This window comes from Lycium barbarum, chromosome 6 (genome assembly GCF_019175385.1).
Source record: "Lycium barbarum isolate Lr01 chromosome 6, ASM1917538v2, whole genome shotgun sequence".
Classification (NCBI taxonomy): domain Eukaryota; kingdom Viridiplantae; phylum Streptophyta; class Magnoliopsida; order Solanales; family Solanaceae; genus Lycium; species Lycium barbarum.
Window position 1 is genome coordinate 64,692,794 of NC_083342.1, and position 144,179 is coordinate 64,836,972.

Genomic DNA, 144,179 nt, shown 5'->3' on the forward strand with positions numbered 1-144,179 from the left:
TTTAAATTGGTTATGACTTGAAATACATCTATTGTGAGAAGATGTCTTGAGAACTGAGTTCGGCTATAAGCCATGATTGATGATTCAGTTAATATGACATGACTTTTATAAACGTGTTTGGGCCTGTATGGGCAAGTTATGCTAGTCCAGTGGACGATTAGCCGTTATGGATCCTAACGTATCGCTTTTGAGCATTGTTGTGTCAATCCAGAGGACGACTGGCCTCCGTGGCACACTGTAGCCCCGTGTATCTATTGCTGTCATGCTCCATACTCAAATGGGACAGACTATGATCTATATGAAACTACTATGAACTTGTACAAATGGTATGACAAAGCTTACAAGACAATTGAGCAGTATAAATGATTTTTGTATGTAGATGTGGCCAATGGCCCCTGACATGCAACTGAGTACAATTGAGTCCACGCGTACCATCTATGAAGCCTCTACGAATACTTATTACTAAATAACTGAATCAAATGCTGGGGCAGGGCCCTGAGCTACCCAAAGCCTCTAATATGATTAAAATCACTATACCTGACTCAACACCAGATGGAAATGGAGCCTACAATACCTTCGCTGAATATTTACAATGTCTAGAGAGGATGCCAGCCATCCCATATATATGAACCTGCAATGTGAAACATAACAAATGCAGTGTCCCCGGTCAAGGGACATTCATACAGAAAGATTGTACCGAGTACATAAGGCAAAGATGAAACATAAATAATAAACTGAAGCTCATAAAGGAGACAACAGAAATATAATCAAGTAGATATAACTGAAAGCTCTGGAACATCTACAGGAACACTTACTGACATAGGCAGACTTATAACATCATAAACACATAGCCAAACAAATACTTTAGTTCAAATTAAGCCTATATTAATCCATAACCCCATTAGTGGACACATGTTATTTATAAAATAAGTTAAACGGACTCATTTCCATTTGAATACATATATAAACATAACCAAATATGGCAGCCCCCTAATCTTATCAATGAATCAATAGGTGCACAACAAATAAAGTTTTCGACCATATTCAGACGAGTCAAGACTTATAGGCATGGATAAATCTTACTCAACACATATTTGACAATATCTAACTAACTTAAGGCTATACAAATACATATAACAGGTTAATGATCATGATATAACTCTTAAGTTAAACTACACGATTACATGGCTTATTGTGTAACGACCCAATTGGTCGTTATAGTACTATTGACCCTTTTACCCCTGTTGACCCTTTCCCGAGGTCATCGGGCAAGTTTTAGTGCGACGTTTGGAAGTTTGAGCCTTAAAGTGAGTTATGTTTGACTCAAAGTTGACTTTTGAGTAAACAAACCTTTTACGAAATTTCATCGATTCCGAGAGGTCTGAATGACTTTTTATGATTTGGTGGGATGTTCGGTTCGGTTCCCAAAGCACTTGGCAGCATTTTGGAACATGGGTTGGAAACTTGGCTTTAGGCCATTGGGGGTTGACTTAGTCAAATAGACCTCCGTTGGATATTCTTAGGCCACGGATGAGTTCGTAACACATTTTTATGTGTGATTGCATGTTTATTTTTTATCTGTGGGGCCTCGGGTGATAGTCAAATTTCGGTTGGAAACTTTTCAAAAACTAGGATTTTCTGGTGTCTGGTGTCCGCTGCAGTGGTACCAGGTTGCCGATAGTAGTCCCGTGTAGCGAGGGATCGACCGCTGTAGCGGGTGAGAATGATTGAAGGTGAGTCGCCCCAGTGAACAAGATATAGCGTTATAAGAGCTGCCGTAGTGGCTGGTCGAGATTTTGGTGCTGGTCGCCACAGCGAGCCAAGACGTGCTGTAGTGTGACCGCTGCAGCAGGTATTCCAACCACTGCAGCGGATGACGAGCAGATTTTCTATTTCTTTCTTAAGTTAAAAACCTTAAACTCTATCATTTCTCTTCATCACTCTCTAAGCACACTTTGGGCGAATTGAATTGCTTTTGGACGAAATCTTCTTTGGGGTAAGATCCTGGACCTTAGACTTCATCATTTACCTTCCTAAACCCTTGATCCATGCTTAGAATCACTAGAATCAAAGTGGAGAAGATGAGCCTTATGATAAATTATTTAAATGGGGTTTAGACTTCCTAAATGGAAATTGTAAATGAAATTGACAAGTATAACCATAGAATTTGATGAATTCATTGTTGTGAAGCTTATTTCTTCCATTATTGGTGACTAATTTGAGGATTGAAGAGTTAGGGTTCTTACCAAAAATTGGGGGTTTCACTTTAAATCCGAATTAGGCTAATCTTGAGTTGTTTTAGAAATTGATTAATGGGCTTGATCATCTAGAGCATGAATTGCATATTCCACCTTCCAATTGTCCATTTTATCTGTTACACCCCGTATCTTCGAAGAGCACTTATCAAATTTGAAACAAAAGCACGTTGAGTTAGGTTAAGTAAAACCACTTTGGAATATAAGGAGCAAGCATTATTAAGTATATTTAATGAGTTAAGGATGTATATAAGGTATACCGGAAGGTTTTATAAGGAAATGAGTGGAAGAAATGCAGTAGTACGACCTTGGAGAAAGGATGGGTAATGTTTTGTGTGAAAATTTCGGTCCAACTTGGGGGATGAATATCTCTTAGCATATGAAGTGTTTTAAGGTGAAACAAAAGCCTAAAATTAATTTCGTTGAGTCTAGTTTCCAACGCAATAAACCGCTCGTCGATAGGACATTGGAGTAGAGAATTATGGACGTTACAAGTTCAGCTGACAGAGCAGAAACGCGTGCTACAATACTGCTACAGTGAACCCGACCCGAATTTGACCCCTATATAAAGAGTAATAACCCCCTTTTTCCATCAGATTTTGCTAGAAAATTCCAGAAATTGAAGAGAGAGAGTGAGGGAAACAAAAAGTGAGAAATTTTCATGTAGCGGAGTAGTAGTTTAGGTCCAAGTGACGCATGGTTGTGATTCTAGTATTGTTTTGCGGTTGATTTTAGCGTGGGTATTGAGGATATCGCTGTCTTAACAAGAAAAAAGGCATGAATCTTTCTCTTTTCGTATTATTTAAGGCTTATTTACGGAGATAAAGTCGTTAAATAATTGTGTAGTAAGTTGGTTAGTTATGGAAGTTGGAAAACAGCGTGTGGACTGTTTTATGGTACATATTGGTGTTGGAAATGATGTTATTGATGTTGGTATTTTGTTATTGTTGTTGGCTGTTGGATTGTGATTTCGGGCTAGGCATATAAACAGGGGAGGTGCTGCTCGAATTTCGGTAGATTCTAAACAAAATTAAATTGAAGGCTTAAGATAAGCGTATGACATTGAGCCTAATAATAGTATGAATGGTTTATATGTAGATTTACGAGCTTGGAAGGATAAACGTTGAACGACTAAGGCGACCGAAAGGTACGTTAAGGCTTGTCCCTTTCATTCAAAGGCATGATTCCTATGGTACGATTTCATAAATGCTCTCATACTTCTTTGTTTCCAAAAGCTAGATGTTTATGACTCCAAAGCATGATTCCTTTCCCGATAACCTGTAAATGTCTTTCCAAAATGCTCGTATTTTCCAAACCAAAGGTTATGATTATGTGAGCTCTTGTGATAACAGCGACGAACATGTTTATACCATGATAATGATGACGATAAGAGTGAGAATATTTTCTACAATGAGTATGATGATGATGGTTTTATAGATAAATGTCTCAAGTTATTAGATCGATATTTTTATGAGAATATTGAGCTATTTTCCTAACTTTCTTAATTTTATTCATTGTTGTTGGCCTCACCTTAAAATAATTTTTCCTTCAAGGTGAGATAGAGCGATGATTATTCCATAATATAATCAGAGGTTACCGACCTTACGTCACTCCGATAGAGTTATAGCTTTTCTTGGGCTCTCATGCATGCTGCTTATATGATATATGTATATGTATATGGGGAATATGGGAAAAAGGGCGAGGCGCTATAGACGCATGGCCACCTGATCAGTTGGTATAATATGATATCATCCCGGACGCGGGATATATGGTTAAATGGATCGGGCCGTTCGTTCCTCGACACTATTATATACTTATGGATCGGGTTGCACGTTCCGCAGCAACATTATATATATATATATATATATATATGGATCGGGCTGCACGTTTCGCAGCACTATTATGATATATATGTATGAGAAAGATTTTATGAAAAGCTAAGCATGCATGGTATCCGCCTTAAGAGGCAATCAGATGTACAGGTTATTCCCTTATCTCATGTTATGCTCTATATTTTTCATTATGTTATTTTCCATGTTCGGTATCTCTTACTATGCTACTATTCATGTCTTACATACTCAGTACATTACTCGTACTGACGTCCTTTCTTTTATGGACGATGCGTTCATGCCCGCAGGATCAGGTAGCCAGCAGAGCGAGCCAGACCAGTAAGATCTCTCTTCCGTCTCAGCCAGTAAGCTCCATTGATCTGGAGCAACAACCCTTTTGGTATGCTATTCTGTTATGTGCGTATATGGGTACGGCAAGGCCTTGTCCTATCCTTTCTACAGTTTGTACTCCATAGAGGTCTGTAGACAGTGATATGTAGTCGTGATGTTATGCAGCCTCGTCGGCGTTTATTTTGTTGTACAGTATATATGTGGCGGCCAAATCGGCTCGCGCTGTTACTCTCAGTGTTTACATTTATATGTATGTGTTGACTGTGATTTCCCGGTGCAGTGTCTCATATGTTGATTGTTCGGGAGACAGTATAGCTCAGTTACAGATTGTGTATGGGCCCAGGATAGTCAGTGAGCAGTAAATGCAAGCATAGGAGTGCTTGGCCAGTAGTGGTCGGGCACTTGTTACGGCCCATCAATTTGGGTCGTGACATTATCCTTGTGGGTCCGTTTCCCCAATTCCATGAGTTAGAATTTGACCTAGACTAGAAGTATAGCAATATAGGTATTGTTTTTCTTAATTTCTAATGTAGAACTTGAATATGATTAGACGTTGAGTATTTGGAGGCGCAAAGAAAGGCAAGGCTAAGGTTTGATGGTTCGTGGCTCCTGTTCGGCTTTCCAGGTAGGTTACGACTTACCTTTTGGTTAGACTTCGGTTAGCAAATCATATGTAGAGTTAGTGATTGCTAGAGAAAGCATGTAAACCTTAGGGTATGGAGTTTGGTAAGGAATACTTAAGTTGGTATTGTTGTTAACTATGGCTTGTCGCCTTATAGTGTTCTATTGAGTTATTTCCTTATTGTGATTTGTTGGCCTGTTGCCACGTGATTTATTCTAGATTTGATGCCTAGTGATTGCCTTATGAATCGGAGAACATATTTATCATTGTTGAGGTTGTTGGAAAGGAAAGTAAAGTTTTGATATTGATATTGTGATTGAGATATGTGTCCATGTGTGGCACGATTGATTTTTATATTCTTTTTTGGCATTGTTATTATACATACACTTATTTATACATATATTAGGATCGGGTTGAGCTCCGCAACACTTACTTGGACTGGGTTACACGTACCGTAACACTGATTGGGATTGGGTTGCACATTCTGCAACATTGACTATTGGATCGAGTTCTGCACCACAATAGGTACATTGACTTAGCGGTCCCCCATGGTTCATGACTATCGAGGCGACGAGATATTCCGCCAGAAGCATGTGTGTATCATTGGATTTGCATTGCATTCATCTCATATTTACATATGGCATTGTATTTGGACTTGACAGTTGATCTTAGATGATACGTGGACTTGCTAGTGGTTCTTGAGATTGTACTTCAGGAAAGCTTTTATGGTCAGTAAAAGCATCGCAATGCTTACCATACAAATAATGACGCCAAATTTTCAAGGTAAATACCACGGCAGCCAATTCTAAGTCATGAGTCGGATAATTCTTCTCATGCTTCTTCAACTGTCGCCAAGCATAAGAAATCACCTTACCGTTCTGCATCAGTACACAACCCAAACCAATTCTGGAAGCATCACAATACACCACATATCCACCAGACCCAAAAGGTAAAGTCAAAATAGGAGCCGAAGTCAACCTTGTCTTAAGCTCTTGGAAACTCTTTTCACAATCTTCGGACCACTGAAACTTAGCAGTCTTCTGTGTTAATTTAGTCAATGGAGAGGGTATAGACGAGCAAACTTCCACAAACTTCCTATAATAATTTTCCAAACCCAAGAAGCTATGAATTTCCATCGCACTAGTTGGTGTTGGTCTAGGCCAATCCTTAACCGCTGAAATTTTTTGAGGATCTACTTTAATGCCATCACCAGTCACCACATGACCCAAGAAAGCCACAGACTCAAGCCAGAATTCACACTTTGAGAATTTTGCATAAAGCTCGTTCTCCTCAAGTGTTGTCAAAGTTATTCTCAAACGATTAGTATGATCCTCACGACTTTTAGAGTACACAAAAATATCATCAATAAAGATAATAATGAAGCGGTCTAGATATGGCTTAAGCACACGATTCATTAAATCCATGAATGCAGCAGGCACATTAGTCAACCCAAAGGACATGACTAGAAACTCAAAGTGCCCATAACGAGTACGGAAAGAAGTTTTCAGGATATCCTTCTCCTTTATCTTCAATTGGTGATACCCAGACCTCAGGTCAATCTTTGAAAAGAACTTAGCACCCTCAAGTTGGTCAAATAGATCATCTATCCTAGGCAAGGGATACTTATTCTTAATGGTCACCTTTTTAAGCTGACGGTAATCCACACACATCGTAAGGGAACTGTCTTTCTTTCTAACAAACAAGACTGGAGCACCCCAAGGTGAGGAACTTGGTCAGATGAAACATTTATCCAAAAAGTCCTTTAACTGATCATTTAATTCCCTTAGCTCCGCTGGAGCCATACAGTAAGGTGGAATAGAAATAGGTTGGGTGTCGGGAATTACATCAATCCCAAAATTAATAACTCTATCAGGAGGAATACTAGGAAGATCTTCGGGAAACACTTTGGGATAATCATTAACTATGGGAACAGATGCAAATTCGGGTACTACGGCTTTTGTATCATTAACAACAACCAAATGGTAAATGCACCCCTTAGTAATCATCTTATGAGCCTTAAGATAGTAAATAAATCTACCCCTTGGCTTAGCAATTTCACCCTCCTACACAATAACAGGCTTATCGAGATAGGCGAAACGAACTTACTTATGGCGACAATCCACATTAGCATAACATGCGGACAACCGGTCCATCCCCATAATTACATCAAATTCCACCATTTCAAGTTCATACAATTCAGCCACGGTCTCACAACCTTTAATTACAATAACACAATTTCTATACACTCTAGAAGCAATAACAGGAACACCAGATGACGTATCAACAGCAAAAAGTTCCAACAAAGGTTTGGGTTTAATTCCCATATCAAGAGCAAAATAAGGAGTAACATAGGACAAATTTGAACACGAATTAATCAATGAGTAAGCATCATGAGAACAGATAGTAAGGATACCTGTAACCACAGCGTCAGAAGCCTCCCTACGATTCAGCCCATAAAGTCGAGCTATCCCTCCACCAGAAGGGTTAGCAACTTCCTTTCCTTTGCCATTATTATGAGCATTCTGATTATTATTGTTAGCATTGCCAGCAGGCGAATTTTTAGCAGATGCAGGAACAGGCGAATCATTCCTTTAGTCAGACATAACAGCCATCTCGCGTAGCCACTTTTTGTACTTCCGCTTAAGGTGGCCCCTAATACCAAAATGATGACAGATACGATATTCCCATATAGCAGACTGACTACTACCTTGGGAGAACCTGCTTGCGTTATTATTCTTTTGACCTTTCCTACCAGAAGGCATGCTGGCGTTCGAATATGCGCCATGTCAGGTGTAGAATACCCTTTACTTTGCCTTCCCTTATAATTATTACCACTGAAACCACTTGCCGATCAGGCCTCCTGGAAAGATGGAGTTTTAGGAAGAGCGTTCAGGCACGAATTATGAGACGAGCTTTATTATATTACATTCTTTTGTAGTAACCAGCCCTGTGTGGTTGAGTTATATATCATATGTATTTCTATATATGGCCTTGTAAGACATGAAATGTATTTTCTGGGTTGTGTACAGGTTTGGGATTGTTACAATTATAGAGGAAACTCTGTCAAAATTTCTCGAGAACTTAAGGGAAATTGTGGAAACTTTTAAGGTGAAATAATTAAAGGTGAAATTGGCAGTCAGTTATGGGACAGGTTTAATAGATAAACATTAGATCAGAAATGTGAATAATGAGATATTATGACAGATGAGAGAGGATAGGATATAAGAATATGAAGGAAAAATGTGTACTTGGGGTAGAAAGAAGTTTTATTTACCAAAAGAGAATTGCACCCCAAAAGAAGTTCACAAATCGAAAAAGGTTAACCAACCCTTATATGTCTTCGAAAGATTGAGCTATGGGATGAGCTTGATGTGTACACGTATATGTATACGCATGTAATACCATTATAGATTGGCAAGTTAGACCTCACTCGATGATTAAAGTGGGAAAACATTTAAGTCAATATGGGCTATTGACCTTAAAAAATTCCTCGAGATAATAGATATAAAGGAATATGTTTACTACAGCTCTTCGCTTGGTAGTTTGTTGAATTTATGACTACATCTATGTTCTGTGTTATAGCCTAGGTTATTCACCAGGATGGTTATACGATAGGAGTTTGTTATTATTGACACGAAGGAAAGTGAGAGGTGTAGAAAGGAAGAGATCCAGACTATGATAATGGAAAATAAGATAAGATTAATCAACGAAACAAAGGAACGACAAGTGATGAATGTCCAATATGTGTGATATGTATGATCAAAAAAAGAAGAACATGTTAAAGATAGAGAAGGAAAGGTAGAAGTAAGGCGAATAAAAAGAACGTCCACTAGTAATAGTAACCTGATGAGCAGAGTATGAGAAAGCATCACACCTTGTGGATATTCCAGTACTATGCGAGAATGTTAATGGATATTATTATGAGATTTTGAATTGTATTATAAGTAATATGTGATCATAAGTAATGTGTGATCATAAGTAATGTGTGACTAATTAGATTATGACGAGAGGTACGGGGTTATTTGATGAGTAAAGCACCTTATGCACAAAGAGAAAAGTGATTCTACGTCCATATTATATAACATCTGCCCAAGGGATTCCAAAAGGACCACATATTCCCCGATACTAACACATTGGGATAGCAGATAAGAATGTGCCCATAATAGTGTGAGCTGATTGGAGAAAATTATGGAAGGATTAATGTTGAGTTGTAGGTCACAGTTTTATCAACGAATAGCTGAAAGCATTGTGATTGCACTACCAACGGAATTACTTGAGCAAAAAAAATAAGACAAGGAAAATGATAAGGTATAATCTTGAATGATCAATGGACCAATATTATATACATATAAAGACGGTAACAAATGAAGTCACAACCCGGGTAAGTTATGCAACAAGGAGAAGAGATTATTAAGAAAAAGCACATCCAAAGATGGCGAGTTTGAGAATGGTACAGTGAAGGAAATATAGATTAGTTACGAGCTATATTAATGAAAATAACTAATGCGTAAGATGACCTATGGGTCTCAATGAATTTATGGCAAAGAACATTATGACAAAGGCATCTATCTTATGGAGAGATGGTTATAGACATTAGACAACAAACAAAAATTGACCTTCGGCATTATGAGGTGGTATGACAAGCAGAGATGTAAGGATGAAATGGTAAAAGGTATGGACTGAAAGACGAAAGAGGGACGGAAAGTTCAAGATAGTACTTTGTAAAGTAATGCAAACTTTGAAAAATGGGAATATGATAGAAGAGAGGTATTCACCTCAATGTGATGATAGGGGTGCTATAGGGAAAACTACCTATATAAGTGTTCACTCGAGACGTGATACGAGTATTTACCTCAAAGGAATGCTCTCGGGAGATTCATTACGAAACATTATTAACATGGGATTTAAAACCCCTTAAGATGATACATCATGTACTGTAACCTTTGTTTAGATATAAGTTAAGCGAAAAGAGACACCTGAAGAGAATCCTAAAGATGCGAGAGGTTAAGATATGACATGGTATTAATATGTAACAAAGGATTCACATGGTTGATTAAGTAATGTGGGTATGGAGGTAACGACTATACGATTAAGATTATAGGAAGAAGTAACGATAAGGATGAAAGGTATCTAGACTAATTGAGCAAGAAAAAGGATCGACGAGTTCAAGTATCAAGGAAGATCATATCAGAGTGACTTACTTATATCTCTTGAAAGGATATTCCTGAGGTGTCAAGGGAGTATTGCAACCGAGAGTCATTACTAAGAAGGAAACCCATTTTCAACTATTCAAAGGGAATGCTATAGATAGTGCATCTTAGAGGATTAAAATGATGACTCCAAGAAGGATGTACGCTATGGACTATGCAATCTAAATAAAGAGTGGGAGTAGACCTATAAGAATTAGAAGAGAGAACAAGAGGAACCAATATGCGATAGTAAACCTACCCAAGGGAAAGACAACTCTTATTTTACAGTGTTACTGGAAGAATAACTCCAAAACCAGAAAAAGTCGACTTAAGCTTCAAGTGTAGATGAATATAAGTTGCAGTCAATTATGGAAGTAGCTAAATTATGACCACTTTCTTTGGAAAGTCAATATTAACTATTGTCAATTGGAGAATGGCATTAAGTTAAGCAAAGAGAGCCACAGCATGATAGATGAGTTCTAGTTAGAATTGATTCGTTATAAGATCACTATAACCAGTATACTTATACAGGACTAGTTTAACATTCGAGGACGAATGTTCTAAAGGGGGAAGGATTTTACATCCCGTGTTTTCATGCATTGGAAAGCGTGTAAGTTAAATGACATTAGTAATGGAAACGAGGTTATCCCCCAAGCTTATAGGTGGTTAGAGTGAGGTACAGATGTATCGTAAGGATTAGAAGTTAAACAAATCAAAGACAATAAGTTTCGTCGAGGTTCGAAAATTATTTGAATGAAATACAGTCCAAGCTATAATATCCTGTATTTTTGGACTAGGAAATTGAACCATCTAGCATGAGCAAATTTACTCGAACTTGGAAGATTTGGTCACATTCAAGCATGGAAATCAAGAGCTCGGTGTATAAAAAGGATGAGGTCCCAAAATAATTTAGGCCTTAACAAGTGTAACAACGGTGATTGGAAATAATATTTATGTATGTATAAAGAGGCTATGGACTAGAGGTCTACCACTTGATTATGATAATGAGTAAATGAAGTGTGTTAAAAGTGGTCCATGTTTAAGTGAATTGAGATCAAAGAATTAATTATGTGGGTAATTGATTAAATGTTGGAATACAGTGGGAGAGTAAGGAATTAATTATGGTATTATTAGATTTACATGGATAAATTTATATGGATGACTAATCCCAATGTGAAACGTTGCAACTAAATAGAAGTATGACTAATGTTATACACAGCAGGGGGTTGACACGTCTTTGGATAGGAAATTAAAGCAAGCACTAAAGTGGACATATGAGGTAAGGTTATTCTTAGTAGATTCTAAAAGAAAAGGAAAAGGAAAGAGTAATATAGATACAAGGGGCTGCTACGTGCTACTTTAGGAAGAAAACTATTGATTCCTTTTCATATTTTTTCTTTAGATGAAATATACATGTTGATTCCATTTCATTTCCATTTTTAGTAGTTATATTCTTATGGAAGGTGTTGTAGTATCCAAAAATGTATTGGAGAAAATATATTTCTTCCCAAAAATAAGATACCAAGTTCAACAATTGAGGAAAACGCGAATAACAACATAGAGGTCATGCCCACGTCGGTTTCCTCCGGGTAATAGCAAATCGGAGATTTCTTCGAAGTGAAGTAAGGTGGCAGAAGAGTAATTCTTGGCATTTAAGGTACCAATTCCCCTATCCTAGATATATTTAAAGTTCATCCAAGTCATAACTAAATTGTGAGATGAGAACTGCGAAATTAATTGTTGGAAATCGGCTAAGTTATTGTTGTTGTTGTGTGGGCTGATTTGAGGTATATTTTGGGTTGTGTTGTGGCTGGAAATTGTTGGAGTAACTTAAGTATATTGTTTTTGTTGTCATTGATATGTATTTTAAAGGAAAGAAAAATTGGAGAAGTGTGTTTGATAATCGTATCCGGGCTTGTCGCTCGTCGTGAAATGTTTATGATTTGTTGTTGCTATAGGGTATCTTGTTATTGATGTATATACTTGCTGGATTGTTTTGGTTGTTGTTGTTGATATATGGAATTTGGGAAACTGAGAAGAACGGGGGAGATGCTGCCCGTTTTGTTTTAGGATAAGTTAAATTTTTGTTATATGATTAAGAGAATCATTTGTATAATTAACGATAGCATCATTGTTGTTAGATATAGATCGTGGAGCAGATACGAGTCGAGTTCTTGGGCCGTTGAGCTAAGAACAGGTATGTTAAGACTATCCCTTTTATTCATTTTGGCATGATCCTTATGATACGAATGAAAGAAGTGAACAAGCGAGTTCCAAAGACTCTATTCTTAGATAGTATAGAATTCACGGTATCTTTAATTTCATGTGTTCCATATCTATAGCTTCCAGAGATTTATTATATTGATATACTAGCTTGTTATGTTACCCAGAGGAGTTCATAGTATCCTTTTACGAGTCTTTCATGCATTATAAATATGTATAGCTATTTTCTTACACCGCGCTGCGCTATAGTCGGCCAGGCAGGCACGTAGATGTGTACACCACTGCAGTGGGCAGATTATGAGATTACCCCGGACGCGGGATGACATGATATATGGATCGGGTTGTACGTTCCACAGCACTAGCAAATATACTATGATATATTTATATAGTTTTGAAAGAAAGCATGCATATCATACGCCCACAGAGGCACTTTCAGTTATACAGAGTTATACATACACTTTCAAGTATACAGTCATACATATACATTCAGATTTATAGATTGACTCTCATGTCATAGATTACTTTATTGATTCTTGTGTATATGCTATTTTCTTACCTTACATACTCGGTACATTATTCGTACTGACTCCCCTATTGCTTGGGGGGCTGCGTTTCATGCCCACAGGTCCCGAGATGGAGGTTGTTGATCCATCTATTAGAATGTCATCTCATCAAATGAGGTTGGTGCACTCCATTTGTTCCGGAGATGCCAGGAGTCAGCATGGTCTTATGTATATTTATGTATGCACATATGTATGGGTATGGCGGGGCCCTGTCCCGGTCATATTACGTTATGTTTTCTAGTAGATGCTTGTAGAGAGTTATGTACAACAAGATGATGTCCAAACTTGAGAGTTCATATGTTGTCACAAGTGGTTATGATAGCCTTATTGGCTCATACAGTATGTCTAGTGTTACACCCCGTATCTTCGAAGAAGCACTTATCAAATTTGAAACATAAGTACGTTGAGTTATGGTTAAGTAAAACCACTTTGGAATATAAGGAGCAAGCATTATTAAGTATATTTAAGGAGTAAAGGATGTATATAAGGTATACCAGAAGTTTTTATAAGAAAATGACCGGAATAAATGGAGTAGTACAACTTTGGAGAAAGGATGGTTAAAGTTTCGTGTGAAAAATTTGGTCCAACTTGAGGGTAGAATATCTCTTAGCATATGAAGTGTTTTTCAAAAGCCTAAAATGAAGTTCGTTGAGTCTAGTTTCCAACACAACAAACCGCTCATCGATAGGACATCAGAGTAGAGAATTATGGACGTTACAAGTTTGGCTGATAGAACAGAAACGCGTGCTACAGTAACTGCTAAAGTAACCGGCCTGCTACAGTGACCCAAACAGAATTTGAACCAATATAAAAGGGGCTTGCCCCCGCTTTTTTCAGCCAAACTACTCCAAAATCCTCTAGAAAGTTCCCCAACTCCCAAACCCAAATTTCAAGCCCAAATTACTATAATTCCCGAATTTCGATCCAGGCAACGTATAGTTGCGAGTATAGAATCGTATAGCGACACATGTGGTTCAAGTTTAAGGTGAAAAAAGTGAAGATATAGAGATATTGTAAGGAGTAAGGTATGAATCTCCTATTATTAATGTTAATTTTGGTTTATTTACGGAGATAGAACTGTTAAATAGCTGTATAATAATTCTATTGGTGGAGATTTAGATAAATATTATATAGGAGGTTTTTTGGAGTATTTGATATTGAGAATAACATGGTTGATGTTGGTCTTGTTGTTGTTGTTGTTGGTTACTGAATTGTAATTTTGGGCTAGGCATATAAATAGGGGAGATGCTGCCCGAATTTTGACAGAATTTAAAAGGGATTAATTTAAGGGCTTAAGGTAAGCGTATGATAACGGTCCTAACAGTAGTATTAATTTTCTTAAATATAGATTGACGAGCTTGGAAAGACAAGTGTGCAGTAGTTAGAGTTAACGCGACCGCAAAAGGTATGTTAAGACTTTCCCTTTCTTTCTTTCTTTCTTTCTTTTTGGCATGATCCCATGATATCAGCAGACGAGGAATACTCGAGTCTCCATATTACTCTACTCTTAGAAGTATTAGGAGTATCTCAATTCGTGATGATCCTGTACCCCTCTATTATGATTATTCCTTTTGTTCATGGGTCCTAAACTTTGTATCATGATAATGTTAGTGTATGTTTATGCATTGCATTCATTTACATATATGCATATTGACCCGTGACCAGAAGGCGTTATATATGCGTATATTATATGTATGTGGGGTATGGGGAAAGGGCGAGGCGTTATATACGCATTACCACCTGATCAGTTGGTGCACAGTGATGATGATTATGATGTCCGAAGGAGCTGCCTGAAGAGGCCTATATGATGATTATGATGCCCGAAAGGGCCTATATAGGATTGGGATCGAGCCGAACGTCCTCGGCACTATGACCTATGCATATCATACCCCCTCAGAGGCATTTTCAGTAATCAGAGATATACAGACATGTTCAGGTAGCCATATATATATATATATATATATATATATATATATACACATGCATTCATACGGATATGTTCAGATAGTCAGACATAGAGACGCACTCAGTCAGTCAGTATAGCTTATGATTTCTAGATTTTATTTATGACTCCTTTGTATATGTCACGACCCAACCCCATGGGCCATGACTAGTGCCTGAACTGGACACTCGTATACGAACCTGCTAGATATAGTCAGACTGAAACTAAGGACAGTATGGAAACTTGTAAAAACAAATGAAAGACTCATAACGCCACATATCATAAACATGTCTCCTGAGGAGTCACGACTAACCATAGCATAACACAATACGCAAGACGACAAGGCTGCCACTATATACGGGAATATCCAAAACAAACCATATCGACACAGTCAGATACAACCCACATATGTCTACAGACCTCTAAGAGTGTACAAGTGAAGTATGACGGGACAGGGCCCCGCCGTACCCCCGGATATGCATAAGTTTACATCAAAAGATCTGTACCAAAATAATCTAGGCTGCGGAACAATGGAGCTCTCCAAAACAACTGAGCAGAAGTCCTAAGCTGGTAGATCACCAAACCGGGTGTCTGTACCTGCGGGTATGAAAAGCCCCCCGAAGAAAGGGGGTCAGTACGAGCTATGTACTGAGTATATAAAGCATGAAATACAATAAAGAAAATCATAACTGAATAAAAGATTACAAGAGGCAAGTATGATAATCAAAGATACCAATGCACCTGTGCCTTACGAGATGAGAATCATGCATGTCTATATCATATACCATACCCGGCCCATTATGGACTCGGTGAATAAAGTCATCATATACCATACCCGGCCCACCATGGGACTCGGTGCCATAATCATATCATCATATATACACATATGTACCCATCCCTCTAGTGAGGGACTCGGTGAACAATGCAGTGAAACTGTGCACGAAAACATACCCGGCCCGGGACTCGGTGAAAGATATATTAACGGCATGCACGAGCAGAATAATAAGCAACCATATGCAAACTAAATCATCATCTGAGACTCAATAGAATAATTAGAATGAACTAACACTTGAGAATCAAAGACAACAATCATGTCAAGTACCCCTCGAATATCACTATGGATTATATCAAATAGAACATCAGGAATCATAGACACGTATCAGGACATAATGAAATAGCTTCTGGAAATGAAGAACATTAGCCATCCTAGTGTCTCTAAGAATAGGAGCTTCTTTGGAGTTTATACATTCGTCGTCTGTTTGTCTCACACGGATCGTCCCAAAAAGAAAGAAGGGTTAGCTTTACATACCTTACGTCGTCCTAGGAACTCAACTTAATCGCGAACTTTCCACAAACAGTATGCCAAACCTATAACCATAGGAATACGTACACAACTTTAGAGGGCTTTCGTATATTGTGTACATCAATGATGATTCGGTTCGAAAATGAAACGGACAGCATTTCCCCTAATATTTAATAACCACCCCTCAATCAACAAAACCACCACCAACAACAACAACAACAACCCAATAACCTCTCTTAATCCTTTTTCAACACAAATCATTAACATTTAAGATTATACACCAAACAGACCAACATACACTTCATATACGATACCATATACACTTCTTTCTTCATAATTTATGAGCCATATCAACAACAACATGAAAAAAACATCAACTACCATCCATATACAAGAAAACTACTTCAATATCATTTTAATAACAAGCTCAAAACAGTCCACCGAACTACAACATCAAAAATACAATTTTCGACCTTTACTTCGCAAGATCACAAATACATGGAAAAGAGTAAAATACCACCATGAACAACAAGAACAATGACACATACACATACTTATAACTATATTTCCATCCCTTCAACACAACCAGATCATCCTCAAATACACTACATGAACCTTTATTTCTACACTAAGAAGAACTTAAGGTGAAATCTCCCCCAAGTTGAAGATAAACTGATTTAAAAAGATTGTTGAATTCTTACCTTAGTTCTTTGAAGAAGGAGAATAGGATGAACTATAGAGAAGCCTTCCAGAAACTCTAATAAATAAAACCTCCAAACCAAGATGAAAATTAGTAATTTAATTATCATGAAGAGGGCTGGTCGTGAGCTTCAAGAGCAGCCATGGCTGTGTGAAATTCTTGCTTCAAATGACTTTGTGAAGATGAAGTTGATTAAATGAGTCATCACCAAGAATATATATGCCACCATCCACAATGACATGTGTCCCACTATGGCATGGACCAATCAGATTCGGCCATGTTGTAGTAGGGTCCATTTAGTACACTAATTAACTTAATTAATCATTAATCCCCACTTAATAATCTAATCATGGTTAATTAATCCCTAATCTCCACTAATATTTCTCCACTAATTGTAATTTACAAGCAAATCGTGCACTTATTAAAATTGGGGATTAAAAGTCCTTGTCTCAAAATAATCTTGTCCTTGAACTTATGTCGATTAGCTTACGAATAATCCAACGTGCAAAAATATGGGATATAACAGTATATGTTATTATTATTCCATACATACTCGATACATTATCCGTACTGACTCCCCTATTGTTCAGGGGGCTGCGTTCATGCCCGCAGGTACAGATAGTGTTATATCCTGCATTTTCGCATATTCGGAAAATTTGAGATAACTTTGACTTGTAATGAATAAGGCCATATTTGGACGTTACTTAGTATGAATGTGTCGGCTATGAAAACATTGGTGCGGAAATATGGAGGAAGGCTAGGGACAAAATTGGAATTACGGAAATTGGTTTCATGAATTACTCAATATGATCCTTAATCAATTGGGCCAAAAACAAAATAAGAGAAGTGAGGCCCAAAGCAAAGGGGTGGCCGGCCACATGGCCAAGGCCCAACCCATGGGATTTAGTCCATGTGATTAATAATAAAAGGAGGCTTAAGTCTTCATTTTGGTACAAGAAGTTTCAAGAAAAATAAAAGAGAGTTGAGAGCAAGAAAAGGCCAAGGGTTTCGGCCAAAAAAAAAAAAAATTAGTTCATCAATCTTTGGTCCAAAAATCCAAATCTTCTTGTATCTCTACTAATCTCAAGGTGCTCTTCAAGATGATATAATTATTTTGGCAAGAAACTACCTTTTGCGGCAAGTGGAAGAATTGAGAAAAGGTAAGAGTTTTATCATTTTTATACTATGGAAGACATATATATATATGTTGTAGTATGTGTAAAGTGTATGAAAGTCATGAAATTTTGTGTGTTGTGGATGTATGTGTGTGGCCGTGTAGTGTAGGGAGAAGGGAAGATGAACAAATATTATTTAGTATGTTAATTGTGTTGTTGTAGTCTTGTGATGAAAAGGGGAGGTTAATGGTTCTAGTTGGCATGAGAAAATTGTTGTTAAGTGGTGGTCGGAAAGTATGTGATTTTATTATAGTTTATGTAATTATGAGAATGAAGTTGTAAGACGCAAATTGTTGTGGTTGTAAATGAAATTGGAAGATAAGAATATGTTGTGGATGTTTATGTTGAAGATTGGAAGTTTAGGTGGATTATGGTTTTGGTGGAAAGTTTGTATATTTTGTGAATAGTTGTAGGAATGATATGAAATGCTTCCAAAGCGTATTGTAATGATCTTGATTAGAAATGAATGTGAAAACAGTGAGATTGGTTTGGAAATGTGAAGTTGGAAATAAGAGTTATTGCACTATGTTGGAAAGAGGACTAGCTAGTCTATGTTGTGTTTTGTGGTGATTGTTGTTATTGTTGGTATTGTTGTTGGTTTGGTTGTTGATGTTTGGAGCCGAGTTAAATCTCGGGGATGCTGTATGTATAGGGGAGATGCTGCCCAAATTTTTGTAGAAAAGTATAAGTTAAGATTCGAGTTTTAAAGGCCTGAAATTTCTAATTGGTAAACATGACCATTTGTAGATTTTGGGCGAAACAAGAATTGAACTTGGACGAGCGTAAGGCGCAACTAAGGTATGTAAAGCTACCCCTTTTCTTCTCTTGGCATGTCCTAGGTGTACTAGATTTGGATTTGAGCCTCGTAGGTTATTCTGCTCATAGAAAAGCGAGTCTGAATTTTGGTACTATTCATTCAGCACAATTGAATTATAGTCCTTAAGTTTTGTTGGAAAACTGTTCAAACATCCATAACCCGTACAGACGTGATCGGCTCGCTTTGAAACCTTCATGGATGACTCCATAGAGTCCAATGTTTGTAATTTATATCCGCCACCCCGATTTGACCCGAGGTGGGCCCACAAGTTTCGAAACTTCCTTCGTTTGTCTCACTTGAGCTATTCTTGTATGATATAAAAGTAAGTATTCTGATATTCTGGATAAGCTACTTACCTTCTGTATTTGTTTCCGGATATACGATTCTTGTGTGATGCATGATTCTGGCATGTGTGATTTATGTTTGGAAAGTAATAAAGTTGGCATTTATATTATTGTGTGCACTATGTGATATTGACCGCTGGATTCTTGACCGCGGTGTGTGCGACATTGACCGCTGGATTCTTGACCGCGGTATGCCGCATTTGTGATATTGACCGCTGGACTCCTGACCGCGGTATCTGCGACATTGACCCCTGGACCCCTGACCGCGGTATGTCGGGTTTGGGATGCTAACCGCTGGACACTTGGTCGCGGTATGTGTGATAGTGACCGCTGGACTTTTGGCCGCGGTAATTGTGTGTTTGATTTTCTGTGTGTATGAGACGGAAATGTTTTTCAAAGGAAAGCAAAGTATTTTGGCATTTTGATTGCCGTATTTGTCTTCCAGAACCTTTTATGTATGATTTGTACGTCAGATGCAACACCTTGGTATTTTGGCTATTGTGCTCACCTTCTGTACATTTTACTTCGGTTATGTCTTCGTTTTCTGTACTTCGTGCTTTGCATACTCAGTACATCCTTCGTACTGACCCCCTTTCTTCGGGGGTTGCGTTTCATACCCGCAGGTACAGATTCTCGTTTTGGTGACCCACCGGCGTAGGATTTCCCTTTTGCGGTTCGGAGTGCTCCCTTTGTTCCGGAGCCGATGTTTTGGGTACATACTCTCCCGATGTATATGTTTATGTTTATTCAGGGTACGGCGGGGCCCTATCCCGCCATCTGATTCTGTTGTTCCGTGTTAGAGGTCTGTAGACATAGACGTGGGTAATGTACAGTTTTGTTTGGGCGCGTTGTGTGAATTGTGTTTGGGCGGCCCATCCGCCGTGGCAGCCCTATCGGCCGCGTGTATGTATACTTTGGTAAGTTATGTATAGTATGATAGCCTTGCCGGCTTCTGTGCAGTATATATGATTGTAGGCACCAGTGTGGAGCCACGTCTGATATTTATTTGTGTACGAGTCGTCTGTATGCTGAATCTGGTAAATGAGCGCGTAGGGGTGCCCAGTTCAGGCTCTAGTCATGACTTACGGGGATGGGTCGTGACAGATAGATAGAGGGGCGATCCAACCCAGTAGAGCCTCTTCTCAGCTGTTGTTGGTACGCTCCACTCAATCGGGAGCTGCTGTCTGTTTTTGGTACGTTATGTTTAGATGTATCTGAATACGGGTACGGCAAGGCCTAGTCCCGCCATTTTTACAGTTTGGTACTCCAGTAGAGGTCTGTAGACAGATGTGTGCAGTAGACGAGATATAACCATGTCGGCTCTCATCCTTTTGTGGTACAGCATATGTAATGCCTTGTAGGCTTGCACTGTTATTTCCAATATATATATATATATATATATATATATATATATATATATATATATATATATATATATATATATATATATATATATATATGTATGTATGTATGTATGTATGTATGTATGTATGTATGTATGTATGCTCAGGCGAATGATAATTCTTGATTTCATTATTGTATAAGTCAGCATAGCTCAACCATAAGTCTTATGGGCCACCCACTTAGCTAGGAATGTACAGGCAGGTACAGGGGTGCTTGGTCAATAGTGGTCAGGAACTCATCACGACTCAGCGGTTGGGTCGTGACAGATGTTTAAGGAGGGAGGAATCCTTCCAAAAACCTCCTATAATATCCTGCCAAACTCAAGAAACTACGTCTCTCCGTCGGTGTTGTGGGCCTTGGCCAATTCTTGACAGCTTCAATCTTTTGAGTATCTACCCTAATGCCTTCATCAGAAATAATGTGACCAAGAAAAGCCACAGAGTTTAACCAAAACTCACATTTGGAAAATTTCGCATAGAGCTATATGTCTCGAACAACTGTGAGCACTGCGCGTAGCTGATCAGCATGCTCAGCCTCTGACGGAGAGTAAACCAAGATATCATCTATAAATACAATCACGAACAGGTCTAAAAAGGGTCTGAATACACGGTTCATCAGATCCATAAATACAGCTAGAGCATTAGTTAATTCGAATGACATAACACGAAACTCACAATGCCCATATCTGATCCTGAAAGCTGTTTTCTGAATGTCTTGCTCTTTTACCCTAATTTGATGATACCCCGATCTCAAGTCTATTTTTGAGAAACATTTGGCACCCTGCAGCTGGTCAAATAAGTCATCAATCCTGAAGAGTGGGTACTTGTTCTTTATCGTCACTTTATTCAATTGCTTGTAGTCAATGGACATTCGCAAGGAGCCATCCTTCTTCCTCACGAATAGGGAACACTAAAAGTATTCAGTTAGGATGGTTGGCTATCAGCTGGGATTGGCAAACTCCATTTTCTTCCGGGAGCAGTGCCGAGGCATTATGGTTATCATATGTGTGTATGGGTACGTCGGGGCCCTGTCCCGACTTATATGATTCAGGTGTTTACTCTTAGAGACTTTGCAGACAGTGTCCTGTGGTTAGTATGTTGAGATGTCATGTGTTGAGAAAAGCGACCATGTAGGCCGATATGTCAGTTGGACTTACTCGGTTTTTGATTAATTGAGTATAGTTCGCAAATTTCTATGGTTTGACGAAAAGTAGTTTATTATATTTCCGATTTTTTTTATGTCCAGTTTCATTATGTGAATGCCAGAGGGTTCGCTCAGCTCTAAGTAAGAGTTGCGTGCCCATCATGCCCTATCGGAATTGGGGTGTGACACTTTTAGTGTTCCCTATACGCCTTATGTGTATTTCCTTTTTTTATATGCGAAATGATGCTTAGAATTTCTTAGATGGATTATTAAGTGAGTAGATTAAAATAGATGACGAGTATAGATTCTTTCTGACCTCCATCTTCTTTTTCCCCTCTTTCTTTGGTTGCATGTATCCATGCGTGAGACCAATTGGGCCTAAACCTCCACTGTCCACAGCTTCTATTGGGCCAGAGCACTTCCTTTTATTGAGTCCAGACCGCAGATTTGAAGGCCCAATCATGGGTGAAAATGATGAATGATAGTTGGTGGGCTTAGTAAACCCACGAGCCAACTTTTGTTCCTTTTCTCGTATATATATGTTGTATATGTGTAAATATACTTGTATATTATTGAAACCCAGTGGAACATAAATGAAATAGGGCTAGGCAAATGATGCTGATATCGTTAGAATGAATAGGAAACCCATATTTATAGACTTTGACCCAACTTAAAAAGATGAATGAACTACCATTTCACAAAAATGAAAACACGAGAAAAAAGTTTTTTTCTTCAAAAACTGCTTTCTTATTGAATAATTACAAGACTTTGAACTTGTAAATTTTGGGAATAAAACATTTTCTAAAGGATTCAAAGGGTTTATGAGAAGAAAAAATGTGAAAATGATTTGAAGTAATATTTTCATCACTTAAAATCATTTGGGCTTTAGCCCACCCGTAAGATAACAAATAAGAAGGAACTTTGTCTTAACTTGGCTTTCTTGGGAAAAGTATTTGGACCAAAATGAGGTTGACCTACACTTTCAAACGAGAAATTTACATGACTTTACTTTTAAGAGTTTTCCATAAATAGGTATAAGCCTTGTCTCAAATTTTGTGAAATCATGGCTAATCAAACAAACAAAATACACTTAAACATTTTCTCAAAACTAACCCGGATGAATAATATTGTATCACCTTTGACCAAATTAAGTGAAACTTTACTAAGGGGAACCTTGAGTATGCTTTGGTCTAGAAAAGTGAGAATGAGATTATTCTAACCCTTTTTTGACCCAAAGTCAATTTTGATGGACTAAAAGGATTTTACTTACATAAACTCATTTCATTGATATGCCAAGAACAAACAAAAGCAAGACTTTATACATACATTTTCTAAACCGATTTTAAGTAAATTTATACTTTGAGTCATTTTTAAAACCCTTAGGACAACCGTATTTTGTGGAAACCTTCCTCGGGCAATCACCTGAACCCTTATCCGAACTCTGGTACTAAAAACGTTTTTTTTAAATCCTTGAAATCGATTTCCTAATTCCTGTAAATTAATTAGGTGGTGACTCTAAAAATCTAACCTAGAGGCCAAATTATGAAGTTTCTTTTATGCACCCCGTAGAACTGAACCATAACAGCCAAAAGTCAGGATTGTCGTAAACTTAATTGATTTTATCGAATCCTCTTCACCTCACTTTTCATCATGATCTTAAAACACCTATTTCCTCCCAAACTCACCCTGATAGGACTCTCTATGGCTGAAATGTCACATTATACTCATTTGACATATTCATACCCAACCCGGATTTACGGAGTGTTACACTTAGCCATAGTCTTCTTTCATAGTAGTGCAAAAGATATCCAAAGGATCTTGGTAGACTAGCTTTGGCGGGACGACATTTGAACTCCTTGCAGGTAAGAGAAACATCTATATCAATAAACTTAAGGGTAAAGGAGTTGTTTGATACACTTCTCCATCTTATTTATCATTTACATGTAGTCTCATAATAAAGATACTTGGTTGGAAAATTTGTTCGTTATAAAAAAAAAATTAAATTACATGTTTTTGTTGCTTTGTCCGATCCGACATTTTTTTCACTAGTGATCCAGCTAAACTAATGTTCTGCTTATTGCAGAGGAGTTGAAACTCTTTTTGCTTATTGGGGCCATTCAGGCCCTTATGCTCCAACTTAAAATGTTAACCATTCCCATAGGAAAGAATCTCGTTTCCTAATCCTTTCCAAACACTTTCCATCGTTTGTGCTACATTTTCAATTCTTCCCTCCTTCCCTAACTCTTTAAAAGTATTAGAAATTGGAACTCCCACCTTCATCACACCAAGTGATTTCCTTATTTTTGAAGGTTGGGTCACCCCTTATTGTCTCCTGCAGTATTGCTAGTAGAGTGCCCAATGGCATTTGACAATAACAGCCCCATTACTAGTTCCCTTGTCCTGCACAAACTTAGGTATAGGAACCAGACTCCGCCCAATTTATCCTCCTGCCTTATTAGTCATCACCTCAGCATTCTCACCTGATTCAGCTCCTTCACCCATCTTTGGATCAGACTTCCCATTTTGATGTACCTTAATCTTCCTACATATATCCTCTGTATGCCCATACTACTTACAAGCGTTACATAGTGATGGCTTCAAATCATATTTCACCCTTTGGTAAATGATGTTATCCTTATCATTCGAAAGAATATCAAGTCTGGTAATAGAGCACCAACCTTGAACTTTTCGCGCCCAAAATCCACCTTGGGCGCAACAAGCATCCGATGCTCGGGAGCCACATCGGAAGCACCTTATAAAGTCAATAAACATCAATATTTTCATTATTAGATCATTTAACATTAATTGAATACAATATTGAGAAACAGTTCAAAGCAAATGATAACATCTCCTGAATATCCAGTATAAGTCAATGTTGAAGAAATGATCACTTTAAATCCTTAAGTTGTTCTTGTTACCTTAAGTTGTCTAAAAAATAGTTCGAAATCCAAAGACAGAGTAAGCCAGAACCTTAGTAAAATCAGCAGTAAAAGCCAATAACATAGGAATATATCAATTTCAACTTATTATACAGTTTATCCATTAAGTCTTCTCACTCATGAACTCAAGATCATCAACAAGCCACTCACAGGAAACCAAAGTATAACACATGCTAATACAAGCCCAAATCAATATAACGAAGGGATGACCACTTAAGGCTCCCTAAACTACATAGAAGGACCACCTCGGGGCTATCAACCCCCAATGACTATCCTTCCTCACGAATAGCTAGAAAAATACCACACCAAGGCTATCGACCCTCAATGGCCACTCTTCTTCCCAAATGGCTAGGTAAGGACCACACCGAGGCTATCAACCCTCGATGGCCGCTCTTCCTCCCTAATGTCTAGGCAAAGACCACACCGGGGCTATCGACCCTCTATGGCCACTCTTCCTCCTGAATATCCAGAAAAACCCCACTAGTATCCATAGTGACTACTAGACTCTTCCTCCCGAGTAGCTAGGCCACACACAATAAAATCATGGCATATTAGCCGGATCACAAGTCATGGCTTGAAAGCCAAATCACAAATCATGGCATGGACGCCGAATCATAAGTCATAGCATGATAGCCAAGTTTTTCATTATGAATTATATTCATCATCCCATTAATAAGGTAGATCAAGTCATTAATCGGCAATTTTCCACTCACCAAAGCCCGTTCATAGGGCAAAACACATTAAAGACCCATGCTTTAGAAACTAAGTTCAATCACCCAATAATAGGGGGAAAATCATGTTTAAATATTATCACTTTACAAATCAATTCGATCATCCCATAGTAGGGGAAAAAAAGTTCGAAGATCATCTCTTTCAAAATCAAGCTAAGTCATCCCTTATAAGGGGTAAAGCATGTTCAAAGTTTGAGGCTTTATAATTCAGTTTCAGTAATCCCTTGATAGGAAAAATCATGAATACATATAGATAATATAATACACATAAGGCTCAATTCGGGCTTGTCCCTCACACACACGAACCCTTGCCAAAGAAACCATTTTCAAGGTTGAAAAGTATGTTCGAAAAGAGACATACTTCAAAAGAAGGTTTTCAAAAGTAGACATACCTTAAATCCCGTTAATATATTCCAAACATAAGCTCTGCACTTCAAAGAGTCACTCCACATCCAATTTGAAGATTGCACAACTAAGATTTAAATTTTTTTTTACCAATTTTCGTAGCTACTGTTAGTAGCTCTAAAGGCACTTCTCTGAACCTCCAAATCAAATCACTACTATTCATATTTAAGACTTATATGTTATGAATACTCAGTTAAAATTTGGGCTCAATCCAACAGTTAGATTACCAGGAAATACCAATTGAATGTGGCTAGTCAGAGTGAAAGTCTACAGAAAATACCAGGGTTTTCTCTAACTCTTCACCGCTCTTGATTTTATAGGGTTCTAGGGTGGATGAATTTATTCTAGTGTTTAGAAACGATATGATCTTGTAGAATTCAAAGGTTCTTGATTAAAAGACTTACCTTAGAGGAAACCTCAGGAAAGTAGATCTCCCAACTAAACTCGTGAAAATTTCTTAATTTTTCTTGATTGCAAGACTGATGTTCTTGCGGTTCTTGAAGGATTGCAGTGCCTAGGTTCTTTAGGGATGGAGATAGAGAGAGTATAAATAGTTTCTTAGGTTTGATAATAGTGTTAGGGACGTTTTTACTTGAGATTATAATAAAATAAGGAGCCACAATTTGGGTAGGAAAAGGCTAAAAAACACAGCCCAAAATCTAAAAATTCTGCTCTGACAAGAGTTAGTAAAATAGGCATAACTCTTAGCACAGATATGGTCCATAAATGTTTGGGAAGGGATACAACTTTCTTGTTTTAAGTTTTCTCAAATTCCCAATAGATGTTCATGTAAACAGGATGGAAGTTAGACCTATCGTAAACTTAGTTGATTCTATCGAATCTCATGCACCTCACTATTCATCTTAATTTAAAAAAAAAAACTATTTCCACCCAAACTAATTCCGATAGTACTTCATATCGATAAAATGTCTTAATACTCATTTATCATATTCACACCTAACCCGGATTTACGGAGTGTTACGTTATCCTCCAATCAGTAATCGAGCAACATTCATCCCAGCCTTGTTTTTTGTATTTCTATCCACCATCAATGGCTAGCCCACCAAATTCCCTATCTTGCTAAGACCTCGAGCACTCCAATACTGGAAATCCAAGCAAGGAAGCTCGACCTAAATCAGAACTGAGTCAAGTTCCTCCCTCTGATACTCCATGTCCAAAGACCAAGCTTTGAAAATAAATGGCTTATTGTCAAAGTTGTATATTCCCCCTCGTAGAACACTATCCAAGTTCTCTTTTGAATTGATTCGCTCTAGAGTTAGTCATTCTTCATCATTTATATCTTGTTAATTCTAATTTCCCCCTAAGTCCACTGGATGAAGCCATTCAAAATTAAGAAGGGAGAATGAGCTCCCAATTAAGGGTGTGCAAAAACCGATTTAACCGATAAAATTAAACCAATAAAAATGCTATTAGTTTATTTGGTATCGGGTTATTGGGTTAACATTTAGTAAATGGTTTTGTATAATTTTTTATTAAGTTATCGGTTCGGTTTCCGATTTTAAGGATTTAGTTAATGGTTAAATGATAACCCAATAAGATTATATTAAATAACCGTTTTATTCCTAACTATATAACAGTGCCTTTAAATTTTAATTTTTTTTAAATACAACCTTTATTTCCTAGATTCTTACCACGTGCGACATTTATTTTCTCAAACGAAACTAGGACTTGCGAGTCTCGCCTCTCTCCCTCACTTATCAAATGAAACTAGGGCTTGCGAGTTCTCTGTTATCTCTTTGAAGTTCCTAGCTTTGTGCTTTGTATCGTCTATCTTACTAGCAGGCTTTCTCATGAGAGTGTTTTTCACGGAGAAACTAACAGAACAAGCTAGAACTCATGTTTTCTAGGATATCTATATACCACAGGTATAGTTTGGCAGCCTTCCCTTTAATTTCTTGGTTGGTAAAGTAATAACTGACACATTCAATAAAATTAACTTTTACTCAGCCACATATTTTAATTTGCTTCTGCTTGTAATTTGTATAAACTTTTATGTATGAAGGCAGTGTATATATGAACAAATGAAAGTAAGAGAAAGCAAAAATAAAATTAGCGGACCATTGTTTTACTGGTTAAATCAAAAAATGAAATGTTGAGGACCAAAAACTGATAAATCGAAATGATAACGAATATATTATTGATTTGGTTATCGATTTTACGTATTTACAAACTGAAAACCGATAAACCAAACTGGACCGAACGACCGATAAGCACCCCCATAGTAAACAACAACCGTACTCCAGTATTCAATCTCCGAACTAATGTCCTTAATCTCAATTTCCCCAGTTTGTTGTTCTCCACTAGTTTTAGGGATAACGTATTCCAATTTAAACCTCGCATTTGAAATTTTGGAAATATCAAAGTTATCCCATATGGAAGGTTTGGATCTAGCTGACTTACCCGCAATGTTTTCCTATTATTCCATCTCATCTGTCCATGATTGACGCTTATCACGAGCTGCTGAGCACACTATGCCAAGCCATTCCCCTAATTTCTCCATCGCCAATATCATAGTCTGATTTAGATCCACTGGAGTTGCTATCCCACTTTCAATTTTTGCTTCACTGAGTTTATCAATCGCCCTACTTGTAGACATTTCCTGAATCGTCCTCTTCGTAGTTGCTTTTTGCGTCTTCGTGTTTGTCGAAGCTACAAGTTTTAATCGCCCTCCTTCGAAATAATTCTACAGGCAAAATACAAAAAATACATCCCAGATCTGAAAAAAGTTCCTGATGTTGGAAAATTGCTCATTCATGCGAATACAAAAATACATGCGAAAATATAAAAATACATCCCATAGCTGAAAAAGATTTTCGATGCCTTTCTTTTTCCTCAAAATATAGAAATACATATGAAAATATAAAAATATATCCCAAATCTGAAAAAAGTTTCCGATGCCGGCATAACTGTAATGACCCATTTGGTCGTTATTGCATTTTTGACACTTTTACCCCTGTTGACTTTTCCCCTATCCTAGTTAGAGCGTGTTTAACTTATGGGGATGGGTAGCACGGTTCCCGGAGAGAACGGGCGAGCCTTGTTTGATTTCAAGGAAGTTAGAAGTTCTAATTTTAACATGTGAAAAACCTTTGACCAACAGTTGACTTCTGAGTAAATGGACCTTTTCTGGAATTTCACTAATTCCATGAGGTTCGTAGGGAGATTATGACTTGGTGGGATGTGCGGTTTGGTTCTTGAGGCTTTTGAGAGCATTTTGTACCATTGGTTGGAAGCTTGAGTTTGGCCGTTTAGGGGTTGACCCGGTCAAGCAGACATCCGTTAGAAATTTCGAGGGCACAGATGAGTTCGTAGCGCATTTTTTCATATGTCTGCATGTTCAGTTTGTATTCGAGAGGTCTCGGATAGATGTCAGGATTTCGGGGGAAACTTAGTGAAAACCAGATTTTTTCTGGTTCCCAGGTGTCCCACTTCAGCGAGCATTATTGCGCTTCTGCGGGTCTACCTATGCAGGACTTGGCCCCCAGACGTGAAAGTTGACGTGGCAAGTGAATCTGCTGGGGCGACCACTCTTTCGCGGAGGTGAGTTTGCTTCTGCGGACAAGGTATTCGCAGAGGCACAGATTGCTGATCAGAAAACCCTTTTTATTCCAACTTCAAAACCATTATTCGCATTTACTAAACTCTTGACCTAAAGAATTCTCAGGGTGATTTGAGGAGCATTTGGGGTTGAATCTTCATTTGGGTAAGTCTTTCTACTCCATTTATGTTTATTTATGTCCTAAGTATGGATTCTAAGGTAGAACTAAGAGAATAGTTAGGGAAGATTGGTTTGCAAATGCTATTATTGATATATGAGTCTCAAGCTATGAAAATGGGCTTTATTGGTGAATCTTGCTAAATCTAATCATGGAACCTTGTGAATGACTAGACGCTAAGCTTGAATATTTTGATTAAAAAATAGATTATGGAAAGTTAGGGTTTCATCCCAAATAGAGGGTTTTTGATCTAATGGGGAAATAGATGATTTCTTGAGTCTATTAGTAATTGGGGAATAATTTTTAACTTCAAAAACGTTGGGTTACTGATTTTAATTTCAAAATTTCTATATTGTCCTTGTAGGCCAAATTTTCCTCTTTTAAAAGGTTGTTTTCGATTCGATTAGTACTATAGCTTTATGTTATCAGTAGTCTTTATTTCTTACATAGAGTGCATTGTTGAATAGACTTCGACCGTTCGGAAACACTTCGGAAGGGTAAAGCTTTAGCGTGAGGGTTCGTGGCACCCGCTCGGCATTGAGGTAGGTTATACGACTTAATTTAGTTAGACTTTGATGAGTGAAATGTGTATATGCATAAAATTGATGGGAGAAATAATGATTAGGTCTTCGGAAATGACGTTGGTTGGATATACTCTTAAGTTAGTATGACTTCTGATTATGTGGGCTTGTCACCATTATTTTAGGCATTGTGACATATGGTGTAGTTGTTGATGTGATTGGACTGATGTGGGGTGATAGATTTACTATGATTATTGGAACTCTATGTTGATTCCATTTCCATGGTTGTTGTGATTTATGCAAGTGTTGATATGGCTTTTGGTGCTTGGGGATCTCTATAGCATATTCATTGGCTTTGATTGCATTGGTTTCTTATTCTTGCATTCATACATTCATGCATGATGGAAATGTTGTGGAAAACAGCGTGATGAAAGGATTGTGGAATAATTGATGGAAAAAGACTTTGGAAACGTATGATAGAAAGTGAAAGATGAAAGTCACCTCTGGGCTTTGTACGGAGCGGCTAGTTTTATGAGAGTCAACTTTGGGCTTTCTGCGGAGTGACTGGTACATGGACTTTGCAAGTCTCCCATGGGTCATGACTGTCGAGACGTAGATATCCCGTCCGAAGCATATGTGTACAAGTTGAGATACTGGCCATGGCATTGCATGACGTCCATTTCATTGCATTGCATATATCATCATCACATTTTACATCGATTGACTGGATTTGTTAGTTTTATTCTAGATTGTGGTAACTTTCAGGCAATATTGGAAACTTGGCAAACTTGTGTTTAGGTGTTTCACCTTGGGCGATGATTCAATATGTGATATTATGTGACTTGAGTGGTTATTATGTGCCTATCTATCTATCTTGTAGATTATGTGCCTTATATGTGCAAACTAATCTTAGTCGGCCTATGATGCTTACAAGTACATAGGGTTTATATTGATACTACCTTGTTGTACTATTTTCTTAGTGCAGAGTTCACTACAGGATTCACGTCAGCACCTCGTGGGCAATTCCCGAGGCTTCTAATTTGAGTTTCCAAGGTGAACCATGTTTTAAATCCTCAGCTTAGAAACCTCTTCTCTTATTATATCTGCCTTTCTGTTTCGAGACAGTATTTTAGACACTTATGTATTTCTAGATTCAGACTTACGCAGATTTGTAGTGGGTCTTGTAACTTGACCAGATTCTTGGGGTTGCATTTGTACTTTCGTCATTTGGGTATTTATGATATGAATTGAGACTGGTTGTATTATTTAATCTTTCGCATGTTAATTCTAAAAATAGTAAAGTAAGGGAAGGGTTCGCCCACCAGGGGGGTTAGTGTGGGTGCCCGCTCGACCCACGAGTTGGGCAGTGACAAGTTTGTATCAAAGCCCAAGGTTACTAGGGTTACAAGTACAATATCATGTCTAGTAGAGTCTTGCGGATCGGTACGATGAGCTCCGTACTTATTTATGAGAGGCTATAGGACATTTAGGAAAATTCCAATTCTTTCATTCCTTTCGTGCTACTTCATTCATATTGGTATCTAGTCGATTCAAATTGGTATCTGAATTTCCTTATCTTATCCTCTCACGGATGGTGGAAAATCATCCTTAATTTCTTATGCAAGCGGATAGATATGACGTGGCGCGGTAAGGTACGATATGTATTATTCTAATACGGATGTGTGACCCAAGCTCAGTTTCCCATTATGACTTGAAGTTTCCGTTGTATGTGGTGGTGATTGAGACTCTCTTATTTTTTGATATTCTTGGAAGGATGGAAGTGATAATACAGAGGACCCCTGATCTCCATATTATCAGCGATTGGTTGCTCGGAAGTCACAGAAGTGCATTTATGGCTTAACAAGAATGATTTGCTCGAGGTATGATTAGTTTGGGAAAAGTCTCAACATCGTCAAAGATGATTAGTTTGGGAAAAGTCTCAACATCGTCAAAGTATTATGATAGTTTGCATGGCACGAGTGTACCAATGGAAGATCAACGATTCAATAGTGGTAGAGTAGAGATATCGATTATTGAAAATGAGTGTAAGTTTGGTAAGGATCATCGGATTTGGCAAAAGGATAGTGACCGTGTGTAATGAAGAAGAGAAGTTGAGACTAAGGAAGTGAGGGCCGACTTGTGTGTTAAGGCTTAGCAGAGTAAGATTTCTTAAGGTATTACGGTAAGAGTACTTCATTGTCCTATAGGACGGAGGCGTAAGGAAGATAAAACTGGAATGGATCAATCTCCGCTATATGAAGGGAACGATTGGTATCTGACGTGCTCGTCAGGATAAGGTAGCCAGATGTGCAAGGGTGGATGTCGTATAAGGTTGTGAAAAGTTAACTTGGGCTTCGCTATGATAAAATTGCAGTGTTGGAGTAAAAGCTAGTGGTTTGAGGTTCCTTCAAGAAATGACTATCTATTCTAAGTCGGGTGGAAAGGTTATGTGTGACGAGTGGAACTTATGGGAATAGACAGATATGATTCTCCAATAAAGGGTGTGTTCGTATGGTCATGTTGTTTTGAGGTTAGTGATAAAAGCGAGGTCGTTTGAACCAAGAGCTTGTTGATTTGAGAGTTATGTAGCGGTTTTTGATGTAGAGTGGAGGTAAGGGTTCATAGATGAGTTGTTGCATTTGATTAAGTCGTAGACTAATGGGAATAACTCGAGCGCTGGACAAGGGTAAAGATTTTATTTCTAACGAATTACCGGGTGTTGTATCTAGTCTTGGATAAGATTTGTGGGCATATTATTCAAAGAATTAATGTGTGAAGAGTTCTACAATTACAGGTGTCATGACTTGTGGAGTTGACCGAATGAGAGGAATAATCGCACTATTGTCAGTGTTCGGGTTCGGCAAAGTAAGGCAAGAGGTGAGTCTTCGCGGGCAAGCATCGTTCAAGGACCTTTGAGTGAGGAGTAGGTCGGTAAGGACATTAGAAGTAGTAGATCAATAATGGGTTGAACTAATTCGAGTTGCAAGGAGTATCTCAAAAATTAAGTCAAGGATCAGCATTAAAGGTTGAAACCAGGAGAGGTAAGTTCACTTTAGAACATTTGAGCATCGATGATAGGTCAGTAACTCAGGGACCAAGTAAGAATAAAGGTTTTTTCAGTCAATGGATTTTATGCAAGGGTACTTCGGGAAGTTATATGAGGACGCCAGTAGGATTATATGTACGATAATTAAGGATCACCTACGGATTATTGATCAATTCAGTGGTGGTTTAGAGTATTGCATCGACGATGAGTGATTCTTGTTGGGATAACTAGAGTTAGTTGGAAGTTTTCTAGCATAGAGACTTTATGAAGAATTGTATCTATGGTGTGACAGGCTTAGAGGAGAAATAAGTTTGGGAAGCCAGGTGAAATAAGGGAACTCTCGGTTGTTCGAGTGTGTGGCATACTACTCTCTCTAAGATTGACTCGGCTATTTGGTAGGACTTATGACTTTGTGGTATACTTTCGAGCAGTTTCGAGTGATGGTCGGACGGTGGCGGTGAATGTTACCTAAACTGAGAAATTTAAGAATTAAGATAAAGGTATAGTTGATCGAGAATCTGTATGAATAAGGTACATCTTCGGGGCTACTTGGGTCAGGTATAGATTGTGGTGCTGTTGTGTTATATCTGTCAAATGAGGTGTGGTTGATAAGTACGCTTAAAGAAGCAAGTCTTCAGAAATGGACTAAGTGTTATGACGAAGTTCTATGAGGTTTTGTGATCAGCTACTGGTGAGAAGCAAATTTTAGGTGATCGACATGCTAAGGTTGATGGAAAGGTGGCTTGTGTTATATTAAGATGGGTAATTTTGTAGCACTCTTCATAGGATGAGCTAAAGTGTCTAACGCGAAGCAACTTTGGGAATCTCTATAATTTGAAGGTTAGAGTTATATTTTCGAGATGAGACAGTATTCATAGTAGTGGGTTATATGTAAGTTTACTAACTGGATAGCTTGGGTGAGAATTTCCGGAATATTAAAGCCTTGGGAATAGTTGTACAAGAGATTGCGAGATTTGATGCTTTTGGATTTTTGATGGGCGTATCGAGGTGTTACAACGGGAAATTCAATGGTTAAAGGTGTGTTATATGAGGCCACAAGTTTTGCGTCAAAAGGTTCAGGGTTAAGAGCAATCTAAGAGGAAGCATGTCACGACCCGGCGAGGGGCCGCGACGGGTACCCGGGGCTAACCACCGAGCACCTCTCGTTCTACTACTCATCATACTCATCTAATGCTCTTTTATCAAATTTATACTCAATTGTTAGAAAATCATCTTTCATTTGGAAAACATAATTACTTTCATATACATATTCCTCTCGGCCATCAAAATAATATATATACATAATAGCATCCTCGTGAGACCATATAACCCACACTGCGTATCTACGAGCCTCTACTGGAGTGCTAGACATAAGGACAGGACAAGACCCCGTCATGCCCAAAATACATATACATGAATATACACAAAAGAATAATCACAACACCTCCGGACAATGGAGTGCTCTCAAATCAGCTGCCAACTCCTATGAGTCTGGATCAAGCTCACCTCCCTATCTACCTATGGGCATGAACACAGCGTCCAAAGAAAACGGACATCAGTATGAACATTGTACTGAGTATGAGAGGCATAAACAATAATGAAACATCAATGAAATGAGGAGGTATCAAATGAGGAGCAATCTGTAACTGACTGTGTATCATAAAATAAATAAATCATGTTGTCTTACTCATACTCGTCATCATATCATATATGCATAAATGCATAAGTATAAGCATAAGTTGTCCGCCCATATATATAGGTACGGTATGATAATGTATAAGCCTGCGTCCAGGCCTCCAGCGTCCGGGGTATAAGCTGCCCACTATAGTGGTGTGTATATCTGCCCGACCATATAGGTACGGTGTAATATCACCATCATATGCTCATCACAATACATGCATGAAGACTCAAGGTCAACTATACTTTATCGGGGTGACGTAAGGTCGTGATCCCCCGATCTCATTATGGAGCATTCACAAGCATTCTGCCTAACCTTGAAGGAAGTAGTATATAAGGTGAGTGGGTACAACGCATAACATCATCGACTTTATGGTACTCTGCCTCACCTTGAAGGGACAATACATAAGGTGAGTGTATACAATACATGACATACTTAACTTAGTGGTATTTTGCCTCACCTCGAAGGGAATAATGTATGAGGTGAGTGTACACAATATACGACATCATTAGCGTTATAGGAACGTCATATCATGAACTCTAGAATCTTTAGACTCAAGCTCATCATCATCATCATTGGACTCATAACATATCTCTTATCTCATATAGCTATTCCTGATCATAGACTCTTGACTTTCCGGTATAAATAGAGAATTCATGGAGAGAAAGAAGAATCATACCATCGGATTCATGCCATAGAAAGAAAAGACTAGCCTCACATACCTTTTCGTATAGCTACTCTATCGCTTGAACGTTCCTCTCCAATATGCTCACGCTTCTACCTTCAAGAGAATTCGCATTAACGTTAGTTAATCCACTATAAGAACGTGTTACTATTTCTGGGGAAAATTGGGCAGCACTTCGTTTTTTTATACTACTTTCCCCATATTCTATATCAACTCCCAAACGTTAATAACAATATTCACAATATAGCAACAACAATCATCATTTATCTACATTTACCACAATTCACCATTTCCCTTCAATTTCTCCACAATCATAGTTATAGCTCACTATCGCGTTTTCTCATATACCATACTCATTCCATGTTCTATAGGTCATTCATAACATGTTTACAATCTCAACATACCAATATTCATAATTCAATCCAACTATTGTTTAACAATGACACTATTCACTCATTTATGACCCATTCTCTATACTCTTCTACAATCCAAGTGTTTCAACTTATAATTACCTAAAACATCATGAAAATGCCATGAAACTTACCTTAGATGATGGATGAACAAGCCTTGAATGGAAATACTCTTTTAGCACCAAAACCCTATTTCACTTCTCTTGAGATTTCTTGGCTTGGCTGACTTTCACTAGGTTTCATACACTTGTTTTCATTGATTGAAGTAGTTGATCATGGATTTCCTTTGATATTCTCTCGGATGAATGTTAGAGAGAGTTCTAGAGGTTTCTTGACTTGTGGAGTGGAAATGAAATGAAATGAAATGAGAAAGAGGTCCCTTATATTAATTCACAATCTGTCCCGACCAGAACATACGGACCAACATACGGTCCGTATATTTTTCACTGACCGTATGTCTGGATCGTATGTTTGGTCCAATGAAGTGTGCCATTCTGGGTTGAATCTACGGCTGGACATACGGTCCGTGGATTTTATACGGCCAGTATGTCTGGCCGTATAATGTCCAGTTATCCGAGACTTGTTCTCGTCGACTCGTTTGATCTCCGATCCTTATGGAACCTTCTTGGAACTTGTTTGACACCTCAATACCAATCTAATGGACGTTATTACTCTTCTCTAAGACGTTATTACGCCATCATTAACTCGTCGCTTAAAATTCCTACCCGACACATTACATATCCTTTACTTTCTTTGTCAAACTTCTTCCTTTTGGTCAAATGTCCTTGAGTCTCGATTAGTATCATCAAATGTTACCTCTTACTTATCAACTCATCGTATACATCGTGCTATTCCCTAGCCTATTCTCTGTACACTAACGGGAAAATTTTCCAAGGTGTAACAAAGCATGAGGAATATTTGATTTATTAAGAGTTCATAGGGTCATATCGGATTTGCATGTCGGGTAGAAGTTGAGGAACGTGAAGTTATTATCATAAGTTATAGTTCTTCGGTATTAAGTGATGACTTGGATGGATTCCATCTTTTGGGCTCAAGGGTGACGACACGGGGTTGATTAGTCATGAGAAGGGATGTGGACGAGGTTACCGCAGAAGTATGAGAGGAGTACCATGTATATTGTGGGGTTTCATAATTGTCACGCCCCGAATCATGGCCTGGGCGTAACACGACACTCGGTGCCTGTCTGTATGTGACCGAGCGAACCAACTGGCTGGCTGGATTAATGTTACACCCCTCGTGTTCGTAGTAGTAGAACCTATGATTTCCTAGTCAGGTATGCCTTTGGAATAGAGACCCGAGCCCGAGTTTGGAGCATAAAGTGCCTTACCCCGTATACGAGGGTACTAGCAAATATTCCTGGCAATTTACAGAGTTAGAAGTTGAACAAATCGAATCGATGCGATCTGAACTGAATCAGAAAGTCTGCAGGACACCAGTCATCGTCGACGGGTCGTCGACATGTTCGACGGACCATCGACGTGCGGCGTTGACGGGATCCCACGGCCATACATTTGCAGGCGCAGGTCGACGGGGCAAGTCGACAGACCGACGACACATCAACGGGCCGTCGACTGGCTCGTCGAACCGGACGCTGTAGCCTTTTTAGCTTCCAAGTATAAATAGGTGGTCCACAACCCTACTTTATATTTTTCTCCGTCAATAATCAGAAAAACCCTAAGATATTCTCTCCCAATATTTTCCATCATATTGGTGAAGATTTGACAAGACCCGGACCCTATAAACCCGAGATGGTGAAGAAGAAGGTTGCTTCTAGGGTTTCTTCAAGTTGTGGAGTTTAGGGAGTTGAAGTGGAAGTGATTCTCTGGATTCTTGACCCCTCAAGGTATGTAAATGATTTCTACCCTTATATTTAAGTTGAGTATCAAGAGTTTTCGTGATTCTAAGTAAAGAGGGGATAGTTGCGGAGGTGATGAGTTGATGAAAGACAAGATAGTGACTTAGGGTTATTTTAAGAGATGATTCGAAACGGGTTTAAGTATATATCTCTGTGTGTGTGTGTGTGTTGTCATTGTTGATGTGAGTATTGTAGTTGATGTGGGATCTAATGAGAAGTTGAAGAGTTGTAAGCTTACAAAGGAAATTATTGCCTATAGTTCGTTGAGCTTTATACGTATTTGAGGATGGTTAGTAAGCAAAGTAAATAGCCTAATTAAGCCCTATGTTACCTTAATTGTAGATTTACAAGTTCAAGAGGTAAAGGTTGGGCGATTGGAGATACTCCAAGGTATGTTAAGGTCATTCTTTCCTTTTTTGGCGTGATCCTATGATATGATCCGACAAGCGAGTAAGCGAGCTTCCATATTTACTCTACTCTTAGAAGCATTAGAAGTACTTCAGTCTTTGATGTTCATATACCCCATTTGCGAGTAATCCTTCTATTCATGGGTCTAGTCTTATGTAGCCAGTTCTGTGCATACTGTTTATTCATGCATTTACATTCATTATATATTATGTATATTGACCCGTGACTAGAAGGCATTATATACGCACTCGTATTAGGCATTATATACGCGAATATTAGATATATGTAAAGTATGAGAAGAGAGATAGGCGTTATATACGCGTTACTACTGTGATGATGATATTGATATGGCCACAGAGGAGCCAATATGATATGACGAGATGCCATAGAGGCTTACAGGCTTTATATACGCACATACATCAGGCATTATATACGCACTCATATAGATGCATGACCATCATTGATAGGTATGAGCATGCATATTATGTGCCCACAGAGGCATTGTCAGTTACATAAATTTATGCAGATTTAGGCAGATACTAGTTCATACAAATACATGCAGTCAATCATTTCAGTTATGAGTTCAGATCTTATCCATGATTCTTATGTATATATATTGTTCTTATGCCTTACATACTCGGTACATTATTTGTACTGACTCCCCGTTGCTCAGGGGGCTGCGTTCATGCCCGCAGGTACAGGGATATATACAAGTGGTCCAGCTCAGTAGGACCTCTAGATCTAGTAGTGGTCAGTACGCTCCATTCGATCCGAAACTACAGTCAGTTTTGGTATGCCCTTTTTGGATGTGTATACATATGGGTATGACGGAGCCCTGTCCCGTCCTTTCTACAGCTTTGTTCCAGTAGAGGTTGGTAGACAGTTGTACGTAGTAGTCAGATGATGTAGCCTTGTCGGCTTCGATTCTTTTGTGTATAGTATATGTAGCAGCCTAGCTGGCTTGCACTATTCTACCGCATGTGGTGTATATATATATTTATGCAGATTGTACAGAGTTCTGATGTTTCCCTCTTATGAGATCCGTTTATGCCATTTATGGGCCTTTGATGTTCAGTATGTCTCAGATAAGTGTTTAGGGGTGTTTGGTCGCTAGAGGTCAGACTCCCGTCACGGCTCATCGGTTTGGGTCATGACAATTAACATGTGGTATACTATTATCTAAGTATGATAAACATATGCTAATCGAGTGAAAATAACTGACTGAAATATATCTGTACGGAAGAAATACTAAAAGTTTGCAGTACTGAATAAGTAGTGGCCAAAATGGCTAACTCATAATAATTCTAAGTATTCATACTAAGACTCATGAGATACAATTCACAATTCTATATTGATTACATACTGAGTTCATGATATTCAAATTAATCACCATGAACGAATTCTGAAACTATAAGCCTAGGAGATAACAGTTCTACAACTATTCAAGAAACTAGGGCTAAACTGTATTCTGAGTCAATTTATTGATAAGTATGAAGAATAAGGCGTAGGGAGAATCATGAACATTCCCTAACGTAGATAGTTAGCCTCACATACCTTATTTGCTTCACAATCCTCAATCCAAAAAATCTGAATTCTGATAAGAACCCAAAAGCCTGTGTCTCAAACCTTATCTATGGGTTTTCATGAAAACCCTAGGTTAAGAACAATGAATTCTATCTTAGATTATCTAAATACATGATAGAGTTTGATTGGAATGGGTAGAACTTGCTTACCTTAAAGTTCTTGGGGTTGGAGAGGAGAAATAAGTCGTGCTAGGGTTTTAGAAACTTGTAAAAATAAAATTAGAACTGCAACCAGGTATTTTGTTATATCCCGTATTTTGTACATTCGGATGTTTCAAGATAGTCGTGGTAAGTTAAGGGCAAGACTATTTTCCGGTTATGTTTAACACACAAGTTGCTTATAAATATTGGTGGTATGGGAATACTGAGAAAGGCTAGGGGTAAAAAGGGAAGTTCACAAGGTGGTTCATGGTAATATTGAGGAAGGCTAGGGCAAAAAGGGAAATTCACAAAAAAATTCAAGAAGGTTCAAGACCAAGCCACCTTGGCCGTGTGGACTTAAGTGGGTCCCACCCCAAGGCTTGGCCAATTGCCTCAAGCCACAAGTAGGGGCATGTGTCCACATTTTTATTTGATGGGGCTAATTATATATATGGACTAATGCTTACATAGCAAGACATAATTCATCTTCCAATTCAAGAAACTTCAAGAAAGAAGAAAAGAGAGTGCCATTCGGCCATGGCTAGAAAATTTGATGCCTTGGAGTTGATCAAGAAAAATAATTTTCTTCAAGCATTTCAACCAATTGGAAGGTCCTTATTAACGTGGAGGAGTTGTTGGAGCAATCAAACCATTCATTTATGCAAATCACAACCCTAGCCGAGTGAGAAGATAAGTGGAAAAAGGTAAGGTTTAATCTTCTTTTACATGTGTTATGGACGATTTATGCATGGTGTAGTATGTGGAAATTGATGAAATTCATGAAATATGTGAGTGAAGGTTGTGGCCGAATAGGGGTGGTGTTGATAAGGTGTGATGAATTGATTTTATTTAGTATTTTGATTGTTGTTGTTGTGGATTCCATGATAAAAATGAAGGTTTGATGGCTTGAAAAGAAGTTGTAATCATTGTGGGATTGTTGAAGAAGTTAATGTGACACTAGCATGAATTCTTATGTTTGTATGAATGAAGTTGCTAATGTGTGGATTGTTGGTGTAGTTCATAAATTTGGAAGAAAAGAATGTGTTGTTGTTGTTCTTATGGAGTTGGAAAGTTTCGGGTGGTGTTGCATAATGGTTGGGCCGTTTTGATCATTGCGCGGATTGTTTGAAGTGTTCTTGAGTTTTGTTTGTAAGGTCTTGGGCAAGTATTTGAATGTGTGAGCATTGATGTTGTCTTGATTGCATGTGATTGAATTGAATATAAATGAAATGCCGCCGAATTGTGTAAAAGGGTTGCTGACGTTAGAATGCATTTTGAATTAATAGTTGAAGTTGTTAATGTGATTGTTGGTATTGTTGTTGATGATTTGGCCGAGTTGAATTCTCGGGGTTGATTGAATATACAGCGGAAGTGTTGCCGAAATTTCGGCAGATTATAAATGAATTTATTTGAAGGACTAAGACAAGTGTGTAACGATGAGTCTAATGATCGTGTAAATTCTCTTGAATGTAGACTAGCAAGCTTGGGCGAATAAGCGTAGCTAATAGGACGTGGAATAGGTATGTAAGGCTTACCCTTTCTTTCTTTTGGCATGTCCTAGAGACAAATAAGGTATGATATGCACCTTGGGGTAACTCTACTCTTTGATTCCGAGCTTGTTACGATTCTTATTCACTTTTTGACATGAGCATACTTAGTATAGTCGAGTCTATTGCATGATATAATAACAAGCAAAGTATAAAGAGTCCCTAACTTTCATAGGCGGTCTCGGATTGTTTTGAAACGTTCGTAAAGGTTTCTGTAACGAATAATGTCCATAACTTTCCAATACTAACTCGGATTGCCTCGAAACGTGCTTATGATCCTTCAAGTGTCGATTAGTGTACTTATCTATCGAGTCTTAAAAATTGATTTGTGTGCATATAGTTTCTCACTACTCTGCTCGTGCATGCCTCAATGTATCTTTCACTGAGTCCCGGGCCAGGACACGTTCTCGTGCGTACTCCACTGCATTGTTCACCGAGTCCCTCACTAGAGGGCCGGGACACGTTATATATATATATATATATATATATATATATATATATATTATATATATATATATATATATATATATATATATATATATGATATGATATGATATGATGATACGGGGATGGCGGCCAGGATGGCATATGATGATTCTATTCACCGAGTCCCTCACTAGAGGGCCGGGACACGTTATATGCATATGTGATATATGATGTTGACATGCATGATTTTCATTTTAAAAGGTCAGTGTATTGATGTTTTTAACAGTCATACTTGTTTCTGGTCAATCTCCGTTTTAGTTATGACCCTTTTTACTATATTTCATGTCTTACATGCTCAGTACATATTCCGTACTGACCCCCTTTCTTCAGGGGCTGCGTTTCATGCCACGCAGGTACACCCAGATGAGTAGAAGACATTGCTAGAAGATGTTCCAGCGGGATTGGCGAGCTCCATTTCCTTCCGGAGTGTTGCCGAGTCTGAGTATATATGTTATGATTCCTGATTGATGTTAGAGACTTTGCAGACAGAGTCACGTACGTGGGTCGTCAGTCTTGTAAGCGGCTCTGCAAGCCAATGTACCATTTTGCGTTATGTTACAAATTCCATATGATTACAGATTTTACTTGACTTGAGAACGATGAAAAGAATGTTACTGAAAGCCTTTACTATGTATTTCATTTTATTTGATTTAAGAGTCCAAAGATATTACGTGTGTAGTAAGAGTCAGCGGGTTCGCTCGGCCCTAAGTAAGGGTCAGGTGCCCATCATGCCCTATCAAGATTAGAGCGTGACATATTTAAACTTTGTGGTGCGGGCTGAGAAATACGGACTAAAATACGGTCCGTATTTCTGAATTATAGTCCGTAAACTTGGACCGTAATTAAGCATGTTCAACAAACAGAAACACTGAACAAACTCCTTACCAAAAATGACCACCAAAGTACTGGCCGTATACTGAAATACGGTCCGTATTTAACTATAAAATTCCCTGAGCCAATTTCCAAAATGCACAATGATTTAGATGCCAAAGTACGATTTGAAATGCGGGTTGTATACTGAAATACGGTCCGTATTATGGAGCGCAAACCCCCATCTGACAACTGAAAAGAAATTTCCAATTCCCACATTCATTATCTGGTTTTCTAAGTCTAGAATCATGATCAAAGATTAAGTTAAAGGTCTGAGGTGTTACAATAATAGTTTGATAGTGAGAGAAAGGATTAGTATCAATCGCCTCAGTTGTCTGAATTGCTATGTTTTGGTTCGTGAAGGTTTGGAGTTAGTCGAGTGACCATTGGTGGTATTTAGGGAGATGCGCATTTGCTTCCGGGTCAGAATTGTTTAGCTATAGACGGGGAACTATGTTTGTACTATCATAAGGACTTATGGGTATTCTAGTAAATCACCTTCTTGGGGTCAATGGATTTTCAGCTCTGAATTGAGATATGGCAGCGTTATCGTGTCTCATTGAAGTTTGCCAGTGAGATTGATGGTATTTTTCTTATGGAACTATTCGAACAGTTCTAATGTTTTATCTCAGTATTGGCGACGTCTTGAAAAGGTACAAATAGTTATGGAAAGTCTTTAGCGTGATCAGATGGTTTTCTACAGTTTGGCTCGACAAGGTAATTGTAACGACCCGTTTGGTCATTATTGCACTTCCGACCCTTTTGACGTTTTCGATCTTGGTTAGCTCACTTTTGACTCGAGGGGACCGATGACACGCTTTATGAGGTGTCTAGATTTGATTCGGATGACTTTTTGTGAAATTTGGGCTTTAAGCGAAAAAAGGGTTGACTCAAGTTGACTTTTGGGTAAACAGACCTTTTTTGGAAATCCGTCGATTTCGAGAGATCTAGTTGGTTGTTTAGAACTTGTGTGTATATTTGGTTCGGTTCCCAATGCACTCGGATGCATTTTGGGACTTGGGTTGAGAAATTGAAATTGAGGTATCGGGGGTTGACTCGGTCAACGAGACCTTCGTTGGGAATTTTGAGGTGACGAGCGCGTTCGTAGTGCATTTCTATGTGTATCTGTGTATGTGGTTTGTGAGCAGATGGCCTTGGGAATTAGTCAAAAATTCGAGTTGAAGTGTGAAACTTGGGAAAGTTTATGGTGTCTGGTGCCCTCTTTAGCGGCACCAGCACCACGGCAGCGGTACCGCTGAAGCGGTCACCCTGCCGCTAGAGCGGTCCTTGCCAATTGGGCATGACCGCTGTAGCGGTCAAGGGACCGCTAGGGCGGCGCCGCTGAAGCGGTCTGAGTGACCGCGAAAGCGGTGATCGGGCAGTGACTGGGGTATTTAATGATATAAAACCCCAAGTCGTTTCTTTCTTCTATTATTCCGAAAGTGGGTCATATGGGAAGAAATTCTAGAGGATTCTTGGAGAAAATTCTTAGTTGTAAGTCCTCCTAACCTTCTTGTTAATTCATTATTCCTAACCATCTTAGAATCCCTTTCCCTTGTTAGTTCATTAAGTGAAGAAGATTAAAGTGGGTTTAATGAGTGTTCCATCTAGGCTTCTAAATGATGAAATTGATTGGGTTTATGCTAGCTTATGATATATCTAAGATTGTTAATCATATATCTCCCATTATTAGTGTTGGATTCTTGAATTTAAGAGTTAGGGTTTATACCCAAAATTTGGGGGTTTTGCTTGGATTTCGAAATTGAATGAATCTTTAAGTTAATTTAGTAATTAGTTGATGGATTTTGATCAGCTAGTGTTTAATTAGGTATTTTACCCCCGAGTTTCCCGTTTTGACCTTGTGGGCCCCGTTTGTCCAAATTCTAGGGTTGGGTCTTGACCTAAATTGAATGAAAGCAATATAGGTATCGATCTTCATGATTTATAATCTAGATTTCGAATATGCCTAGACTTTCTTGATCTTGAGGCTCAGCGGAAGGGCAAGGCTAAGGAGTGATTGTTGGTGTGTTATTGTTCGGCCATCCAGGTAGGTTATGGCTTACCCTTAGTGAGACTTCGTGTAGCGAAGCATATATTTAGATTATATTGTCAGAGAAAGCATGTAAACCTTCGGGTATGAAGTTGGGTTGGATATTGTATTAGGTTGGGCCCTGTTGTGTGATTGGGACTAGCCACCCCGTTATGTTGTGATTGAGTTGTCATATTGTTGTGGGCTTGATGCCGCATAGTGATAGTGGATATTGGAGACTATTGAGATATCTTGTTCATGATATTGGGGTGCCCCACTTGTTGGCATTTGATTTCGGGAATAGTGTTTTTATATGACTTGTGTAGTCTTTCATGATATTATTGGCGTACCCATGTTTGGTACTTGTGATATTGATCTGATTATTCATGTTAACTCATACATCGCACGCATTCACATATCTCATGATATATTGTTGATACATTGTTGATACTTGATGAAACACTGTGATGAGTTAAGCTCAATTTGCTTGAGAGTGATGTGAGTAGTCCAATATCCGATGGTTGTCCCGGAATCGTGGATTATGTGCGAGTGATGTGAGTAGTTCGATGTCTGATGGTTGTCCCGGATTCATGGATTATGTGATGTGAGAGTCTGATGTCCAATGATTGTCCCGGAATCGTGGATGAGTGAGTATATGGACTTCGCGGGTCCCCCATGGGTTGTGCTACCGGGATGTCGATACATCCGTCCGGAGTACATATGTACACTGCATTGCATTGCATCTTGGCTTATATTGTGATGAACCGGTGTTTTACTTGTGTTGTTGATTTCAGATTGGATATATATTGAGACTTGTCATACTTGGGTTTAGATGCTTCAACCTAGGTGATGACGGATACTTGTTTCTGATTGTGTTTGACTTATACTTGTTGATTTATCTGCCTATCCTGCTTTATTGTCTGAATTATGTTAGCTATACTTAGTCGGCCGATGATGCCTACCAGTACTGTGGTTTCGTACTGACCTGCACTTGCTGCATTCTTTTATGAATGCAAAATTCCAGGTTGGATCTACTTCTGTTTCTTGTGCCTGATAGTCTCCTCGAGAGTTGCTTGGAGTCCGCAGGGTAAGCACGAGACGTCTACCACCTTGAAGATTCTTCTTATTTATGTCTTATTTTCTATTCCGAGACATATTCGGAATTGATGTATTATTGATATTCCAGACTTGTAGATTTAGTTAGATGCTCTTGTATGACCAGACCAGATACTGGGGCGGATTTCATTTACTTCCTTATATCTTCTATATTATTATGGTCAAATTTACGTGATTTTATCTCTTCTTCTTATTTAATTATTTGTCTATGTTTTTACTATTGTTGGGTTGAGGGTTCGCCCACCGAGATGGGAAAGGTAGGTGCCGCGCGACTTAGCTAGAATGGGTCGTGACAGTAATCAATAGGTATGCATTTAGTTTGGTGATTGGAAGATTTGAAGGTTTTGGACGATAGGTATTGACTAAGTGGGTTCAACTTTGGGATACGGAACTAACGAAATTAGAATTAGCACAATAAGCTCCGGATGAGATCAGTTTGATGGAATTGCTTAGAGTTTTCTCAGATAAAGCGAGGGTTCTTTCGGGCAAAAGGAAACCATGATCGGGCTTGTGGCGTGTGTCTATGTGTTTCTAAGAAATCGTGGTGCGAAAGACGACTTTAGAATGTGTGAAAGAAAGGTTAGTGGAATCAGAATATTTTACCAGTTCAGAGTGGGCTATAGTTTGTGTTTATATCTAAACAATTGTGGCGATTAGAGTGGTGATTAGGGAATCAAGTGATTGCATACAGAGATGTGGTTAAAACAATCAGAGAATTCAAATGGAGACAGTTCTTTTTTTTCGGGGATCAGTTATGAAGTAAATTTCGAGTATGAGGGAATGTTAATTTGGGTATTTGAGCTAAGTTAAAAGGTAGTATGATTGATAAGGTGAACTAGCGGTGCTATCGGCGTATTTCTTGCCCGTAAAGGATTCCATGAGGTTATAGTAGAGATTATTTGGCTTCTTGACGGTGCTCGTACTCTTCATTCTTCTCCATTCGAGGACAAACAGTTGTTTAATTGGTATCTGATATAACGAGTCATTTGGTCGTTATTGTGTTTTTGACCCTTTTACCCCTGTTGACTTTTATTATACCCCATTTTAACCAGGTCAAATCAGAATACAACATATTGATGATTCCTGTATTATTTAACTTAAGGAGTCGCCACCTAATTATTTTTAAAGGTGAATTAGGACACCTATTTTAACTAAGTAAATGCTAAAAAAAAAACTCTGATTAATGGTCTACTTAACTAATGTGATTCTAGGTAAGGGTTCTCATTATCGTAAAGGGAAGGGATTAAGCATCATTTAAGATCTGCTAACTACGGTTACCGACGAAACTTAGGTTAATTAAACATATGCGAAAAAAATGAAATATAGTACTTTGTAAGTATTGGAGAAATATAATTAACTTGTCGAACGATGTACGTAAAAGCAACATTTGGACTTTTAAAAACAAGAACTTTTAATCACATCGGTTTTGGCTTTAGCAGTTTAAAGTCCAAAAAGACTACTTTAAGTCTAGGCCAAAGTTAGCTCAAAAGATTCTATTAAAAACAATCAGTTTTTATATGTAGATTAAAAAATTCCAAAAATGAGCTTCTAGGTGAATAATGAACAAAATTGTCCAGATTCCAAAAGACGTTAAAAATCTCATTTTACTTTGAAAATGGCTTTGCTGCAACCTCAAAATTAATTTACTCAAAAGTAGGTTTTGATTTGTAAGAATGAACCAAGGCCAAGATAAAAACTGATTCTCCGTTTCCCTAAAAAATATATACGTTGCACCTTTTTGAAACTCTTAGAATCATAAAAGAAATCTGTAGTTGAAAGAAGTGAGGTCAACTAATGTTTTGGAAAAATATAACTACTTCTCAAGACTTCACTAAAAAATGATATCCCAACCCCCCTAAAGGTTCAAATGTTCAATGGTTGATAATATAAAATAAATCAAGTAAACAGTCGCACACACAAAATAACCAGTTAAGCATAGATGAGAATAAACAAAACGCTGCAACCATTCCTGTCTCCTCCTCTCTTTTCCTGCTTTAGTTCAGACATTTTCAATAGAGGAAGAAGAGTTAATGAAGGAGCGAATGCGGATTCCCGGTTTTCTCTTTGTTTCTGTTCGGGTGTGCTCGAGGGAGCGAAAGAAGCAAATGAAATGGAGATGCATGTTGCATGTCTAGTGGCGGTGTCGAGTCTCAAAGCGAGTGTTACACCTCAAGAAATTTCATGTTGTTGCTCAGTACATAGACTAACGCGGGATAAGAAGTATACGATGTTTCTACAAGTAAGAAGTAGTACTTAACGGTTCTAATTAAGATTCCAAAGACGTTTGAGGCAAGAGAAGAAAGTCCGTTGAAGAATGTCAAGCATAAGTCGTGTTTTGAAGAAGGGTTTGCAAAGTACCGAGCTAATGTGGATTTAATAATGTCTTGAGGAAGAGTTATAACGCTCCTTAGATTGTTAATGAAGTGCTAAACAAATGCTAAGAAGGTTCCATAAGGATTGGAGATCGAACGAAACGACGAGATGAACTTCGGAAAATTGGAGTTATACGACCACTTATACGGTCCGTATAATTTTATACGGTCTATATAAGGGTCCGTATAACCCCCAACAGGAAAGCAAAATCCCTGATGGTGAAATACGGTCACTTATATAGACCGTATAATATTATACGGACCGTATAAGGGTCCGTATAAGTCCTAACGGGCTGAACTTTTTCCAGGTATAAAAATGTGTTCCCACTTCTAATTTCTCATTCTTCCAACTTCTCCACTTCTCTCCAACTCTCTAAAATATTCCACCCATTCCATTTACATGAATCCAAGGCAAATCAAAGATTAACATCATTAATCCAAGGAAATCAAGTGTAAGGAAGCTCGTTAGGGTTGCTAGAGGTCAAGAATTTCTTTGGAAGAGGAACTAAGGTTTTCTCCAAGTGAAACAACTCCATCCAAAACCCATTCCTACACAATAAAAGGTGAGTTTTATGATCATTTCATGTTATTTAGAATATTTAAGGGTTGAAAGACTTGGATTATGGAAGAAAGTAGAATATGGGACTCAAATGTGAAATAATGGTGTTCTTGAATAATAGTTTCACATGAACCATAATTTTTGAGATATTATGAGTATAATCTTGTTATAAATAACATTAAGAATGTTGGATAAGCATTATATGTGGATGAATACGATGTTAGGTGATAACCATGGTTATGGATGACTTTGAGAGGGAATTGTAAGAATTGAATAATGTCGAACTTGTCAAATTATGGATTATGATATTATGAATGTTGTTATTGATGGCTGGGAGCTATTATATCATATGGAGGAAGTGGTAGAAACAAAGGAAATGCTGCACAATTTTAGTTAGCTTTAGCTTGAGCTTAAGTATACTTCTGATTATCTAATTCTAGCACGAATTCTCTTGAATGTAGAATCGCGAACTTGGAAGAAAGCGTTTAGTCGGCAAGTTAGAAAGGCGAAAAGGTATGTGACGCTAGTCCCTTCTTTTCCTAAGGCATGATTCCTATGACATGAGTTCCCTCGTCTTTCCGTGACCTTCTTACATTCCAGAAACTATGAGTAAATGTTTATGAAGAGCTTCTCGTGAGATAAAGATAAGAGATATGTTACGAACATGATAATGATGATGATGAGCATAAGTCTAGAGATTCTAAAGCTCATGATATGATATTCCTATGAAACTAATGATCCTTATATGATTCTTTGATGTTATCCATTGTTGCTAGACTCACCTTAAAATGCTAGTTCCTTCAAGGTGAGGCATGATGATTATGATTACTCCATAATGGAATCGGGGGGTTCTTGACCTTATGTCGCCCCGATAGAGTTATAATTTGTACTTGAGTTCTAATGCATGCCTATGATAAGTATAGGATAATGAGGTTACACCATTCCTATATGGTCGGGCAAACACCGCTAAGGCGGGCAGCATATACACCATGTCTAAAGGGCATGGGCAGACACCACTAATGGGCGGCATGAGATATTTACCCCGGACGCAGGAAAGCTGGACGCGGGCTAATGATGATCACACCGTATCTATATGGTCGAGCAGCTTATTTGTATACATACTTGATATGATGTAAGTCAGCATGCATTATTCGGTCTTAAGTGACATTCAACTACAGGTTGTTTCCTTACTTGATGTTTCCTTATCTCTTCGATATGTTATTATTGTTCATGCCTTACATACTCAGTACAATGTTCGTACTGACGTCCATTCTTTTTGGACGCTGAGTTCATGCCTACATGTAGACAGGGAGGTGGCCCAGATCCCTAGGAGCTACTCAGCAGATTTACAGGAGCACTCCATTATTCCGAAGGTGCCATTTTTGAGAAATTATTTTGTGTATATATATTTGGCCACGACGGGGTCCTGTCCCGTCCTTATGTCTCAGTATTCTAGTAGAGGCTCGTAGATACGGATGCATGGGTAGTTGTGGTCTTATGGGTACATTAATGTATATTTGTGTATATCTTTTTTTTTTTCAGCCGTGAGGGCCTATATATATATATATATATATATATATATATATATATATTGCCTTCGGGATTGTGTGTTCAGATTGGGTATGATGATTAGCATTTTGAGTGGTGCTCGGTAGTCAGCTCCGGGTACCTGTCATGGCCCCTAGTCAGGTCGTGATAGCAAGACTACTTGGGCAGTAAGAGTCTTTCACGAAGACTCCATTTTACTCCCAAAGTGTGCATGCAAAAGGAAAAAAAATAGGAATAAGGAATAGCCGGACATATATAATATTAACGTTAGATTCAAACCAAAACACATATGGGGCAGAACCCATCACGAGTTTAACGTTAACAAGCAGACAACATATAAACCACTTTATATACGATTAAACTAATAAGAGAATGCATTTAGACTTAGATCTGCAAAGTATGTAAAAGAAATTTAAACGACGCAGGTGGCAAACAAGGGCAGGTTATGCTAATTAATCTGTCGCTTGATGTAATACTCCTAAAGGTAGATTTCTTAAGAAACAACCTTAGTAGATGAAAATCGAAGCATATTAACGAACAAAATGGTTCAACTTCCAGTACATAAAGAAATGGAAAGAAAAACCAGTTTCCAAAAAGCAAATCCATATATTAGCCTAACAATCATGATTCTTGTTCAACATGTGTTAAGCATTCACAAATAGCATGCACAGACATCAACACAATGAGCTGTACAAATCATACTAGCTTACACTTATATTTTGGAACTTAGTACTTATTCTCTAGTTCTTATAAATCCTATTACAGATCTTGATTAGTAGACATGGTATTTAAATAAGGAGAGTTAAATCATGCTTCCTGATCCTCACTTATACATGGTTCCTGTTAAGACATTAATCTCTTAAAATTTCGAACTATATACAAAACTCAATTCAAATTAAGTGTAGCTAGTTGAATCATAATAATAGACCTTACATAAATGCAAACCAGAGCAGAGACTTAAGAGTCCTACTTAATCCTAATAACTGAAAGACTATATTTCTAAAGATTTTGCAATCCAGGGACTCTTTTAAAAGCAAATTGATTTACCAGTCATTTATCAGAGATTCAACAAAATGCAGTCATGCTCGTTCAGATTTTATGGCCTAAATACACGGCACAAATGAATCCTAAGACATAATTTCTAAAGAAAACAGAGTCTACATCATATTCATTTCAATCTAAAAGGAATGAAAGTAAATATCTAGAAAGAACTTAAGAGTCACGAACCTTTTTATGGTGCAATGAACTGAGGCAGGGGTCTTAGATTGCAGATCTATGTCGAACACAAACGACTTCGACCTCGAATGCCCTCAAACGTGAAATCTCGACAGTAAGGTAGAGAAACAATGGTTTAGTGCTAAGTACGGCGGCTAAAAAAGTGGTAAAGAATGTTGTGCAACGGAAAAGCCTTTTTCAAAATGAGTACAATATCTAATATTTATAATGACAAACTAGGGTTCCATTAGGCGGGAATTTGATTTCAAAATATTAAGAGATCACGGGTTGGCATCTGAAAGAGCCGTTTGAAAGAAGTTTGACCTCTGAGACCCTCTCCATTTCTCGAAAATCAGATGTTCTGAGAAAGAATTTTTGGCTCTTAGCAGTATTTGTCTTGTTTTACCAAATCTTTTTGACCAGAAGAATGCTAAGCGAATAAGGAACAAGGAGCATCTGGAAAAGATATAGACCTTGCACTAGAATGGAGTAGCAAGCTCTGTCAATGGTGATGAAGCTTTAAAATTTTGTTCAAAAGAGGAAAGAAGGAAAAGGGCGCCGCTGCAGTGAAAGGTTTGAGAAAAACCTATCTTTGTAATTAAGATATGATGTGGGCTGCTAGAACTATTAGGGTTAATTTGATAAATGGGCTTAGACTAATTTGATAAATGGGCTTAGACGAATTTGGGCTGGTGAAAGGGAAGACTTGGGTCATTTGAGCTGTCATGTTTGGGCTTTAATTTGGCTAAAGTTGTTAGCCTTTTCTCCTTGAATTTCTTCGAGCTTCATAGTTGAATAAAATACTTTTAACCATATTATATAATACCATGTAATATTAACATATTAATATTTAATATACCTTAAAAAATTATAGCACTTAATATAAATTATGGAATATTTAAATTTTAGTGAAAAAATGTCATAGTAAAAATATTATGAAGTGTAAAACTAGAATAGTACTACTATATTAAGTCGATGAACATGAGAAGGCTTAAAGATGATAAAAATTGAAAAATAAAGAAAAGGATAACATTAATACTACTACTACTACTACTACTCCTAATAATAATAATAAAAAATTGCTATAAGGCATAAAAATATCATTCATAATTTTTTGAAATTCTGAAGAGGCATTTTTTAATCCAAATGGCATAACATTCCATTCGAATTGCCCAATAGGGACATTAAAAGCAGTTTTATATTTATCTGATTCGGCATTTTGAATTTGTCAATATCCCGATATTAAATCAAATTTAGAAAATATAATAGCATTATGGAGACGATCCAATAAATCCTTTTTATTAGGAATCGGATATCGAATCCATTTTAAAACCTTATTAAGAGGTTTATAATTAATAACTAATCTAGGAACTCCACGTTATTGTTCTGCATGTTTATTAACATAAAAAGTTGTGCGTGACCATGGAGATTTAGAAGATCTTATAAGACCCTTTTGTAAAAGAGAAGAAATTTCATTTTTACATAATTCTAGATATTCAGAATTCATTTGACATGGTCTCCCTTTTGTAGGAATATTATTTTTTGAAAAATATTCTTCATATGGAAGTGAAACAATATGTTTTTCCTATCCCAAAAAGCATTAGGATGATCACTACAAATTCGTAATGAAAATTGATTTTTTAGAAAATCTATTTTTTGCTGTAATTTATGATTTTGCAAAATCTCTTCAATATTAAGAGTATAGATTTCTTGTTTAAAAAAATTGACTTGTTGATGTTTATTCATCAATCTATCTTTGATTTCATTTATAATCCTTGAAAATGGCTCAGTTATAAACTGAAATTCAACAGTTTTTCCTTCAAAGGTTCCTATAATACCTTTAGTATCCCATTTTTTGATAGGAAATATTTTTTGAAAAAATGGGGTTCCCAAAATTATTTGATTGGAAATATCTTTTACCAGCACAAAATTTTCTGGTATACAGACTTTGTGTTGGCAGATATAAGCTTTGGGTAATTTAAAAGTAATTCTCATTTTCTGCCCATTAGCAGATCTAAGACTATGGGTAGTTTTATGAAAATATTTTGAAGGAATTAATCCTTCTTGAATACAATTTAAATCAGCTCCGCTATCAACTAGAGCAGTAAATTCTTTTTGAAATTATAATCAATTAAAAGAGTAATTTTTATAAAAAAAAAAAAAAAACTTTTGGGAAGTAATAAATTCCAGAGTTTTTAGAAATTCTCCTTCTTTACTGATACTTCCTTCCACAGATGTATCTCCTATAATATTATCTGCTGGAATTTCCATAACTTGTTTCCCTTTATCCTCGATTCTAGAAATTCTCTCATCTAAAATCATACTATGTTGTTTAAGGGTGGAAATCTCCTGTTTGAGATTATCAATCTCTTTTTCCAAATCTTGGGTTGTGGCTGGAGTAGTTATAATATTTCTCCTTTGTTGAAGAAGTTTTTTAACTTCTGACATGGTGTATGGACATGGTGATTCCTGTATCTGAATGCCAGTCTGAATTTCTAGCTTCTTGGGCGCTTCATTCACCTTATCAATAATTTGAGACCTAAGCTCTGGATCTTTGATAATCTTTAAAAAAATCCACAAGGTTATTACCATTTAAAACATTGATATTGGTATCTTGGAATTAGGAGAAGAGATTATAAAACTCATCCTCTTCTTTATTACCCTTGCTAGTACATGGCTGTCCCATTTGACATGGTGCATATTCTTCATCTGAACTAGTAGAGGTATAACTCTCATTTTCAAGAGATCTTCATTTGATGAAGAGTTCTCCGAATTATCAGACTCAAAACCAGAATCTTCTGGTTATGAATTTAATAAAATCTTGTACAAAGATTCTTTTAGGTCATCATCAAAACCAAGGTTCTTAATCTTTTCCTTGACTTTACATTTTTTGTAAAAATGACCAACTCTACCACACTTATAACAAGCTTTTGGATTTTTGGATTTAACAAAATCCTTTCTTTTCTTAAATTCTTTTTTCCGTCTTGCTTTCTTTTGCAAGCGTTTTTCTTTCCATGCTTGGAAATCTTTCTTCTTTTTCTTGCGCCTATGAGGTGCTTTGGTTTGTGGAATATCCATACCAAATTGTCCACAGAATTCTCCTAATTGTTGTCTCTCATTTAGACCATGTGTCTTAATTTGCTGATTCAGCTTGATCTCATTGCATAAGGCTAAAGCTTCCTGCATACATGTTCCTATTAACTTTCCATAAGTATAATTATCATAATTGATACTAGCTTCCCCTTTCCTAAGAGATTTTCTAACTCTTTCTGCAAAAAGGGCGGGTAATCCATCTATAAATTTGGATTTCCAATGAGTGTCATTGCACGAAGGTAATTCGATAACCCGACAAAGGAATACATCCTTATACCACCTAAATGAGGTAAGAGTTTTGCATCTTAAATTCTGAAGCATGGTCCTAGTGGTCTCATTATTATCTGACCATCTGCCTGACAAATGCTCTATAATATTAATAACCAATGAATAAACAACATTTGGAATTATAAATGGTTCTTGGGAAGTTTCTTGTCCCCGTTTTACAGCATTCAAGATATTACCACGTTGTTCCTGGGTTAAATAATTATCCCACCAACCTTTTAATTGGCCAGTAAAACTAGCAATAATCATATCTGCGATAGTTCGCTCATTATTTTTATTAACCTTACTTATCGTACTATATATCAACATTCTATGAATGGTACAATAAATTTGTCTTTCACTATAACCATCTATGTTCCATTCATAGATCTCTTTACCACTATAGCTATTGGTAATAATATTCTCATGTTCCTCTAATAAGACATCTTGAGGAGTAGGCCTAGGATAATAGTACATCCTTTGTGCAGGTTTATCAACATAATATTCATCTATTTTATTAATATCTGCTGCAACCTTGACCTTGTAATCCATATTAGGAAAATTATCATCATCCTCTGCTATTAAAGAACTAATATTTAAACCTTTGAATTTCTCATCAAGCATTTGCTCTAATTCTTAAAAAGGTTTTAATTTAAAACCTTTAATTTCAGGTGGAGGCTGTATACTTGGAGTAGCAACAACTTCCCGCTTTTTTCCCTTATTAGGGGTAGAATCATGTAATTTTTCTATATGAGAAAATAGTTTGTCAATTCTATCATGAAGTAAAAGAATTTGTTCACCCAAGATATTCATGTAAATATTAACATAATTTTGTTGTTTCAGCATATTATTAATATGCTTAGCAGTAACTTGTAAAGTATCGTTTTCAAATAATTTTGAAAAGGCTGCAAAATGAAGAACTTTGTCATCTTTTTCAATTTGAAAAGATTGTTGTGGAGGAAATATAGTATTAACAATCTCTCCATTAGTCAATTTATATCCACATTCTAAAACAGAAATATAATTTCCTACGTATTTAGTCATGAACCAAGGGACAAAAGATATGACTTTATTGACTTTGGAAAGATCCTTATAAAAGTCTTATTGGAAGAATGTTTTCTCATCATTATTAAAAATTTTAAAAAACCACTTTCTAAATGGTTTCCATCTGGGCATATAAAATTCGTTACTGATTTTTTGTCTTGCGGGTGATCCCCAACTAAAATCAATTTTATTGACTTGATCCATTAAATACCATCAAAATCCATATCAGACGTAGTTAATTCCGTGTCCTGAATACCATTAACAATATTATCTTGATCAATTTTAAGCTTGCTAATTCTATTATCATCATCAGTTTCTCTAATTTGAGAAATAGAAGCTTTAGACGGAGAGTTGACAATATAATCAACTGGTGAAGTATAAGAATGACATGAAGAATTTGATCTAGTTAATCTAGATCTAGGGCTGATACTATGACTTTCAGCTTTATCTAATAAAGATGGAGGTTCATAAAATTTTAATTTAATAGTCCCCTCAGGGGTTTGCTCAATTTCTGAAATATCCGTATTAATATTATCTTGAGGAGGAACTGCTCCCTCTATAACCCATTCTTTGGGAAGATCAATTTCATCCCATTTGATAGGTCTTCGAGTAACAATTTTGGATTTGCCAAAATTAGTTTCTATCCAAATAATTTCATTTTTGAAATCCATAATTTTACGCATAGGATTCATAGTATATAATGGTTTAAAATATATTCTATAACAAATACATATTACTTCAGTACCGGGCATATAATCATAACCATGTAATTTTACACTTAATATCAAAGAATCTAAAGAATTATCATCCTGCAAAGATACCTACAAATTAGGATAAGCATTAAAATATACAGGGCCATAAGCCAAACTAGTTTGAACTGTAACTGTCCCTATGAGGGTTTTTTTCCAATTTCGGTTCCTATCATCTCTTAAAGTTACTATAAAGCTTTCCGGTAGACCTCTTAATGTAAGTGGCTTAAATGCAACCTGTACTAATCCAATATGCATAAATCTATGGGTTTTCTTATAAGGGACTAAATCACTTTCAGATAATAATCTAAAAGTAGCATGGTCACTATCAATTATAATTGTTTCTTCTGTGGTTTTTACCACTTGCTTGAGACCTAATTTCTCTAAAGTACCTATTTGATAAATTAATCTGGGCTGGATTTTAGGGATAGTCCACTTATTAAGCAGATCTAATTGTTGATACATATCATATTCCTCTTTTTTACTATTTTTAATAGTACTTTTACTTCTAATGATATTCATTAGGAGATGTGTGTTGAACTTATATCACCTATTACTATCCATCAATCGACACGGATCGTACGTTGAGATGATACTGCAGAGGGACTTTTACTAGGTTAATAACCTTGGCAATGGGGTTGCCCAACTCAAAACAAGTCCAAAAACAGCCCTAGATGCTACCTCGGCTAAGCGGGCAATACAACAGGACTACTGCCTGAGTCTGAACTGTAACACCTCATAACGTCGGACGAAAGTTTGACTCATAAGATGATAATATAATGGAACCAATATGAGGGTTATAGGAAGTGTTTTGAAAACCAATTAAGTCATAAGAAATATCTTTGGGCAAAGAAAAGTTGGAAGCCACTCTACGGGGCATGTTTGCAAGTGAGTTTATGGAAGGTCTTACTTCCAACGACCATAACCCCTCAATTAATTTGGATTTCCAACGGTATATTATGGGCCTCAAACGGACATCTGTGCAAAGAGTTATGCCCATTATACGACAGACTGTTCGACAGAATATCACCCTCTGTCACAAGATGCGACTCAAGATGCGACTCGCGAACACTACATGCGACGCCGCAGTCCCGTCGCAAGTTGTGCCAGAGAGATTTTGTCCAGACTTTTCTGGACTACTTTAAATAAGACCCAACTCGTCCAAAATCATATTTTCATCATTCTTGGTCAAGAAAACCTCTAAAATACTCTCTAACATTCATCCACAAGAAAATTCAAGGGAAATCCATGATCAATAACACCAAATCCATAAACCCAAATGTATGAAACCTAGCCAAAGTTAATCTAATTCAAGAAAACCCAAGGGAAGTGAAGTAGGGTTTTGGTGCTAAAGGAGTAACTCCACTCAAGACTTGTTCAACCACTATCTAAGGTAAGTTTCATGACTTTCTCATGATGATTAAAGTGTTGATGTATTCTTGGGAGAATAATAATTGGGTTTGATGAAGGGAATTATATGAACTATGCTAGAGTTGTTGGATTGTTGACTTGAGATTTGTTGTATTCATATGAGTGATGAAGAATGATGTTAATTACATCTAATTGAGATTGTAGAATCATCTAGAAGTAATAGAATGGGATTGGGTGAAGAAAACACCATTAATGAAGGTTGTGCAGATTCATGCCCACCAAGTGTTTGATAAAATGCTTAGATGACCAAAGCATGAATATTATTGCTAATATAGAATCCTTTTGACTTGTATTGATATAGATCAAAGTTGAGAGGGTTGATGAACATTGTATTACGCTCAAAGGCTGGAATTGAGGTATGTGAGGCTAACTATCTACGTTAGGGAATGTTCATGATTCTCCCTACGCCTCATTCTTCATACTTGTTAGAAATTTGACTCAGAATATAGTTAACTCTAGTTTCATGAAATGATATAGAACTGTTATCTTCTAGGGTTGCAGTTACAGAATTCGTTCATGGTTGTCACTTTGAACATCATGAACCCAACACGTAATCCTTATAGACTTATGCATTATTATCACATGAGTCTCAGTCAGTGTATAACCAGTTAACTGCAAGAGTCCCAGAATCAGAAACAGTTATCATGCTATCAGCTATAGCCCGTCTCAGTTTTGTAAAATATCAATGTTGAACACCTGTATCTGTACTTTTGGGCCCTAGGCCACAGTTTATGCATACGTATTGCTTGGGCCAGAGGCCACAGTTTTTGTGCACATTATTTGGGCCCCAGGCCACAGTTATATTTACAGTTTTACAGGTGATTCTTCATCCAGAACAGGGAGTACTTCAGCTTCTTGCTTTCCTGTTTAGTTCAGTTTCAGTTTTCAGTTTCAGTTCCAGTATTTTATTGCTTCAGTTGCTTTACATACCAGTACAATTCAAATGTACTGATGTCCCTTTTTATTGCTTGGGGGCCTGCATCTCACGATGCAGGTAACGATACACAGGTTGACGACCCATCTAATTAGGAGTGCAAGTATCAGCTACTGGTGAGCCCCACCTTCCTTCGGGGCGTTGTCAGCTATCCAGTTATTTCAGTTTATAGACAACTCTATCATTCAGTACTCTTAGAGGCTTCATAGACACAGCCCAGACAGTCAGATATTTATTATGTTAGCCTTGTTGGCAGTTGTTCAATCGTTTTGGTTTAGCCATGCCGGCTACTGTCAGATATATTTCAGATTGTCTAAATATTTCCGCATTATGATATTTCAGGGAGACTTTTAGTTAATCAGCATGTGTTAGTTTTATTTTATAAATTAGTTATGTTTTGGTATCACATGTTGATTCAGCCAGCCAGTTGGTTCGCTCGGTCACATGCAGTCAGGCACCGGGTGCCGTGTTACGTCCAGGCCCAGGTTCGGGGCGTGACATGAACAGTCCGCCTGGGTTATTCTCTGCCTGACCTCAGTACCATCTTTGGTGAATCCTAGATAATTAAAGCATTTTCACCATAATACCTAGTAGTCTAGTGTGATATAGTTCAACAAGAGATTTTTAACATGTCATTTAGGCCAAATATGAACTAGTAATTTAAATGTAAAACAAAATAAAATGAAGTAAAAATTACCTAGAAATGAAAGTTGTGCTCAGCTGAGATGGAGATAATAAATAGCAAACTTTTTATTTAGAGAGTATTTTACAAGTAGAGAGAGAAGGTGGTCTGTGAAAACCTGTCTTCTTTCTTTACAAAACGATCCTTTTATAATGGATCAAAAGGAAAACTGACAAAAATAAGGCGGCCGACAAGTGGCTAAAAAAGTCTAAAGATAAAAAAGCAAAAGTCTTCAAAAGTCTGAAGGCTAAAGACGTGCCTAAAGACTAAGAAAAAGCAAAGTTTGAAAAAAAATTCAAGCCTAATAAATGCTACAACAACTTTACTTTATCAGTAAATTTTAATAACTATAAAAGACAAACTACTTTTATAAAAGTCTAATAATTATAAAAGACAAACTACTTTTATAAAAAGACATGCTCTATAAAAGCATATTCTTGTGGCGGGGTCCACTTATCACTTCATTTTGGATTTTCCCCGATCTTTTGATGAGCTGGAAGATTCTTCCTGCTGCTTTTGAATTGGGCCATAACTTGCGTAAAATCCTCATTATCATCAGGATCTTGAGATTCTCCAGCTAAGATATTTGCGTCATCTTCTTCGTTATCTGCAGTATGACCAGTTGATGCCATGGATGCATCTGAGGGAATTTCCATATCAAGATTCTGCATTAAATTATTTTTGAATTCTTCCATATATGCTGCTATTATTTTATCTGGGGTATAACTCCCTTTTTCATTTGATTTTTTCTGGCAATATGCTGGAAGGGACTGAGAATTTCCTTTTGTCTAGAATAAATTGAGTCTCTATAACTTGCTATTGCTGTCTCAATTTGGTTTATTAACTCTTGTCCAGGAATAGTTCGATCGGCAGATTTTTGAATTAACGTCTTCTAGAACTTCGTATAAAAAATTTTGTGTAGGCAAGAAATATTTTGTGGGGTATTACCCACTTCTACAGACCATTTCATGATTCATGGGATAGAGAATTCAATGAAGAAATACATATTAGCAATTCCTTCAAAGAACATAGTATTAGTTTCTAATCTATAATTTTTGGAGAAAAACTTCAACCCATTCAGTATATAAACTTTTAAAGGGTTCTGGTAAAATCTTTACAATTAGACCATAATTAATTCACCATTGACAAAACCAATTAGGAATGCCCCGTTTATAAATATTGGCACATATTTTTATAAACCATGAATGTTTCCTATTAGGATTTTCATATAAAAAGACTTTATTAAAGCCTTCAACATAATCCCAATAGTTAAATTTAACTGGGATTTTTTATTCAGGATGGATATAATCCTTTTCCTTTAAAGTACTTATTCCCCATTTGTTTGGAGAGAAAATCTTTTTTGCTATTAGCAGGGTAAAAATATTGAAATTCTGCTGATCCTAAAGATGAAAGAACCGGCTCATAATTCATGCGATATTTATAAGTAGTTGTAACGTATGACGCTTGATCAAAATACCTTTGCATGATTTGCCAAGGCTCATTTCTCCATTGGAGATCTTCATTTTCTATGAGAATTATTAAAGCTCTATTGTCATTTTGTTCATATGAATTGGTGTCCTCATGATCTTGAGTTACTAGTAGTAGCGACGACACAATATTTGATTTAGTCCAACTTAGAAGCTTGAGGAAATAAATTGGAAGAAAGGAGAGTCAAAATTGGGTGTCAACAACTTTTCTCCTAGCCTCGTTAGAGCATGTTTGACTTGTGAGGATGGGTAGCACGGTTCCTGGAGAGATCGGGCGAGCCTTGTTTGATTTTAAGGAAGTTAGAAATTCTAAGCTGAATATGTGAAAAACCTTTGATCAACAGTTGATATCTGAGTAAACATACCTTTTTCGGAATTTTGTCTATTCCATGAGGTCCGAAGGGGCGATTATGACTTGGTGGGATGTGTGGTCCGGTTCTCGAGGCTTTCAGAAGCGTTTTATACCATTGGTTGGAAGCTTGAGTTTGGTCGTTTGGGGGTTGACCCGGTCAAGGGGACCTCCGTTAAAAGTTTCGAGAGAACAGGTGAGTTTGTAGCGCATTTTTCCATATGTCTGCATGTTCAGTTTGTATTTAGGAGGTCTCGGCTAGATGTCAGGATTTTGGGGGAAACTTGGTGAAAACTAGATTTTTCTGGTTTCCTGGTGTCCTGCTTCAGCAGGCATTATTGCACTTCTGCTGGTCCGCCTATGCGGGACTTGGCCCCTAGACGCGAGAGTTGATGTGGCAAGTGAATCCACTGGGGAGACCATTCTTTCACGGAGGCAAGTCAGCTTCTGCGGATAAGGCATTCACAGAGGCGGATGTCACGCCCCGAACCTAGGCCTGGACATAACACTGCACCTGGTGCCTGACTACATGTGACCGAGCGAACCAATTGGCTGACTGAATGAACATGTGGTATCACAGCATACTGAATGTGGAAAAGAAAACTAACACATGCTGATATACTGAAAGTCTGAATGATACATATTCAATGTGTGGAAACACTAATACACGTCTGAAGCATAACTATAGCCAACATGGCTTAACATGAAAAGCCTGCGACTATGTCTAACTGTTACTATAGTCTATGAAGCCTCTAATAAAGTACTGAAAATACTGACTGTCTGTAAATACTGAAAGACTGTAAAGTAATAATAATGCCTCGAAAGAACTGGGGCTCACCATATAACTGGTATGAGTCCTAGCGCTCTGAATCGTCAACTTGTAAACCGTTACCTGCATCGTGAGATGCAGGCCCCGGGCGAAAGGGGCGTCAGTACATTTGAATTGCACTGGTATGTAAAACAACTGAATGAAAGAACTGTAAGTGGGGTGCTTGGGGAAAAGATAGCCCAAATCAATAAACATGTAATAAGTGCTGAAACTAGACATAAGTACTCCCTATTCTGAATGAGAAACCACATGTTTATCTGAGTAAATAAGCTAAGGCCTCAGGCCCAATATATAAGTGCATGAACTACAGCCTCGGGCCTAAGTATACGTATACATAACTACGGCCTCAGGCCCAAATATAGGTGTTCAACATTCAGTAATTTAAAAATCAAGAATTGAGAATCATACTGTAATACATGATGCTGAACTACTGGTCAACACTGAACTGAGACATGTATTTCTGAACTGATTATGGAGTGATGGAGTGCAAACATACTGAGTTTTCATGGCTGAGACTCATGGAATATCAACGAGCTGAAAGTCATACTGTAATGCATAATACTGAAATACTGAATCGTGCTGGACTACATAATATTGGAACACTGAATAGAACTAAACTGAGATATGTATTCATGAGCTGATTATGGAGTTTAAAGCATGAACTGTTTGTAAGCAAATCTGAGCATTACTATCCTGAGACATAAAATCATACTAACATGGCTTTGAGAGTCATACTGAAATAATAATATGAGATACTGAACATGGAAGCATACCAAGGTGCTGATATGCAGTACTGACTGTTACTATACTAGTCGAGACATGAATTTATGAACTGATTATGAGAACTGAAACTTTAACTAGTTTATAAATATGCTGAGTTTCTAGACTGAGACTTATGGGTATAAAACACTAGTCTAATTAGATTACGTTCTGGGTTCACAACGTTCGGAATAAAAGTCATGAATAAACTACGAAACTAGGGAAAAGAAGTTATGAAACTATTCAAGGAGACTAAGCTGAACTATATTTCTGAGGCAATTCGTAACGTTGTAAAAGAAACGTAGCGTAGGGAGAATCATTAATATTACCAAACGTAGAGAATTAGCCTCACATACCTTAGTTTCGGCCTTTGAGCGTAATACAACGTTCATCACCCCTTTCAACTTTAATCTATAGCAATACAAGTCAAAGGGATTCCATATTAGCAATAATATCCATCTTTGCTCATCTAAGCATTTTATCAAACATTTTGTGGGCATAAAACTCCACAACCTTCATTAATGGTGTTTTCTTCACCCAATTCCATTCTCTTGCTTGTAGGTGATTATACAATCCCAAATAGATATAAATAACATCATTTTTCAATACCCACATGATTATAACAATCTCAAATCAACAATCCAAAACCCTGGCATAGTTCATATGATTCTCTTTATTAAACCCATTAACTATTCTCCCAAGAACTCATTAATTTACACTATAAATTATTAAATAGTAGAAGTATTACCTTTTTGATATTCAATCCTCTTGAATTCGAGTTCTAGGGTTTCTTTGCTCAACAACGGTGTTCCAATCACAACTCTATTGATTAGAAGGGTTTACTCAAGTTAGAAAGGGATTAGTAACTTGAAATCAACCTAGAATCGTCATAGAACTTACTTGGAGGGTTCTTGGGGCTTAGGACTTATTCTCTCTTGTTTTAGGATGATTTTTCGTGATTAGGGGTGTTAGAGAACTAAACCCCAAGCTTAAATATAAGGAAAACGCGAAAATCTGACTTTTGACCCGAAAACCCGACCCATTCGCGTTGGGTCCGCGACGCACATGCATCGCGTGATATCCTGTAGGTCCATGGTCAGAGAGGTTGTTTTTGTGCTATCAGCCCGCGACGCGGGGCCATCGCACGCACCCTCACGCGCGGCCCGTGTCGGCTCTGCATAGTGATCAGTAAAATGGGTATAACTTCTTGTACATTTCTCCGTTGGGGTTCCACAATATACCGTTGGAAATCTATTTCAAAGATATACAACTTTTATGTTTTAAGTTTTCTCAAATTCTAAACGGATTTTCACAAAATTGTGCTGGAAGGAAGACGTATAAAAAACTTAGCCGATTCTATCGAATCTTAAGCACCTCACTATTTGTCTTGATTCCAGAGCAACTATTTCTATCCAAACTCAACCCGATAGTACTTCACATGTTTGAAATGTCATGTTAACACTCATTTAACACATCCACACCTATTCTGAATTTACGGAGTGTTACATTTATGCGTGGCCAAAGCGCGGCCAACGCTGCTCTGAGCGTTTTTGTGACGCTCATAACATCTTTCTCCGATCTCCAATTGGCCTGATCTTTATATGGATGGAAAGGTATTTCCACGTACTACAACTTTCATTAAGGAACCTTTTCCAAATTCTCAACTAATCAAGGGGTTACGATTGCCCGAAGTAGGCCTCTTGGCCACTTTGGCAAAACTTTAAAACGTTAGATTTTCCGCTAAAACTCTAACATACAAGTATAACCTTAGTTCTATGATACGGGGTGTAACATCAGAGGTTGCTGATCGGAAAACCCTTTTTATTCCAACTTCGAAACCATTATTCTCATTCACTAAATTCTTGACCTAAAGAGTTCTAAGGGCGATTTGAGGAGCATTTGGGGTTGAATATTCATTTGAGTAAGTCTTCCTACTCTATTTATGTTCTAAATATGGATTCTAAGGTAGAACTAAAGAGAATAGTTGGGGAAGATAGGTTTACAAACGCTATTATTGATATATGAGTCTTAAGCTACGAAAATGGGCTTTATTGGTGAATCTTGCTAAATCTAATCATGGAGCCTTGTGAATGACTAGACTCTAAGGTTTAATCTTTATTTTGATTAATAATTAGATTATGGAAAGTTAGGGTTTCATCCCAGATTGGGGGGTTTTTAATCTAATGCGGAAATTGATGATTTGTTGAGTCTATTAGTAATTGGGGAATAATTTTGAACTTCAAAAATGTTAGGTTACCTATTTAATTTTGAAATTTCTATTTTGCCCTTGTGGGCTCAATTTTCCTCTTTTAAAGGGTTGTTTTCGATTCGATTAGTACTATTGCTTTATGGATATCGTTAGTTTCTATTTCTTACATAGAGTGCGTTGTTGAATAGACTTCGATCGTTCGGAAGGGTAAAGCTTTGGCGTGAGGGTTCGTGGCACCCACTCGACATTGAGGTAAGTTACGGCTTACTTTAGTTAGACTTTGATAAGTGAAACGTATGTATGCGATGAATTGACGAGAGAATGCATGATTAGGTCTTCAAACAATATGTTGGGTTGGATATACTCTTAGGTTGGTATGGCTTCTGATTATGTGGGCTTATCACCATTATTTTACGCATTGTGACATGTGTTGTACTTGTTGATGTGATTAAAGTGATCTGGGGTGATAGATTCACTATGATGATTGAAAATCTATGTTGATTCCATTTCCATGGTTGTTGTGATTTATGCAAGTCTTGATATGGCTTTAAGTGCTTTGTGATCTCTATAGCGGCTTTGATTGCATTGGTTTCTTATTCTTGCATTCATACATTCATGCATGATGGAAATGTTGTGGAAAACAACGTGATGAAAGGATTGTGGAACAATTGATGGAAAAATACTTTGGAAACATATGATAGAAAGTGAAAGATGAAAGTCACCTCTGGGCTTTGTACGGAGCGGCTAGTTTTATGAAAGTCACCTCTGGGCTTTGTACGGAATGACTGGTACATGGACTCCGCGGGGCCCCCATGGGTCATGACTGTCGAGACGTCGATATTTCGTCCGGAGCATATGTGTACAGGTTGAGATACTGGCCATTGCATTGCATGTCGTCCATTTAATTGCATTGCATATATCATTATCACATTTTACATCGATTGACTGGATTTGTTGGTTGTATTCTGGATTGTGGTTACTTTGAGGCAATGTTTGGAAACTTGACAGACTTATGTTTAGGTGCTTCGCCGTGGGCGATGATTCGATATATGATATTATGTGACTTGAGTGGTTATTATGTGCCTATCTGTTTATCTTGTTGATTCTGTGCCTTATATGCGCAAACTAATCTTAGTCGACCTATGATGCTTACTAGTACATAGTGTTTATACTGATACTACCTTGTTGTACTCTTTTCCGAGTGTAGAGTTCGCTACAGGATTCACGTCAGCACCTCGTGGGTAATTCCCGAGGCTTCTAATTTGAGTTTCCAGGGTGAGCCATGTTCTAGATTCGCAGCCCGAGAAACTCTTCTCTTATGATATCTGTCTTTTTGTTTCGAGACAGTATTTCAGACACTTATGTATTTCTAGATTCAGACTTACGCAGATTTGTAGTGGGTCTTGTACTATGACTTGATCAGATTCTTGGGGTTTCGTTTGTACTTCCGCAATTTGGGTATTTAAGATATGAATTAAGACTGCTTGTACTATTTAATCTTCCGCATGTTAATTCTAAAAATGGTAGAGTAGGGGAAGGGTTTGCCCACCAGGGGGCTTAGTGTGGGTGCCCGCTCGACCCGCGAGTTGGGTCATGACAGTAAGCAAAACCCTATTCTCCGACACAGATCAAATAACAGAGTAAGGATCTTGGCTATAATTTGAGGAAAATTGCAATCCAACTAGACAAAAGAGAACAATTAAGGAAAGAATATAAGAAAGAAAAAGAGGATAGAAAAGAGAAGATAAGGGAAGGAGATAAATCACATAATTTGGGTAAAATAAATGTTGGTGTTAGGGAATTTGCACGTGGCAAAGTCGATAGGGGTGTTTGGAATCGATGAAGTTTCGGTTGAACCAGAGGTAAAATAGAAATTTACTATAAAACTCCAATAGTAGCTACAAATGATTTTTTAAAATTTATTTGTATAATCTATGATAAATATAGAGAACTAGTTACACCAGGTGATTTTTCCTATTTTATGGAGTAACATAAAACATAACAAAAGATGTACTCCATTTGAAATGGATAAAGATAAAAAAGGGAACCGCCCCAGGCATAAAAAGTTAAAAAGGAGGAAGAGTGAGGAATTCCCAAGCCATACAGTAGTGTTTATATATACGGGAGGCAAGTCGAGAGCGTTTGGATGATCAACAGTGGACATGGCCCAAGCTTCAACTCCGCAACCTTCTTGGTTCACTCCCAAAAGGTATTATTCCAAATTCCGACGCCACTTTTCTCTCTTTCCCTTCTTCCCTTGCTATTCAATTTTTTTTCTTTGACTGTTGAAACGTTTTCAAGGAAAAAAACCAAGATTCATAGCAACTGCCATTTCTGATGAACACATATTTTACTTCTTATTAAAACCAACCAGACAACTTGCTTCCCATCTTCTTCTTGATTGGCTTTTTCACTTTGGATTATAATTCTTTTATCCTTTCGTTTCTTTGTTTTTTTTTTAAATGGAAACTGAAGAATTTTGGAAGACAAAAGTAGGGCTATTTTTATTAGTTACCAAAAGTTCATGATATATGTTGTGCGCAGTGGCGGAGCCAGGATTTCCGTCGAGGGGTTCAAAATATAAAAAGTTAAACATACGAAGAAGCTTAAGGGATTCAAAATCTACTATATATACATAAAAAATAATTTTAACCTTGTAAAAATAATATTTGTTTCCGCCGAGGGGGTTCGGATGAACACCCTCGGCTCTATGTGGCTCCGCCACCGCCACTGGTTGTGCGGGTAACAGGAAAGCAAGTTGGGGTCGGCTTTATGAATCCTCATTGACCGTATTACTCTATATAAACTAATCTCGCGGGACAGTGGAAGATTAATTTTGTAACAGTTTAATCTTTTGTTCACTAATAGTGTAAACAACTTTTAGCTGTTAGGTTACTTAATAGCCAATTTCTAAAATAAGTGTAAATTAGCTGCCTAGAAAATATGGTAGTGTATATTAGTTTATCCTAATGAAACTTGTAAGCTTAATAACTGAAGATTTAATTGAAGCAGTGCTGATGTCTAGATATTTTCTTATAATCCATTTTATAACTCTTACTTTAGCTACGGCCAATTCTACATATTTGATTATGATCTATCTTCTGCTAATTGTCAGGTTACTAGCCATATTCTGTATAATCAACTTGTTAAATTATGTGGATCGAGGAGCTATAGCGAGCAACGGTGTTAATGGGAAACGCAGTGAGTGTACTAAGAGCGGTACATGCTCTTCTGCCAGTGGAATCCAGTAAGAATTTCATTTTTAATCTTAATGTTTTGATGTTTCATAAGTTCTCTTCCTTGAAAATGTTTAATATTCTTGCTTTCTAATTTCTTTTTTTCTTTATGATTGACTAGTTATTTTATCCAAGAGTCCAATTATGCGTTTTCTCTATGATGTACTTATACCTTCCCTTGGATGATCTGCAATTAGATAATGACTTTTCCCTGAGAAATTTAATGATTGGAATAGCCACTAAGTAACAAATCTGTATGACTATGCTGTGTGCTCCAACTTAAAGCTCTTTTTTTTTTGTTGTGTTTTTGCAGGGGTGATTTTAATTTGAGCAATTTCCAGGATGGTGTCATATCATCTGCTTTCATGGTTGGGCTTCTTTTGGCATCTCCAATATTTGCTTCCTTAGCCAAGAGGTGATAATTTTTAACACTGTTAGAATAGGAATAGGAATAGGTGTAGGATTTGTATATAGTATCCTACATGGAAAAGGATTAGGATGTAGTGTCTATAAATAGGGCTCAATGTAATAGTGTAGATACACAATTCAATAATATAACCAAACCCCTAAAATTTCCGACCGCCGGAACCCTAATCCGGCGCCGTCAGTTTTTTTTTCTTCTGGCAGATTTGGGTTTTCCGGCCACCTTTTCAAAAAAAAAAAAAAAAAAAAGTCGCCCCAGTAAGGTTGCACAACAATTCTGACCCCAACCATATAATTTTCTTTAAGATCCGGTCACTTTTTGTTTTTCCGGCGAGTTCGAGCAGTCTCCGGCCACTTTTTTTTACCAGTCAAGTATCCCAGCAATTCCGCATTAACCCTAATAATTTTTTCCTGATTCTGATCATTTTAGTATTTTCCGGCAACTTTTCCAGTGACTGTTTTGCTGGCAGCTTCTAGATCTGTCTTATTAGCACAATCAGCTAAGTTTCGTCCTTTTTGAAATTTTGAGCCATGTCTCTCAGATATGATATGTTTGGCTCCAAAAACACGGGAATCGGATCTTCAAGCCCTATGATTACTTCCGAACCGTTAATGGGAAGTTCAAACTATTTAGCTTGGGCTTCTTCGGTTGACTTGTGGTGCAAGGGTTAAGGTGTTCAAGATCACTTAACTCAAAAGGCTATTGTGGTTGATGAAAAGGCAAAGGCTTGTAAGGTAGATGAAAAGGCCAAAGCACAGTGGGAGAAGGTTGATGCTCAAATATGTAGTCTCTTGTGGCGATCTATTGATCCCAAGTTGATGCCCTTGTTTCGTTGCTTCCAGACATGTTATTCAGTTTGGGAAAAGGCTAACGCTTTATACACTAATGACATATCTCGATTTTATGATGTGATATCTCGGATGATCAACTTAAAGAAACAAGAATCAGATATGTCTACTTACTTGGGACAGGTATAGGCAGTCATGGAGGAATTTGAGCAGTTGATGCTAGTCACTACGAACGTTGAAAAAAACAGGAGCAAAGACAGATGTTGTTTCTAGTTTTTACACTTACATTACTTCCTATTGACCTTGATTCAGTGTGTGATCAAATTTTGGCTAGTCTTACGGTTCCTATAATTGATGAACTATTCTCTCGTTTGCTTCGTCTTGCTGCGCCTCCTAATCACATTGTGGTTTCATTACCAATCGTTGACTCTACTATTCTTGCATCTCAAACCATAGAGAATCGAACATCTCAGTCTATGGATAATCGATGAGGAGGAGATCGCTTTGGAAAATCTCGAACTAAGTGTAGTTATTGTCATAAGTTTGGACACACTCGCGATGTATGCTGTGCTCTACATGGTCCACTACCCAATGATGTTCAGTGTAGTTATTGTCATAAGTCTGGACACACTCGTGACGTATGTCGTGCTCTGCACGGTCAACCACCCAACAATGCTCATGTTGCTCAGACTGACACTACTGGAAATCCGAGGCTTTTATCAGAAGTTGATATAATGAGTACCTTCAGTATCGAGCAAGTAAGCAGACATCTCCACAAGTAGCCACAAATTCTCATCCTAATACTTCTGTTGCTGGTAATTCCTTCTCCTGTGTTTCACAGTCTAGTATCCCTCCATCGTGGGTCGTTGACTCAGGCGCTTCGGATCATATTTCTGGTAACAAATCACTTTTGTCAAATATTATTTATTCACAGTCTCTTCCTCCTGTTACTTTAGCCAATGGGATCTAAACAAAACCAAAAGGGGTTGGACAAGCTAATCCTCTATCTTCTGTCACTCTAAACTCTGTTCTTTATGTCCGTGGTTGTCCTTTTAATCTTGCATCTGTCAGTCGTTTGACACTCATAATTAGATACATTTGTAACAAGCTCGGTACATATGGCTTGTATGCACCAGCTTGAGGGGAGTGTTAGAATAGGAATAGGAATAGGATTTGTATATAGTATCCTACATGGAAAAGGATTAAGATGTAGTGTCTATAAATAGGGCTCAATGTAATAATGTAGATACACAATTCAATAATATAATTTTTCTCCATAATTTCTCACAAACACAACACAGGCTGGATATTGAGATATATAGAGGCATATATCATACTTAAGTGCTTTCACTGTAAAAAGTATGTTTGACTGACACCCTACAGAAACAAGCATTGTATTTACTTTGGAGATCGTTTTGTCTAGATAGGAATTATAATGCATTACTTTATTCCCATTGTATCCATTTTCTTTAACCACCTTTTCTTTTTTAGTTTGTCTCAAATTTCTCGATAAGATCTCTTGAAATTCCAAACTAATATACGATATTAATACTCTTTTGTTTGACGTCGAATACCACGCTGTCCATTCTAGGCCATGCAACCCCCAAATCAGTGTCCACTTTCTGAAATGATTAAGTCACCACTTACTATCCCACTTTTACTCTTCCTAGCATCTAAAGAATAAAAAGTTATCCTTCGTTTTAGTAGGATAGCCTAGTGAAAAGGCAAGTCTAACCTTAGAGGTTGAGGGTTCAAGTGACCAAGGGAGCATAGTGGGAAATGGCCATTATTCACTCCAAGGTAGGGAAGTTGGGTGGTGGCTTTATCATATTAGAAAAGGTTAAAAAAGAGAATCCTTTGTTTTTTAAACATTTTTACTTGAATGAAATTGATAAATTTCAAATTCCAACCTAATAATTTAATGTAGGTCAATAGCTTTTTCTACAAATCATCTAAAATCAAACTATGGGTGTGTTTGGTATGAACAAAAATATTTTCCATGGAAAATGTTATCCTAGAAAATGTTTTCTTGGAAAACAAGTGGGTTTCTTGCTTATTGTTTACTGTTTGGTAAGTAAGCAAAAAAATATTATCTGAAGAGCATTTATTTTTTTAATCAAGAGTATTGGATCAAAAAAAAAAAAAAACTGCTCTCAAGAGCATTTGTATGTAATCTAGCGAAACACTATGGGGGCAGGAAGAGGTGGAGAGTGGGGGTTCGGTAATGGCGGGGAGTGGGATGGTCAAGGGGTAGAGGTTGGGGCCTTTGAGTGGGTGGGGAGGAGACAATGAACTTGAAATGTCACGTATGGAACTTGTTTTCCCTACTTCCATTAGGGAAGTCATTTTCCTTATTTTTAAGGAACTTGTTTCCTAGAGAAAATGTTTACCATAACATTTTGACCAACCAAAATAAAAAAATTGAATTTGTTTTTCCGGAAAACATTTTCCTCCGTACCGAACACACCCTAAATCAAATTGAATTGGATGAAAGTGATACCTATATCCCAAGGTTTACATTTTTATAACTAATTTCTCATTTTATACATTTTAACTACTCCCAATATATGCGACATTGTTTGACTGGGCACGAAGTGTATGGATTTTTTTTTTTTTTTTTTTTTTTTTTTTAAACTTGTGGTCTAAAATAAGGCATAGACTTTTGTGTGGCTATAAATCTTCTCACTAATGATAAAATGAGAAGTTTACAGTTAAATGGTTTCTGTATATAGAAATGTCTCTTTCTTTTGTGACAAATAAAAAAGGAAAGTGCGCCACATACAATGGGACGGAGGGATTATTATCTTAAGCATGTCTCTTCCTTCTGATAAATATGAAATTAGAATATATAAGTTGTCAATGGATGGAATTGAAAACTCACATAATATTGGTAACCAGTACCTTCTGGGTAGAAAGCAACTAAACTGTGGGTAAACTTTTCCACTTATGTTAAGTGTGCAAAGTTCCATTGATGTTTTCACCATATTGGACTTCATAATTTATTGCTCATTTCTTCTATGGGGTAATATATTGTTAAGAATGTCAATAAAACACGTAATCATCAGTTTCAGCTGAAGTATATTAAACTGTTGGACAACAATGCTAAAATGGCCAAACCATGCCATTGGTGATTGCTTCAAACCACAAAGATGCACTGCTGACATACTAATCCAGACTCTCTCTAAGAAATAACGCTATCAGTTGCTCTATGTTGACGTCCTCAGTAAGTTTACGATGAAGGAAGACATTTTTGCTATCAAACTGATAAAGGAGGCAATGAAGTACAATGGTGATGCCAGACATTGTGAAAGAAGTATTTTTCAGTTGGAATTTTAGCAGTTGAGATGTTGCTCCACTAGCACTTATGTGTGTCAGATGGAGAGAGATATATACACGAGCTTTGAAGAAGTAGAGAATGATTTCTTGTAGTAGCTTGTTCCTTACTTTTATTCGGTGTATCCATGAGGTTCCTATATGTGTAGAAGATTGACTGTTGTTCATAGAGAACTATTTCTTTTGTAGTTCTTTTTTTTTTTTTTTTTTTTTTTTTTTTTTAAAAACTTTTTGTATGCTATTTTTTGTCCCGTCATGAATAAAGTTATTTTACCTTATAAAAAACATAGTTGCTGTGGAGATAAGGTGGCAGATAGATGCAACTATGGCCACCAAAGAAAAGGTATCAGCATTGTCAATACCATAAATCTAAATATATCCCCTGAGCACCAGTTTAATTTTAAGATGATCAACCTTCCATCAGCACCTACGTTGACAGTAAACACCCAACGACATCCAACTATTATTTTTTCATGTACTAAAAGAGCTATCTTTTAAGTACATTTTCATGCAGACCTGTCATTTTCTCAAATATAGCTTGATACTAGACTGCATGATCAATTGCTTTTGCCGCAATTGTAGGTACTTTGACAGTGGATAAATTTGTAATGAAGGCATGATATGAAAGGTGATAAATGGTGCTAACTTAAGAAATTATAAGCCAGATGAGGGTTACAAGTAGTTCTGAGTACCTTTTTGAAGAGAAATAGGAAGGTCAACTTATTATTCGACAAAACAGCGGTGTAGTTAGAGTAGGGAATGAAATACCAGAGTTTGTGTACTTCTATCATAAACTAAAGCTTCAACCGGAATTGACAAGCTTCAAACTAGGGCCATCATATGTAGTTTCTTGGGGTACTCTCGTCTTCAAACGGGTTACAAATGCTACCTAGTATACATAAGTATTTTGTGAGGCAGATGCAACTTATTTGAGACACCCCCATACTTTTCACCAAATTCATTGAATAAAACAGCCATATGTACAGTTTTTGTCATGCCAACTCTTTCGACTCCCACTTTTCATATATGAACCCATTTAGAGCAAACCATTTATCATGCCAAATAACCAGACCAAGTTTTAATTAAAGCGAACAACGCTTAGCCTAATCCCTGTCTACCTCATTGACATATCGAAGATGCTGTTCTTTCAATTATGTTGTTTGACTTATGTTGTTAGACTTTAACTAAAACTCATCCTTTCTCCTCCAAGTTCATAGCTTTGCCGCTTAAAACGCAAAGAGTAGTATTGGAAAAGTTGAACAGTAAAGGGAAAGGATTTAAATTCTGTGCCTATACACTCTGGTGTGCCTTCTATTAATCAATTTCTCATATTTCTTACTTGTATTCTGGTGACTTGGCAGTGTTAATCCATTTAGACTTATTGGAGTTGGACTGACAGTCTGGACCTTTGCTACTGCTGGTTGTGGCCTGTCAATTGATTTCTGGTCCATTACCATCTGCAGAATGTGAGTAGATTATGTTGGTTCTTTCAAATGCTACCTGTTTTTTCTACTTTTTCTTTTAGTGTGGGGTCCGGGGTTGGTTCTCTTTGTTAATAATTTGTTTCCTCTATCAGGCTGGTGGGTGTTGGCGAGGCATCTTTTATAAGCCTTGCTGCTCCATTCATTGATGACAATGCCCCAGTTGATCAGGTTTGTTTTGCAATTGTGATTCAGTTCTGCAAACGTGTCGACTCTGAGTAGATGATGCATGCTTATTGCTGTTCTTTTATTTCTGTTTTGAGGCTAAGAAGATTCTGGGTGCTAATATCTATTGCTAATGTGATGGGTTGTTCCTATGCTTGTACTCCTGGTTCATTAATGTTCAAAAGTGTTTATGCTTATAAGACAAGGTGCAAGCTCTCCCCTCCTTTCATTTTTAAAAATGGCGCGCCTAATTAATTCTGTGAGGGCTCCCATAAAGGTATGATTGCATTAGGGTGCAGTGATTACCTTTTCAGTATATTTGTAGGATTTTCTGTGTATTGCGATTGAGAACTATGAGTTTATAATTTATAAAGCAGGTGCAAATATGAGAGTGCGAGTCTGGTAATAATTATAAATCTGAAACAATGCGATAGTGCTTCCAGTCCTATGCATGAGTTTCTACTTAAATGTTACCTAGTCCATGCATTACCATGTCTCCTGGTAATGAAGAGCAATCACATTTCCTGTAAACAAATATTTAATCTACTGCAGGTTAGGTTCATTGAACTCTGTTGTTAGCTTGGTTAGAGCAAGTTGTGAGGCGTTCATTCCTTTTTAATTGGTGGATCTATTAAACATATCTAGATCTTCTGCTTTACCAAAAAAAAAAAACATATCTAGATCTTCTGTACAATTTTGGCCATGAAGATATCTGTCAGAAATGAGCACAACCTGGTTTTATGCAAGTTGTTTCCTATTGTAGTTGTATTTTCCTTTACTAAACTACATTTTTTTTAAAGCAAATATGTCACTAGGCATTGAGCCTACTGACTGACTTTAAAGTTAATACTCCCTCCGTTTCAATTTATGTGAACCCATTTGACTGGGCACGACATTTAAGAAAGAGTGAAGACTTTTGAAACTTGTGGTTCAAAATAAGTCTTGATTATTTGTGTGGCTGTAAATCATTTCATAAAGTGAATTTGTTTTCAAATTAGGAAAGAGGTCATTCATTTTGACACTGACTAAAAAGGAAATAGGTTCACATAAATTGAAACAGAGGGAGTATAATTTTTTTCCTTGATGTGATCAATAGTTTTACATGCTTCTTCAACTTTATAGCTGCTCGTGTACAACTGCTAAACGTTTCTGCATCTCATGTTATGTCTGTAATGTGATTTCTGCATGCTAATTCCCCTTCATGTCAGAAAACAGCATGGCTGGGAATATTTTACATGTGTATACCAACTGGGATTGCTGTTGGTTATGTATATGGCGGATTGGTGAGCTCGCTTCAGTTGCTATGAGTTTTCTTGTGGAAAGTATCTTTTGTGGAGCATACCAATTTTTACTAAAGCTCCACTCTGTGGTAGGTTGGAAGTCTTCTTAATTGGCGTTGGGCGTTCTGGATAGAGGCATTGCTGATGCTTCCTTTTGCAATTTTGGGTTTTGTGGTGAAACCGTTGCAATTGAAAGGTGATGTAATATTAGTTATTCAGTCCAATGCATTTTCCAGACATTTCTGAAAATGTTTCTACAGGGTTTTCGCACACCGGACCAAAAAGACCATTGACTTCTGTGCAGACTTCTTGCCCAGAAGCAGGTAATGGCTGCTATCTTTCATATGCTTGTCATTTCACCTTCTCTACCTAATTCAACAGGGTTCACGATTCTTGTCCTAACTTACAAGATTCCTTTACCCAGATGAGGAGGTGCATCCTCTCAAATATGTTTATCTTTGAACAGGAATGTTATTTGGCTCTTTTCTTTTATAAGCAAATACATTGCCAAGAACTCGGAAAATCACATATGAAGATCACATATAAAAAGATAGTAAATTTTGTTGGGAGAAGTTCTTGTTTTGCACACATATTACAGCTAGAACAGTTGGAGGTAGGAGCAACAAAATAAAACCTGAACTGCCAAATAGTACCACTAGAAGTTAGGTGGATGTTTTTATAAGATACAAGTAAAACAAGAGAATGTCGCTTGAAGTGTTTCCACCATGCCCTAGCTAGATGTCTAGAGAATCTTTTTTGTTTGTGTAAACTTGAATATGTAAATAGTATTGATCATTTCATGGACTTGTTAGCTCCTTGATTTACACAGTGATTACAGGAACATTTACAGGAGCTAATTTTTTTTCTAAGCTGCTGTATCTTTTAGCATCTTCTGGATGCAGTTTAATGAAAGTTACCTCATTTTGCTTGGTAAAAAAGAAAATGTCTTTCGCCATGTCTTATGTAGATGTCCATATGCACCAGTAAATAGGAGCATCGATATCATGACATAAGGTGATACACACCAGTAAGTATGAGCATTGATATCATGGCATAAGGTGATAATTGGGACAAGGTAAATATATCGTTAGATCGTTCAAAGAAGTAGTCTCAAAATACTTACAACCTCCCAAATTTAATGCCAACGTACTAAGGACAGAACACAATGTAAAGATCTACACATGTATTACCAACTAATTGAGATCAATACAGTCGTTGATATACTTGGACTACGTCAGGTGCTTGTCAAGATTGACCAACTAGTTGCCGTTGTATGTTTGCGAAGGAATAACAGTGAAATTTAAAGAACATCTAGTATTAGAAATCCCTTAATTTGCCTTAAAGACAAATTGTTTGTTATTATAATGGATACATGAATATAACAAAATTCATAGAAGATTCATTATAGTCGTCCTGACTATTTCGCGATAGAGTGTAATTGATTGATTGAATGATTTTTTTAAGTACATTGTGTGTGATCATGCTTATTGATGAGGAAGATTCTTTCATCATGATTTTATCTTGGTCTTGATAATGGAATGAGATCATCTATTCCATAAAGAAGGGATAGATAATCCTGGTTATAATCCCAGGATAACCTGGTTTTGAACCAAACGACCCCTAAGGGATAACCAAACCCTGTGATGAATATAGTTGATGTTATATCTTTTCCTTATTATTTGTTTTCCCTTACTAGGTTCTTTCTTATGATTATATCAATCACACCATAATTTGATCTTAATATCTTGTCATTAATGCAGTTGCTTCACCTAGTCAAGATGGTTCATTCCAAACAAGGAATGTTTCCAAGGATGAGTAAGGAACCTTTCATAAACATGGTCTAAGACAGCATACCATCATTCCTGCAAGCATGATTGGAATTTGCGTTCACTAATCACTGTAATGCAGTAGACAACTTTGTCAGGCATCTTATTTTTCTCCCTCCTTTTGCAGTTCAAAAGGTGCACCCAGAATTTTGAATCAGTTGACAAGATTTTGGAAGGATATGAAGGTGCTTTTGCTTGAAAAGGTCTACGTCGTGAATGTTCTAGGTATTGTATTCACTTTTTCGATTTTGTCAATTTGATGCTTCTTTGTTCGAAGACCTTTATACCCCTTTAGAACTAAATATTCATCAATATTAATGTGGAAAACGTAAGACACAATCTGTTTTGGAATTTTAAAGGTTACGTGGAAATTTTCAAATGACTAAATGACGGTGCATGCATCTAAAGACTGCATTTTTGTTTTTTACTTATATTTCACTGGGCTGTTGTTGTTGTTGTTGTTATACATCTCATACATGTATCACATTTTCCTAACAGAGAATTACATTTGTCTGTGTGAAGTGGAAGAGAAAATAAGAGAACCCGACTTGATTATTCCCTCAAACTATTGGGGTTTAAATAACTATATTTACTTGTCCTAAAAAGGACAGGAAAGCAATACCTAATTACAATAGGAGTAAATTAAGCTACCTATATACCCAGTGTATTCTCACTACCTACTGTATTTACATATATTCTAGAATATTCCCAACAATACTAACACTCCCCCTCGAGCCGGTGCATACAAATTATATGTATCAAGCTTGCTACATATATAACTTGTTCTGTGACCGGCTAGGGACTTGGTGAATATGTTTGCAAGCTGATCATTTAACTGCACGAACTTTGTGACGATGTCTCCCGGGAGTACCTTTCTCTCTGACAAAATGACAATTAATCTCTATGTGCTTGGTTCTCTCGTGAAACACTGGATTCGATGCAATGTGAAGTAGAGCCTCATTATCTAGCACAAGTTGTCTTTCTTTAATCTATCCAATTTCAACTCCTTGAGTCTCTTCTTGATTCATATGAGTTCACATGTCACCACTGCCATAACTCGATATTCTGCTTCTGCATTCGATCGAGCAACCGCATTTTGTTTCTTACCTTTTCAAGACACCAAATATCCCCCACTAGAACACAGCATCCAGAAGTGGATTGTTTGTCAGAGGGTGGTCTTGCCCAATCTGCATCTGTATATCCAACAATTTTCTCATGTCCTTGGTCTTTGTAAAATAATCCTCTCCCTGGCGCAGATTTAATGTGTTGAATAACACGAATAACTGCATTTCAATTACTGTCACAAGGAGAATTCAAGAGTTGACTTACAACACTAAGGCAATGCCAGGTCGAGTCACGGTGAAATAATATTTCCCTACCAGCCTCCTTTATCTTCCACCAGACCTGGTAGGAGCTTAATAGTTGAATTTACCGGAGTGTCATTAGACCTACAGTCTGTCATCACTGTCTGCTCAAGAATATCAAATGCATACTTCCTCTGTGAAATGACAATTTCTGATTTTGATTGAGCAATCCCAATGCCGAGAACGTACCTCAATCAACCAAGATCCTTAGTGTGAATGTTGCAACCCAATTTGCCTAAGCGGCAATGGCATTTGACCTAGCTCGTTGCTGAACCCGAAAGCATATAAGTCTCATTTAGTCATCCAAAAGACATAAGTAGGTTCGGAAGTAGGTAAATAGGATAAATACATAAGTTTAAAAACAATACAATACAGAATGAACAAAATACCCCTGAGTCTAGTAATACAAGTCATGAGCTACTATGGATTGTACAGTACATATGTCTTAAAAACGATATTGTCTGAACAATGATAAGAACATATAGTAGATAAATAAAGACTCCAAGGTGCTGCGGACGGGATCACACTGCTCACCACGACAGTCTCAACCAACTACTCAACCAATGTTTTGGAGAGTGTGAAGCGAGAAAATGCGACAAGACCCTACTTTGCTTAAATCGTGAAACAAAGTGCTCTCTTCATTGAAGTGAATCGCAATTTAAAAGAAAAAAGACCAAATGAATAGAGACAATATATATATATATATATAAATCAAATTAAAAACTAAAAAGTAGATATCACAAAATCGTCCATAGACCACAGGACAAACAAAATCAAAGCTATTAATGGATCAACATCTAATTCTTATTCTTCTGCTTCTATAAATTGTCAAAATCTTGAATTCCTCCATTATTATTATATTGCTCATCATCTTCTTCAAGTCTATCATGTTCATCACTTTCAACTTTATCAACTAGGAATAGACTTGTAGCTACTTTTCCCCTCCTATGTAAGCTTGAAGTATTCCCCCTTAAGCCATAATGGTTCTTCTCAACTCCACTTGCCTCCGCAACAACACCCCAAGTGAAATCAAAATCTCCCTAAAAGATTACTTCATCTTCATGATTTTCAGGGACTTTGGTTAGCCATTCGTCTGCATCATCAATATCACAACAACAACAACATGAGGGTAGGATGTACGCAGACCTTATCCCTACCTTTGTGTGGTAGAGAGACTGTTTTCGATAGACCCTTGGCTCAAAAGAAAGCATCATCAATATTGTCCAAAAAAATTGGATCAATTACATTGCGAGCTTTGTAATGAATTCTCAATGTTCTATTGTATTTTAAGAACACTAGCTCATTAAGGCGCTTTAGGGTTAGTCTATTCCTCTTCTTGGTATGAATCTGCTAATAAGTTGTGACAAGTAATTAATAGGAGTTAAGATAATTGAGATATTTCATTATCTCAATATACTAAATCTTTCTTCTTAGTTCTTAAATGTTCAAACACGCTCCAGTTCCTCTAACAACCGGATGAGCTACAAGTTAGACTTAGAACTTTGATGGCGAACTTTTGTAACTCTCCGAATCTCCAAAAATTTTGTCACACCCGTATCGGAATCTTCAAAAATGCATTATTTTTGGAAATCCTCCACACACCCGTCGACATTTCTGAAGAGCCCGAGTAACATATTCTAAACCATAATTCCTCCACCATTCAACTATTGAAGTAAAACAAATATTCAAAAATTAATAAGTATAAAGAAATAACTTAAAAGTTAAAGCTATATAGAAACATAGAAACACTTGTTCACCCGATGACTTCTTCTTTCTTTCTCTAATTGCCACTGTAATGCAAAAAGTCTATCAGCCTTCCTGTAAGTACTAATTTGATCCGCTATTGTATCTTGCACATTTTTATTCGCTACCAACTTACCAACACAATCATGGGATCCGTTCCACACTTTTTATCTAGTAAATCCATCTCACAGTTATCATAAAAGAGTGATGGGTTCAAAATATTGCTAGCCGCATGCAAAGGTTGATGAAATTAGTCCGACCACCTTTTATCAATGATCTCAAAGACCTTTGCATATTTATGGTAGTCACCCATGTTACTTGGACTCTTCACTTTTGGTGCCGCACCCGTGTCGACACGACATGGGTGTGGGTGTGGGATCCGTACCCGATCTGGTCAACCGATTTTGGATACTTTGACCAAAATCGACGTAGAAATTCTGGACAGATTCAATGATTAATTTAATCAAAACTAAAGCTAAGGTGAAATTGAAGAAAATGGAATACCTTCTATATAAAAATTTCTATGTTTTTTATATCCTTCGGGGATTCTCCTTTTGATCAATATTATTTCCTCAAAGTTTTCCACATAATATTCCATAATTTAGGTTTTATAAATCTATTTTTAGATATTTGAATTTTTGTAGCCGAATCCCGGCACTCGTATTCATAACTGGATCCGTATCTCCAAATCTTAAAATGTAGATCATGAAGGATCCGACATCTAGATCCGCACCCGTATCGGACACCCACACCCGAGTCTGAGTAACTTAGGTCGTCACAAAATGCCGCTCGAATAGCCTCCTGAGCCCTATCCATAACTTCATAAAGGTAGCCCATTGGTGGTTTTTGCCCCCCATCCACCAAACGATGTACTTTAATCAAGGGACACCAATATAAGAGCATGAACAACATTATTCCAAAAGGAATAAGAAAGAATTATGCGTGCAACTTTTTTCCCCATTACATCTTTTGCAAATTTGCTAGTGTTCAATTATTCTGAAATGAACAAGTTTCTCAAATTGGCCTTTTGCATGTGCATACTATGCACGGTCAAGAAGGTAGTAGCAAATCTAGTCTTGTCAGGTTTCACCAAGTTTTTTTGTTCTGTAAATCTCCTTATCATATTTAATCACAATAGCCTTTGAACAATGTAAGTGTGACGACCCACTTCGTGAGTCATGAGGGCACCCATACTATCCCGCTGGTGGGCCCTTTAATCACGTCATTTAATCAAGAAAATGCGGAAGTAAATACCGAAATCTATTGAAGTCATAATAGATATATAAATAACATAAGTGCAGAAATATGAAACACTACACCCCAAAAGCAGGTTTGAACTCGTACAAGAGCTTCTAATACTAAGGCTGCATTTGTTTTCATTAAGTTTAAGACGTCTGAATCTGAATACATATCTGAATGATTAAGATGGTGTCTTTAGATCTGAACACTGAATATTAAGACTGTTTGTTTTTTAACATCTGAATGTGCATAATTTATTTATTTATAAACATAAATAATATACAATTAAAATAAAAAATAATTAAATAGTAAAAAGTATAAATTTAATAAAATAAAATCATTATTTTATTTCAAAAAACCCTAACATCCAACAGTTGCATATAGGAAACTCCTTACCGCCGTAGCCTTAGTAGATCCACCAACAAATTCAACTTTTCAAATATCAAGGAAGAACAAGAAGAAAATAGGTTCAATTTTTAACTTAATTATATTTTCAATCGCCTTGGAAGGTGATTAGAGAAGCTATTAGCGGTGCATTGGAAGAGTTCAAGGTCTTGTTTATGGTTGTTTTCCATGGAATTTTCTTTAGTTATATGTCATAAAAGTGATATTTATGATGTTGAATTTCAGTTGCACATACTTTTTTGGCCTATAAAGGTGCGATTGAGAGGAAGAATAGTTAAAAAATGGAAGTTAATATAAGGAATTGTGAATTAATAGTTGTGGCCATTTCAATTTCGTATACAGAAATTGTTTCTTGTATCATTGTGCTAAAGATTAGATGATAGTTTCTTGTTTTCATTGATCTGACAGTGAAGGATACAAAGGAAGGTTAGGAAATCCCTTGCCATGGTTGATGTGCATATGCAGGGAGATGGAATGGAGAAGAAATGAACGTTTATAATAATAAGAGTTCGATATTCAAAAAAATAAAAGAGCAAGATTGGGTCTGAATGGTTTTCAGAATTGGTTTTAGATCTGACCGATTCAGATGTATTTAGATGTATTAAGTGGCTAAATCTTAATAAAAACAAATGCACTTAATCGGCTGAGATCTGAACCATTCAGATTCAGACCTCCATTAGGTGCAAACAAATGTGGCCTAACACTAATACAATGTCTGAATACTTGTACAAGTCTCAGTAAAACATAATAAGTCTGTCTGAATAGTAGAAAGTAGACATATAACAGGAAGGAAATCCAGGGTTGCAGATCCGACAAGTTGCTCACCCTCGATATCTCCTAGAAGTGGCCTCGGATTCACTCGCGAGGTTGCGAACTGGAACCGGTGACAAACTCTGCAATCAAGAAAAAGTGCAACAAGAGTAGTATGAGTACAACACAAGTACTCGTAGGCATCATAGGCCGACAACGATTAGTTCATGTATATTAAAGGAAAGAAATCAACAAGTAAACAGATAAGCAGTCAAGTACGGTCACGGAGCATGTCCAAGTGTAAGATCAGAAAGAATGTATGGAATGTCGATAAGCAGTCATGAATAATCATGTGAATGCAATGCAATGCAAAGCTATGTCATGCTATGCAATGCAGTGCCCCTTAGGCCTTCTCTCCGAATCACGTGCACACATGCTCAGGGCAATGCCTTAAAGTCATGACCCATGGGGGACCCGCGAAGTCTATGTGACCACACAGAAGCTTATTGCCACTTGGGCCAACACATATGATCATTATTGCCATTGCCACTTAGGCCCACACAGAGTATCATTTTTCCATTGTAACCATTTATGCACGTGGATAGATGATGATACAATAACGGATACGCGGAAACGAGAAATTAAAAAGATAAACAAAAGGAAAAGAAAAGATAGATAATTTGACACAACTTAAGATTCAATTTAGCAACCAAAGTTATATAAAACTAAGACCTCTAAATTATCATCAAAAGAAACATCAAATTCTTAAGTTGACCTCAAGGGAATCAAATCCCAAGCAACCAACCTCTCAACAACACAAGAATCAACAAGAGCTTACCAAAGGCCTCTCACAAGTTTCTCTCTCTAGAGATAACCCTAAAACACTCAAAATATTCATAATTCATCAAAAGCTCCCTAAATCCAATGAAAGAGAAGCTATATATACAAGCTAAATAAAGAAGACTAATAGGCAATTACAATGCTACCCTTAATGAAGTAAGGGCCTTGTTTGGCTAGTTTTCTTTTTGTAGTCTTCAATTCAAGAATTAGCCTTCAATGGCCAAACACGCCCCTCCTTGCATAGATGACCCTCTAATCAACCTTTCATGCATGGCCTTCTTGCAAGCATAACCTTCCTTGCACAAATAGCCAACTCCTGATCTTGTCCAAGTTTGCAAGTGTAGCCAATTTATAGAAATGTCCCTGTTTGCACGTTTGGCCACTTTGCGCATTTGGTCTCCTTTCTAGTAGCTTCTTTTTCAATCAACTCCCAAGCCACCTTCCACACATCATAAGCCATCTTGTGTGGCTTGTAGGAGCCTCCAAAGGCCTTCCATGCCATCCTTGTCATCCACGCCGCTTGTAGAGTTTGAAGTTCCATGACTTGGCCTTGGGTGGATGTCTTGAAGTGAAGTGTGCCAAGTAGGATCGTATCATCTTTCCCTTCTTCAAAAGGATTTGTCCTCGAATCCAAACCTAGCAAAACCCAAGGGAAGACATACGAAAACATACTCCTCAAGGATTGAGGGTTAGCACACAACGCAATAATCACATATTCATGCCAAGGATGAACAAACTTATGGTACAACCACACATCTATGACAATCATGACTAACATTTGCACACATGAGGTATGAGGTATCAAGAAGTTGATTCCTCCAAGGTTCATGACATAAGGATAGAGTAATAAAACCAATGGATTCAAAATACGAAGTATGCAACTCGACATTGGTTCTATTTGACATGTAGCATAATGTCCAAACAAGAACACTCTCATTTTTCAAACAAGGACTCCCCCAAGATAGTGCTCTCAAATCACACAAGGCCTTAACCAATTGATACAATAACGGATACGCGGAAATGAGAAATTAAAAAGATAAACAAAAGGAAAAGAAAAGAGAGATAATTTGACACAACTTAAGATTCAATTTAGCAACCAAAGTTATATAAAACTAAGACCTCTAAATTATCATCAAAAGAAACACCAAATTCTTAAGTTGACCTCAAGGGAATCGAATCCCAAGCAACCAACCTCTCAACAACACAAGAATCAACAAGAGCCTACCAAAGGCCTCTCACAAGTTTCTCTCTCCAGAGATAACCCTAAAACACTTAAAATATTCATAATTCATCAAAAGCTCCCTAAATCCAATGAAAGACAAGCTATATATACAAGCTAAATAAAGAAGACTAATAGACAATTACAATGCTACCCTTAATGAAGTAAGGGCCTTGTTTGGCTAGTCTTCTTGTTGTAGTCTTCAATTCAAGAATTAGCCTTCAATGGCCAAACACGCCCCTCCTTGCATAGATGGCCCTCTAATCAACCTTTCATGCATGGCCTTTTTGCAAGCATAACCTTCCTTGCACAAATAGCCAACTCCTGATCTTGTCCAAGTTTGCAAGTGTAGCCAATTTACAGAAATGTCCCTGTTTGCACGTTTGGCCACTTTGCGCATTTGGTCCCCTTTCTAGTAGCTTCTTCTTCAATCAATTCCCAAGCCACCTTCCACACATCATAAGCCATCTTGTGTGGCTTGTAGGAGCCTCCAAAGGCCTTCCATGCCATCCTTGTCATCCACGCCGCTTGTAGAGTTTGAAGTTCCATGACTTGGCCTTGGGTGGATGTCTTGAAGTGAAGTGTGCCAAGTAGGATCGTATCAGATGATATGTAAATGCATGGATCAATTTCAACATCTTTACATGGAATCAATAAACGTATATCATGAATGTCTAACTCAACCAAGTCATCATTACATAATCCTCCCTTTTTCATGAGATAAACGAAATATCAAGAACAACAATTCAATCAGTAATCACAACATATCAACAAGTATGACCCACATGACAACATCCATACCAACTAGTGGGTTTATCGCCACCACCCTGCCCGAAGGCCTATTCATGCTTTCCCCGCCAATAACTGCCATCTACATACCGGGGGGGGGGGGGGGGGGGGGATGGAAGAGGCAGCTTGGAAGCAGAGATGATGAAGGCTTTAGAACTGAATTTCAAGAATTGGGGAAGAAAAATGGAAAGAGAGGATTTTTGGGGTTGTGAGGATTTTTTGGGAAGTATCTTTCAGACAGGAAAATATGGTGAACTAAATGAAAAAGAGACTCGGCACGATTATTAAGACTATGTGAAAAAGTTGTTATGTTGTGCTTCCCCAATTGACACCGACTCATAGTCTAACGTAGACAATTTTGACAAGCTAAGTACCATCTTTTGAAGTTCGGATAAACTAGGGTGTCCCAATCATCTGTGGATTAAATCTGGATAATCAGAGACTGTGGATTTAATCGGGAGAAGTAGAGACTGAATAGGCTGTTGTGGAGCTGGGAGAATTGAGATAACAAAGTCCATCCGACTCACCCCTTCGCTAATCATCCTTCCCGTACTGAGGTCTTGTAAACAAAAAAGTCACTAAAGAATGAAATGAAATAATTTAAAGCTCTAGCTAAATGACTAATTGATAGCAGGCTAAAGGGACAACCAGGGACAAAAAACAACAACAACCCCACTGTGATCCCACAGGCAGTGTTATCAAAAGCGAAAAGCGCAAAAAAGCTCTAAGGTCAGCTGGGGCTTTAAGCGCAAAATGCAAATAAAGCGTGGGCTTTAATGAAAAAAGGCGAAATGGTGCAAAATACAAATCTATATATGTTTGGTCCAAGACTAATAATAATAAGCATGAATAACAGTCATATGGACAAAGGAATTGTAAAAATATTACGATAAAGTGAAATATGAATTATCTAGTGTCACCCCTTCAAGAGAGGCTCATTGGCAAGGAAAAGTATGCCTTAGAGCCTTGATGATGACACTGAAGCGCACATAAAGCGAGGTGAAGCACTCAACATGGTTTGAGTCTTGCTTCAGAGCTTAAGCGCGCCTTTGACAACATTGCCCACAGGGTGGGGGTCTGGGGAGGGTAGGATGTACGCAGACCTTACCTCTGCCCTTTTTTTTTTTTTTTGAGAAGGTAACATGTTGTATATATACAAGTGAGCAAAAGAGAGTAAAACCAGTCTACAGTTCTAACAGGAACCTAATGTGTCTATGATAGATAGAGTATCCTCTGGGTGGATCTGCCTTTATAGGGCAGAGAGGTTGTTTCCGAAAGATCCTCGACTCAAAGAAAGGAAAAGAGAAGGAAAGAAGATAAAAAAAAAAGTGAAACCAGGGACAAAAAGAACATTATTTAAAGTTAAGGAAGTTAAAGGATTGGCTTGGCCAACTCCACTTACCAGAACCATTAGCTAAGTTAACGGGAAGGGACCGAGAATAAGTAATGTCAGACAACAAAGATTTATCACCAGAAATGTGGTCGGAAGCACCTGAGTCTATGACCTAGGGACCAAGTGTGGTGGACTGTGAGATACAAGCAACATGATTACTAGTCTAGGCAACAGAAGCTACTGGTGGAGGGCTTACTCGCGAAAGTTACTGTATTCTACCTCGGTTAAAGAGAATATTTGATTGGTTGGGTTACCAGTCGATTCAGTTTGAGCAGCATGAGCATTTCTTGATTTATCTTTTAAAGAGCAGCACACATCACAGGTATGGCCCAATTTGTTACAATAGCTACACCTTGACCAAGGTTTCCCAGAGCGTCCTCCATGTCGATTCGTCTGAGATGCTAGAACAAAAGAGTCTGCAGATGTACATAGGTGGTGCAGCCAGCCGTTATAATCGAACTAACAAGTCATCCACAACAGGATCAGCGGGTTGGCTAAAATTTGGTCATCCACCGAGTCAAGATCAGATGGAAGTCCAGCAAGTGTAACAACTAAAAACATCTTCTAACGTTGCTCCAATGGTTTTCCAACACTCGTAGTAGCCGGCATCAATTCATTATATTTTTCCATGACTGTCTGAACCTGTTCTAGATAGGTAGACATATCCAAATCCTGCTTCTTAAGATTAGTCAACCAAGAAATTACATTGTAAAAGCGGGAGATGTCATTTGTGTATTGCCCACGAGCCTTTTCCCAAACTAAGAAGCGAGTCTGGAATGGTCGAAGCAACGACATCAATTTCGAATCAATAGATTTCCACAATAGACTACACAATTGAGTATCAATGTTCTCCCATTTTTTCCTATCCTTTTCATTAATATCCGTAGCCTGTTTAATTAAGTGATCCTGAAAACCTTGTCAGTTACGCCATAATTGTATTGAAGGATAAGTAGGTTGTACTACCTATCCAGGGTTCAGCAGTGATAGAATGATTCGAATTGTCGTCAAAAGAATGGTTCGAATTGCTGGAAACCATGGTTTTAGAACCAAAAAAAATATAATCTGTGTGACAGTTTTTTTTCAAATAAGTTGGAATAACCTCAAATCAATGGTAAGATACAATTACCAGAAAAATAATAATCCGAATTCTGGGACAGAGCAGATCTCGTCGAAAACAGTTAAGAAGTTCGTCAAAAGTCGACTGCCTCGCCGGGAAGTGGTCGGAATCTGGTGAAACCTGGATGGGTGGTCTCGGAATTAGGGGGCAAGTCTATCTGAAAAAGAAACTGCAGTGAAGCTGCCTGAATAGGGGTCATGTGCTCGCGCATGAGCAGATCTCGACGAAAGTTACACCATTCTGGGCGGCACGTGAGGGCACGGGTGTGTCCGTTTGTAGCGGAGCTAGCTGGGTTTTGGTCGCAGAGGTGTCCTGGTCCCTGTAGTGGTATTGGTTTAATCACATCACTTATAGAAACACAGGTTATGTCGGACAGTGGTGAAAGTTGCTGGAAACTGGCATGATGACATAATTTTCTTCTTCCTATGTGTTGCTTAATTTTATTCTTCCTATGTGTTGCTGGCGTTAACCAGGCCCTAATATCATGTGAGGTGGAAGAGAAAATAAGAGAACTCTGCTTAATTATTCCCTAAAGCTATTGGAATTTAAATAACTATGTTTACATGTTCTACAAAGGAAAGAAAATCAATACCTGATTACAATAGGAGTAAATTAAGCTACCTATTATATTTACATATATTCACAAGGATTCTAACAGTCTGAAACAATAATTGTAAGAAAAATTATCTCAAATTCAAAAAGCTATATATACTGGCCAAGAGCATTAAACTCAAACTAAAAATATCACATTCTTTTTTGGGGAAGTTACACATTTGACTGCTCGGCCGAAAATATCTACAACCGCTAGCCAATAACATATATTACACACTATTTATGCATATATTATACATTTGCCGGCTAATTTTTTGGCGGCGACTATTTAAGTTAGTTTCCCTTCTTTCTTTTTGATGGGTAACTAAAAACAATTGTGGCTAAATAGGATCACCATTCATTATTTTAAAAAACTTACAATTCTTTCTTTAATTATTATTTTGTAACTCAAACACATTCTTCAATAATATTTATGTGACTTTATAAAGTTTTTCACTCATTGACATGATAGTACATGCACAACACATGTGCCTAGAGATTAGTTTTTCCTAAATTTGCTGTGATCTCATCTATGCACTAAACTAGATAGCATATTTCAATTACTAAGTGCTAGATTCTGATTCTTCTATTTGAATGGTTGTTTTGCAGGATACATAGCATATAATTTTGTCATTGGTGCTTACTCGTATTGGGGACCAAAGGCTGGTTACTACATATACCACATGGTAAGCATTTAGAGTCATCACTTCATAATTATTCTCAAAAGAGATGTAATTCTGTAGATAACATCTTTCTGTGAGCTAGTCATTCTTGGGAATTACCATTTACAAGTTTAATGAGTTCAGTTTGTCAATTGCCCACCTTGTTACATTGTTTTTGTTGCATGAACTAGTTACTCGTTTCAGCTTATTGTGGATCAGTCTTGCGTTTAAACAAATTAAAACCAAAAAGCATAAGTTAAAGTTAGCTGATTTGCAATTGGTTCCTTTTGCAGAACAATGCAGATCTGATGTTTGGAGGTATTACTATCGTATGTGGAATAGTTGGAACCTTAGCAGGAGGTTTTGTTCTGGATCTAATGACTTCCACGATATCCAATGCTTTTAAGGTAGATTCCTAGCATTCCAAAGGTTTTCTTTTAATATCTAAATCTCACAAACTGCTTTCAGATATAAATATTTAGGAGCTTGATCACTCTCGTTTTTTGCATTTACTCAATAGATCAACCTTGTCTTGTATAGTGTTCCTGATACGATTCAGGATACACGCAAGATGAATGGTAGATAACAAATTGATTAATGCAAATGAGAGGATAGAAATTTTGATAGGAATCAAAGAACAAAAAGAAGCTCAGACCCTTATTGAACGTCCATGTTAACAATTGATATATGAAAACAATCACCCCAAAGAACGATAAGAAACAAAGCTGTAAAATTTTTAAAGAATAAAAGAATTACTGTCATGAACCAAGCTTGAAAGTAATTCCCAAGTACAATTCAAACAAAGAGATTCCACCCTCACAATGTGTTTATCATTCTCAAAATATGTCACAAACTGTCAACCATGCTAATGCAAATTGAGTCCAGAGGTCCTATTTGTACTAGGGCTCAAAGTTGGGCCAAGGACCAAAAACAAACAAAAGAATCCCGCTGGAACAGTGTTGAGTGCACCACACTGAGCATCAGCGTTGCTCTAGGCTTGAGTCTTCTGCACCGCACGACTTTGATAGAATGGCCATAGCTTTGTGTAGGAGAGTCGAAATGACGAATCATTTCAACCTCTGAAAACTAGACTTCGAGATCTAAAATATTGGTTTAGTTTGCATGTTTTTGATTGAGAACTATTCTCTAATGAAGTGAAGTCATGTCAATCTCAAATGTTGCTCCAGCTATTCTAACTCCACCTTTTGACCTCCAAATAGCTCCTTAGCCCCATTTTGGCCCTCCAAGATACCATATACATACAACAACAACAAACCCAATCTAATCCCACAAGTGGGGTCTGGGGAGGATAGGATGTACGTAGACCTTACGCTATATGGTATATAAATTCAAGTCAATAGAAATAATTTTTCTTACGCTATCTGGGCCGTCCAGGATCATATCAGTTCGTTTTGATATTTTCTGCATGCAGTTTCATTCTTCTTGAGTCTTAATCCTTCCTGAAAATGGTGTCTAAGGCCTAGTAAAAGGTAGTACCTCACTTTTTGAAAGAGGACCTTGTGTAGTCCTTTCTTGATGTGTCTGGCCTACCATCTTGTGGAAAAGAAAGAAAAGAGGCTTATATGAGAGAGAAAGGTTAGTTATGTCACGATCCAAAACTGGAGGGTCGTGACAGACACCTGTGAGCATTCTACCCACCAAGCGAACTCTGAATTACTCATGGTTAACTCAATCAAGGCAAACAGTGGGACTCTAGGCGGTCCTGTACCTCCATACAACATACAAATGTACTCCTGGTGGCCCTACTATCATGCAGCTGTTATAAAAAAGGGCAGCCCGGTGCACTAAGCTCCCGCTATGCGCGGGGTCCGGGGAAGGGCCGGACCACAAGGGTCTATTGTACGCAGCCTTACCTTGCATTTCTGCAAGAGGCTGTTTCCACGGCTCGAACCCGTGACCTCCTGGTCACATGGCAGCAACTTTACCAGTTACGCCAAGGCTCCGCTTCTTCATGCAGCTGTTATAACAAACAAAAACTTACAAGTTTAAAACTCAGCTTTTGGGCCTAATCATATCATCATGCTGGTCCATTAGGGGCAGAACACAGTATGCATCAAAAGTAAACCCACCCACAGAGTATATGACACATGTAACATAAGGAGTACAACTGAAAATGGGGCGCAACTCAAACTGTAAGCAAAATAAGATAGACTACTAAGGCCTCCACGATGATAGTAGCAGCTCATCACTGCTGTTGATCGAGAAGACGTGTGCCCATACTTCTAGTGCTATGTTTGCCACTGCATGTACACATGAGCCAGGGTGAGTTATCTAGACCAGTAAAGCTTTATTGATCCGTTCCAAAAACTTTAGGATAAGTCTAAGAAGAAAATATAAACATGCATGATCTGCGGTAGCAAAAATGCAATCATAACTGCATGCTAAACTGGTGCTGTGGCCACAGGCTAAACTAGCTGGTCAAACGTACACTCAGGTGCCTGAACAAACTGTATGCATATGTAACTAGGAGCATATAACTGGGAAGGATTCCATTAAGAAATGGACCCGCGTCATGTGTACATCATGACACTAACCTTACAGTAGAGGAGTATTGTACTTGACGTTGGGACTGCTAGCAAATTCTTGAACTGCAGTGCTGGCCATAGTCAAATGGTAAAGATACAACTTGCACTTGCACGTGTGGTTCTGGGGTGACGCTCTTAGGCTCTTAGCTGGTTGATGTGAACATTCACTCAGTATCCTTCATCCACCTCCCCAGTGGCATACGCAGGATTTTTCCTAAGTGGTGTCACATTTTAAAAAGTGAATATAAGAACAACACTGCAATGACGTCATGTTAAGAGGTTGCATCTTTTGTCAATTAAAAAAAAAAAAAAAATTTGCAACTTCAAAAAAAAAAAAAGGTTGCATCTTTTTTACACTCAGAGGCGAACCCGGGATTTGAAGATGGCGGGTATCTTAAATAGATGCCTGGCGAAACTTTCGATGACGACTGAGGAATAGTGCCGTGTCGTACTGGTCACTGGTAGTGTAAGCAGTGGTGGGAGTGTGGCGTATCGGTTGAACACCCTTCGCTGGAAATATGAGTATACAGGTCAAATATGGGTTCTATGGCTAAATATTAAAGCTTTAACACTCTTATAACAAGTGAGAGTGACAAGTCAGTGGTCAAGGGTGTTCAAAGCATCTGAACTGTTGCAGGTTCGATTCTCGTGTCTCTCATTTGCTCTTTTTGTTTTCTAAGCATAATAGGTGCAAACACAGATGTTTATCATGGCTGCAGTTGGGGCAATTAAATTAAAAAAAAAAAACTAATAAAAAGTGTAATTTGGGATCGATCCAGGGTCACACCTGCCCGCTTTTATTTAACGGGGTGCACACATATACAGAATTTTTTCCAAAGTTAACAGGGTCGCATGACCCCCCTAGCTTACACGTGGGTCCGCCATACTCCAACATATCATACTCAACAAATCATTGAGGATTAAAACGACGTAATTGATCATAACAACTTTCTTTGAGAAAAATGGTGATTTTGAGGTTGAAAAGTACCTTTTTGAAGATATGGTTTTCTTAGTGCATCATGGTTATTTGGATGATGTTTTTGAATGCTAATCTTTTCCAGGATCAGATTTTTTTTTGACAAGGACTTTTCCAGGATCAGCTTTTAATAAATTTTAATTAACTCTCTCACTTTATTGCCGTTTTCAATCTTCTAAGCTAGATGAATTTTGAGATGTTAAAGTTAGTTTTGAAAGGTTGAAAGATGGTTTATAAAAATAACGCTTCATTGAATTAAAAATAATATATATATCAACTTAGATAAACCTTAAATAATTTTATAGATTCAACAAAGAAAAGAAAATAATGAATTTTTTCAAAAAAAAAAAAAAGGTAGTAAGGGAACTGGACGGCTGGTCCATTAGTTTAGTTCCTCAATATATGCCGAGAGCATAAAAAGGATTAAACAATGTTAAAAGCACTGTTCCTTCTGAGATTGAGCCCTCGACCTCTCAAAGATCTTAGGTGCGCTTTACCAGTGAAGCAAGTGACATTTGCTGTCAAGTGGGGTCATTTCGTTGTTTTTCAGCTGTTTGCTTCTTTTGCATATCATTTATATATAAATTAAGTAAATTTTTCCGTCGAAGCGGTGTCGGATGACACCTCTTAACACAAGGTGCGTCTGCTCCTGCACCTCCCAAAATGAAACACACAGCACGCAACCATTATGATCATGTTCAACCTGAAATACTATAAATCAATATATGCTTAGGAAACATTTTGGTGCTGGAATGTCACAATGCAACATCTTAAAGAAGAAAAATATTGCTTGAGGTTCAACTTTATTTAACTTTAACTTGCAAGCCATGTATATGCTCATCCCCATGTATACATGGACACCAAACTAGATATCATGCCATTCACACAATCTCCAAGCACTGTACATGCCTAGTTTGGTCAAAACTCATGAGTTTCAATGTTATTTTTAAGAAAATTATCTGCTTGAATTGTGGATAGTTGGTAAGAATTTCTCGACATATGAAGCAATGATTACAGTAAAAATATCTTGTGGTATGAAACAACTTGAATAAGAGTTAGAATGTCAATCACTAAGTCATAGCTAAAGAAATAGATATAGAGAATTTTACCTAAAAGGGTCATGGAGATGCTGCTCGTAAAGGTTTCTTCGGCAACTTGATGTGAATAAGTTATGGTGAGGAATCCTTTATATAGAATTGGGAAGGGGCCGGCATGAAACTGTGTCCAACTAGGAGATTAATTTGCTAGGACTTTTCCTAGTAGGAGTCCTATAATTCTTATAGTATTGAGTAATGTAATACTTTTTTTTTGAAAAGGTAAGTAAGCATTATATTATAAAACAAAGCAACTTAGCACAAAGAAAGTGCAAAAGCAGTACACTATCTAGGAATCCCTCATAACAAACAAAAACAAAGGGGGAGGATTCCAATATACAAAAACCTGTTCCTGTAAATTATCTATAAAATCTAGCATGCTGTGTTCATCCTGAGGATTGCACCAAAAATCCAACAACTACAAACATTTGTATTTGAGCTTTTGTACGATGTCTGTTTTCCATTCAAAACATCTATCATTTCCTCCTTCCATACAACCCAACATACACAAGCAGGTACTGTATTCCAATCTTCTTCAATGGCTTACTGATTCCTTTGAGGGCCTAGCAGTTTTATAGCTATTTACCTAAGTATGGTATAATGAAATGTACCCTGAATAGGTTGAAGAATAATGACCACATCTGGTTGCAAAAAGAGATGGCTGCAGCTCTCCACCTCTCTGTTACACACAAAGCACCTACTGCAAATTGACATTCCCCTTCTCTGTAGATTGCTCTGGCTGAGGCAAACTTCATGAGTGACCAACCACACAAAACAACTAGCTTTGTAGGGTGATTTTGATTTCCATAACTGCTTCTATGCCAAAATGATGGGATGTCACACAGATCGTTGCTCGTCTTATAGCATGATTTAACATAAAATAGTCCATTCTGCTGCGTTGTCCATATGATGCAATATCAACTTCTGCATTTTTTATTTTTTTTTAAATGGAATCGTCAACAGTCTTATAGGATAGCTCACCATTCAAGTGAGTTACTTTACCCAGCACTTACTGTCTTCTGCATTTATACGTATACACTTTAAATCTTTTAACAGAAGAGCCATTTTGGGTATTTACCCTAAAACTTATGCACCAGGAACTTCCATTTCAGCATTGTGAGACAAAGCAAGCTGCATTGTTTGTTTATCCATAAAGATCATGATACCTAATCCTTAATGGTGAGGATCCTGCCCAAGCATCATGCCAAAATTTGTGTTCCTGCCATTTCCAATCTTGACGTTGTGTAAGCTTCAATAGTGGGCCTAAAGATACATATATATTGCCATAAATCTAAAGCATGAGAAGTGTGTATGGGACCCGTATACCATAGATTTTGATCACCATATCTTCCAGTAATTACTCTTCTCCACAAGCTCCGTGTTTCTTTGCTATATGTCTCCACAACTATTTCATAGGTAACCTACTGTAATGTACTTCAGGTTCCTATTACCCAGCCACACCTTCTTCTCTATATCCATTAACACCCTATCCCATTTTACCATGTGATAAGTCTTCTCATCTTTGTTGCCATCCCACATAAAGTTTCTACTCATCCTGTCCAGATCCTTACATCGGCAAAGGAAATAAAAGGAGTAAGATAGGTTGGTGACACTGTTGATATGAATCACCCTACCTCCCAGAGAAACGTATTGTCTTTTCCATAGAGCAAGTCTCATTTCGCACCTCTCTTCAATTTTTTCCACACCTGCTTTGACTTGTATCTAGCACCTAAAGGCATGTCCAGATATTCTGTGGGAAACTCTTTGATTTGACAACCAAGAATCTCCCCCAAGCTCTGTATCCAGAAACTGCTTAAATAATTTTAAGATCACTCTCAGATATCTCAACTGTATTCCTTTGAAAGTTTAAGTGTATCATCTGTGTAGAGCAAATGAGAGATTTCCACACCGCTGTTTTCCAGTGCTCCTGCTCTGAAACCCCTGATAAACTGTAAAGACATTGTTTTTCATAGCATGTGGCTTAATCCCTCGGTAGCTAGGATGAATAAGAAGGGGGAATAGGGTCTCCCTCGCTCAACCCCCTATTTATAAGGAGAAACCCCTCTGGGGCGCCATTAATAGTCACTAAGAACCTGACCGATGAGATGCAACTTTTAATCTTTCTACTCCAGTTTTCCCCAGAACCCCGCATCATTCAACAGCTTAAGCAACTATGCTCAATTAACATGATCAAAGGATTTTTCAGTGTCCAGCTTGCACAATATACCCATTTCTCCCTGTCTCCTACTGTCAAGACACTCGATAGCAATCAAAACTGCATCTGTAATTTGCCTCCCTTTAATAAATGCCATCGGAGAGTCTGCAACCAGAACATTCATTACCTTCTTTAATCTTTCTGACAGTAGTTTAGAAATGATTTTGTAGAAATTCCCCACCGGACTTATTGGTCTGAAGTCCTTTATTTCCTCTGCCCCAGCTTTCTTAGGGACTAATGAATGAAAGATGCATTAAAACTTCTTTCAAAATTTCCACTCTGATAGAAAAAGTTCTCCGCAGCCAAAATATCTTCCTTTACTGTAGTGCAGTAGTGCTTGTAAAATGTCATATTGAAACCATCTGGCCTTGAAGCCTTTTTCCTTCACAACTTCGAATAATTTCTTCCACCTCTTTCTCTGAGAAAGGCCTTTGGAGCTCCTCCTTATCCACCTCAGTTAATCTTGGGACAACTAAGTTTGAAACAAGGCCTTCATTGTACAGGTTGCTGTAGTAAACTAGTAATTAATAATCTCTCTTGATAATTTCGTTGTCCTCTACCATCTCCTCATTTACTTTCAGCTTCTCAATTAAGTGGTACCTTCTATTTGCATTGACAATTTTGTGGAAAAATTAGGTTTTCTCTATCCCCCACCTGGATCCACCAGAATCTGGATCTTTACCTGCAAGATATTTCTTCAAGTTTGGCCACCACCTCAAGTTCCATCATCGCGGCTCCCCTGTCTTCTATTTGTCCTTCATTTAGTCTCCCACCTTCTTCAACCCTTTCTAACACTTCTGTTTTTTTTTAAAAACACCTCTCTTCTTCAGCCCTTGCTGAGTGATGTGGGATTACAGGTTATTCCGTGGGTGTATTGACATGATACTATTCCAATCTCTACCACTAATGATGTCAGTGTACTTTGTTGCAGCTTCTTTCAGTGGCAACATTTTTTGGAGCAATATTTTGCTTTGCGGCCTTTTGTTTTAAGAGCTTGTATGGCTTCATCGCTCTTTTTGCAATAGGAGAATTGCTTGTATTTGCAACACAGGTAATTTATTATCCGATCATATTATTTGTGTTCTCTACTTCTATATCCTTTTAATAACAAATTCAATGTTGGTTATTTCTCAGCAGCATGCTTTCTCGCAAGAGGATACCTTCCCCTTTCCTTTGACTCGTCTAGTGTCAGTAGATGTTGCATCTGAGATCAGAAGTCTAATTTTTTATGAGGCAAAAATAACGATCCAGAACTATAGAATTGTTTCGCTATGATTGGTATTGTCACTAAAGTTTTTCCTTGCTCTTGGAAGTTTCTGAAATCAGTAACTGGCTTTGACATAGTTACCTGACATATCCCAATTAATTTGACATGATTTTTTTTTTTTTTTTTTTTGTTTGAAATTGGTAACATACTTTGACATGATTGTTTAATTGTATTTATCTAACATTTGATGACTATATCAGCCAGTTCCTTTCTTCTTTAACATTGTACACTATGACTGCAGGGCCCAGTAAATTATGTCTGTCTGCATTCCGTCAAACCAAGTTTGAGACCGTTGTCTATGGCTATGTCCACTGTTTCAATTCACATATTCGGTGATGTGCCTTCCTCTCCTCTTGTGGGGGTTCTCCAGGTTTGTGTTGTTTTGTTTTGCAGTAAATATGTAAGAGCTTATGTTGATGCAGTTCTTTTTTTTTTCTTTCTAATTAAGTTGTTAAATATGGAAAAGTCGATATTATTTAAATATAGAAAGATTCCCAAATGCTTGTAATCAGGTAATAAAGAGATTTTGTAGGAATATAATTATTTTCTTTACTCTCTTTCCCTTTTTTCCTGATTGGTAAAAGTTTTGTATTAAAGAGCAGCAAACTGCTGCAAAGCTTTTACATAATTTCAGGATGCGTAATGAGCTCAAAAAGTCTATCATGGCCTCTGCATCATTTGCAATTGCCATGTTGCACCAATAAAACAGTAAAGAAAAGCATCTGTTCTTAATGCTGATAATAGATTCCTTTTGCTCTAAAATTTTCTTGTGTTCCTTTCCAGATGGCAACAGGCATTGTGTTCGATATCTGTTTGTTGTCCTTCCCTATCTCTTTCAAGTACCAATATTTGGGAGCTCAGTAGTTGTCCTAGGTATTGCCCAGCAAACCCCTCCAATATTCAGAATGATATGCCAGACGTGCGAGGTGAAAGTGCAGTGAATGAAAAGATGATTGATCCCCCTTTTCTGAAGGTTGTCCTGAGTAAGCACGCTCCGTGTGCCACCAACCATATGAAACAATCCACCTTCAGGGGTGCTTTGTTTTTTCAGATGGTTTTCGACAGCCAGTTAGAAAAGCTACCAGTTGGATTCCTTAATTGCTGGTAGCATGTTCTAACCTTGAATAAACTCTTGGCATCCTTTACTCTCTTTCCTTATTTTGAACTCCTTGTGATGGTTTGAAGAGAATAATCTAGCAAATTCCTCTAATTCTCCTCTTATTTCACATGGTATTAGAGATAGGATTTGAATGCCTCTCCTTTGATTTTTCTTCGTATAAAAGCAGAATACCAAAATTAAGCAACAGATCTGCGAGGGTCTAAAATCCTTTGTTGTTCATTTTGGTGGCTCAACCAACACCATCGGGAAGCTCCAAATCCATTGGCGAAGAAAATCCCGAAATCCCAAACCCATTGGAGCTTCCACGAGCGGCCAGGAAGTCTTCTTTTTCCTGCGAGGTTATCTCACCCCCACGGAATGTGCTAGCACTTCCACCACTTTCTAGATCAGCCTCTGTTCCCACTTCCTCCACGTGTGTTTGATTGTACTTGTTTTGTTCAGAATCTTACCCATGGAAAAGACACACTTCAACAAAAAGCTGTCAAATGTGTCTTTTTAGGGTATTCTCGTCTACAAAATGATTCCAAATGCTTTGATTCCTCTACAAATAGGTACTTGATTTCAACAAGATGTTACCCTTTTCGAGATCGCTTCGTATGTCTTTCCTAACCCATTAAATTACCTATCCATATTTGTTCTGATATCAACTTTTATGCATACAAATCCACTTCCACCCAGATGACATAGACCTATATCTCAGCCCGCTAATCCAGTTGATGTTTCCAACCCTGATAGAGGTACACAAATTCACTTGGTGACTTATTTCTGCTCTGAAAATGCCTCTTGCTTCAGTCCATTACTCATCAGATAATCTCCCCATTGCTAGTCGCAAAGTGGCAAAGGTACTCAAACTAATGTCAATCAAACTCCTATCTATATGTATTCCCTGTAACCCAATAGGATGATCCTTTTTGCCTCCTATTAAAGCACAGAAATCATATAACTGGGTTGACAACATGGTTTTTAGTTTTGTTTTTCCACGGGGTAACAGGCAGTGTATAAATCATCAACAGTGTTGGAAACCAAAATGCAGTGTTTACATCAGCGGATCCGAACCAAAAGTATAAACTAGAGACAAACCCACTAAGGCCTATATTTTCTCATAAGGACCCTAGGATGTCTATAACAGAAGCTGGATCATCTATATACTATGATTTACACCTGTAACAAAACATAAGAATACAATTCATCTTAATCCTTTGTAGGGAACTAATAGTATCTTCAAAACATCTAGAGTTCCTTTCCTTCTAAATTGTCCACCAAATGATTCTTAGTTTTGATAAACGGAAAGGGTTCACATATGAAAGAAGGAAGGTTCTCATTACATTTACTTAATGATGAGAAACATTTTCACAAGCATGAATAGTTAGATATTAGAAAAGTAAGTGCAGAGATGTTAGGATGGCAAAATGAACCACTTGTCAAGGCATAATTAAATTAGTAGATTTGATATTTGTGTACTGACAGTATTATTCATTAAAAAGCCAACTACAAGTAGTATACATAGTCAACGTGGATTGGTGACCTAGAAAAGATGACAAGTATTTGCTATAGTCGGTTAAACTTGACTATAAATTCGTGTCTGTCAGTGAACTTGAACGCTAAACTATTTTTGGGGATGACCTAGTATGGGTGGGCTGTTCTTGCACTAATCATGGTTATCATATAGTTGATTCAATGGTATTTGACAAACATTTGATACAATCCTGGTATTATCTTTTCTCAGGATCACATTAATAACTGGAGAGTTACTGCTTTAATCCTGACATCGATTTTGTTTCTGGCCTCTGGAATATGGGTTGTAGGTAAAGCAGATCAAGTTTTCCAACGAAAACACCCGATCCTGAAATTTTAATCCTCGAGCCAATCCATCCAATGTGATTAAGTAGAAGTTATGGATTGAGCAAGAAGTTTACATGTTTCATTTATTTGTACATGCAGGTATCTTTCTTCATAGTGTTGATAGATTTAATGAAGAAAATGAGCATCAAGTTAATGTTGCTGACAGTTCAAACACAATTCCACTACTTGAGGAGAAATCTACAACTTAAAGTCTTTGCTAAATCTTGGTTTGTCGTTTTTAGTTGTTCCTCTTTTATCATTTCCTTTTGGGACTTGCAAATTTGCTATGTAATTTCTTTGATACTTAGCTTGTGTTTACATTCTTTTCGAATTGCTAAAGGAAAAAATACTTATACTTGATGCATCAAGGGAGGCTTGTTGTCTCTCCAGTGCAGTAAACCTGGTGGTCAAGGGGCCATAGTTTGAAGTTCGAACAGTAATATTCACAAGTTCCTATCTGATGTTTGATTAAGTTTTCTACTTGCTCTTACTAACTTTGTGGAGGGAAAAATTAATATTTGTTGTAAATATTAATTGGATGTCCATCAAGTAACTTGCAAATTGGCCACCAAAGTATTTCCCTGGTTACTTGGCCATCAAGCATTTTCTTGTAGAATATGATATATACAATGAAATCTTTCTCAAGTTGAAGGTTGAATAATATATTAGTCTCTTTCTATATACTTGTCTTTGGTATATTTACTTTATAATCTTTATTTTATAACACTTTATCAGCACGAGACTCTGTTATCTTGGACAAATATTTTTAAACAATGACGAAAGTAAGAGCTGGATCGGGTATTCCTTTTAGCATCTTTCGTTTCTTTTTGTTGTTCCATTTGTTGTTTATAATATCGTGAGGGACGTAAGTTCTATCTGTTGTTTATAATATCGTGAGGGACGTAAGTTCTCTTTGTTGAAATACTATTTGAGATTCTGACTATGTGGCCATAAGAAAAATGGTTTTCAACCTTGTTAGTTGTGACGAAATCTTTAGCATATAATTTGCCATAAGTAAAATTGTTATTATGGAAAAGAGCTAATGAATACATAGCATTAGTAGTATATATAATATCATCCTCTATGAATTTTGGATGTATGTTACCATTATTTCGTATACGTGGATTCTTTTGATCTTCGGAGTTTAAATGGTTCGCTTGATCATTTATGCTTCAAATTTGTTCCTGAAGAATAATATTGTTAAGAGGAATTATCATATTAATTTTATATTTCTTAATGGCTAAGAATGAAAGTTTGCATGAAATACATGATCACCGGAAGTGATAATATTTCTTAAATCTGGGTATGATTAAATTCATTTATGTCAATGACCACCTGAAGTGGTAATATTTTCATAGGCTTGTTATGATTACAACTGATGATATGTTGGAGAAAGATTTTCTAAATTATATGCATGCTTCGATTTGCTCTTAAAGTGGCAATATCTTAAAAGAGGTTCAGAGCTATCTTGATTTGATATGCTTAAGGCACGTTTAGATAATTATGTTTCATTCCTGAAGAATGAGAACTTTTGATAAATGTTACAAATACAGATTTATTCGCTGAAGTAAACGTGACACTATATAGTAAAGCCTATAAATATAAACGTGCATTTGGTTGTGAAAATATCACGACTCATCTCCACAAGAGGTAGAATAATTGAGAAAAATATTATGAATATTTTATGTTTTACTCCTGAAATAGTAAATTTAAAAACTCTACTCTCGAAATAGTGGAACTCTGAAATTTACTCTCAAAGTAGTAAACTTTTAAACTTTATTTCTGAAGTAGTAAAACTTTAAATTTTACTCCCAAAGTAGTAAAACATTATATTTTACTTCCGCAATAATGAAACTTTAATCTTTACTTCTAAAGTAGTAAAACTCTAAGTTTTACTCCCGAAGTAGTAAAACTCTAAGCTTTACTCCCGAAGTGGTAAAACTAACTTTACTCCAAAAGTAGTAAATATGAAACTTACACTTATGTAGTAAAGCCTACAAATATAAACGTGCGTGATTGTGAAAATATCATGACTCATCTCCACAAGAGATAGAATAATTGAGAAGAAATATTCTGAATATTTTATGCTTTACTTCTAAAGTAGTACAACTCTCAAATCTACCCCCGAAGTAGTGGAACTCTAAAATTTATTCTCGAAGCAGTAAACCTTTAAACTTTACCCCCAAAGTAGTAAAACTTTAAATTTTACTCCCGAAGTAGTAAAACATTGTATTTTACTTCCGTAGTAGTGAAACTTTAATCTTTACTTCAAAGTAGTATAACTCTAAGCTTTACTTCCGAAGTGGTAAAACTAACTTTACTCCAAAAGTAGTAAATATGAAACTTTCTCCTAAAGTAGTAAGACATTTTTTCGAAGCAATATCTTTTTATGCTTGAGCAAAATAACGAGCTATTGATGAACATCATATTTCAAGCACATTTGAATTATCAGGTTTCATTCCCTGAAAGTGAATGAAGAAATACCACTCTTGGAGGAATAAAATAACAAGGGATATACATGTTATTTTTATGGAATGAAATTAAGGCATTGCAACACGTACCTGTTGTACATAGAACATCTCAAATAATTTTATCAAATATCATTTTATGAAAATAGGAAGCAGAGTAGAATGCTTACTATAACCACATTGATTCATAATGGTTAATTGTTATTAATTTCCTTGAAGGAAATAAACATTAACGTATCTCTTTTTGAATGATGTGATTACTATGTGGTTTCTACTTTGATACAAACTATTCCGATGTTAATGGCTAATCTCCTTGAAGGAGATATCTGAAATACTGATGTTTAGAGCTTAATGTTTACTTTTCGTAATTTATAGTTTAAAATTATCTTTAAATTTTCATTTGATTACTGTTTTCTTTCATGACACCAGTAGTGTCTAACCAAATCTTCTTTGGTGATACCAAAAGTACAACAACAACAACATACCCAGTTAATCTCACAACGTGGGGTCTGGGGAGGGTAGAGTGTACGCAGACCTTACCCCCACCTTAGGTAGGGAGGATGTTTCCGGAAGACCCTCGGCTCAAGAGAAAGCATAAGAAAGGTCAGATACAGGCAAACACATCAAAGCAGTTATGAAAATGAAAACAATGAAAGTAAATAAGCCATTATAAACCAACAAATACTCGCAGAAATCAAGAAACAAGAAACTATAGAGCAACATAGCTACTCGTAAGAAAGGATAAACACAACTACTTACTGGCCTTCTACCCTAATATGAGTCCTCCATACCCTCCTATCTAAGGTCATGTCCTCGGTAAGCAGGAAATGCGCCATGTCCTGTCTAATCACTTCCCCCTAATACTTCTTCGGCCTACCTCTACCTCTTTTGAAACCGTCACTGGCCAACCTCTCGCACCTCCGCACTGGGGCATTTTCATCTCTCCGTATCACATGGCCAAACCATCTCAGCCTCGCTTCCCGCATCTTGTCTTCCATTGAGGCTACCCCAACCTTGTCTCGGATGACTTCATTCCTAATCCTATCGCTCCTAGTGTGCCCACACATCCATCGCAGCATTATCATTTCCGCCACTTTCATCTTTTGAACATGAGATTTCTTGACTGGCCAACACTCTGCCCCATACAACATAGTCGGTCTAAACACCACTTTGTAGAACTTGCCTTTAAGTTTCGGTGGCACCTTCTTGTCACACAACACTCCAGAGGCAAGCCTCCATTTCATCCATCCTGCACCAATACGGTGTGTGACGTCATCATCAATCTCCCCATTTCCTTGTATAATAGACCCAAGATACTTGAAACTATCTTTCTTCTGTATGACCTGGGTGCCAAGCTTCACTTCCACATCAGCCTCATGCACTATCTCACTGAACTTGCACTCCAAGTACTCTGTCTTTGTCCTACTCAACTTGAACCCTTTAGACTCTAGAGTTTGTCTCCAAACCTCCAGCTTAGCGTTAACCCCGCTGCGAGACTCGTCAATCAGGACTATGTAAAAAAAAAATATTCGGTAGTAGAAATTAATGATCAAGGATTCCAGAAGAGCTAATTGTTTATCTACAAGTATCATGACACCATCAATGTCTAAATAATATCTAACTATGATAAATAAAATGAAGTCTCTCGAAAGGGTTAACACCATTTGTACGAGATCGTAATGGTTACGATCGGAACACAAATTATAGTTAACTTGAAGTTTACTAGCAATAAAAATGGTTGTCATACTGAGACTAAAAATGATTGAAAGATTAAATATCTTTAAGTTACTACGGTAAGAAAGATGTATGTAAAACGTTAAGCGAGCATGATAAGATCACATACCGCAATAAACCAAAAGTTTATTGATATAAAATCTCATGCAATAGTAAATCAGATGTTTACTAAAATAAATAGCACACGTCAAAGTAAACTTAGAGTTTATGAGTACAGATAATTTTTTCAGTTGACATGATCATTTTGGACGTCCAGATTTAAATCTGATGTGCTAACTGAGTATTCAAAATATATTGAAGAACTAGAAAATTCTTCAAGATTTCTTTTGTATTGCTTGTTCTCATGATAAGTTGATTATACAACTAATGTTGGGGCTGAATCCCCTAAATTTTGAAAAATATAAAAGGTGAATGTGGGTCCGTTCACCTGTAATGTGATGTCTTAAATAGATGCATCTATGAGACGGTCACATGTGCGTTTATCGTCAATCGACAGTTTGACATTTACGTAGTTTTGCTCAAAATAATTGAGTTGAAAGCTTAATTTTCAGAATATGTAATCAAGACAATTCATCTTGATAAAGCTAGTTTACATTCAAGCTGATTTAGCATTGAATGTCTCCGATATATATAGCTAAACCATTGCTTATGAGAACAAAGCTTCATGCGTTGGTCTAAGACACAATAAATTGCATACATTGGCACTTTTATGCTTCAGACCACCAAAATTACGATAACTTCTCCCCTCACAATTGGTTCAGGGTTAAGAACCAAATGTTACCATTGTAGCGTCCCGTTTGGTCGTTATTGGGTTTTTAATTTTTTTACCCTTGTTGAATTTTCCCCTAGCATCGTTAGAGCGTGTTTGACTTGTGGGGATAGGTAGCACAGTTTCCGGAGAGATCGGGCGAGCCTTGTTTGATTTTGAGGAAGTTAGAAGTTCTAAGTTGAATATGTGAAAAACGTTTGACCAATAATTGACTTTTGGGTAAATGAATCTTTTTCGAAATTTCATCGATCCTGTGAGGTCCGGGGGGGGGGGGGGTCATTTATGACTTGGTGGGGTGGCTGGATTGGTTCCCGAGGCTTTCGGGTGCGTTTGGGTACTTGGTTGGAAATTTGGTTTTAGCCGTTTGGGGGTTGACCAAGTTAAAGTGACCTCTGTTCGGAATTCCGAGGTCACAGATGGATTTGTAGCATGGTTTTACTTGTGTTGACATGTTTGGGTTGTATCCGGGAGGTCCCAGGGTTTTGGGTTGAGATTTGGCGAAACCAGGTAATTGCTGATTTCTCGCCCCAGCGGATTCGCCCAAGCGGGACATGGTCTGCAGGAGCGAAAATGTGACACAATTAATGAATTGCGCCCCAGCGGATGGGTATCCGATGAGGCGGGTTCGCGGAAGCGGGATTTGCTCGCCCCAGCAAAAGATCGCTGAACTAGAAACCTTGTTTTTATTCCCAACTTCAAATCATTAGTCCATTCACCAAAAACCTAAGTCTAAAGAGCATTGGGGGTGATTTCTAGAGGACTTTTGGTGGAATCATCTTGGGGTAAGTTCTTGAACCTTAATCTTGTAATTTATCTTTCCTTTACTAGTATCCATGGTAGTTAATGGTTATTGAGGGTGATGAGTTATGGAACCTACGTTGTCAATCATTAAACCCTCTAATCTAACTGGTTATTGTTGTTCTAATTACTGATTCTATTATCTAAAATTATGGATTAATAGATTCTAAGATTGATTTTGTCTTGGCTTCTAGAATCAATTCACGAATTTATGATTCTTACTAATTTGGGGGTTTTTTTGGCTTAATTGATGAATTGAAGGACCAATTGTGGTTAGAACTCCTTGAAATTAAGGATAATGACTAATTGGACTATGGGTAGTTTAATTTCGCCCTTAAATCCCGATTTTCCCCTCGTGATTCGATAGGGGTATTTTGAGTAATTCTCCACCAGTCTTTTTCCGGATTAGTTGGCTTGTTGTGGTCATTTAGTTACTTAGCATTATTAATATTAGACTTCGATCGTTCTGAAGCGCTTTGGAAAGGGAAGACTCAGGTGAAGTAGTATGTGGCTCCTGTTCAACATTGAGGTAGGTTACAACTTACTTTAGTTAGACTTTAATTAGTGAAACGTATGTATGCGTGGAATTGGCGGGAGAAAACATGATTAGGTCTTTGGACATGACGTTGGGTTGGATATACTCTTAGGTTGTTATGACTTCTGCTTATGTGGGCTTGTCGCTATTATTTTATGCACTGTGGCATGTGGTGTACTTGTTGATGTGACTGGGTGATGTGAGGTGATAGATTCACTATGATGATTGAAGCTCTGTGTTGTCCCATTTTCATGGTGGTTGTGATTTATGCAAGTCTTGTTATGACTTATGGTGCTTTGTGATGTCCATAGCATATTCATTGATATCTCATTTTTGCATTCATACATTCATGCATCATGGAAATGTTGTGGAAAATAGTCTGATAAAAGAATCATGGAACAATTGATGGAAAAAGAGTTTGGAAACATTTTATGAAAGTGAAAGATGAAACTCACCTCTGGGCTTTGTGCGGAGTGGCTGGTTTTATGAAAGTGAAAGATGAAAATCACCTCTGGGATTTGTGCAGAGTGAGTGGTACATAGACACCATGGGTCCCCCGCGGGTCATGACTGCCGAGACGTCAATATTCTGTCCGGAGCATGTGTGTACTGGTTGAGATACTGGCCATTGCATTGCATGACTTGCATAGCATAGCATTACATTTCATCCACGACATCATATGACACTTTTATTATTGATTATTGTCGTTGATTGATGGAATCTTCTTGTGGTAAAGATCAATTATTTGACTTGACAGCATTGTGGTTTAGTGGCCCCATATAGGCTTATGACTTGAATAATTGAGTTTCTGTATGCCTTCTGGCCAGTGGAATTCCTTAATTTTTGTGATGATCTGATATGTGAATATGCCTGATTTTCATCACATTTTACATCGATTGACTGGAATTGCTGGTTGTATTCTGTTGTGGTTACTTGAGGAAATAATGGAGACTTGACAGACTTGTGCTTAGATGTTTCACCTTAGGCGATGATTCAGTTGTGATATTCAGTGACTTGAGTGGTTACTATATTCCTATCTATTTTATCTTGTAAATTTTGTTCCTCATATACGCAAACTAATCTTATTCGTCCTATGATGCCTACCAGTAGTTGTTGGTTGTACTGATGCTACCTTGCTGCATTCTTTTATGAGTGCAGAGTTTGTTACAGATTCCTCATTAGGCCCTCGTGAGTGAGTTTCCCGAGGTAGTCAGTTGGAGTTTCCGGGGTGAGCCATGTTCCGATCTACTACCCGAAAAACTCTTCTATCATGATATACACCTTGTATTCGAGCCAGTATTGTTCAGATTTGATGTATTTCTACTATTCAGACTTATGCACTTACTCAGTAGCTCTTGTACTATGCCTTGACTAGATCTTTGGGGTGTCGTTTGTATTTTTGTAATTAGCGTTTATCTATGATATTGAGATTGCTTTTGTTACTTAATTTCCGCATGTGATAACTAAAAACGGTTAAGTAAGGGGAAGGGTTCGAGCACCAGGAGGGTTAATGAGGGTGCCCGCTCGACCACGAGTTGGGTCGTGACTGTCACGCCCTAATATTGATAGGGCATGATGGGCACCTGACCCTTACTTAGGGCCGAGCGAACCCGCTGACTCTTTGTTACACCTCGGAAAATTTTCCGTTGGTACGCAAGAGAATGAACTAGTGATGAATATGAGTGCATGATGTCCATGAGCAATAAACGACGTTTGATGACCTTAGGCGAGATTTCGAAAGTATCCGATGTGAGATGAGGAAGTTGGCTAAGTTAAGATGAGATACAAGGTGAGCAATGCATGTGTATGGACGGGGGTGATTAAAATGAGAAGTCTAAGAAATATGGGAAGTTGCAGAATTGCAACTGCCCAGTGGTCGTATATTGCAAAATACGGACCGTAAAGTGCAATACGGTCCGTAAACTGGCAGTCGTAAACTGCCATGCAAGGCTTCGACTTTCTGCCAACCGAGGAAATGGTTAAATACGACCTGGTGGACGGACCGTAAAGTGATTTACGGCCCGTAAACCATGGTCGTAAACCACCATGAAGGCAGCCCAGCTTCTGGTTCTGAAAATGGCTAAATACGCCCATGGAGGACGAGCCGTATAGTGGAATACAGTCCGTAAACCTCCATGGACGACCACTGTTCACCCAGCACAGATTTCACAAGTCATTAAATAAAGGGACCAACACTTGTTTTATTTCATTACAACATTACACCACTTCTCTCAAAAACTTCTCTCTACATTTATTATATGAGTTTTCAAGGATTATAAGCCATCAATAACATTAGGACAAGTGAATCAAGGATAAGGGAATCATCAAGGATCATCCAAGTCAAGAAATCCAAATGGAGAAAAACTAGGGTTTGGCTCAAAGTGGGGTATTATCAACCAAAGCTTGTTCCTACAACTTCTAAGGTAAGATTCATGATTTTTACATGATGTTTAAGGTATTGGAGAATTAAAAATACATGGATTGTAGAAAATGTGGTCAACTAGGTCATGAATGGTGAATAGTGACATTTTGAGGAATAGTTTGAATTGAATTATGAATGTTGTTGTGTTACGATATGAATGTATTATAAATGGTACTAAGATCATGAACTCGACACTTTAGACGAATGGACGAAGTTGGAGGTCATGACCATAAATATGGGAGAATTAGAAGCAAATTGAGAAATCTAGATAATGTGGATGATGTGAATGACTAATGGCCATTGTTATGATATTAATGAAGGTATAAACGCTAGCATTGGAAGGGAACGTGCAAGTGTAGAATAGTTCGACGGAAAGGTATGTAAGGCTAACCCTTCTTTCATAAGGCATAGTTCTTGGCCAAATTCCTAATTCCTCTATATGAGTATGTTGTCTTCACATGGTTGACTTTCCGAGCTCATAAGCTCACGACCCTTGATATGTACTATGATTATACTATGTTCCTCGTATGACGAGTAAGTCTATAATGTAGATGTAACGATAATGATGAGGATATTAATGATGATGAGAGTAAAATGAGATTAGAGATGCTTACGAGCTATGAGATATGTGTATGTATGCCTATGAAGGGCTATGATAAGACCCCGAGCTTATGATGCCGGGTAAGACTATACGTATATGACTATGTATAAAGTATGTATACGATTACGAAACGCGCGCACACCTCTGCAGATGGTACGAATAACCCTGACGCCTTGGTAGGGCCAGGTATGTATGATCTTGAGCCTTGGTTGGCCAAGTATGTATGACACACCGATCCTACGAGGTTGGGTATGCTATGTAAATACTATGTATATGATATGACCATGTATATAATATGAATATGAGTGTGATAAGACTTAGTAAGGGCATGTATACGAATATGAACACAAAGTGGTATGGCTATTATTATGGGATACGAACGACGATGTATGCAAGTAAGCGACATGATGATGATGATATTACTGTCTCCCCTCCTATGCTATTTCATATGATATCTATTATGCTTCTATATTGATGTTGATCATGCTTTGCATACTCAGTACATTCTTCGTACTGACGTCCTTTTGTTTGTGGACGCTGCGTCATGCCCGCAGGTGCACAGGGAGACAGACTTGATCCATAGCTGCTTATTCAGAGATTGCATAGCAGAGCTCCATTTCTTTCGGAGCCGTAGCTTTTGGGTACTTATTCTTTTGTGTATATAATTATGGGCATAACGGGGTCCTGTCCCGCTCATACGATATGTCATACTCTTAGAGGCTCGTAGTCACGTGTATGTGGGTAGAGATGTTCGGCCATGTCGGCCCATGTTTTGTATATCTTTTGTTAGCCACGTCGGCCTTGTACTTATGATGTGGCATAGATGCCTATGATATGTTAAATGATGATGGTCGTCTAATGGGATCAATATGATTAACGATAAGAAAAGCACGAATTGACTTATGGTTCACCTAGATGTTATGTTATGTACGATAAGGGGGTGCCCGGGTGGGGTAGCACCGGGTGCTCGTCGCGGCCCCCCTAGCCGGGTCGTGACAAAAGTGGTATTAGAGCGGTTCAGTCCTAGGATGTGTCTACGAGCCGTGTCTAGTAGAGTCTTGGTTATGGGTGTGTTGCGCGCCACACTTATAAACAAGAAGCTGCGGACATTTTAGGAATATATGACCTTCTTTCTTCATAAGAATCGTGCGATAGAGCTATGATGTAAGAAATTCTTGTTCCTTAATAGTGTGTTGTGTATTTCAGAGAATGCCTGTAAATAAAAAGGCTACAGCAGCCCAAAAGGGCAAGACGGTGGCAGAAAAGCTGGCTGAAAGAGCACCGCCACCGGCAGTAGAGGAAGATGGGTCCCAGAGTGCGGCTCAATCTCAGTCCTCCCAGACAGTGCCTATTACCGAGGAGCACGTGGGAGCTTCAGCCCCAGCTCCAGCTCCTCCACCAAACGCTTCGGGTCAAGATGTCAGAGAGGCCATTAATTTGTTGACTCAGTTGGTTGCGGCCTAGACTCAGAGGCAGAGTTCAGGGCATGGTGACAGGGCTGTTAGTGCAAGGGCCCGTGACTTCATTGCTTTGAAACCCCCGGAATGCTTTGGTTCGAAACTGGAGGAGGATCCCTAGGACTTTATTGATGGTATGCTAAGGACGCTCCGGTTGATACATGCTTCAGACACCGAATCGGTGGAGCTAGCGTCATATAGATTGAGGGATGTCTCAATCCAGTGGTATACGGTTTGGATGGCTTCGCGGGGAGCCAATGCACCTCCACCGGTATGGCAAGAGTTTGTTGATGCTTTTCTCCGTCTGAAGCCTAAGTCCCTTTTTAAAATCACAAAATCTGATCTTTAATGAATTCTTGTCGGGGTGAACAGTGGTCGTAAACCACTATATACAGACCGTATTTTGATTTATGGTCCTTCCACTGTGGTCGTATTTAACCATTTCAAAGGCAGAAAGTTTTGGCTGATGGACATGGTAGTTTACGACCTGGTTTACGGTCCGTAAACCAGTTTACGGGCCGTAAACTGGGTCGTATTTAACCATATTCAACATTTACAGAAAGTTGGGATTTTTGACAAGCTGGAGGACGATTGCACTATACGGTCCGTAAACCACTTTACGGGCCGTATAGTGCCATATACGACCACTGGGCTGAAAATTTTTCCACGACTTTCTTATTTCCAAAAATTCTTAATTAGCCATTCTCGACTTAATAAAACATCATTCACTCAACTTTTCATCATTCCACTCATCATACAAGTACGGAGAAATTTCCGAGGTGTAACAGTCCACTACTCGGACTCCTAGGCTAGCTAACTGTTGAAGCTCACGAGCCATCTCTTTCTTTTCTGGTCGTACATCACTTAGACTTCCCATCGACCTACGGCTAAGAGCATCAGCCACCACATTTTCCTTTCCGGGGTGGTACAGGATCTCAACATCATAGTCTTTTAGAAACTCTAGCCATCGTCGTTGCCGCAAATTCAACTCTTTCTGCTTGAAGATGTATTGAAGACTCTTATGATCTGTGTAAATATTCACGTGGACACCATATAAGTAATGTCTCCATATCTTTAGTGCATGGACCACCGCGGCCAATTCTAAGTCATGGGTAGGATAATTCTGCTCATGTTTCCACAATTGCCTTGAAGCATACGCAATCACTTTGCCATGTTGCATCAACACACAGCCTAGCCCAACACCTGAAGCGTCGCAATACACAACGTATCCTTCCAATCCCTCTGGAAGTGTCAGAACTGGGGCAGAAGTCAACCGACCCTTTAACTCTTGGAAACTACGTTCACAAGCATCTGTCCATCGAAACTTGGCTGATTTCTATGTCAACTTTGTGAGTGGTGCAGAAATAGAGGAAAAACCTTCAACGAATCTCCTGTAATAACCTGATAAGCCCAGAAAGCTACGAACCTCTGTAGGAGTTGTGGGTCTTGGCCAAGTCTTCACGTCCTCAATGTTTTGACTATCCACTCGAATACCATCGGCTGCCACAATATGCCCTAAAAATGCCACTGAGTTCAACCAGAACTCACATTTGGAAAACTTTGCAAACAATTCTCGAGTTCGAAGAACTCCAAGGACAATACGCAAATGATCCGCATGTTCTGCTTCGGATCTAGAATACACCAAAATATCATCAATGAATACGATTACAAATAAGTCCAGAAAGGACTTGAACACATTATTCATCAAATTCATAAATACCGCTGGCGCATTAGTTAGCCCAAATGACATCACTCGGAATTCAAAATTACCATATCTCGTTCTGAAGGTTGTCTTAGGGATATCTTTCTCCCTAACTCTCACTTGATGATACCCGGACCTCAAATCAATCTTTGAAAACCATTTGGCGCCTTGCAATTGATCAAACAAGTCATCAATCCTTGGGAGAGGATATTTATTCTTAATCGTTACTTTATTCAATTGCCTATAATCAATGCACATTCTCAGGGAGCCATCTTTCTTTCGGACGAACTATACGGGCGCTCCCCACAGGGATGAACTAGGCCTAATGAAGCTTTTATCAAGCAAGTCCTTTAATTGCTCCTTCAACTCTTTCAATTCTGCGGGTGCCATTCTATATGGAGGAATAGATATAGGTGTGGTGCCTGAAAACACATCAATGGTAAAATCAATCTCCCGTTCGGGCGAAAGGCCTGGAAGCTCTTCCGAGAACACATCCGGGAATTCATTCACCACTGGAACTGACTGTAGAGTCGGCGACTCAGCTTCTACATCTTGAACTCGTACTAGATGATAAATGCACCCTTTTGTGATCATTTTCCTTGCCTTTATATAGGAAATAAACCTACCTTTTGGTGATGCCGTATTTCCTTTCCATTCTAACACTGGTTCTCCCGGAAACTGGAAACGAACCACCTTCATCCAACAATCAACGTTGGCATAATAAGAAGCCAACCAATCCATGCCCATAATAACATCAAAGTCTACCATTTCTAGCTCATGTAAATCAATCATGGTACGACGGTCACAAATCATAACTACACAATCTCTATATACTCGACTAGCTATCACCGATTCACCCACGGGTGTAGACACCTCAAAAGGTTTGATCGACTTCGGCTCAGCTATAAATTGACCCGCAATATAAGGAGTAACATATGATAATGTGGAGCCCGGATCAATCAAAGCATATACATCATGAGAGAATACCGATAATATACCTGTGACCACGTCAGGAGAAGACTCAAGATCTTGGCGTCTAGCCAAAGCATAGATACGGTGCTGAGGACCGCTAGTACTGGGAGCTCTCCCTCTGCCTCTACCATGGCCAACCGACGCATATGAACCTGGCCCCGTAAGGCGTACAGATGCCGAAGATTCGGCTATCGACCCTGATGGCTAGGTCCTACCTCTACCATGTACTGAGGGGAAATCACGCATAATATGGCCTGGTCGACCACATGAATAGCAAACGTCTGAACCCAATCGGCACTGACCCCAATGAACCTTCCCACACTGGGAACATCGTGGCACGGGTGGCCTTGACTGGCCCGAATCATCTCTAAACTGAGGTCCTAAATAACTCGGGCTCGGCCCTGAATGAGCAGGCCTATCAAATCTTTGGCCCGAAAACCGTGGAGGGGCACTGGTCATAGAATAGCCCGCATGTCTAGGGAACTGCTGCCTGTGTCCGCTTCGGGACTCACTCATTGGGCCTGAAGATCTGGCTCTCTTGTTATGTCCTCGATCTTTCTCACGTTCACCTCTTCGCTGCTGTAGGCTTTCTTCTAAGTTCTGAGCATGTGCCTGAATGCGTACAATGTCCATACCGTCCTGAAGGAATGCAGTCAAGCATTTATCCATCAAATGGGGCCCTAGGCCCTTTACAAATCGGTGTACCCTTTCGCTCATATCTGCTACCATGGCCGAAGCATACCTGGCCAAGGAGTTAAAACGGAGGCTATACCCTAGCTCGCCGAACTTCTGGGGGCATATAATGACGGAGAAAAGCATCAGCAAACTCTTGCCATACCGGGGGAGGTGCATTTGTGTCACGACCCGACTAGGGGGCCGCGACGAGCACCCGGTGCTAGCCCACCCGGGCACCCTCTTAGCTCTCTTATGCTTACATCTAGGTGAACCACATAATTAGACATGCATTTCCATTCATTCATCAAACTAGTCCCATTGGACGACATTACCATTATATCATAATTGACATTTATGCCACATCAATGTACATGGGCCAACGTGGCCGACAAAATGATATACAACATATAGGCCGACAAGGCCAGACATAACTAACTACATACACATGACTACGAGCCTCTAAGAATAGTATGATATATCACATGAGCGGGACAGGACCCCGCTATGCCCATAATTATATATACAAAAGAATAGGTACCCCAAAAAGGTATGGCTCCGAAGGAAGTGGAGTTCTCTATGCAATCTCAGAATAAGCAGCTATGGATCAAGTCTGTCTCCCTGTGCACCTGCGGGCATGCCGCAGCGTCCACAAACAAAAGGACGTCAGTACGAAGAATGTACTGAGTATGTAAAGATTGATCAACATCGATATAGAAACATAATAAACAACATATGAAGTAGCATAGGAGGGGAGACAATAATATCATCGTCATAACACTTACTTTCCTTTCATAGGGACTTCCCATTTCTCACACATACTCGTGCCATATTTGTGCTCGTATTCGTATCCATATACATGTCCTTATCCGTATTCTTATACATAGTCTTATCACATTCATATTCATATTATAAACATAGTCATTTTATATACATAACATTTACATATCATACCCGACCTCATAGGATCGGTGTTTCATACATGCTTGGCCAACCAAGGCTCAAGGTCATACATACCTGGCCCTACCAAGGCATCAGGGTTATCCGTACCATCTACAGAGGTGTGCGCGCGTTACGTAATCATATGCATACTTTATACATATTCATATACATATATTCTTACCCGGCATTATAAGCTCGGGGTTTCATTATATCCCTTCATAGGCACATATAAGTATACTAGCCCGTATGCACCTTTAACATTATTATTATTACCATTGTCATCACTATCATCATCATTTTCGCTACATTTGTATCTTAGGCTTACTTGTCATATGAGGGGCGTAGTACAATCGTAGTACATATCAAGGATCGTGAGCTTATGAGCTCGGAATATCAATCATTTGGAAACAACATACTCATATAGAGGAATTAGGAATTTGGCCAAGAAACCATGCCTTATGAAAGAAGGGCTAGCCTTACATACCTTATCGTCGGACTACTCTACACTTGCACGTACTCCTTCGATGCTCACGTTTCTACTCTACACTTGCACATACTCCAAATGTCAACAATACATTCATAATGTCATATCAATGGCCACTAATCATCTACATTATCCATAATCATGATTCAATTCAAACTATTTCTCAAAACGTCACTATTCATCATTCATAACCCATTTTGCTATTCTCTTCTAATGACCAAGCATTTCAACTCTCAAATACCTTAAACAACATATAAATATCATGAATCTTACCTTAGAAGTTGTAGGAACAAGACTTAGTCTATAATAATCCACTTTGATCAAAACCCTAGTTTTCCTCCATTTGGATTTCTTAACTTTGGATGATCTTTGATGGGTTCTTACTCTTGATTCAATTGTTTATGTTGTTAATCACTACAAACCCTTGAAAACTTATGAAATAGATGTAGAGAGATGTTTTAGAGAGAAGGGGTGTGGAAGGGAAATGAAATGAAATAACCTTGGTCCCTTACATTTATTGAGCAAATCTGTCCCGACCAAAATATACGGACCAACATACGGTCCGTATAAATTGTACGGGCCGTATGTCTGGCCGTACTTTTGGTCCAGAAACTTTTGGCCATTCTGGGTTGATTATACGGTCCAGACATACGGACCGTATAAATTATACGGCCAGTATGTTTGGCCGTATAATCCCCAGTGATTCTGAACTTCGATTCGTTGATTCGTTTTGTCTCCAATCCCTATGGAACCTTCTTAACAATTGTTCAACACTTCATTACCAATCTAAGGGACGTTATCATACTTCTCCGAAACATCATTAAGTGCCCATTAAGTCGTTACTCGTATTTCCTTCCCGATACTTATCAAATACTTTGCCTTCTCTTGGCAATCCTCTTCCCCCATCTCTAACATCTTTAAAATCTTATCTAGAGTCGTCGAATGCCATTGCTTACCCATGAACATATTGTGTACTCGTACTCCTCACTAGTTCATTCACTTGCGTACCAACGGAAGATTTTCCGAGGTGTAACATTCTCCCTCCCTTAAGAACATTCGTCCTCGAATGTTAAAGTGTTTGGGAGTCCTATAAAAATTTTGCCAGAGTTTCCCCTATAATATGACACTATCACCCTGTCACAACAACCCATAATATCGATGCCTCACAGGGCCACAACATAATAGCATCAAAATTTGGCCACACACGACCCAAGAACATAAAAGGATAGCATACATACCTTAGAATCTTGACGCCTCATCTTGGACTTCTTCCAAGGGCTGAAATAAATGTGGGTATTTGGATCGCATATTCTCTTCCGCTTCCCATGTCATTTCCTCTCGATTGTTATTCCTCCACAGAACTTTAACTGAGGCCACTTCTTTGTTTCTAAGCCTCCGTACTTGCCTATCTAATATGGCAATGAGTGTTTCATCATAAGTTAACCTTTCTGTCACTTGAACATCATTTACTGGGACGATCCTCGTAGGATCCCCAACACATTTACGAAGCATCGAGACATGGAAAACTGGATGGACTGACTCCAAATCGGGAGGTAAATCTAACTCATAGGCCACTTTGCCTATTTTGCGCACGATTTCATATGGCCCAATATACCAGGGACTGAGCTTCCCCTTTTTGCCAAATCTCATTACGCCCTTCATCGGCGACACTTTCAAGAATACCCAATCTTTCACTTCGAACTCTAAGTCCCTTCGACGATTATCCGCATAGGACCTTTGACGACTTTGAGCCGCTAGCAACCGATCTTGTATGAGCTTGACTTTCTCTATAGCCTGCTGGACCAAGTCTGGCCCCATTAACTTAGTCTCTCCGGTTTCAAACCACCCAATCGGGGATCTACACTTTCGCCCATATAAGGCTTCATATGGTGCCATTTGAATGATAGAATGATAACTATTATTGTAAGCAAATTCAATGAGTGGCAAATGATCTTCCCAATTCCCTCCGAAGTCCATCATACATGCCCGTAACATATCTTCGAGAGTCTGGATAGTGCGTTCAGCTTGCCAATCAGTTTGTGGATGAAATGCCGTGCTAAGGCTGACTCGGGTCCCTAAACCCTCTTGGAAGGACTCCCACAACTTAGCTGTAAACTGAGTCCCTCTATCGGAGATAATCGACACCGGAACCCCATGAAGTCTCACTATCTCATTAAGGTAAAGATTTGCATAATCTTCTGCCACATAGGTCATTCTGACCGGTAATAAATGAGCTGACTTTGTGAGTCTATCCACAATCACCCATATGGAATCATACTTACGTCGAGAACAGGGTAAGCCTGTAATGAAATCCATATTAATCACTTCCCACTTCCAAGTTGGGATCTCTATAGCTTGCAACAATCCACCCGGCTTTTGGTGCTCGATTTTCACTTGTTGGCAATTAGGACATTGAGCTACAAACTCTGCTATATCCCTCTTCATTCCATTCCACCAATATATAGACTTAAGATCATGATACATCTTCGTCGCTCCGGGGTGAACGGAGTAACGGGAACAATGAGCTTCTCTCAAAATCTGGTGGCGTAGATCTGCCACATCAAGGACACATAGTCTGCCTCGACATCGGAGAACCCCGTCTCCTGAAATATCAAATGACGACTCCTCTTTCTTAGGGAGTGTACCTCTGTACTGCATTAGCATGGGATCATCATATTGTCGCTCTTTCACTTCCGCCACTAGCGACGAGACTGTATAATTTTGAATAGTAGCTCCGCTTCTACCTGAGCCCACCACTCGGACTCCTAGGCTAGCTAACTGTTGGAGCTCACGGGCCATCTCTTTCCTTTCTGGTTGTACATCACTTAGACTTCCCATCGACCTACGGCTAAGAGCGTCAGCCACAACATTGGACTTTCCGGGGTGATACAAAATATCAGCATCATAATCTTTTAGCAATTCTAACCATCGTCGTTGCCGCAAATTCAACTCTTTCTGCTTGAAGATGTACTGGAGACTCTTATGATCTGTATAAATATCCACATGCACACCATATAAATAATGTCTCCATATCTTTAATGCATGAACCACTGCAGCCAATTCCAAATCATGGGTTGGATATTTCTGTTCATGTTTCCGTAATTGCCTTGAAGCATACGCAATCACCTTACCATTTTGCATCAATACACAGCCTAGCCTGACGCCTGAAGCATCGCAATAAACAACATATCCTTCCAATCCCTCTAGAAGTGTCAAGACTGGGGCAGAAGTCAATCTATCTTTCAACTCTTGGAAACTACGTTCACAAGCATCTGTCCATTGAAACTTAGCTGATTTCTGGGTCATCTTTGTGAGTGGGGCAGAAATAGAAGAAAAACCCTCAACGAATCTCCTGTAATAACCTGCTAAGCCCAGAAAGCTACGAACCTCTGTAGGAGTTGTGGGCCTTGGCCAAGTTTTTACTGCCTCAATCCTTTGGCTATCCACTCGAATACCATCAGCTGCAACAATATGGCCCAGAAATGATACTGAGTTCAACCAAAACTCATATTTAGAAAACTTTGCAAGAAACTCTCGAGCTCGAAGAACTCCTAGGACAGTGCGCAAATGATCCGCATGCTCGGCCTCGGATCTAGAATACACCAAGATATCATCGATGAATACAATCACGAATAGATCCAGAAAAGGCCTGAATACATTGTTCATTAAGTCCATAAACGCTGCCGGTGCTTTAGTTAGCCCAAACGACATTACTCGGAACTCAAAATGACCGTATCTTGTTCTGAAGGCTGTCTTAGGGATATCTTTCTCCCTAACTCTCACTTGGTGATACCCGGACCTCAGATCGATCTTTGAAAACCACTTGGCACCTTGCAACTGATCAAATAGATCATCGATCCTCGGAAGAGGATATTTGTTCTTAATCGTTACTTTATTCAATTGCCGATAATCGATGCACATTCTTAAAGAGCCATCTTTCTTCCAGAAAAACAATACGGGCGCTCCCCTCGGGGATGAACTAGGTCTAATGAAGCCTTTATCAAGCAAGTCTTTCAATTGCTCCTTTAACTCTTTCAATTCTGCGGGTGCCATTCTATAGGGAGGAATAGATATGGGCTTAGTGTCCGCAACACATCTATAGCAAAATCGATCTCCCGCTCGGGAGGAAGGCCTGGAAGTTCTTCCGGGAATACATCCGGAAATTCATTCACCACCGAAACTGACTGAAGAGTCGGCGACTCAGCTTCTGTATCTTGAACTCGCACTAGATGATAAATGCACCCTTTCGTGATCATCTTCCTTGCCTTTAGATAGGAAATAAACCTACCTTTTGGTGATGCCGTATTCCCTTTCTATTCTAAGACTGGTTCTCCCGGAAATTGGAAACGAACCCTCTTCCTTCTGCAATCAACATTGGCATAACAAGAAGCTAACCAATCCATGCCCATAATGACGTCGAAATCTACCATTTCTAGCTCATGCAAATCAATCATAGTACGACGATCACAGATCATAACTACACAATCTCTATATACTCGGCTAGCTATTACCGATTAACCCACGGGTGTAGACACCTCAAAGGGTTTGATCAACTCCGGCTCAACTATAAATCGACCCGCAATATAAGGAGTAACATATGACAACGTAGAGCCCGGATCAATCAATGCATATACATCAAGAGAGAATACCGATAATAGACCTGTGACCATATCAGGAGAAGACTCAAGATCTTGGCGTCCAGCCAAAGCATAAATACGGTGCTGAGGACCGCTGGAACTGGGAGCTCTGCCTCTACCTCTACCCTGGCCAACTGGCGCCTGTGAGCCTGACCCCATAGGGCGTACAGGTGCTGAAGATCCGGCTGCCGACCCTGAAGGCTGGGTCCTACCTCTACCATGAACTGAGGGGCACTCACGCATAATGTGGCCTGGCCGACCACATGAATAGCAAACATCTGAACCCAATCGGCATCGACCCCAATGCATCTTCCCACACTGGGAACATCGTGGTACCGGTGGCCTTGACTGGCCTGAATCATCTCTGAACTGGGGGCCTGAATAACTCGGACTCGGCCCTGAATGAGTAGATTTGTTAGCTCTCTGGCCCGTAAACTGTAGCGGTGGACTAGTCATAGAATAGCCTGAATGGCTGGGAAACTGCTACCTGTGTCCACCTCTGGACTCACTCATTGGGCCTGAAGACCTGGCCCTCTTACTATGACCCCTATCCTGCTCGCGCTCACTCCTCCGCTGCTGTAGGCCTTCTTCCAAGTTTTGTGCATGTGCCTGAATGCGTGCAATATCCATACCGTCCTGAAGGGACGCAGTCAAGCATTTATCCATCAAGTGTGGCCCTAGGCCCTTTACAAATCGGTGTACCCGGTCACCCATATCCGCTACCATGGCCGAAGCATACCTAGCCAAGGAGTTAAAACGGAGGATGTACTCTAGGGCACTCATACTACCCTGCCTCAAGTTCAAAAATTTATCGGCCCTGGCTTGCCGAACTTCTGGAGGCATATAATGACGGAGAAAGGCATCAACAAACTCTTTCCATACTGGGGGAAGTGCTTTGGCTCCCCGTGAAGCCATCCAAACTGTATACCACTGGATCGAGACATCTCTCAATCTATATGACGCTAGCTCTACCGACTCGATGTCTGAAGCATTTATCAACCGAAGCGTCCTTAGCATACCATCAATAACGTCCTGAGGGTCCTCCTCCGGCTTTGACCCAAAATATTCCGGAGGGTTTAAAGTAATGAAATCACGGGCCCTTGCACTAACAGCCCTATCACCATGCCCTGAACTGTGCCTCTGAGCCTGGGCCGTAACCAATTGAGTCAATAAAGTAATGGCCTCTTTCACATCTTGGCCCGAAGCATTTGGTGGAGGAGCTGGAGGTGCTGGAGCTGGGGCTGAGGCTCCCTCACGCTCCTCAGAAATCGGCACTGTCTGGGAGGACTGAGATTGAGCCGCACCCTGGGACTCACTTTCCTCTACTACCGGTGGCGGTGCTTTCTTAGCCCGATTTTCTACCACCGTCTTGCCCTTTTGGGCTGCCGTAGTATTTACCTTTTTAGGCATCTCTGAAATACACAACACACGATTTAGGAGCAAGAATTTCCTACATCATAGCTCTATCGCACGATTCTTATGAAGAAAGAAGGTCAATCATTCCTAAAATGTCCGCAGCTTCTTGTTTATAAGTGTGGCGCGCAACACACCCATAACCAAGACTCTACTAGACACGGCTCGTAGACACACCCTAAGACTGAACTGCTCTGATACCAATTTTGTCACGACCCGACTAGGAGGCCGCGACGAGCACCCGGTGCTAGCCCACCCGGGCACCCTCTTAGCTCTCTTATGCTTACATCTAGGTGAGCCACATAATTAGACATGCATTTCCATTCATTCATCAAACTAGTCCCATTGGACGACATTACCATTATATCATAATTGGCATTTATGCAACATCAATGTACATGAGCCAACGTGGCCGACAAAATGATATACAACATATAGGCCGACAAGGCTAGACATAACTAACCACATACACGTGACTACGAGCCTCTAAGAATAGTATGATATATCACATGAGCGGGACAGGACCCCGCTATGCCCATAATTATATACACAAAAGAATAGGTACCCCAAAAAGGTATGGCTCCGAAGGAAGTGGAGCTCTCTATGCAATCTCAGAATAAGCAGCTATGGATCAAGTTTGTCTCCATGTGCACCTGCGGGCATGACGCAACGTCCACAAACAAAAGGACGTCAGTACGAAGAATGTACTGAGTATGTAAAGCATGATCAACATCGATATAGAAACATAATAAACAACATATGAAGTAGCATAGGAGGGGAGACAATAATATCATCGACATATCACTTACTTGCCTTTCATAGGGACTTCCCATTTCTCATACATACTCGTGCCATATTTGTGCTCGTATTCGTATCCATATACATGTCCTTATCTGTATTCTTATACATAGTCTTATCACATTCATATTCATATTATAAACATAGTCATTTTATATACATAACATTTACATAGCATACCCAACCTCATAGGATCGGTGTTTCATACATGCTTGGCCAACAAAGGCTCAAGGTCATACATCCTGGCCCTACCAAGGCATCAGGGTTATCCGTACCATCTGCAGAGGTGTGCGCGCGTTACGTAATCATATGCATACTTTATACATATTCATATACCTATATTCTTACCCGGCATTATAAGCTCGGGGTTTCATTATATCCCTTCATAGGCACATATAAGTATACTAGCCCGTATGCACCTTTAACATTATTATTATTACCATTGTCATCACTATCATCATCATTTTCGCTACATTTGTATCTTAGGCTTACTTGTCATATGAGGGGCGTAGTACAATCGTAGTACATATCAAGGATCGTGAGCTTATGAGCTCGGAATATCAATCATTTGGAAACAACATACTCATATAGAGGAATTAGGAATTTGGCCAAGAAACCATGCCTTATGAAAGAAGGGCTAGCCTTACATACCTTATCGTCGGACTACTCTACACTTGCACGTACTCCTTCGATGCTCACGTTTCTACCTTCATTAGGGTCATACTATCATTAGCACCGATAACTAGTACACATGGCTAAAGCTAGAGAAAATCGGACAACATCTCCTTTATTTATGCAACATTTGTCCATATCGTAATTCAACTCCCAAACATCAACAATACATTCATAATGTCATATCAATGGCCACTAATCATCTACATTATCCACAATCATGATTCAATTCAAACTATTTCTCAAAATGTCACTATTCATCATTCATAACCTATTTTGCTATTCTCTTCTAATGACCAAGCATTTCAACTCTCAAATACCTTAAACAACATATAAATATCATGAATCTTACCTTAGAAGTTGTAGGAACAAGACTTAGTCGATAATAATCCACTTTGATCAAAACCCTAGTTTTCCTCCATTTGGATTTCTTAACTTTGGATGATCTTTGATGGGTTCTTACTCTTGATTCAATTGTTTATGTTGTTAATCACTACAAACCCTTGAAAACTTATGAAATAGATGTAGAGAGATGTTTTAGAGAGAAGGGGTGTGGAAGGGAAATGAAATGAAATAACCTTGGTCCCTTACATTTATTGAGCAAATCTGTCCCGACCAAAATATACGGACCAACATACGGTCCGTATAAATTGTACGGGCCGTATGTCTGGCCGTACTTTTGGTCCAGAAACTTTTGGACATTCTGGGTTGATTATACGGTCCAGACATACGGACCGTATAAATTATACGGCCAGTATGTTTGGCCGTATAATCCCCAGTGATTCCGAACTTCGATTCGTTGATTCGTTTTGTCTCCAATCCCTATGGAACCTTCTTAACAATTGTTCAACACTTCATTACCAATCTAAGAGACGTTATCATACTTCTCCGAAACATCATTAAGTGCCCATTAAGTCGTTACTCGTATTTCCTTCCCGATACTTATCAAATACTTTGCCTTCTCTTGGCAATCCTCTTCCCCCATCTCTAACATCTTTAAAATATTATCTAGAGTCGTCGAATGCCATCGCTTACCCATGAACATATTGTGTACTTGTACTCCTCACTAGTTCATTCACTTGCGTTCCAACGGAAGATTTTCCGAGGTGTAACAATTTGCTCCCCGTGAAGCCATCCATACCGTATACCACTGAATCGAGACATCTCTCAACCTATATGACACTAACTCCACTGACTCGGTGTCCGAAGCATGTATCAATCAAGCGTCCTTAGCATACCATCAATAAAGTCCTGGGGATCCTCCTCCGGTTTTTACCCAAAGAATTCCGGAGGGTTCAAAGTAATGAAATCACGGGCTTTTGCACTAACAACCCTATCACCATACCCTGAACTGTGCCTCTGAGCCTGGGCCGCAACCAATTGAGTCAATAAAGTAATGACCTCTTTTACATCTTGGCCCGAAGCATTTGGTGGAGGAGCTGGAGGTGCTGGAGCTGGGGCTGAGGCTCCCTCACGCTCCTCAGAGATGGGCACTGTCTGGGAGGACTGTGATTGAGCCGCACCCTGGGACTCACTTTCCTCTACTACCGGTGGCGGTGCTTTCTTAGCCCGCTTCTCTGCCACCGTCTTGCCCTTTTGGGCTGCCGTAGTCTTTCCCTTTTTAGGCATCTCTGAAATACACAACACACGATTTCGGAGCAAGAATTTCCTACATCATAGCTCTATCGCACGATTCTTATGAAGAAAGAAGGTTATTTATTCCTAAAATGTCCGCAGCTTCTTGTTTATAAGTGTGCCGCGCAACACACCCATAACCAAGACTCTACTAGACACAGCTCGTAGACACACCCTAGGACTGAACTGCTCTGATACCACTTTTTGTCACGACCCGACTTGGGGCCGCGACGAGCACCCGGTGCTAGCCCACCCGGGCACCCTCTTAGCTTACTCTTATGCTTACATCTAGGTGAGCCACATAATTATACATGCATTTCCATTCATTCGTGAACTAGTCCCATTTGGACAACAACACATTTATATCATCATAGGCATCTATGCCACATCAATGTACATGGGCCAACGTGGCCGACAAAATGATATACAAAACATAAGCCGACAAGGCCAAACACATCTACCCATACACACACATGTATACGAGCCTGTAAGAGTATACCATATCACATTAGCGGGGGGAGGGGGGGGGGGGGGAGCAAATACACGTTGGTATACAAGATCGATGTACATCATCTTCAAGAATTATTTGATGCTTTAATCAGGGGGGAGCAAATACACGTTGTACTTTTTTTCCCTTGACCAAGGTTTTGTCCCATTTGGTTTTTTCTGGCAAGGTTTTTAATAAGACAACTCTCAAAGCGTATTTCTAGATATGTGTACTCTTTTTCCTTCGCTAGGACTTTTCCCACAGGGTTTTTCCTAATAAGGTTTTAACGAGACACATCATCTAATTAATGGACATCCAAGGGGGAGTGTTGTAAATATTAATTGAATATCCATCAAGTAACTTGGAAAGCAAGTTACTTGGCCACCAAGCCATTTCCTTGATTACTTGGCCATCAAGCATTTTCCTTCTATAAATAGGAGGTTAATTTGTAGAATATGATATATACAATGAAATCTCTCTTAAGTTAAATGTTGAATAATATATTAGTCTCTTTCTATATACTTGTCTTTGGTATATTTACTTTATAGCATTTATTTTATAACAATATTTAATATTTCTTAACATTTTTTTGCGCGGATTGCTCTTCTTTTGGGGTGGTCTTTAAATTTTGCCCCTCATATTTTTGGTCTTTAAATTATGCCCCTCATATTGCTGGTCTTTAATTTTTTCCCTTCGCATTGCAACTCTGAGAGTTCACGCATAAATCATGAGGTTCTGAGTTCGAACCCCCGCTCAAGCATAAATAAAAACAAAAATTGCAAGGCAAGGTTTGGGTCGCGTGTATGCCGGACCCGACATACACTTGTTAAGGAATTACCAAATTTATGCCGGACCCGGCATACTCATGCCTTATGGGCAGACTTGGCATAAGTATGCCGGGTCCGACACAATTCCTTAACAATTTTATGCCGGTGGGGGCATACTTTTAATGGGCAAACTTTTATGCCGGACCCGGCATAAACTTGTGAAGGAATTACCAAAGTTATGCCGGACCCGACATACTTATGCCAAGTCTGCCCATAAGGCATAAGTATGCGGGGTCCGACATAACTTTGGTAATTCCTTCACAAGTGTATGCCGGTGGGGGCATAGCGAAATTTAAACTCTGCCTTGCGATTTTTTTTTTAATTTTGACTGTGTGAGGGTTCGAACCTGGAACCCATGAGTTTTAGCCGAAGGGAAAAATTTAAAGATTTCAAATATGAGGGACAAAATTAAAAGACCACCCAAAAGAAGGGCGAATTGCCCATTTCTTAATTTAGGAAAATTTCGTAACTACAATCGTATAAGACGAATTACACTCATTACCACCGTTTTAATTATTACAATTGCTACCAAAAGTAAATTATATGATATACCATCTCTCTATGGGGAAATTAATCAATCGTATTTAAAACAGTAACCCAAATATACGGGAACATTCCTGAAATTATGGTATCGAATTGAAATCATATAAAGAGGGTGTTTGCACATGTTTATAAGCTGGTTAAACTAATTTGTGAGAATATTTTTTGGCTTATTATCTATGCGTTTGATAAGCACTAAATAAAAGTGTTTATCTATATCTATCTATCTACATATATTTATATTAAAAGCACGAATAATTTTTGTTAAATGTTGAACGACGAAAGCATTCTCTAAATGTTCATCGACTTTTATGCCCTTAATTATTTACACCTATTTTTTAGGTGAAGTTGTACGAAAAGGAAGCAATTGAAAATACACCTAAACATACCAAGTAGCAGTAGTAAAGGAATTTTCGTCACGCTAAAAGTTTTAGTAAAGGTATGACTCCTATTTGACGTAGAAGTCCAATTCCAAAGCGTTAAATATAGCATTTTTTTTTAAGGTTTAAATATTTGTTTACACCAAGATTTGCCTAAAATTTGGAAAGAAATATAAGAATTTTGGTGGCCAAATACTACGTACGTCATTATTTTGAGAGTCCAAAGTAGAATCTAGTATCAAAATTTAATTAGAGACCTAAATATTTAGGGAAGCCAAGCATGCTTCTAACCCAACCCTATTGATACCTCCATTAATGGCCATATTTAGTTGGGGTAAAAATTCTTTTCCCTTTGCTGATATAGAATTAGTGAATTGTTATAATTTTTGAATTATTATCAGATTGTGTTTTGCAGGTAGATAGATAAAGGATGATGTTTTGGAAATCTTACCCCTAAATTATTAGAAATTTCTAATTCGTGTTAACTGTTTCAGGTACTACTAGGCAAATAATGACATGCTCTTAAGTTATTAGAAATTTCTGATCATCCGCGTTATGATTTGCAGCTAATTAGACAAACAACAATGTTGTAGCTTTCTCTTACCCTAAATTATTTGAAATTTCTAATTCATGCTATGTTTTACAGGTAATTCGATAAACAATAATTTTATAGGTTTATCATACCCCAGAAAAATTGCTTATGATATATATTATTACGACACCCAAATATCTATGCAGCAGGAGCATAAAGATGTGGAGAAGGCGAAAAGGACGATCTCCAAAAATACATTCTTGAAATTCTTTATCGGTGAATACTCTTTTCTTAATTTTCTAGCTTATTTATCCTTTAGTATCTCACAAATTTCTCTTCTCAATTGTCTTCACTCTGGATTTTATTTTCATCCTGAACCCTCTCACTTTTACGAATATACTTGATGTAATAACCAATATATTTTTTAAGGCTTAGTTGGTAATTTAAATAAAAGAAGGAAATAAAAAGAAAAAAAAATAGAAAAGAAGGAATGTAGCCAAGCCGAAAAAGAAAAAGGAAAAGAAAAAAAAAGACTTTAAAAGTCTGATGGCTAACGTGAAACACTACAATCTGAAGGAACCAAAAAGAAAAAAAAGGACGAGCAAACAGAGGGAGAGAAAACCAGCAGGAAAAAAAAAAGAGAGGGAGAAAAAGAGAAGAAAGGAGAGGAGAAAAATAAGAACTTTCACCCCAAATCATCTAGTCCTTTATTTAAGTTTATTACAGAATTATGGGTAAATCTTTATGGTGAAAACATGGGGATATTTTGATGAATTGAGAAAGTTTAGCTCTAGGGTTCTTCAACCAAAATCATTGATTTGAAAGGGCAAATAGCGTCGGATTTTAGACTTCTATATATCGTTGGAATCCTCTCGTTAAGGCCTTTCCGAAAACATAAGTCTTGTCGGGTTTTGAACACATTGACCAGAGGGCGTTTTCGTCCTTTAAAATTTGACTTTAACCGTTTAAGCCTCTAAAAATATAGAAGTGGTTTACCCTAAGGGTTTTGACCATTCTAAATCCGTTTTTGTGTAGTTTGAGGTAATCCGGAGACTCGAGAATGCAATTTTGATTTATTGGGAAGTGTGCTTGAATTGTGAATTTGAGGTAAGTGAGACTTTAAGCTTTGGGTACTTGCTTTTCAAAATCCGTTTTAAAAATATGTTTTGTCTGCCAGGTCCATCTGTTGGGGCGAGCGTGTGCTTGGCAGAATCGGTAGTCCTTAAGGCCAACCGCATATACTTTATTTTCAAATAATCCAAAACTCTCTTTATAAATTATTTTGGGATGTGATATAGCTGTGAGCCATGATATTGGGGCATTGTGTATGCTTCCCTTAGCATTGTGTATGCTTCTTGATTATATTGGGGCATTGTGTATGTGTTATATCCCGCATTTTGTACATTCGGATAATTCAAGATAATTGCGAGAAGTTAAGGGCAAGGCTATGTTCTTGATCTTGTTTAGCACACAAGTTGTCTATGAAAATATTGATGCGGAAATATTAAGGAAGGCTAAGGGAAAATTTGGAAATTATGAAAATAGTTTTCATGAATTACAAAAATTGGTTATGAAACAAATGGGCTTGAAACAATAAAGAAAAAAAAATATTTGGGCTTAAGAAAATGGCCAAGGTTGCCGGCCAAGCTAATGGGCCAAGGCCCGTGTGGGAGTTAAATATATGCTACAAAAGATGACAAAGTCATCTTCAACACTAGAATAATCAAGAAACTTGGAGAGAAAAAGAGAAGACCAACAACAAGGGCCATTCGGCCAAGTGAGGGAGAAATTGAAGACCAAAAATCTTGATCCAAAAAAAATTATTTCTTCTAGTATTCCTACCAATTCAAGGGTCCTCTTTAACGTGGTATAGTTGTTGGATCAAGGAAACCATCCATTTTTACAAGGAGCAACTCTAGCCAAGTTGAAGAGCTAAGAGGAAAAGGTAAGGGTTAACTCTCTTTCATATGTTATGGATGGTCTATGCATGTTGTTGAGTGTTGTAGTATGTGGAAATGGGTGAAATTCATGAAATATGCATGTGTGAGGGGTGGCCGAATATAGTGGTGTTGTGTAGAAAAGATGAAATAATTTTATTTAGTAGTTTGATTGTTGTGTTGTGGATTCCATGATGTAAAATGAAGGTTTGATGGCTTGAAATGAATTTGAAATCGTTTGTGCGTTATTGAAGAAGTTAATTTGACATTAGTATGGTTTCTTATATTTGTAGGAATGATATTGCTAATGTGTAGGTTGTAAAATATAATTCATGAATTTGAAAGTGAGACATGTGTTTGGAAGATTGTAAGTTGGGTTGTTGAAATTGAATTTGAAAGAAGGAAGTGTGTTGTTATGGTGGTTCTTGTTGCTTTTGGAAGGTTTCGGGTGAAATGGCATATTGGCTAGATTGTTTTGAATATTGCATGACTTGTTTGAAGTATTCTTGGATTGTGTTGTAAGGTCTTGGGCAAGTATTTGAATGTGTAAGCATTGATGTTGGCTTGATTTCATGTGATTGAATTGAGTATAAATGGAATGCCGTCGGATTGTGTAGAAAGAATTGTTAATGTTAGAATGTATTTTGAAATAATTGTTAAAGTTGGAAGATATGATTGTTGGTATTGTTGTTGATATTTTGGCCGAGTTAAATTCTCGGGTTTGTTGTTGTATTTTTGGCCGAGTTGAATTCTCGGGGATGATGCGTTTACAGGGGAAATGCTGCCGAAATTTCGGCAGATTATAAGTGAATTTGTTTGAGAAGCTAAGTCAAGTGAATGACAATGAATCTAATGATTATGTAAAATCTTCTTGAATGTAGAATAGCAAGCTTGGATAAATAAGTGTAGCTAATAAGGCGTGACACAGGTATGTAAGGCTTACCCTTTCTTTCTTTGGCATGTCCTAGAGCCAAGTAAGGTATGATGTTGATATGCACATTGGGGTTACTCTATTCTGTGATTCCGAGCTCGATTATGATTCGTATGCACTTTTGATATGTTCTTAAAAGAGTTCTGTAAGAATTAGTGTGTTCGACTTTTAAAAACAGTCTGCTATGTTTTGATACGTATGTATGGTTCCAAAAGACCTATCTGATTGATCCATAATGAGATTCGAAAAGCTACTGATATGACTATTGTTTTGATTCTCCAAAGAAAGCTTCTGAAGCGTTCAAAGAATTTCTGTTCCTAAAAGAATTCCGTAAGTATCAATGTCCCTAACTTTGGTATATGGTCTCGGATCGGTTTGATATATGACTATGATCCCTATGGCTCTTGATGTGCTTATGATGTTTGATATGTTTCTGAGTGGCATTCGAATGATATTTGGTATGACAAATGTCTTGATTCTCAAATAATAGTTCGTTCGATTATTCCATCGAGTCTTCGATATAATTTGATATGTATACATTGTCCCAAAAGTTCCATTTGATTTGATCCATAACGACATCCGAAAGGTACTTGACATGATCATGGCTTTGATTTTCCAAAAATGACTTCTGAAACGTTCGTAGAAGGTTCTGTACTTTAAACGCTCATAACTTTCGCATACTAAGTCGGATTGACCCGAAACTTGTTTCTGAGCCATCAGATGTCGGTAAGTATACTTGTCTGTCGAGTCTTGATTTATGTGCATATGATTTCTCACTACTCTGCTCGTGCACGACTCAATGTATCTTTCACTGAGTCCCGGGCCAGGACACGTTATCGTGCGCATTCCTCTGCATCTTTCACTGAGTCCCGGGCCAGGACATGTTCTCGTGCGCACTCCACTGCATTGTTCACCGAGTCCCTCATAGGCGGGCCGGGACACGTTATATGAATATGTATATGATGATGTGATGATACGGGGATGGCGGCCAGGATGGCATATGATAATTCTATTCACCGAGACCCGCACTAGAGGGACGGGACACGTTATATGTATATATGGTACATGATGTTGCATACATGATTCTATCCACCGAGTCCCTCACTGGAGGGCCGGGACACGTTACATGCATATATGATATATGATTTTGGCATATGATGATTCTGTTCACCGCGTCCCTCACGAGAGGGCCGGGATCTGTTACATGCATATATACGATATATGATTCTGGCATATATGATTTGTGTTTGGAAAGTGAGCATTTTGGCATTCTGTACCTTCTGTACTTTTTCTGATATACGATATCGGCATACATGATCCGTGCCTGGAAAACAAATATTCTGACATTCTGGATCCGTACTCCTTCTGACATATGACTTCGGCATATATGATCTGTGTCTGGGAAACAAGTACTCTGATACCCTGGATCTGCACTTTTCTGACATGTGACCTCTGCATACACGATTTGTGATTGGAAAGTAAGCGCTTTGGTAATCTGGATAATGTATTCACTCTTGTACTGTTTGTTTCGGTTATGGTTCTGTTTTCTGTATTTCATGCTTTACATACTCAGTACATATTCCGTACTGACCCCCTTTTTTTCGAGGGCTGCGTTTCATGCCACGCAGGTACACCCAGATGAGTAAAGGACATTGCTAGAAGATGCTTAAGCTGGATTGGCAACTCCAATTGCTCCTGGAGTGTTGCCGAGTCAGAGTATATGTGCTATGATGTTTTTTTCGAAGTTAGAGACTTTGCAGACAGAGTCGTGGGTATTAGTTGTCAGTTTTGTAAGCAGCTCCATCAGTCGATATGTCATTTTGTGTTATATGATAAATCCCATATGATTACAGATTGTGTTGATTTGAGAATAAAAAAAAAGAATATTTCTAAACCCTATTATGTATTTTACGTTTGTTTGATTTAAAAGTTTGACAAGATTATGTGTGTACTAAGGGTCAGAGGGTTCGCTCGGCCCTAAGTAAGGGTCGGGTGCCCATCACACCCCAGCGGGACTAGGGTGTGACAGTATGCTTCCCTTAGAATTGTGTATGCTTCTTGATGATATTGGGGCATTGTGTATGCTTCTCTTAGCATTGCGTATGCTTCCTGACATATTTGGCACATTGTGTATGTTGCCGTGGATTCATAGTGTTGACTAATTCTTTAATTGCCACTTATGACGGTTCGTAGTGTAAATTGTGTTGAGATATATAATATATTTGATAAACAGTGGTTTGGACCTTGGTTACTATTATATAATGATATATTCATGTGCATAATATTTTGTGCCTGTTGTGTGTTTGTATTTTCTAACACTTGTTCCAGGGGTATTTGAAGTGGCGGGTCGAGGATCTTATTAGGTTATATTTATGTATAACTCACTCCTTACCTACATGTCCATGCAGATACTGTCGTTGAGTACGACGCTGGTAATTGAAGACATCGTGAGTAGATTTTGTTGCTGAGGTGAGCCACCGCATTGTTCGTGGAGGCAGCCATTTCAGCTTTATCTAGTTTATTTCTAGTTATTTCTTTTATTTTGGGTTTACATGCCCGACACTCAAACTCATGTAACTCTGTTAGATGCTCCATGGTCTTAGCGTGAGATGTGGGCTAGAGATTCTTTTTATCTTAGCATTGGTTGGTTTTCATAAATCGATTATGGATTTGGTTGGCGACTATTTCGCATTTTTATCATTAATAACGTTGTGGGACCTGCACTTATTTTCTTTTAGTGCTTTTGTAAATGATTAAGAGTATGGTATATGGTTCGCCTGGTGGGTGGTGTTTGCTGGGTGCCAATCACGTCTAGCGGGTATTTTGGGAGGTGACAAAGTTGGTATCAGAGCCTAGGCTTTAAGTCACGGGTCATGGAGCAGTGTTTAGTAGAATCTTGTTCATGGATCTGTAGGCGCCCATACTTATGACCTTGAGGCTACTGGACATCTAGGAAATTTTCCCTTCTTTCATTCCTTGTTCGTGCGTGAGTTGAATCAAGTTTAACCTTGTAATATTTATTTCGTAGATGGCTAAGAAACATTCATATTCATCTGCTAAACGTGGTGCTGGACAGAGTGCTACCCGCGGTGGTAGACAAGCTAGTGCTCATCAGACTAGAGCTCATATTAGGACTTAGGCCATTCCTCAGCCTGAAGTTGTGAATGGGGGTCAGCCCCGAGTTGCGTCAGAGTAAGTGCTGGAACAAGTGGTTCAGAACACTCCACCGGCTCCAGCTGCTTCCCCTACTATTGCTATGTCCGCAGATGTGGTAACCATATTATTGAATGTGTTGGAGGCATTGGCGCCTAATCATGGTGGAATTCCAGGTCCTCAGGCTACTTCACAAGCACAAGCTCAAGTTCAGTTGAATGTTGCAGCTAACCAGACACCTCAGTTGGCCCCTCAACAGGTTGTCCAATCTGCAGGGCAAGCTAAGGAGTTTAAGAATTTCATGGATCTTAAGCCACCAGAGTTTGATGCTTCACCAACTTCTATTGAACCTCAGAAGTTCATTGATCGTTGTGAAAAGATATTGACTACGTTGGGGCTGAAGGAGACTCGTGGTGTGGAATTTGCCACTTTCTTATTCTCAAGCTCTGCAGAGTCTTGGTGGATTTCGATTCAGAGAGGTAGACCAGTAGGGTAACCTATTACTTGGTCAGAATTTTTAGCACTGTTTAAGGACAGGTTCATTCTATTAAGCAAGCAAGATGACATGAGACGTCAGTTCAATAATCTGCGGCAGGGAACTATGACCGTTACAGAATATGAGGCCAAGTTTACAGATTTATCCAGGTATGTACCTTATTTGGTAGAAGATCTGAGAGAGAAGGTGAGACGATTTGTGGATGGACTTGAGCATCGCTATCGTGGTCCTATGGTACGAGATGTGCGATATGGTATCTATTCAGATGTAGTTGACACTGCTTTCCGTTACGAGTCCTATCTAGAGATGGACAAAGTTGAGCGTGAAAGCAAAAAACCACGTAACACAGGTGGGTTTAGTGGTGCTCTATCTGGGGGCAAGAGTGGTTTTTATCATGGGCAGTCCAGATCTACTCAGTCAGAATCAGTGGTGCAGTCTTCTAGTGGTTATTCCGCTAGACAAGGCCAGCAGCAGATGCAGAGGAAGGGTAATAGCTCATATCAGTCAGGTTATCATCCGAGGTGTTCTAACTGTGGTAGAAATCACAGTGGTCGTTGCTTTGGGGGAAGATAGGGCTTGTTTTACTTGTGGTGAAAAGGGGCATATTGGTAAATACTGTCCTAAAGGAAATTCTGGTGCTAGTCGAGCTACTACACAGCCGCAGGGAACTACTACAGCTACACGGGGTCAGATTCAGCCAGCTAGGACCGCTCCACAGGGTGCTCGTGGACAGGGTCGACAGGGTGCACAGGTTGCTCAGGGAGGGGGTGGACCGCCGAGATTCTTTGCTATGACCAGACAGGATGTCGAGGCATCTAATGCAGTAGTCACAGGTACTATTACTATTGGTTCTCATGGTGCATATGCTCTTATTGATCCCGGTTCTACGTATTCATATGTATCTCCTTCTTTTGCTATATTCTTAGAACGGGGAGTTGAGTTTATTAATGTGCCGTATGTGGTAGAATCCCCAGTGGGGGGAGTATATTAGTGGATAGAGTGTATAGAGATTATGTGATATTTGTTCAGGGCAGGGACACCATAGTTGATCTATGTGTGTTACCGATGTCCGCTTTCGATGTGATTATGGGCATGGATTGGTTGGCATAATGTTATGCATCGGTTGATTGCTATGCTAAGCTTATACATTTTAATTTTCCTGGAGAAACTTCAGTGTGGAAAGGCATGACTCCTGTGACTTAAGGAAAAATAATATCTTATGTAAGGCACGCCGAATGATTAATCATGGGTGTTTGGGTTTTATTGCCACCGTTCATGATTCTCGAGCGGAGAATGTTACTATTGATAGTGTTCCTGTTGTTCGCGAATTTGCGGATGTTTTTCCTGAAGATTTACCCGACCTACCCCCGATGAGAGAAATCGAGTTCAACATTGATTTAGTTGCAGGGACTCAACCTATCTCTATTCCTCCATATCGTATGGCTCCAGCTGAGTTAAGAGAACTGAAGGCTCAACTCCAAGAGCTACTTGATAAGGGGTTCATTAGGCCTAGTGTATCGCCTTGGGGTGCACCTGTGTTATTTGTGAAGAAGAAAGATGGCACGATGAGAATGTGCATTGACTACAGGCAACTGAACAAGGCGACTATCAAGAATAAGTATCCATTGCCTCGTATTGATGATTTGTTTGATCAACTGTAGGGTGCTACTCATTTTTCCAAAATCGACTTGAGATCAGGTTATCGTCAGCTGAGAATCAAGACTGAGGACATCCCCAAGATAGCTTTTCGGACAAGATATGGGCACTTCGAATTTTTGGTGATGTCATTCTGGCTGACTAATGCCCCCGCAACATTTATGGACCTCATGAACAGGGTATTCAAGCCATAATTAGACCATTTTGTGATTGTGTTCATTGATGATATTTTGGTCTACTCTCGGAGTGAGGCTGAGCATGGACAACACTTGGGAATTGTGCTACAGACATTTAAGGAACGAAAGCTTTATGCCAAGTTCTCAAAATGTGAGTTCTGGTTGAGCACAGTTTCCTTTTTAGGACACGTGGTGTCCCGAGAAGGGATTCAAGTTGATCCAAAGAAAATTGAAGCAGTTCGAGATTGGCCTCAACCCACTACTCCCATAGAGATACGCAGCTTCATGGGACTAGTTGGATATTACAGAAGGTTTGTGGAGGGTTTCTCGAAGATAGCCACTCCATTGACACGTTTAACTCAGAAAGGTGTGGTATTCCAGTGGTCAGATGAATGTTCAGAAAGCTTTCAGAAATTAAAGACTTCATTGACTACGGCTCCGATTTTGACCTTACCTACTGATGAGGGTGGTTTCATCATTTATTGTGATGCATCTCGAGTCGGGTTAGGTTGTGTCTTGATGCAGAATGGTAAAGTGGTAGCTTTGCGTCTCGACAACTAAAGAAACATGAGAATAATTATCCAACTCATGACTTAGCATTGGCCGCAGTTGTATTTGTACTCAAGATCTGGCGTCACTATCTTTATGGTGAGCCGTGTGAAATCTATACTAATCACAAGAGTTTGCAATACATATTCAAGCAAAGAGATCTGAATTTGAGACAGCGACGGTGGTTAGAGTTACTTAAAGATTATGATCTTATAATTTTGTATCATCCTGGTAAGACGAATGTGGTGGCAGACGCCTTGAGTAGAAAGTCTTTAGGCAGCTTGGCCCGATTTACTGCTAAAGAACGACCTATGGCTAAGGATATTCAGGCATTAGCCAACCGCGGAGTTCGGATTGATCATACAGTACAGGGAAGGTTACTTGCAGTTATGGTGGAACAATCGTCCTTAGTGGGGCAGGTCAAGGCTTGCCAATATGAAGATCCCCTTCTTGCTAGACTGCGAGATCGAGTGCAAAATGGGGGCGTTAAGTCATTCTCTATTGATGGCGAAGGCGTGCTACGTTGTCAGTCTTGAAAGCGGCTTCACCAGCCGATGTGTCATTTTATGTTATGTTGAGAAGTCCATGTGATTACAGATTCTATTGACTTGAGTACGATATAAAGAAAGTTTCTGAAAGCTTCACTATGTATTCCATGATTATTTGATTTAGAAGTCCAAAGAGGTTATGTATGTAATAAGAGTCAGCGGGTTCGCTCGGCTCCGAATATGAGGTCGGGTGCCCATCACACCCTAGCGAGATCGGGGTGTGACATGTTCATCCTGTATTTCACGTGTCTATGCTAAGACGATATGTTGGTGATGATAGCCATAAGATTCAGCTAGAGGATGTGGAGCTCGATAAGAATTTGACTTATGAGGAGGGTCCCATATCTATTCTTGATAGGCAAGTACGACAATTGAGGTCGAAGCAGGTAGCTTTAGTCAAAGTGTTATGGCATAATCACCCAACCGAGGAGGCTACTTGGGACTCCGAGGCGGATATGCGAGATAAATATCCTCACTTATTTGACGCGACAGATATGAATTAGACCCGTTCAAGGATGAACGTCATTTTAAGTGGTAGAGAATGTAATAACCCATATATTTTTTAAGGCTTAGTTGGTAATTTAAATAAAAGAAGGAAATAAAAAGAAAAAAAAATAGAAAAGAAGGAATGTAGCCAAGCCCAAAAAGGAAAAGGAAAAGAAAAAAAAACACTTTAAAAAGTCTGATGGCTAACGTGAAACACTACAATCTGAAGGAACCAAAAAAAAAAAAGGACGAGCAAACAGAGGGAGAGAAAACCAGCAGAAAAAAAAAAGGGAGAAAAAGAGAAGAAAGGAGAGGAGAAAAATAAGAACTTTCACCCCAAATCATCAAGGTAATTACTCTAATCCTTTATTTAAGTTTATTACATAATTATGGGTAAATCTTTATGGTGAAAACATGAGGATATTTTGATGGATTTAGAAAGTTTAGCTCTAGGGTTCTTCAACCAAAATCATTGATTTGAAAGGGCAAATAGCGTCGGATTTTAGACTTCTATATATTGTTGGAATCCTCTCGTTAAGGCCATTCCGAAAACATAAGTCTTGTCGGGTTTTGAACACATTGACCAGAGGGCGTTTTCGTCCTTTAAAATTTGACTTTAACCGTTTAAGCCTCTAAAAATATAGAAGTGGTTTACCCTAAGGGTTTTGACCATTCTAAATCCGTTTTTGTGTAGTTTGAGGCAATCCGAAGACTCGAGAACGCAGTTTTGATTTATTGGGAAATGTGCTTGAATTGTGAATTTGAGGTAAGTGAGACTTTAAGCTTTGGGTACTTGCTTTTCAAAATACGTTTTAAAAATATGTTTTGTCTGCCTGGCCCATGTGTTGGGGCGAGCGTGTGCTTGGCAGAATCAGTGGTCCTTAAGGCCAACCGCATATACTTTATTTTCAAATAATCCAAAACTCTCTTTATAAATTATTTTGTGATGTGATATAGCTGTGAGCCATGATATTGGGGCATTGTGTATGCTTCCCTTAGCATTGTGTATGCTTCTTGATTATATTGGGGCATTGTGTATGCTTCCCTTAGCATTGTGTATGCTTCTTGATTATATTAGGGCATTGTGTATGCTTCCCTTAGCATTGTGTATGCTTCTTGATGATATTGGGGCATTGTGTATGCTTCCTGACATATTTGGCACATTGTGTATGTTGCTGTGGATTCATAGTGTTGACTAATTCTTTAACTGCCACTTATGACGGTTCGTAGTGTAAATTGTGTTGAGATATATAATATATTTGATAAACAGTGGTTTGGACCTTGGTTGCTATTGTATAATGATATTCATGTGCATAATATTTTTGTGCCTGTTGTGTGTTTGTATTTTCTAACACTTGTTCCAGGGGTATTTGATGTGGCGGGTCAAGGATCTTACTGGGTTATATTTATGTATAACTCACTCCTTACCTGCATGTCCATGCAGATACTGTCGTTGAGAACGAGGCTGGTAATTGAAGACTTCGTGAGTGGATTCTGTTGCTGAGGTGAGCCACCGCATTGTTCGTGGAGGCAGCCATTTCAGCTTTATCTAGTTTATTTTTAGTTATTTCTTTTATTTTGGGTTTACATGCCCGACACTCAAACTAATGTAACTCTGTTAGATGCTCCATGGTCTTAGCGTGGGATGTGGGCTAGAGATTCTTTTTATCTTAGCGTTGGTTGGTTTTCATAAATCGATTATGGATTTGGTTGGCGACTATTTCGCATTTTTATCATTAATAACGTTGTGGGACCTGCACTTATTTTCTTTTAGTGCTTTTGTAAATGGTTAAGAGTATGATATGTAGTTCGTCTGGCGGGTAGTGTTTGCTGGGTGCCAATCACGGCTAGCGGGTATTTTGGGACGTGACACTTGACTTTAAAAATCAAGAAAAACTCAAAATTTATCAACAAAGATATCCGACCATCACCTATGATTGATGCTAAAAGAATGACATCTGATGTTCCTACTAAATGAGTCAAGGAGAGTGTTAGATGTTGAAGAAGACGATCAGGAGCATGTTGCCAAAAGATGGTAAAGAGCACTACCTTCATAAGTATAGTGCTAAAGATTATCTTTTTGATATGAAGGAAGGTATAATCTTATTCTTTTGATTGCTACAGTTTTTACTAAAGTTTTATCGCTAGATTAACTATTATGAAAATCGCTGAGTTTATCTATTAGGTTTTGTCTAATTCAAAGTACTGTGTATGTGGATATTGCATTCCTAAAAAATTAAGTATTCTTTTAAATATAGAGTTTTATTTTGGATAAAGTTATAGTTTAATACTTTGAGATCAACTGAGAGTTTGTGTTATATTATTGAAATACTAATTATGTTGGAGGCAATGTAGTTAAACTCTATGTACACGCATAAAAATTTCACTGTGAAATCAGACTATCGTGTAAAGTGGGAAAACTGATTGAAATTGAATGACACAAATTTTTAAAAATCATAGCTTAATTTTTTGTGATAAAGTTTATTCACTTTTAAACAAAGACGGATTAATAGCCGGATATAACCACCATAGTCACATAGGTCATCCTTGATCTTTCTCATTGCTTAGTTTTTCATCTTTGTCATCTACTACATACTTTTTATCTCAACAATTTTTGTTTGATATATTATTTGGTGTTGGATATTTATTTCGTTAGTAATTAATTTTTTATCTTATTATTTTTATGAGGCTTTGCAGAGATGGTGCCGGAATTAGGTTGAGAGATGCTAAAGTTAAATTCAGCAATGGATACATTAAAAAAAAAAAAAAACAATGGATACATTGGATCACTACTTCACTGTTACGTATTGTATGAGCGAGCTTTGTGGACATGATTTCAATAAAAGAGCGAGCTTTGTGGACATTTGTTTAAAAGAATATATCAATGAGAAGTTAATTCGATAAGTTTAATGACCCTTTGTAACTTTTGTATAGTTTGATTTCCTTTTGCGGAGAATTTATTTAGAAATATAATTTTGTAATAACTAATACAAGATAACAGGCAACACAACAAAAAGAAGGCAAGGATGACTAAGTGACTTCTTATCTTTATTTTTTCAGTCTTTAATGTACCTTAATCTTGAGATATTATTGCATCACAATAATATTGAATATTGTTGCGTTCTTTAATTGATTTTACATATTTTTTAGTTTGTCTTACCTAATATATTTGATATTTTAAAGAACTGATTATTTAGCTTTAACAATTATGTTATACAATTAAAAGTTTATTATTTTTTGTACGCGTTTTGTTATATTCGATATAAAATATTCATGCAACGCACGAACGTAGAGACAATTATTTTAAAAGCACGAATGATTTTTGTTTACCCCCGATTTGGTAACCAATTGAATTTGTATGTGGATATAGGATATGTGCTTGGGCCTAAATATTGATTACAAAGATGGGATAAGAACGCTTTTTGATACACAAATAAGGAGCATAAATACCGGCTGCTTACACATATGACAAGTTGATTGAAGAGGTTCAACAAGAATCGGATGTATATATATATATATATATGTTGTGTTACAAATGCTCTTGAAAGTAAAAGAAGAATCACCCCCCCTAAGGGAGGTGGGAGCACTCTATTTATAGCAATGAGCCCATGGGCCCTCTCCAATGTGAATCAATAAAATAGTAATAAAAGGGACAGCCCCTGCACGGGTTTGGTGTGATGTGACTGACGGCGCCGTCTGACACACGCATAGTTGGCAGCTGTCCATGATGTGATACCACTGACGCGTCCTAGCAACGGTCGCATCGGACCAACGGACTCACGGATACCGGACCAACGGTGCTGAGACACCGAGGAGAGATCCCGAACCCTCGGTGGCTTAGAGACCGGGCTAGATGGCGCTTATACTCGGCCTTGATCAAAGTGCTCATCAGGAGGTGTGATGTCCCCGTACGAACCCTCGCCCTTTTCTTTCTCCGATCCATAACTATCCCGGATCTACCCGTATCCGGTTTTTCTACCGTATACAGATAGCCCCACGCTTCCCGGACCAACGATCTATCGGAGTGACGGGAAGTGAATGAGTCATGCATCCGACCGCCCGGACGACCTATCCTTATCTCCTTATTTTGGCGGGAATGGGTGCATCATGTCTTCCCCTTTGCCGGCCACGTGTCCTATTCCGGATGGTCCGTTCCTGTCAACCGCCTCTTGCACGTCGTTTCGCGTCGCTTCACATTAATGACGTGACACGTGGCGATCCTCGATTGGCCGTCCTCGATAACCGTTCCCTTCCTTATGCCTATATAAAGCCCCTTATTCCCTCATTTTTTCACTTTTTTCGATTTGTCCTCTCTTTTCCTTTTCCCTCTGTGTTCCAGATCCGTCCTTTCCGTTACAAATTTGTTGTCAAATCTTCTTTTGTTTATACGTAAAAAGAAAATGGGGGATTAACTTTGTCATCGTTCTTACCAACTGCTCTTTGCTTCTTCAAATCGTTATTTCCTTCGTTTCCTTTGCGTTGTTTCCTAAAATCCTTTTCCTTCCATTCCTTCAACATGTCTGAAACCACTTCTACCGAAGTTCCTTCAGTTTCATCCCCGAGGGCCGAGGCTGTGTCCCCGACCAAACAAAAGAGTAACCCCGAAACTACGGCTTCGGATGTTATACCGGCCAAATTTAACTTCAATAAAGACCTGGAGGCGGAAAAGCCCTCTGCCGTCTCCGACCGGGGATATGACGTGAGGAGATATCCTTCCTCCATAACCGAGGATAAACTCAACACGGTCCGGGCAGACTGTGGGTGGCGCACCCGCCCGATAAGGGTTTTTGCACCCGGGCCAGACGAATCCGTTACCGATCACCGGGAAGGGTTCTTGTACGTATACACTTATCCCTTTACCCTTAAGCTCGATCCCCCGATTGATCCGGTCATACTGGATATGTGCCAGACCTATGGCGTGACTTTGGCTCAGATCGGCCCGATTGTTTGGAGGGTCGTTGCTTGCCTCCGGTTGCTAGCCAACAGAGCTGAGAAAGAATTCTCACTGGGCCACCTAATACGCCTGTACTCCCCAAGGATATTCCGGGGCGGTGTCATAAAACTAACCAAACGCAGCCGGAGCCCGCTTTTCTCGAAGATGGACGAAGATCGGGACAGGGGGTGGTTAGAACACTACGTCCGGGTAAAACCCGAGGATATAATCCCGGCCGCCCATCTACCTTTTCCGGAGAAGTGGAACGACAAACGTGAGTTCGAACCTTTGAGTCATCGCCCTTACTTGTTCAGTCACTTATGGTATTGTTATCTCACCGCCCTTTCCTTATTTTTGTAGCAAATGGGTTTGTTCCCCCGGTTATCCGAGATCTGAGTGAGTGGGTCACGACGCTCCTCAACCAGCTTCCCTATGAAGACCGGACTTGGGCCCACTTGTCACGCGGTCGATGGATCGCTCAAAATCATGGTAACTTTCGACTTTCCTTCGATCTTGCTGTATCTTTAGCCATTCGAGGTC

At 38.4% G+C, this 144,179-nt stretch overlaps 1 protein-coding gene and 2 long non-coding RNA genes across 6 annotated transcripts; 2 read left to right on the forward strand and 1 right to left on the reverse strand.

Moving 5' to 3' along the window:
- Positions 1–15,230: 15,230 nt before the first annotated feature.
- On the reverse strand, positions 15,231–52,342 carry LOC132599738 (uncharacterized). The gene is made up of 3 exons (XR_009566979.1): positions 51,775–52,342; positions 28,357–28,639; positions 15,231–15,571 (listed from the first exon to the last, which is right to left on the reverse strand). It is a non-coding gene; the product is annotated as an uncharacterized LOC132599738 (long non-coding RNA).
- A 15,018-nt stretch (positions 52,343–67,360) lies between these two features.
- LOC132644075 (probable sphingolipid transporter spinster homolog 2) lies at positions 67,361–101,758 on the forward strand. 4 transcript variants are annotated; one of them, XR_009583818.1, is made up of 16 exons: positions 67,381–67,801; positions 68,708–68,839; positions 69,142–69,243; positions 74,735–74,839; positions 74,950–75,025; positions 76,228–76,302; positions 76,393–76,495; positions 76,560–76,622; positions 78,060–78,114; positions 78,253–78,350; positions 90,185–90,261; positions 90,531–90,644; positions 98,000–98,119; positions 98,577–98,705; positions 99,119–99,439; positions 101,182–101,260. XR_009583818.1 is itself a non-coding variant. In XM_060360627.1 (16 exons), exons 1-16 carry the CDS (start codon positions 67,755–67,757, stop codon positions 101,504–101,506), a joined length of 1,485 nt encoding a protein of 494 aa, XP_060216610.1. In that variant the 5' UTR covers positions 67,391–67,754; the 3' UTR covers positions 101,507–101,665. The 4 variants fall into 4 exon arrangements, 3 of the variants coding, with proteins under 3 accessions (XP_060216611.1, XP_060216609.1, XP_060216610.1); XM_060360627.1 differs by lacking the exon at positions 99,119–99,439 and adding an exon at positions 101,397–101,665 and having other exon boundaries at positions 67,391–67,801; XM_060360626.1 differs by lacking the exons at positions 99,119–99,439; positions 101,182–101,260 and adding an exon at positions 101,397–101,758 and having other exon boundaries at positions 67,382–67,801.
- LOC132644076 (uncharacterized) lies at positions 69,251–71,336 on the forward strand. Its single transcript, XR_009583819.1, has 2 exons — positions 69,251–70,798; positions 70,882–71,336. It is a non-coding gene; the product is annotated as an uncharacterized LOC132644076 (long non-coding RNA).
- Positions 101,759–144,179: the final 42,421 nt, after the last annotated feature.

Bases quoted from the DNA above. Each gene is read 5' to 3' on its own strand.
- LOC132644075 (XM_060360626.1), top strand. From the start codon at position 67,755: ATGGCCCAAGCTTCAACTCCGCAACCTTCTTGGTTCACTCCCAAAAG. The intron at 74,840-74,949 runs GTGAGTAGATTA...TTCCTCTATCAG, and splicing joins TCCATTACCATCTGCAGAAT to GCTGGTGGGTGTTGGCGAGG. The intron at 76,303-76,392 runs GTGAGCTCGCTT...ACTCTGTGGTAG, and splicing joins GTTATGTATATGGCGGATTG to GTTGGAAGTCTTCTTAATTG.